This window comes from Camellia sinensis, chromosome 10, assembly GCF_055761805.1.
Source record: "Camellia sinensis isolate YWXY chromosome 10, ASM5576180v1, whole genome shotgun sequence".
NCBI lineage: Eukaryota > Viridiplantae > Streptophyta > Magnoliopsida > Ericales > Theaceae > Camellia > Camellia sinensis.
In genome coordinates, this window is record NC_138970.1 from 123877564 (window position 1) to 124021742 (window position 144179).

Consider the following 144179-nt stretch of genomic DNA (forward strand, 5'->3'; position numbering starts at 1 on the left):
AGACTAATAGTCCTAAAGCCAAAGAAAAGAATAAGTCAAACCTCCCAAAAGTAGACCCCTATAACCGAATAAAAAATCTAGAAATTAACCCTCAAAAAGAAAAACCGAGACACTAATGTATGTAGAGGACAAGGGTTAACCCTTGGAACCAATGGTGTTGACCCTTTATTTCATAATGCAACCTAGAACAAAACAGTAAGGGAAAGGTCGACCTTTAGAGCCTCTAGTATCGACCCTATAAACCGGCAAAGACACTAAGGACAGGGCAGCAAGGTAGTGTCGACCCTCAAGAAGGCTAGTGTTGACACCAGAACAGATTTTTCAAGTTCCCAAAGAACTTTTCAATGTAAACAAGAGCGAACGAACAATCCTAATACGTTTAAATCGAATCGTACTTCTCCAAAATCAAAATACAACAACTCCAAAGGCTCCCAAAATGAGAATAAAGGAATTAAATACACTCTCCAATAGTTTAAAGGACACAAGTGCTACATTGCCTTTAAAAATGATGTAAGATATAGGTAGAAAAAGATGACTTTGCTCCAATAAAGAGAAAATATAAGCATGGAAGGAAACAAGGCCCAACTTCTTCTATTCCAACACAAAAACACCATGCATACACATCTTGAAAAAATATTCTAAACTTATAATACCATGTATTTGGAAGAGAAAAGAAAAGAAAAAGTTGTGTTGTAACTTACTTGTTTGCCTAGGATTGGTGTTATGCAGGATTTCTCTCTTTTTCTTCCTTCTCCTCCCAAAGCTCACTGTTGCTCTTCTCTTTCCCTCTCTAGCTTAATTTTGTGTGTGTGTGTGTGCGCGCGCGCGCTTGATGTGCAAAAATGCTAGGGGAGAGGTTCTATTTATAATAAAAAAGATTATGGTGAAAAGTCTAAAATGCCTTTGGTTAGAATTGGATGGAAATAATTTGTATTTGATTGGCATAGAATGAAATGGAGGTTGATTAAGAAGGTTAATTATGGTTTAAAAGATTATTTAGTCCTAGTTTGTTGAAGATAGAACTAGATTGAAAACTAGTACAAACACGTCTCCATGATTTAGGGATTGAGTGAAAATTCCTTCACGAAATCAAGCATCCATGTTCCAAAAAGTACACAACAAGGAATCCCCCCTAGGGTGGCTGGCCATGTGCATGAGGTTTGAGGGAATTTTTCTTTTTATTTTATGTACAAATTCATATATATAAGTGTAGATTTTGTGTACAAAAAGATTTGATGAGAAATGTACAACTTTACATATATATATTTATATATGTGCATGTGTACTTAAATTGAGGGTACAGTGTAATTCAATTAAAGTGTGAAGACTAGGGCTCAAATGTATGAATTAGAATATCTAATTTAAGTGTAGAATTTATTTAAATTAGGGTTAGGAAAAATAATTCAATTTAAGTCACTACGCTTTGAATTGAAAGACGAATAATTGAACGAAACAATGAAAATCGAAAATTAGGGTTTTGAGCGAGCAATCTACAATTAGGGGATTAATTAATTAGTATTGGGTGTTAGAAATGATTACTAAACTACCAGGTCGATTAGGGTTTGTACGGGCTCATTTGCGAAGCGTTTTCGGTTCTAGAGTTAAATTTGCAATTAAAAGAGGGATTAAGAGCTTTTATTGTAATAATTCAAAAGTGAAGGCCTTAATAGGATTTACAAAATTTAGGGGTTTCACAAAAATAGATAAAAGAAAATTATCAAAATTCATAATTTTGTATTAAGAGCATTTTTTGGAAAATCCTCAATTGAATTATCACATTGAAGAATTGTGTTATTTAACAAGTCACAATGGTTACATCCTAAGTAATTGTGTGATTGTTTAGACACATTTGTGCCATATTTGAACCTCAAACATTACAAGCCTATGTATTAAGAATTTGTGTTTTTTCACTAATTTTTAATTGGATGGTTGCGTTCAAGAATTATGTCATCTAACAAATCACAATGGTAATGTAATAAACTAATTTCACACCATAACAAATTTAAGCAAGTTACCAAACATCCCCTTTATTTTTCTTTCAAACCACATAGCAAACACCCAAAACTAGTGAAAGACACCATTTCCATGCACCACCATTTGTCTTCTCTATTACCTCATCCTCTACTACCATCCTATACATCCTACCACGACAAAATCACACAATCAAATAACAACAGTCTCAAACCCCTCTCTATCACCTACTATTGAAACCCTCATTGCAATTGCCACTCTTTGCAACCTCTTTCATTATATATCGTCATAAGCCCTTTCCACCATCTTGATCATCATAAGCCCTTTTGTTAGTGGTGTTTCTTGATAAAGATTGTGTATATATTTTCTCTAGCCATGAAAAGGTTTGATGGGATTTAGTTTGCAAACGATAGTAACTGCGCGATGAAAATTGTTGTTGGGCGAAAGTGACAATGGCTAAACAATGGTAGCGAGCAAGGTTTGGTGACAATCCAGGTTTTTTTCTTTATGTTGTGGTTGTTTTGCAAATGGGAAAGAAAGGGAAATGAGGTTTGCTAAAATGGAAAGAGTAAAAAAAACAAAAAAAAAAAAAAAAACATAGATAAAAGGTAAGGTTAAGGTTATGTATAATTTTTTTTTTTTTTTTTTTAATCTTTCTTTTAAAGGAGTAATTTTATTAAGATAAAATGGCAAAAATGTAATTTTGCATGGTTTGTTAGCTCAGTTAAGTTTGCCATTATTGTAGGGAAGGTTGGTATAATTATGCAAAAATTATGTGGCTTACTATATTTTTTTAAATTTCAAGAGTGATTAGTGTAACTTTTCTTTATAATTAATAGTCAAAAGAATACAAAGGATAAATTACACTGATTTCCCTTGAAATTTGAAGAAAATATAGCAACTTCAACAGTTTTGGTATAATTACATTAGGTTCTCTTAAGGCTTTAATACATGACACAACCTCAATTTTCATCAATAATTCATCAGTCATATGAATAGAAAAAAATAATATTGTCATATCTTTTACACTAAAATTTATTTTTTTTCCTAGTATGTTCATGTAGCATCCCGGGTCTTAAACCCGACTTGTTTATGCTAATCGGTAACTCGTTTCTTAGTATTTGTATTGTTTCCAGACTCTTGGTAATGATATATTTGCATTTGACCTTTAATTATTATAATTGGGACATCCTTCGAGATGGTTAGAACCTTGACTGAGGTGGTAGCATGATGGATTGGAAAGATTAGACCAAACACTCTAAATTCAAATATTTGTCTTTGAGTAGTCTTCATGCTGTTACCCTTTTATCTTTCCACAGTTGGAATAATAATGTGAGGCTAGAACCATTGGAAATATTACTTTCGGGGCTTCGGTTTAGACATAAGAACGACCTAAAACGGAGTTAGGATGAGAGAGTTATGCTTGTTCAAAGTTTGGGTACCTAAGTTGTCAGTATGGTTCGCTCAAGCGGTCTATGGACCCTCGTAGCTCTAAATTCAAAAACTCAAATCCTGCAAGCATCAAATCATCGCTTGAGCGCACCTTTTATCGCTTGAGCAGTCTGTTTAACAAATTGAGTTACTGTAAGCATGATTTTGTCGCTTGAGAGTGCAAGTTTGACTGCTCAAGCAATCTGATCAACTTGAGTGCGTAAAACTACTCTTTTGGTTTTGTGAGACCAAAGGCTACTTTTATGCCTTTACTATATATATGGACCTTAACCATTATACACTACAACTTTCTCTCTCTACGGTTTTTCTTTCTACCATTAAACCTCCATTAAAGCTTGGATTTCACCACCTTAGAGTTGGAATTGATCTCTTACCTAAACATCAATATTCTAGAGCTTGACGAGAGCTTCGAGATCATCAAAGCCAAAACGCCATCCGACATATTTTCGATTATCAAACTTCTCCTCTTCTCCTTTTGAGGTAGGGTCTTATTTCATTTGTTCAATATGAGTTTGTGGATGTATGTGTGGTACTTTTACACATAGTATTTTAGTTGTTGTTGGAGATTTTTGAGAAAATAACATAAGTGTTAGGGTTTATGAAATTGGTTGGGTGATTCTCTATATTTTTACTATCAAACTTATTTTCTGTGTACAAAATCGCATGTGGGTAATTGAAATTGAGAGGCCCTTATTTGTGAAAAGCCCTAAATTTAGAGATGCCTTGAATTGAGAAATTTATGAAGAAATATTGAAGTCGGTGATATTATATTGGGAATTTGTGAAATTATAGTGTTGTAGAGAATTGTGGCCATTGATAAAATTTGATGTTGTTGTTGATATAATCAATTGGATGGTAGAAATCTACATTTTCATATTATTGAGTTGGTTGATTTTAAGAGAATGAAAACCCGTTGTTGAACATAGATGCAGGGAGCACGTTTTACGAGAATTGAATATTACATTGTTACATTGGTTACATTAAAACATCATGATTTTAATTGATTATTAGTGGTGAATTTGGGTCATGTATAGACAACATTGAGGTTAATTTGGCTTGATAGTCCATGGTGAAAACCCGCACGGTGTAGGTGCCAATGTCCTTTCGATTAGCAAACGATAAATTTTGTGGGTTTAGGTGACGCTTAGCGATGGTCACTAGCAGAGTATAGCTTCAGATAGAGCACTAGATTAGGTAGTTCTTATTGATGACCATTGGCAGATACATGTACTTCAGAAGATTCACCAAGTCTTAGTAATGATAATGGGAAATGTTGAATTAAACAATACATTTTGAGCATGCTATGCATATTTATAACATCATGATCATATGCATGTATGAGAACATATTATTTTCTAAAATGTTACTATAACAACCCCGACCCATGATTAACTGTTAAACCATCATTAAGTATGCATAATAAGTAATTAAAATGAAATTCTGAATAAGTGCATGTGTGTTGCATTATTTGTATCTTTATCTGTTTATCGTAGGAATATCTATTTGAGGTTCTGTTATATCTTGTGAATTGAAGGCCTTATCGACATCCGACCATGAAATTGACTTGGTATACGTGTTAGTTTAAATTTTTATAATGTTATGGTAGGCTTAGTTAAAATTCGATCTGGAATGAATAAATTAGAATAATTAATGTCAATGTGATTAACCTAAGCCAAGATGAATTAAGTCAACTTAATTGAGCCTATATAAGGCATGAGTGGACTATAGTATACATTTTACGCTCTCATTTTATTCCCTTGAGACAACAAAACGTGAGGAAGAGTGAGAGTTAGAGGGAGAGAGTGAATTCAAGAAGAAGAAAAGGGGAGTTGGTAAGATTGAAGCAAAATTTGTGGAGTTGAGCAAGAATTTGCTAGAATTCAAGAGAATTGGGAACTCTAGGTAAGAATCATGCCCTCAAACTTTGTATTTAAGACATAGGTGGTTGAACTTAAGAGGTTTAAGTGTTAAAATGTGAAAATTGAGCTTAGATTAAGGAATTGGAGCATGATTCCTACATGCATGCATAAGTTACTAAGAATTGTAAGTTGATTCTCAAGAATTTCCACTTGCATGTCCATATCTTGGTTTTGTTCAAAGAATTCAACATGTTTTTGACCTAAACATCTCATTTGCTTATGATTTGGAAACTTGGAGCTCAAATCATTTCATGCATGTCATATTCATGTTATGTTTTCACATTTCAAGCTTGATTTTGTATAATTGACATGCTTATGGGCCTTGATTTCATGAAATGATCTTTAATTCTTTATGTTTTCCAAGTTTAGACTTGTTTTCTCAAGTTTTGGGCTCAATGGATGTGTTTTGAAAGGCTAAAGATGGGCTTTGAAGCTTGAAGGTGAATCTGAAAATTCCAGAATTCGACTTCACCGCTCGAGCGATAGATCTTGCGCTCGAGCGACCACTCTGTGTTTTGTATGAGCGACCAAAAGTTGGCTCGAGCGTAAAATGCATGCTCCCAGAAGTTGACACATTTTGCAGATCGCTCAAGTGACAAGAGTTGCGCTCGAGCGAAGACCTCAGTCACATACTCGAGTGACCATCAAGCGGAAAATTCACATAACCAGTACTTTTGCAAAGTTTACAAACCGCTCAAGCGAAGTAAGTTGCACTCGAGCGACCACTCATATATTTGGCCGTTTGCTCGTGTAACATCCTCAAAATAAAGGGTATAATCCAACCCATGAGATCCATGAACATAATAGAAAATGTTATACTTTCATTTATCAGAGTTTATATTACAAGAGATATTACATGTATTATACTTCCATAAATGTTCATTCTGAAACTACAGCATGTAACACTAATTGATTACAACAAAATAAACGCCTTATGGGCTTACATCTTTCCAAGATATCACTTGGTTACAACAAAGAGTCCTAAGCTCTATACATGTAAAGCCCTTGGCTTGAATTAACATTTAAACACAAAATTAACAAAACAAAGCCTCAGCCTCTAAGTCCTCCCAAGCTACGCCCTTGGAGGAGGCATGTCACCTGTACTTAAAAATGGTTTCCCAAGTAGGGTGAGCCAAAGCCCAGTAGAGATGGACTAACACAATATATGAAATTTAACTAAGATATAAATGTTAGATAAAATTTCAATACTCAAGGCCAACTTACATTTTCTCCATTACCATTCAATATTAATAACCACATCTTAATCCATTTCCATTCATTCATTTCAAATCAATGCATAGTATAGTTCCTTATCATTTAAACCATCCCAAATGAGACTACAACTCATTCATTCACAATTCAATAACATTCATTATTCAAACACTTCAATCTTCTTGCCATTTTACGGATTCTCATCTGAGAAAATCGGCAGCCAAATATACACATATAAGGTTTCGGGGCTTTCACCCTGGACACTCCGGCCAACTTAATTTAAAATGGAGTCCATTCCCTATCTCCTCCCAAACAATGGTGTACATCCCCTATCTCCTCCCAAACAATGATACATATATAATGTATTTAAAAGCGTTGTCATATACAATGACTATCCAAATCACATATTCAATGGTTTAATCAAATAGTCATATTCAATGACATAATTCAAATGACCAGTTTTAATTCACCTAGTCCTCATACAGTTTCTACAACAATAGTCCAAAACAGATATTTCTAAACAGATGTACAATTATCAAACAGATAATTTATCAAATTTCTCATAAGTGAGTGATTTATCAAATCCAACTACACCATTTATTTACACATCTTCCCAATTTCATATTTCCCATTTCAATTTCATTATTTATATAAAATAATTATTTAACACAAATTAGGACAATTTTTTTCCCTCTTCCAAATATCAATCCCAAGTCCAAATTTCATCATTTTAACCCATATGACTTCATATTCAATACCCCATATATTTTCATGGAACCCAATATAAAAATTCCTCTTTTAAATTTTGGACCCAAACCCTAACTTCACCCAAATCCCTCCAAATTCCACCATTTATACTAAATGACAAATACCTAGGTTAAAAACCATATCAAGGTGTAGAATGTCCCTACCTCAAGTATTGAAGCTCAAAGGAAATAATGAAGAACTTCAAAAATGCACTAAATTCGGTTTGACTCGGATCAAAGAGAGGCCCTTGAGATGCTCTAACTCTTTAACAAAGGGAATAACATTGAGAGATGCTTAGATCTTGGGGTATTTGTAGAGAGAGAGAGTTTTAGAGAGAGAGAGTGCCGGATTAGGGTTTTTTTGCCAAAAAGGAAATCAAAAAATGATATAAAACTCTCTGCTACAAACTAATATACGCGACCTTCGCTCAAGTGAAGGAGTTGCCGCTCAAGCGACCAGACACAACAAGTGACCTCGTTCGAGCGTAGAATGCATAGCTTCAAAAGTTTTGCAGACGCACACGCTCACTTGAGCGCAAGAAGCCTCGCTCGAGCGAAGAACTTCACCTTTCCAGAAATTTTGCGTTTGGGAAAGAAACCTAAGGACTCTCAAATCTCACTCGAGCGAAGAAGAAAATTTCACAAGGCTCGCTGGAGTGCAAGAAGCCTCACTCGAGTAAAGAAGCCAAAATCTAGGCAACAACAATCAAGACCAACTAACAACCAACCTGTTCCAAACCCGCCCAACATGTTCCAAAACTCAAATTCAAAGAGTTAAAGGAGGAAAACAAGACATGGATACAATATTAAACCATGAGACCTGAGTCCAGAATGTAACAAAGGTCGGGTCAAAACCGGGATTGCTATAGCTCGAGTGAGGAAAGTTACGCTCGAGCGAGACCCATGTTTTCAGCAAATTTGTTTAAGTGTTGAATAGCATGTTTTGGCATCCTCATTGCATCTTAGGCATTCCTAAGCCCTAGTTAAGACCTAATAATGAGGATAAGAAGTAGAAACACACCTAAAGAAGAAAGAACTAAGTTGATAATTCTAGGTATGTAATTCAGTACGTATTCGTTCTGTATCTGTGTAGGTCACACGCCGCAAGTTACTTGATTTGTCTGCTCTGTTGTTTTCTTTGGAGCCATCTATGAGTAATAACTTAGTAAAGCTATGTTCAACTTTATTTATTTTCTGTATATTGAATAAGATCTGTTTTGTAACATGTTAAATATTTTGTATAATGAATGATTGCCCAATTTCTGACAAGTATTCGTGGAAACAATTTTGTGGCTCAAGTAAGTTATATGTTCCCGGTCCGGAGGTTCCTTTATGGTACTGATAAGTTATCTGTTCCCGGTCCGGAGGTTCCTCTATGGAACTGACAAGTTATTCGTACCCGGCCAGAGGTTTCTTTCTAGAACTGACAAGTATGACCCTTAATGCTCGGTATATGATTTGTTAGCGCTAATGGATATATCACATATGAACAAGCATGAATTATAATTCCTGTATATGATTCAAACAAGAATGTGAATAGGAATCTGTTCCTATTTTTTTCTGAATCTGGTAGGATATCATTTATTTAACCCATTACTCTGTTATTATTCACTGGGTTTTCACTCACTGTTTATATTATATATGTAGGTGAGCAGGCATGTAACCAGGCCTAAGTTGCTGCCTGGGGAGTTTTTGGGACAGCCAGCCACCGTGCCTCCTGGGGAGGTTCCCGTTTTGAGAAGTCAAGTTTTGTAACCATGTTTAGGCTGTTTCGTTTTTGTTTACCTGTACACTGGTTAAGTTCCTTATAATACATAATATTATCTATAAGGTGATGTAAGACTTAAGGAAGTTTAACGTCACATATATATGTATCTATTTCAGTTTTGAAGTTCAATGGACTATGTATCTATTTATGTTCCATATAGGTCTACACAGTTCAATGGACTATGTATGTTTCTATATTTGCTTCCGTAGCCCCTTATTATACGATAATCTGTTCAGAGGCCTTTTGTAATCCAAGGATTACTGGCCTATTACGATGTTAAACCTACAGAAGCGGGTTTGGGTTGTGACAATTACCTTACTAGACTATATGTTCACCCTACGTGGCTGAAATCTTTTTTAGGTGTTGATGGCGTGCCCCGACCTTGAAGCAAGGTATTGAGATATGTGCATAAGCTAGGAGAACTCTTTTGCTTTGTAGGCCCTGGTCCATCTTTTGTAGGCTGAGTGCCATTTTTGTAAGGGTTGGATGTAAATACATTTATGGTGTTATGCATATAACAACCTTCATGATCCAAGATTGTGAACTATCATGATCTTCACAAACAATAACATAATGCGAAAAATAAATAGCATACTCAAATCTGTTATGCAAGACCTTTGAGTGATCCAAAGTTGATTGGACATAAACTTAATATCAATATTAGTGAAAAAAAGGTTTCTCTCTCTTGACCCTCTTTAGAATAAGTTATTCAGAATGACTTGATAAGTAATTTGAATTTTCTTTTATAGGCAGAAAGAGGACCAGTTTCCTTGTTCAACTATAATTCCACTTGCCCATCAAAGTAGAATACTTGGAAATCACTTTTCTTATTGACCAATCAGATAAAACCTTAGAGCAAAATATATAGAACCATAGTCCTGTAAATTCTCTAATTCATATAGCCATATCATGTGGGTCACCCTAATGACTAAATAATTAATTTAGTCTTACATTCTCCCACTTGGCCCATATGATAACATACATCAAGATTTAATAAGGTTAACATTAGGCACACAATAAATCATATCCAATCTTACATTTAATTTGGTCATCATCATAGTACTATAATTAAATAGTTCACTAATATGAGTCATGGCGGTTCTACACCGATAGTACGATACAGTTCCTTCCATGTACCACAACACTAGTAACTAGTTTTGTGATGTCCTGAGTCCTTTTAAAGAAATTTGAGTATACTAATTTGAAATTTCTATCTCTTTTAATTGTCCTTATTACCGTTGAGCTCTTTGAGTTTCATGTTGTTACCTATTCTTGTCCTTGCGGTTGTTCATATACATCCTAGTGTATTCTGAGGTGCCAATTTGCATCTTTGGGTATTAGAGTGGATCCGGGAATGGTGGGAATGCTCTAAGGTTGCTTTTGTCTCAGTTTTGAGTTAAGACTGCTTGAGTAGTACTTTTGTCATTTGAGCGGTAATGTCATTCTTCTAGTTCTTGATTGTGAAGTCTAAAATATTGGGAGTGTGTTTTCACCATTTGAACAATCTATTACAGAAGAAAGAGAGATTCTGGAAGTTTGAATTCACCGCTCAAGTGCAGGATTGTTCACTCGAGCAGTCTGTCCGCAATCAGCTCCGAAAAATGTGTCCAATCAATTAAAAGTTGAACCATTACACATCTATTCATCATTTTTCATTTCACACTTGTAGACATCCCATTTTGACTAGCTCAAAGACTTGGGTGCTTTTTTTTAATTACCCGATGATGAAAATAATAACATGTTTTTCATAAAATCTTTAGTAAAAAAGAAGGAATTTGAGTTTTATTTTCCACCCTAAGCCTATTTTGGCCAAGTGTTTAGGTCATGTTAAGCACTAGAGCGAAGCTGGACTGAATTGAAGCAAAATGGCCAAATTTCTCTTTGGTCGGTCGACCACTCCACAGACGGCAAAGTCCAATTTTTGTGTTAGTTCGGGTGGGCACTTCGCAAACCTATTTTCTAACCCCTTTTTGCACCAAATGCGTGTATACTCATCCTCCATTGCCTAGTGCCTAATCCATTGAAGGTAAATGCTCTACTTTTGTCTTTTATTAGCTCCATTATCTTCCTTAATGCTCCATTAATCTTCCACCCTGTCTTTCACCATTTTTTCACTTGCATAGCCTATATGAATACATCAGATTGTTGAGAGGAGGTGGAGGATAGATTGAGTAGAGAAAGCTAGAGATTGAGGAAAAAATAGGAGGAAAGGCAACTATTTGGCTGAGTATTGCACATGCGACACATGTCCCACAGGTGTAGCCAATGGTGGCACATGTGTGGTAGAGGGGAAGTTCAACTGCATGAAATGCAAGTGTGGCTAGAGGGCCCGCATGTGTGGCTAAGGGATTCCCAGGTGCAATCGAGGTTGAGAAACTGCACGTGGAAACCTCCCAGCCAAGCTTTAATTTGAGGGTGCTTTGATTTGAGAAAGTCCCAATTTATTTATTTATTTATTTATTTTCTGAAATACTAGTTTCAAAAAATGCATGAAATGAAGAATTTATGTTATTATCTTGAAATTGGAGATGAATGAGTATAATTTATGAGATCATAGCATTGTTGGAGAAGATTGTTGGCCATTGGTGAAAAATGACGTTGTTGTAGAGATTGATACAAAATGATGACAAAAACCTATTTTTTTATCCATTGTGAATTGTTGAATTCATGGAATGAAGACTTGTCATTGGATAGAGGTGTGTTGAGCTCATTTTATCATAATTAATTAAGAGCATGTGTTGCATTATTGTAATTAAATATCATGGTCTTTAATTGAATAAAGTGGTGAATCTGAGTCATGTATAGATGAGAATGAGAATGAGGATAATTTGGCTCAATAGTCCACGGTGCTAGATCGTAAACAGGTGTGGTGTAGGTACTAAGTTCCTTTTGGTTAGAAACTTGTAAATTTGGGGGTGTTTAGGTGATTCTTAGTGATGGTCACTGGCAAAGTGTTACTTCTAATAGCTCACTAAATTAGGTGGTGCTTAGCAGTAAACATTGGTAGCTACATATATGTAAGAGGATTAACCGAGTTAATGAAATTGAGAAACGTTACCTTAATGGAAATGTCTGGTTTTAGTCATTAAAATCAATGTAAACATTTTTATGTAATGAGACATGCCCTGACATTGAGGCGAGAGATAAGATATGTGCATGAGCTAAGAGAGAGCTCTTTTGAGTTGTAGGCATTAGGCCCTTTTTGTGTAAGTTGACGACCATCTTTTGTAAGGGTTATACCTTTATTTATATTATGTAAGCCTAAGAAAAATGATCATTGAGTTGGTTGAGCTTAACTCATAAAGTTGAACAAGTTATAATATTGCCCATAAAAGTATGGCACATGTTATACACACTTTTTCTGTCAAAAAATACTAGCAAATGTAATCAATTGAATCAAATTGAGACAAAATCATAAATTTAGAGTCAAAATCGAATCAATTGAAATTACAAGGACCAAAATAACATAAGAGCCAAAGTATAGGGACTGCTGGTGTAATTTGCCCAAAAATATAAGAGAAATGGCTAAGGATTACATACAAAAGTGATAAAATCTAGAAGCAATGACATAAACAAAGGATGGATACCATAACCCACTCTCCAAATATGTAACATTTAGTTCATGATATTTTCTCAATCACCTATATTCTTATTCTTCAATAGTTACATGATTTTATAAATCTGGCATGTGATGTAACAACTACAATTGAAACATTTAAATGGCCCATGGGCTATGATCATTTAAATGAGTCTAGTCCGTTAGTATTTGTACCATATTTGACATGGCCAATAAAAGGCCGTCACATGGCAAAGAGAGCCTACAAAGTTAAATTCAAGCTTAGATCAATCTATAGGATCCACGTGTGACTTGGGTTAACCCATGTTATTGGATGGCCATTGATGGCATAAGGTTTGACTTGGTCAAATAAGAAGTGGCTGATCTGTCACATAGGATTTAGGAGGTAGTCGTTGGTTAGCTTCTATTTCTCCTCGATATGGAAGAAGAATAGAATGAAAGAAAGCAAAGAGGAAAAGCAAAGAGTGAGCCACGTGTCCTATCTTTGAAGATAATTAAGTTGCTAGAGACATGCAAAGCATAGGATAATTAGTCATACTAACCCACAAAGAAAGTGGAACGTGAATAAGGAAGTGGGGTTATGGAAGAACAAAGATAGGATGATTTGTACGGTTTTAGCCCAACTCACCACTAAATATGGTAAATGAGAGATATTAGTGCATAATGAACATGTGACAAAAGCCAAACCACACCAAACAAAGAATTCAACATTCAACACTTCAATTCGGTATTCACCCAAAAAACAATTTAATTCGGCCCGACACCATTGTCTTTACATTTCTTAGTTCTAGCAACTAGCGTGTCTTAGATTTTGTTAACCATTTCAATTTGTAAGCCTTTTTGTTCGTCAAATGAAATAGTTATATCCTTTTTCCATTCACGTCTCAAGTTCAACACTCTCAAAAAAAGTAAGAAATTGTGAAGTTCTCTTCATTGAGGCAAAAAAAGAATCTTTGTGGCATTTTTTTATTTCGTCACAAGAATTTTCTTGTTTTTAGAAGTTAGACAGAGTGTATTATTCACATTGGATCGTGATATGATCCTAGCATGCCCGCATTTTATTTTCCATATCATCAATTGTGCGATTGTTTTTGTTTAGAACAAATAGTTACAAAAACAAGGCACACGACCAAACAAATAATGGCTCAAAAAACGATCAATAAAGGAGCAAGTTGCTCACATCCACTCCACCTCACTAATGGTCATGGTCAAACGTTAACACCTAAAAATGATAAACAATAGTAGGATGAACAATTGTCCAGTGTAGTATTTTTTAACTTAGGTAATATATGTCTTACAATGAATGTGATTATGTTGTGATACATTATGTAGACACCCCACTTTTGACTGCCCACGAGACTCAGACGCTCGGTTTGGTGCACTCGATGATGAAAGTTGAATTGTGAATTCGCAGCGATTCGGAATCAATTAGGCTTCCGAAATAACCTCATATCTTCAACATTTACCTTATGGAAACCTGCGAGCCTTATTTTTGGACCTTTTCCCTTCATGAGCTGAGGTTGAACCAAAAAAACAGGGGAGGCCATCAAGGCCCACCCATGCATTGGTGATGGCCGACCGTGGCTATGAATGACCGACCGGCCTTTGATGGCGATAAACACTGTTCTAGGCGGGAGGCCGCCAACTGTCCATTTTTGAAGTATTTGACACCTTTTCAGCTCGAATTCTATAAAACCAAGGCTCTGGGATTGTTTTGAGGGTTAAACAAATATCTAGAAGAGAGATATACACCCTTGAGAGCCTTGACTCCTCATTCTTCCATTGCAAGGCATCCTTTGAGCTAACCTAGTTTCCTTATACCACTACTACACACCATACGCAGCCTTGTTTGAACATCCTAAAGCCTTGGTTGATCTTGAGGAAGTGTAATTCAAGCTTGAGAGTGCATTGAATTTGAGTTTGAAACTCTAAAAGCAAACTAGCTTCTTGAAAGGTATAAGCTTGCTTTCTCTTCCCTTGTTCTCATTTTTTGTTCTTTACACCATCATCCTTGCTGTTTTGATTGTTTTTGAGTTTGTTTAAGGTGTTGGAGTTGAGTTTAAAGGGTTACCAAAAGGGTATACATCTTTATTTCATAATCTAAACTCTTCTCCGCTTTACTCTCTTTCCTTGGTATTCATGCTGCTTTTTCAGAGTTTTGAAAGGCTAAAATATGTGGTTTTGAGGTCCAAAAGTGGAGGGGTTAGCCACCCCCTCCTTAGGCTTGCTTACTAGCTTTAATTCTCTCTCTCTTTTTTTTTTTTTGCTTGTTCTTTTTTTGGCTTTTATAGTGTAATTTTAGCACTGTTTTTAGCCTTTTAGGGGCTGTTTTAGGGTTGCCATGGCCTTTAAAATTGTTCCATGCTTTGGTTAGTTCATGTGTTGTCTCATAAATTGCATTCGTGGCTTATATTGTATTGTTCTAAGCTTTACCTTGCTTTATTTCCATGTTAAGAGTCTCACTCTAACTAATCAATCAACCATCTATCATTTGTATTTGAGAATGATTTCAACCGATCGAGGTTGCTCGAAACATGTAAGAATGGCTTACACTTAATGGCTTAATCTCTTAGGGGATTCATTGTCAACGGTGTAGCCTTTCTCTCATGTTTTAGAGAGACCTCTCGTTTGACGTTATTTCTTGTTTAGAGGACTTTTAACATCACATTTGGATAAATGGACTAATGAATAACAAGGCCTAATAAAATTGCTTTAAAATTTGGTTCAACGCACTTAAAGAAAATGGCTTGAAAAGCTTGAACTTGGCTGGACGTTATGCCAAACTTCTTATGTCAAGTGCCATCATGCATCAATTCATGGTGTTTTTGATGTCCTTGAGGTGTCTCAAGTTCTCTTCTTTGAGTTCATGTCATGAAAAAAAGGGAGGGGTGGTCCATTTGTATTACATTTATTGATTTTGTCCAAAATCATGTCCTAAAGCATCAAGCAATTAATTGCTCATTAATGTCTTTAAAAATGATTCCATTCTTCTCTTAAGGCCCTCCTATGACAAAGAAGGGTGGAAGGACAAACAGAGCTTGAAAATGCTCTATCTGCACTGATTTCACCTCAGAGCATAGAAACAGAGTTTGCACCAAATCAATACACGGCCGGCCCTTTGTGGGCCCGGTTGGCCATCAGTAATGCATGGCCGACCCTTGGTGTGTGGCCAGCAGTGCAGTTTTGCAAAAACAGAGGCAGTGGCTGAAGGTGAAATAGAGGCAGTCTGGAGCAGACATAGCAGCTTTCAGGCAATGCACATGCAACCTCTATCCATCTCCCGCCATGCTTATATCAAATGCGTTTGGTTATTTAATTGTTTCATTAGCATAGCAAATGATGTTGTAATATTTAATTAGCTTAGCCTAGTTAATTTCTTTTAATTAGCTTAGATAGTTAGTTAAATTATTTATTTGGTTTGTAATAATTAGTTTAATTAGCTTAGCTTAGCTAGCTAGTTTATTCATTTGGACCCTCTTTCGCGAGGGCGTAATGTTGTAATAAAGTGTGTATGTGTTTGTGTGTATGTCTTCCAATTCCACATCTTTCTCCATTTTATTTAATTGCTTTCGATGGTTAGATTAAGGATCATGTTTCGATTAGCATATCGCATGTTTGCATCCATTTATTTGTCTTGCATGCACTGAGGCTCGGTGCATCATTCAAACTGCATTGTCATTTCAATACTTATTTGAATACGTGTTTAACTACATGTTGTTCAAATCGATTCATATGCCATATTAGTAGCTGAGCCTATTAATTGCATATTGCATGTGTTGCATTAGACATCTTGTATAGTTAGGATCATGCATCTTTCTAACAAGTTTCTGTTTTGGCTTGGAGTACTAGGTGAGTTTTTACGCTTTAGCATACTTGCATAAGTGTGAATGTTGCCATGATTAGCATGCTTGCCATGAGGTTATGTACTTAAATGCTAAACTGCATGAATGCTTGTGGATGAAGGCTTGTTGCTTGAATTGGAACGATTCAATAAAATGTGCATTTTAAGCCCACTTTGTTAAGTGGCAAATCTGTTTTAAGCCCACTATGTTTGGTGGCAAATCCGTATCTTTAAGCCCACTTGAGGTGGCAAATTCAAACCTTTTTCGCAAACAAACATGAGTTGAATTGTTCCAAGTCTTGTAAACTAGTCTATAATTGCTTGTGTGCGTCACATAGTGAAGCTAGTTTAATAATCAGAACAAGAATACATAATGTTTATAAAACATCATATCATAATTAGTAGAGGCCGATCTTTGATCGGGCGAGTGAGGATGCTCATTTCAGGACCTTCCCCTCTCGTACCTAAGTTCCCGAGCCGAGGCAACTTTGGTGATGACGGACGCGTGGCCTTTGGCACGAGTCAGGGTTTCCTAAATTTCCCCCAAAACAAAATATTTAGGTGGCGACTCTATATCTAGCAAAGCAATCCAATTTTGGCATTATTTGATTGAAAATCGATTTTCTAAAAAGGTTTGCCGAATTTGGACTTTTTGGTGATTATGAGTTTCACATTGCACTTGTGAGACTAGATTCAGAACCGCGAGAGTTCGAACTGTGAGGCCTTTTTTTCAAATCCTTTCCGAAAGGTGGGGCGCGGAAAAAGGCGAGTCCACACATTATAAATTAAATTGATTATAAAATCAAGTTTCCAATTTTACGATAATCATAACATAACCTCAAAAGTTCAATAGTTCAATGAAGAAAATACAAGTTTAGTTTCAAAGTAAATTTTCTTAATTTAATACACTTTGATCAAATTCATATTTTCCTTCAAATTCACAAAATTCTATTTATATGTAATTTGAGGTGAGTCCCTAGGTTGTGTAACTGCTAGTGGTCTATCATAAGAACCACCTAATAACCCCCACTTTATTGGTTTCTAGCCGAAAGAAAATTGATACCTACTTTGCGCTGGTTTTCAGTCTTTTACCAAGGATCTTAAGCCAACTTAACAATAGCTGAAACTACATACTACACCGATTCACCACTTAACCAAAATATTTTCCAAATTTTCAACAATTTTTCCATTTCAAAGCTTCGATTCACATTCACTATAAAACAATTACGACAATCATAAGCTTCCAATACTGTTTTCAATTCAATATTCTTAATTAAACATTTTCCATTTCCACATCTCATTTATCAAAATAACATCTTATAATAACATGGTTAAAATCGACAAGTTTTCTAGTTTCAAAACTTATGATGATTAAACAATATACGAGTAATAAATTTCTTAGTTTTCGTTCAAGTTTTAAGATAGGCCATTCAATTTTAATTTACAAATTTTCAATTTACAATATTGAGTTCAACATCTATTTTCAATTCTCAACTGTTTCAGTCATAGTTCCTTTTTTCCAATCATATAAGCAGTACAAAATTAATAACATGTTTTCATTTATCCTTTAGTTCAAAATCAAACTACGATGTATAAATATGAGTTGATTAAAGAATATGTGTTCTATCATAACCAATCAACAAATTAGGTTATAAACAAATTAAAGAGAGGGGAATGAAATTTAAATCTTTGAAACTTTTACTGATTTTCTACTTTAAAAGAAATGTATTTAAGAGGGTAAGTCATACTTTTGAAATCTCAAAATTTATTAGGGTTAAATGAAAGAATTTGGGGGATTTTCATTTAAATCATGTATTGAATGAATATTTCTATAAAATTAAAGAAATGAAAGTATAAGAGAGTTTTATTCAACCAATTTCAATTCTCTAAGATGAGTATGAACATGCAAGTTAAACATCAAGTTTTGTAGAGAAATTAAACCACACATACATCATCAAACTCATATTAACTTAAGAAAGAAAAACCCTACCTCAATTAAGAGAGAAGAAAAGCCCTAGATCTCTAGAAGTTAACGAAATTGAAGATTGAAACAGTAGAAACACAACCCTCGACAAGCTCTACGAAGAAATTTTAGAGAGACAAAAAGAGAACTTTAGTGAGAGAAAGAGAAAGTGAATTATACAGGAGAAGGTTTTTGGTCATATAAAGGAAAACAGAATGAAGAAAGGAAAGAAAAGCTAAGTGGTCATGTGACTCTACTCCCCCTACATAAGCAGGGACACAACCGCACATCCTATTGTAGCCCAGCTACCTAATCACAACTCACCCCAACCACACTCTCAAATTGATACTAAGTCCAACAATGTATTACAGTACTAACGGTCACAATGATGGATGGATCCAAAAGTAATACAAATATATTTGATTACCAAATTGAAGTTGGGTATGAAACCCGAGTCGTTCCACACCGCTTCTTGTATTTTTATATTGCTACTCTTGTAATGAGTAATGCAATGAGATTCCTTAAACATTTTCTCTAAATATATTTAAATTGTTGGCCTCTCCTAAAGTTGAAGTATTTTTTTCTTGATGAGGGGAGGGTGATAGAGGAAGAAAATCTTGATTCTCAAACTGAGGTGTTGAGCTTGACTGACCCTAGAGATTGATATTTTTCACTATACCAATAACCAATGCACATAAAATCAAAGTGTTGAAGTGATCACCTATTAGAAATAATTACTATTTGCAAAATAGTAAACTTTGAGAAAGATTTTCTAGATTTGTCTTGTGTCTATGTAACAAATGGTCCATTTATTGATGGGCAAAGAATGAAGATTGAACTCGTGTGTATCGTAGGTTTCAGTGTTTTATGATAAAAATAAAAAAGTAAATTACAAAATATAAATAATTATGAGTGAAAAATTGAAAATAATTGCAAAAATATGGTTCATTTTATTATTTTTCCCTTCTCTCTCTTCATATATTTCTCTTTCCTCTTTTAGCTAGTCACCTCTCACTTGCTAACCACCATTTTCTTACTCAACCTCACCAGGCCACCTCTACTTCTCCATTCTCATCGACACCACCTACATTCTCCTTAGCTTTCTTGACACTGCCCAACTCCTCATTGACCTTCTTCTATGCCTTCTATCTCTATTACTCATGATCTCTATTTCTTTTTAGGTTTTCAAAAGGGAAAATGGGTTTTGAAAGGGAAGGAGGTCATGATGGAGATGGATTGGTTTGCTGTAACTCGGGCTTTTCAATAAAAGAAGAAGACTGGAAGGGTGGTGGTGGCACTAGTGGGGGTGAAAGGACGGGGAATGCAAGAGGTGGCCATGGGGGGAACATGTAGCCATTATGGTGGCGATGGTGGCTATAGGTAGGGAGGGTTACACACAAAGAGAAAAAAAACATGAAAAGAGGAGCTGAGAAGGTAAGATATGGTGAGAGTTGGCAATAACGAGTATTGGATGAGGGAGGGAAGACCAGGGCCTAGGAAAGTTGGGAGACTAGTTGGCTACCGGAAAAGAGTAGCCAAATTGTAAGAAATAAGATGAACAAAGAGGAATAAAGAAAATGGAAGAAGAAAGCATGGAAACAAGAACATAAATAACAAGAACATAAATAAAATCATGGTTTTGTAATTATTTTTCAAACTTTCCACCTTTTATTTTCCAAGTTTCCACCCCTTAGTTCCACCTATTGTTTTAAATTTATATAAAAGGAAATTTATATAAAAGGAGAATTAAATATAACTACTTATTGTTTTAAATTTATATAAAAGGAAATTTATATAAAAGGAGAATTAAATATAACTGCAGATAGAATTATCCAATGCAAAAAGTGAAAAAGGAAAAAGAAAAAAGAAATACAAGAGAGAGAGGGGTATTATTAGCAGCGATCCAGGGTGCAATCTAATTTGAGAAAGAAGAGCAACGGGAAACAGAAAAAATAAAAAATAAAAAAGACAGACACGAACGAACGAACGAACGAACGAACGAAAACAACAGCTCTCAATGCTGCAGTGAACAATCAAAGGAAGACAAAATCAAAGCAAACACCATCCCGATTTTTGAAGATTCAAAAGCTCTCTTCGAAAATCAAATCACCGAAGCTCTCTCTCTCTCTCTCTCTCTCTCTTCAACAACATCAACCAAACTCGAAGCTCTTACTTCGCTTTCAAAGGTCCCAACTCAACGATTCATCATCATCGTCCTCATACACATACTGGTTAATTAATTCTCTCTATCTCTCTCTCGCTTGCTCGCTCTCTGTCTGTTAAAAATTTCCAACCTTTTTTTTGAACTCACCTCCCAACTCAAACAAACTATCCTGTTGATCTCTTTTGTTTCAGTTCAATTCGCGATGTCACTGTGTGTACAGCGTTGAGTTTCACTTGTGAATCGTTTGAATTTTGAATACATGAGTGTTTTTGGTGGATACAATGGTGAAACTTTGTGGGTTTTACAGCTTCAACCTGATAACAGATTGGTGTTTCGGCGAGTCATTGGGTTTTAAGGTATGAATAATTTGAATATGAGTTGAGTAATAATTAGGGCTTTCTTAAGTGAGTTTGATCTCTGCTTAATCTGATTTCTAGGGTTTCGGGTTTTACGAAAATGAGTTTCTACTCTGCATTTTATGGTGTGTGGATGGATAAATTTGGGGCAGTTTTGATGCTCTGAGCCAACCGTAGCTCGGAAGGATTTGGGGTTTTCAATATATATGTATATATATTAGCCATTTGTAGTGTATGAGTTTGTTAGCTGAGATATGCAACCACATCAGAATTCCCGAATTGATGTGGCTGAATTGAAGGCTCAGATAGTGAAGAAAATTGGGCCTGAGAGGTCCAAGCGGTACTTTTATTACTTGAATAGATTTTTGAATCAGAAGTTGAGTAAGGTTGAGTTTGATATGTTGTGTTTTCGGATCTTTGGGAGGGAGAATGTACAATTGCATAACCAATTTATACGTTCAATATTAGAGAATTCATGTCATGCAAAGACTCCACCTCCAGTTCATGAAGTGGGACCCGCAAAATCTGCTGTAGTAGCTGTAAAAAGCTCACCAACTATAGAAGATGGCCATGGGCAAAGTGGGTTAGTTTCTTCAAATCAAATGCCAAGTGTGCCAGTTTGGTCAAATGGAGTTGTTTTGCCAGTGTCCCCAAGAAAGGGAAGGTCTGCTATTCGTGGTAGGAAGTTCAGTGAGCAGCCTAGCCCTCTTGGACCTAATGGGAAGGCAGATAGTGCATCTTATCCATCAATGGCTACAGAAGACAGTTTTGTGAAGACTCTGATGGAAAATGGCAATTTGGTTCCATGTGATTACCGTAGGTCAGAGCAGCATATTCAAGGACTTGCTGAGCATCCTGACAATGGGAGACCTAGAATAAGTAAATCAATAGATGCTCCATTTTCTCTACATAGTAAAGATCAAACTGAAGCAGATGTTGGTGAAGATGACGAAGAGGTGGAACATGCCAGCCACTTGAATATTTCTAGAAGTCCTCTCCATGCTCCTCTTGGAATTCCATTTTGCTCGGCTAGTGTTGGAGGGGCCCGGAAAGCATTACCCTCGGCGAGCACTAGTAATGTCATTAGCTATTTTGATGGTGGGGGTTTGTCTGATAAAGAAACACTGAGGAAACGTATGGAGCAGATTGCACTGGTACAAGGCCTCGGAGGAGTTTCTATGGACTGTGCTAATATGTTGAATAATATGTTGGATGTGTACTTGATGCAGTTGATCGGGTCTTGCGTGGAGTTGGTTGGGTTGACAGCTGGATATGAGCTGAAAAGGCTGTCTGCCCACAAACATCAGATTCAAAGCAAGCTTTCTAATGGTATGTGGCCTAGTAATCACTTGCATATGCAAAGTAGTGGTGCTCCCCAAGAAGCTATGGAAGAGCAGAGACCGCATTGCTCAATATCGTTACTAGATTTCAAGGTAGCAATGGAGTTAAATCCACAGCAGCTTGGAGAAGACTGGTCATTGTTGCTGGAGAAGATCTGTATGCATGCATTTGAGGAATAGCATACCCACATAGATATTGGTTTTCTTTTAAACTTGGTTGGGTCAATTCATCTGGTTTGAAGGCTTGACATCTGAGTTAATACATGGTTTATACAGCCATATTTCTGCTTGTGTTCATGGTGAAACACATGAGAACCTCCCAGACGTAGCATGGGACTCTTGCAAGATGAAAACAGGGCTTGAGCTTTCCACATCTGTGTTTTCCAACTTCAGATCCTGTACACTACTGGGAATTTATCCAACAGCAACCAGCTAAGGGTAATTTTGAGCAGAATGCCCATGTTTGGTTGCCCTGTTGTACATTTAGCATTCATGTTGGCTGTCTTGTGCTGTCACTGCAGATCTTGGGCTTTCCATGTAATTTACAGCCAATGGAGAGGAAATCTTAAAAGTTTTGCACAGATACTGTTGTCTAGCATGGTGGAAGGTAAAAATCACATTATGTAATAGCTGTAAAATTGCTCTTTATGTATTTTCAATCTGAGAATTGATTAAAATCCGTATATCAATAACACATTCACATCTATTGAATACTTCTTTGTGGTTTAAATTTTAATGTTGCTACTAGGTGACAATTGAAAATTCATCTGTTAAAATTATGTCCCACTTGTCTTGTGTTTGCTAGGGGATATATAATTTGTTGTTGAAAATCACTTCAACTCTCATGGGTTACAATTTTAGTACAACTAATGTCAGTCATATTGCAAGTTAGATTTGGCAATGCATTATGACTCTTTTGACTGCCTACCTGGTAGGGGCTGCTCCTCTGTTGTGGGTAAATGGGATTTAGCCATCCATGTTACAAAGGACTGATGCCATAAATATTGTTCTTTTGTCATGTTGTTTGTGATACTATCATTATTCATTCCTCTTGAAAACCTTAAAATGAGCCTCCATTTTCGACATAATGAACCGATAATGACAATTTTCTGGTCAGGGTAATGTCCAAGAAATAGAAAAAAAGGGAAAAGAATGTTTTTGTGGGAAGATTCATGTACATTAATCACTAGAATGCATCAGCTTTCATTATGGAACTTTTCAAAATAATTTTTAACTTAATGACTAATATTAGAGTTATTCATACAATATGGGCATTATTCTTTAAATTAATGAGTTGCAATATAGTACCACATTTGTTGGAGCATGTATGAAAGTGGAGTCCCACATTGGATAAAAAGTACAAAAAGTAGGGTCTTATTGGATGGGCTGTCCACTTACAAGCTTAAGCTTTTAAATGGTTATGAGTTCCAAACAATGTATGTTGGGCCTTGGTGTTGTGTGTGTGGATTTTGGAGTTTCTCCTTTACGGATTGGGTCATGATCATGGGCTCCTCGGATTTCTCAACAAGTGGTATCAGAGTCGATGGTTAGCGATCTGTGGGCGAGCTTTCCTGGTTGTACCAATGTTGGTGGGCTTGCATAGATAGTGTTGATGGAGCGGGGAAAATCCATGGGTAACTCTTGATGGCGCAAGGAAAATCTAGGTGCATGTGGCTTACGGGTCCACGACATGGTGACTCTTGATGGAGTCTGGTGGTTGACAATGGAGTGTGTATAGGTGGTCTGAGTTGGACACGGTATTATAGAGTAATAGATCAGAATTACGGAGGAGTGCGTGTGATTTGTGGTGAACCTGTGGATGATTGATCAGACTTGAGGGGGAGCTAGGCTAGGCCTAATGTTTGGTCCACAAGAGGGGGAGATTGTTGAAGCGTGTGTGAAAGTAGAGTCCTACATCATCTAAAAACTAAAAAGAGTGGGTCTTAAATATTCTTTGGACTCTCCATTTATAGGCTTAAGCTTTTATATGGATAGTTTCAAACAATGTACGTTGGGCTAAAGTGTTGTGCGTGGGCTTCGAAGTTTCTTCCCGACAGATAGGGCTAGCGTTACTGTGCATTTGTGGGCTTCTCGGATTCCCCAACAACATTACATATTCTTATAGGAAAAATGAAATATTCCTTAGAATCCTCTATCAGGCTTCTAGAATTTTGTTGAGTTGAATTGAATCCTTGTACCTGCTGAGAAACAAGCTGATACAATGAAGTGAACATTTTTGTCCTGTATTACAAAATGCAGGTCAAAATTTCAGGTTATTTTGACAATCTTCCTTTTTGTTTTTAATATATATATATATATATATATTTTTCAATTTCCAATGATTTCAAAAAATATCGGTGGAGACCTAAAGATATCGTCTGTAGTGCTGAGTGTGTTGTGTTGAATTTTTTTTTACTTTGGAAAGAGAAGGGGAGGGAGAGAGTACAAATGTAATAAATGTTTTTTTTTTTATTCCATGCTTCTTCAGAGTTGAAGTTGGAAGTCTTATGAAGGGAATATGTTTGATTCTTTACTTCATTAATTTTCATTTGGCTATCAAAGCAGATATGTCAATTCCACAAACAAATTTTTTTAGCCATCTAAACTGAATTCTTTCAGTCAATGTTGTTCTTTTATTATAACGAAATTATCTTGTGCTAACAACAGCCCCTTGCAGAATTCGTAAGTTAGAATATATAAATTTGAGGAGGTAACATTGCAGATTGAAGGCCATGCAAATTACGCCTCTGTGATTGACGTTTGTAACAGAAAGCCGATAGAGGAAGGGAAAGACACTTGATATTTTAGACCAAGGTATTTAACAGTGTTGTGGCACATCTTTGCTCAATCAATGAGAGGCATAAACTCAGAACTGACCATACGGATGGAGCCAGCCATTTACAACACGCAAGTAACATGTGAATTTAGATGTTTGCCATGCTTTTTTTATTTTTTATTTTATTCTTTTACATTCTCCTTTCCTATAGTTTCTCTGACACCTTCCAGGGATTCATGTTTTAATTCAACTAATTCTTTTATTCTTCATGCTTATTAGGTATTCACTCACTTGTCCAGCATGAGCGTGCTTTTTTTCAAACAAAGATACTAAGAAAAGAACTCTCTGTGAGTTAATTTTCTAGTGCTGTTGGAGTTGTACCCTGCTTGCTTTGGTTTTAATTCTTACCAATAATTTTATTGATTTTTGTCAGTTATTTTTTTCATAGTTCATTCTCTAGCATTCTTTCAGAGTTCCACCATGCCTGCTTTTTAGTTTTATTTTCTTTTGAATTATTTCAATGCATTTTTCTTTAGCGTAAATTACACTATTGGCCCTTGAGCTATGTTACTAGTTTGAATTCAGCCCCTCAATTATGAAAAGTGTTTCAATGTCAACCCTCTGTCCATATCTATTAGGCTTAGGTTTTTAGTGGAAACCTACTCTTGAAAAGGGTATTTGAGAGATAATATAATTTCCTAACTACCCATTTTTTACTACTTCGGTCGTTTGCCCTTAGAATTTCATTGGACACCAAAATTTGCTTTTGTAGCATGATGTGATGCATTTGTCTAATGAAATTCTAGAGGCAAACGATTGAAATATAAAAAATGGGCAGTTGGAAAATCATGTTATCTCTTGCATGCCCTTTTCATGTGTGAGTGTCTATTTAAAAACCTTAAAAACATGGTCACATGGACATAAGATGGACATCATGGTTTGAAATATCGGTTATGTAATGTATTTGCCGTTACAAGATAGTGGTATTTGGATGTCCCAATTCAGATAAACATGAATTTATTGGAATGAAAAAATTCATAGATTATCAGCCAATATTTACCACTATTACTTTAACCAATACGTTCTCTATCGGTATATGGCACATCCAAGCTTGATCTAGGTTACATTTCACTTATTTTTTCTTCTTTTCTCTCAGTTATTGCTCCACTTGTTTCAAATACTTAGATCTACTCATTTAAGACTTAAAACTTAAGGATTCAAGCTTAGGCCTCGTTTAGGAACAGGCTAATTTAGTAATTTTTTGGCTAATTGGCTAAAAAAGTAGGTAAAAAAAACTTGTATGTTTGGGATGACTTTTTGACTAAGTACGAAAAGCTGTGCAAAAAGTAGAGAAAAGTCGTAATTGTTGACTTTTTGGTATGACTAATTGGCTAATTGGCTAATTTAGTAACTTTTTGGCTAATTGGCTAAAAATGTAGCATCCCAAACGAGGCCTTAGTCTTTCATAACATTTCTAAAAATGTTAATTTGTTATTGAATTTTTAAACAGTGTTACCATTCCTTGTAGCTGAATGATGGATCCATTATGGTGCATTTGCCCCTAAATTTCAATAAATTACAGTTGAAGTGTTGAGCTAAACCACATCATCCTCTAATTATGAGCAAAATTGGAATACATTTAGCCTCGTACACATGAAGACGGGGAATTGACTGAAATACATGAAATTAAACAAATTTGTCTACGTTTGTTAGAATACGAGGTTAAAGATTATGGTTTATTATGGTTAGCGTCTTGAAAATTCAAGTGGTAGTGGTAATACCATGCATAGCTGTCAGAATCTTATGATTCACAATTCAATTCACTCTGATTGACCTCTGAAGCAATATAAGGCGTGCTTAGTTGCCAAGGATTCTTTGAAGAGTTGTGGGATTTGACCATGAGGAGACTTTTATTGCTGTAGCTAAGATAACTATTGTTTGTACGTCTATTTCTATTGATGTTGTTCGTCTATGGTCAATTTCTCCGTTGGATGTCAAGAATGCTATCCTCAATGGACATCTTAATGGCAAAGTTTATGCACCCTCCTTTAGCCATTTATTTTGTCACTGGCTATGTCTTCGTCTGTGTCATGCCTTTTGTGGTATAAAACAGTCTCATCATTTCTGGTATGACCGCTTTCAACCAATTGTTACTTGGTTTGGATTTCACTCTAGTGCTCATAATTCCATTATTTTTATTCACAATACGGATTGTTGGGATGATTGTTTTTGTTATTATATGTGGATGACATGATAAATCTGCTGTTATTGCTATTGTAAAACATCTTTTTTGTGAATGTAAGATGGAAGATTTATACCTTCTATGTTACTTTCTTGGTATATAAGTATCTTCTTAGCTCAAGGGCTATCTTTTGTGTCAATCCTAATATAATCATGAGATTATCGATCATGCCTAACTCTCTGATAATGTATTTGATACTCCCATTGACTTACATTCAAAATTTTCTACTTCTAATGTTTTTCCTCTTGATGATCTTAATTTGTATCACGTTAGTTGATTGGTTGTTTGGATTGCCTTACTATTACTCGTGCTGATATTGCTATGTTATTCATATGGTTAGCAAATTTGTCTCTGCACCGCACTCTACTCATTGGGTTGCTTTATTACGTCTTGCACTATGTCTGACGTACTATCTTTCAGATCCTATTGTTATCTTCTTCTTTCTCTCTCTTCGGGCCTCTATTGATGATAATTGTTGTGATGTTTTTGAATGCAAGTTCACCACTGGTTTAGTTGCTGGCAGTATTCTTTACTAGTTTTGTCTACATCATGTATTCTTACTCATTAAAAAATTTCTCGAGACATAATCTGGTGGGTGTTAGAGAATAAAGAGGTGACAAAATGTTATGTTGATGTGATTAGGGATATGTATGAAGGTATGACGACCACTATTAGATCGCTTGCTGAAGAGGTGAGTGAATTTCCAATTTCGGTAGGGTTACACCAATGATCAACTTTAAGTCTTTATCTTTTTGCTTTAGTTATGGATGAGTTGACGCATGATATTCAAGATGATGTGCCATGGTGTATGCTTTTTGCAGATGATATCGTGTTAGTGAATGAGACTAGAGAAGGAGTTAATACTAAGTTAGAGATTTGGAGAAAAATACTTAAATCTAAAGGATTTAGGATAAGCAGAACCATGACAGAGTATATGGAGTGTAATTTTAGTAACAGTCACAATGGAAGCAGAAAAGAAATGAAGATTGAGAACCAAGAACTACCTAAGAGTGAACATTTTTGTTATTAAAGATCGATTATCACAACGACTGGGGAGATTGGAGCGGATGTGGTCCACAGAATTAAAGTAGAGTGCCTTAAGTGGAGAAGTGCGTCTGAAGTACTGTATAATAAACGAGTACCCATTAGACTAAAAGGAAAGTTCTATAGAACGACTATTAGACTAGCGATGTATGAGACAGAATGTTGGGCAGCTAAGAAACCACATGTAGAGAAGATGAGTGTTGCTGAGATGAGGATGCTAAGGTGGATGTGTGGCAAGACTAGAAAAGACAGGAATGAGTATGTTCGAGAATGAGTAGGAGTAGTACCAATAAAAGATAAGTTGAGACAGAATAGATTGAGATGGTTTGGTGTTAAGTGTTAGGGGTAGTTTGGTCATTATGTCTTATTCTTATTATTATAAATAGTTGTGTGTAAAGGGAAAACCTTATGTTTTTGAATCAATATTATATACAACAGCTGTTTCTTTCTCTCTCTCATTCTATAACTTCAACTTCTTCTCATCTATACATTCAATACATTCAACATGGTATCAGAGTAATATCTTTCTCCTTGAAGATTGTTCCTTTCATTCTTCCTTCTTTGTATCCTGGTACATGTAAAAATAAAAAATAAAAAATTAATAAATTTGCACTATGCTCGAAATCTAATGGGTATGTATTCTATAATCTTCTTTTGATTTTTTTCTTATTATTGATTGCTTTTTTCCTAATTTTTTTTTTTTTTTGATTTTTCGTCCAAACTGGGTGATTTTTCGAAAGTCACTGTTTGAGCACTTTTTGGTTGGTTTTTTCCCTTTCCCTCATATCTTGGGGAGCCGATTAGAACCCTAGAGGGTTTTCTATCCTTGTTTTGATATTTTTTTGGCCCTACCTTGGATTTTTTCCAAGTTTTGGATGGTCTGCTTCGGTTTTCAAGCTCCTAGTTGATCTGGTTGCTTTGTTCTGGGATTATTTTGCATTGTTTCAGCCTTAGAAGGTGAGTTACTGTGCTGGTTAGGTGTTTTCAGGACTTGTTTGATATCCTTCTTGTGTTTTTGCACCATCTTTCTCTCATCTCATGGCTGAAAGTGAGGGTTAGGACTCTAAGGGCAAGGAGGAGAGTGGACTGAATCGTGATATGACTCTTAGTGATAGTCCTCTCTAGATTAGTCCAGTCAAGCTTAATGGTACCAATTACTTGATTTGGTCCTGCTCTTGCAATCTTGCCATTACCGCCCGACGTTTGACTGGCTATATTACCGGTAGTACCAAGCAATCTACTGAGGATGGTGCTTTATCCGCTCAATGGATTTCTGGGAATGCTTTAATTATGGCCTGGCTGATCAATTCTATAGAGCCGACCATTAGTCGGACTTTTCTCTTAATGGATACTGCTCACAAGATCTGGATAGCCGCCTCTCAGATGTATTCTTAAAAGGGTAATGATGCACAGGCCTATGAATTGAGAAAGAAGATTCGGAGCTTAGATCAAAAGGATCGCTCTCTTGTAGTCTACTATGCTGAGTTAAGTGGTTTATGGTAGGAGCTAGATTACTACCAGAGTTTCCAGCCAGTTTGCTCCACGGATGCCACTATATTTCAATAGGCTGTGGAGAAGGAGCGGGTGTATGACTTTCTTGCTAGCCTGAATTTGGAGAATGATTAGATATGGGTTCAGTTGTTGGGTTGCTCTCCGTTTCCCACATTGTATGTGGCCTATGTCCTGGTTCAACAGGAGGAGAGTCGTCGTAGTGCTATGGTGCATGTCCCTATTTAGGATCGGTCAGCGATGGTTATAGCCCCAAAGTCACGTGATACTCAGCCTAGTTTGCCTCAGGGTGGTGGTAAGGGTCCCTTGGTTGATCGGGACCGGTTGAAGTGTGATTATTGTGGGAAAGATAGACATGATAAAGAGCACTGTTGGAAGTTGCATGGTCGGCCTACTTGAGGCTGTGGTGATGGTGGTGGTGGTGGTGGTGTTCGTCCTCAAGCACATGTTTCTGAGACTACTGCTAGTGCCTCGGGTGACACCGGTTCTATTTCCCAAGATGAGCTTCACACTCTCAAACGGTTGATGGCTCAACTTGATTCTTTCTCTACCTTAGCTCCTTCCTCTTCTGCCTCTTCCAACTTTGCCCACAGGTATTTTTGCTAGTGCACTTAGTAGCTCTTCGTCGTTTCCTTGGATCATTGATTCCGGTGCTACTAATCACATGACAGGTACTTCTAGTCTTTTCCATTCTTATTCACCTAGTTTTGGGCGAGATAAGGTTAGAGTGGTTGATGACACTTTATCGTCTATCTTTGGCAAGGGTTTAGTTCATTGCACTTCTTTACTTTCTCTTCCATCTGTTCTTTATGTTCCTAATTTTTCTACTAATTTACTTTCTGTTAGTAGCATTACAACTGCTCTCAATTGCTTTGTAACCTTTTTTTTGATTCATTGTGTCTTTCAGGAACTGGCTACAGGAAAAATGATTGGCAGTGGTAAAGCATAAGGTGGATTGTACTTTCTGGATGCCGTTCCTCCTGCATCAACTTTGTCCTCTCAGGCTCTTCAATACACTTCCGACTCCTCCCTTCGTCTTCTTCATTAGTGGTATTGTCGTTTGGGGCATCCTTTCTTTAGTATTTTAGCGAAACTTTTTCCTTCATTAGTTCGAGGTTGCCCTAGGAATAACTTTGTTTGTGATGCTTGTGAGCTTGCTAAGCATAATCGTACTTGTTATCCTTCAATTAATAAAAGAAGTACTTTTCCTTTTGTGCTTATTCATACCGATGTGTGGGGTCCTTTCCTTGTGGTTTCTACCTCTGGTTATTGGTGGTTTGTCACATTTATTGATTGTTATTCCCGTGTGACTTGGATTTATTTATTTCGAACTAAAAATGAGGTTTTCTCATGCTTCAAATTTTTTCATAAAATGGTGTCCAATCTCTTCAATGCTACTATCAAAATTCTTCGGAGTGATAATGGGATGGAATATGTTGATGGAGTTTTCAGGGCATACCTCGAGGAGCATGACATTCTTTATCAGAATAGTTGTGTTGGCATTCCTGAGCATAATGGAGTTGCTGAATGTAAGAATGACCACTTCCTTGAAGTTACTCGTTCTCTCTTGTTTACCATGCAAGTGCCTGTGTCTTTTTGGGGGGATGCTTTTCTTACCGCTACTTACTTTATTAACCGTATGCCCTCTAGTGTCCTCAACTTCCAAATTCCTCTTGAACTTCTTCCTGTGACTATTTCCACTTCTTTCCTTCCGCCTCGGGTTTTTGGTAGTGTTTGTTTTGTTCATCTTCAACCGCGTACTCGTGGAAAGCTTGATCCTAAGGCTGTCCGGTGTGTCTTTTTTAGTTATGCTGCTACTCAAAAGGGCTACAAATGCTATGACCCTCACACTCGTAAGTTTTATGTTAGTAAGTATGGATGTTACTTTCCGTGAATCTGAGTCTTTTTTTTCCTTGTCCTCCGCTATCTCCTCAAGGGGAGAGTGTTATGGATGAGATTGCGGATGAGGTGGCATCATATCAGCATGAGTTGTCTTTTTCCTTTCTAATTAGCGGATTGTTATTTGTGGTGAGGGGGAGCCTAAGAGTTCTGTTGATGAGTTTGATATCGGTGGTCGTTTGGACAGAGCTGATCTTAAGACATTCACGGCGTCATAAAGAGCAGACTTCTCTTGTGCCACAAGGTCAATCATCATCTCTTATGCCAGTTCCACACCCCGTTTCCATTGACTCTACAGGTAATGATCCGTAGCCTATTCCTTCACCAGTTGTTGATAGTCCTGTATCTCCTTCACCGGTTGTTGATAGCCCTGTTGCTGATGATTTGAGTCTTCCTATTGCTTTTAGAAAGGGGGTTAGAGTCTAAACTCAGCACCCCATTTTTAAATTTGTGTCATATGATTCGCTGTCTTCTACATATCACGCCTTTGTTTCGTCTCTTTTTTCTGTGTATTCTGCAGCGTTGGAAAGAAGCTATCAATGATCCTAAGTGGAAGGTAGCTATGGTAGAAGAGATGCAAGCTTTGAGTAAAAACAACACTTGGGAGTTGGTGTCTCTTCCTAATGGAAAAAAACCAGTCGGATGTAAATGGGTGTTCACCATTAAGCACAATGCAGATGGGATGATTGAATGGTACAAAGCAAGACTAGTGGCTAAAGAATTTACCCAGACATATGGAATAGACTATCAAGAAACTTTTGCCCCTATAGTGAAGATGAATTCCATTCGAGCTATTCTTTCGTGTGTTGCTAATTTGGGATGGCCTTTACAGCAACTAGATGTGAAGAATGCCTTTCTTTATAGGGAGTTGGAGGAGGAGGTATATATGGATGTACCTCTAGGATTCTCATCTCAGTTTACAATTAGAAAGGTTTGTAGATTGAAGAAGGCTTTGTGTGGTTTGAAACAATCTCGTCGAGCCTGGTTTGGTAGATTCCTAAAGGCAATGCTGGGATTTGAGTATAGGCAAAGCAATGCAAATCATACCTTGTTTGTCAAACGCAATATACATAAGGTAACAATGCTTATTGTCTATATGGATGACATAGTTGTGACAGGTAATGATGAGGAGGAGGTGACCTATCTCAAGATGAAGTTAGCCAAGGAGTTTGAGATCAAAGACCTTGGTCCGTTGATGTACTTTCTTGGGACTGAAGTTGCCAAATCGAATAAAGGCATCTTTATTTCTCAAAGAAAGTACATTCTAGATCTTTTTTAGGAAACATGCATGTTGGGCTGTAGACCAGCTGATTCTCCGCTTGAGTCCAATCATCATCTTTGTAGTGGGGTTGGTGAGCTTGTGGAGAAGGAAAGGTACCAAAGACTTATGGGAAGATTGATATATCTATCTCATACTCGTCCAGATATTGGCAATGCAGTTGGCATAGTGAGTCAGTTTATGCATGATCCGTGTGCAACTCATTTAGATGCAGTCTATCGTATTGAGGTACCTTAAATCTGCCCCTGAAAAAGGAATTTTGTTCTCTAATCATGGTTACTTGAGGTTGGAAGCATTCACAAATGCAGATTGGGCAGGCTCTATAGATGACAGACGCTCTACCTCTGATTACTGTGCTTTTGTAGGGGGCAATCTAGTCACATGGCATAGTAAGAAGCAGGCGGTAGTATCCAAATCTAGTGCTGAAGCTGAATATAGAGCTATGGCACATGGAACATTGAACTGATGTGGCTTCAATATTTGTTGAGTGAAATAGGGCTTGATTGCAGTGATCCCATGACTTTGTATTGCGACAACAAGGCTGCCATTAGTATTGTGCACAATCCTGTTCAACATGACCGGACTAAGCATATTGAGATTGACAGACATTTCATTAAGGGGAAGTTGAATAAGGGTGTGATATGTATGTCTTTTGTTAAGTCTGAAAATCAACTGGTAGATGTTTTTAGTAAGGGTCTTAGTAGTAAGATCTTTCACCCCATTTGTTGCAAGTTGGGCATGAGAGATATCTTTGCACCAACTTAAGGGGGAGTGTTAAGTGTTAGGGGTAGTTTGGTCATTATGTCTTATTCTTATTATTATAAATAGTTATGTGTAAAGGGAAAACCCTATGTTTTTGAATCAATATTGTACATAGCAACCGTCTCTCTCTCTCTCTCTCATTCTACAACTTCTTCTTCCAATCTATACATTCAATGCTTTCAACATTTGGTCATATACAACGGAGACCAACAGATGTAGTAGTGAAGAGATGTGATATAGTGACAGTAGATGGTAGTGTTAGGGGAAGGGGTAGATCTAAATTGACGTGAACTAGTGTAGTAAATAGAAATATGAATCTCCTTAATTTGACTAACGAAATGGCTTTGGATAGAGTCGAGTGGAGAAGAAAGATTCATGCAGCCGACCCCATTTGATGGGACTTAAGGTTTGGTTTTGTTTGGTTTATTCCATATAGAATCAAGATTCAAGAGACAATTAATAGCATGTATTTTTGCCCTCCTTTTAGCTGCTTTGACTCATACTGAGATAATTCAAAGTATTTTCATGTGGCTTAAAAGTTTTAAAGGATTACATAAAGGTAGAGAGATTCAAGACCAGATTTCTCAAAGTCGACATTTTTTTTTTTTTTTTTTTTTTTTGGTCGACTATGGGAAAACTAAGTTTATAAAGCAACAATCGTTTAATGCGTTCATGCATAATATAAATTTCCAAAAGTATCCTTTTGTTCCATGCTATTAGTTGTATTCAAACACATTTAAAATGGATACCAAACCAAACTAAGCCTTGTGTCCCAAGAATGTGGGGTCAGCTACATGAATTCGTTTTTATCATTCTGCTCTGTTCAGGTATATGCTCTGTTAAATTAAATAAATTCATATATTTTTTTGCTATTGTATCTCGTGTTAGTTTACGTCTTCCTCTTTCTCTAGCATTTTCATTTGTGGTGAACATATCACTCTTCGTTACCGTTACATTTGTACGCTTTGTTGTTGTAGAGGGCAAACCATCTTTGTATGTTCTCTCTGAACTTATATTCAATTAGTGCTATTCTTATTTTTTCACGAATATATTTATTTCTAATTCTATATTTCATAGTCTTACCACATTCATCTATGTATTCTTATTTCATCTATCGTCATTTTATGAATATGTTGTTTTTAGTTGTCCAATATTTTGTCTCTTAAAGTATCGCTGATTCACTGGCCTTACATCTGTTCTATAAAATTTTCCTTTCAATTTTATTCGTATTCATCAATCACATAATATGCTAGATGCGCTCCTCCACTTTAACCGACCTACTTTGATTTTATGGATAACAGCATCTTCAACCTCACCATCCTTTTAATATTTGAACCTAAGTAACAAAAATGTTCACTAATGTTATTTCCTGATCTTCAATCTAAAATGGATAAGTGGTAAAATATGAGATGTTGTACTTTGACAATCAGAATGGGTGTCCATTTAAGGATATCCTAAAATGTATAGTTTTCAAATCGGGATTCGTATTGTGAATCAAAGTAGCCTCGTACTGAATCGCTAATCGAATCAACTATTAATTTCCAAAGTAACAATAATTAACAATGATATTGATATTTGGAAAATATGCATACATACTTTTTTAAGCAATAGTGAGCAAATAATAAGAAAGATTAGAATCGTTTATTTTAAAACCTAAAACATTTTAAAAGGTATAACTGACATCACACATGTAATATTCAATTTAATAAAATAGTAACAGATAATTCTTGGTGTAAATTTAATCTTAAACATCTTTAGAAGATGCATTATGATTTTTTAAACAAAAAAAAAAAAAATGAGAAGAAAGGCTAAAAATATGTTGGGTTTGACTGAATCTGATTGGATTCTATTAAAAATTCTATGATCACTAAAATAATAACAAATCGTGTATATATGTTGGTTATTTTGATATTAAACACTATTAGAAGTTGTATTATGTCATTTTCACTAAAAAGATGGAGTAAAAAAAATTGAAAATATGTCAGACACAATAATTTCAAAATTGCATGAATCGTAAAAAGTGAATCGAATCGTGAATTGATTGTGAATCATGTGATTCATTAGAGATTCACTTCCAAAATAGATTCACTCATAGATTCGTATCGATTTTGCACAAATTACGAATCAAATCATGAATCGAATTGCGAATCGTAAGATTTTGATAACATAGCTAAAATGGAATAGTGGACAATAAAAATTGTCAGTGGGAGTATAAACATGAGCTTTTGTTTTAATCTCAATCAGATCAGGTTTCCTATATGATTTATCAATATGAAAACTTTTAATACCAACCCTAGCCCTTTTGCTACCATGCAATTCTTTACCTTATCATCCAATAACATAAAAATAGTCAATGTTTAGAGATGTTGCAATGGTTATTCTGAAATTATAGCAGGATATCAAGTTCTGTTTTAACCTTTCAAGCTTTTTGTAGTTATTTTTCTATTAAAAAGCTTAGGGTTTTGATTAAGCAAGTTTAAGCTAACTTAGGGTTAGGTTTAGTGAAATAATATTAAGGGTGGCTTGGTTGTGAAAGGTTTGGGCTTAAGGAGAAAGGAAATTGATGACAAACTAAAGACTATTTATGGGCTGGCAATAGTAATTCTTGAACAGTCACAGAAAGAAAAAGATGAGGAAGAAAACTATAAGAATCCTTTACGGATCACACCTAGGGTTTGGATTGCATCACACAAATCCTAAAGAGGCTCAAAGCTTTGGAAAATTATGTAGAATCTGATTATTATTGAATTAGAAGCAATACATAGTTTTATATAGAATTAGGAGACTTCTTTAACTAATTAGAACAAAAAAAGGAAACCACTATAACCAAAAAAGGAAATTACTAAAGAACTTTAACTTCTAAAACCTATTTAATATCAAATAAAACTCACAAATGTATTAAATCAATACCAAGACTCATGCGTCATCACTATGACCCATTATTGTGACTTGTTCTAGAAATTCTTTAAATTACAAAAATACCCTTGACCCTAAAACATAAATATGAAAAGAGGAAAACTAATTTATTCTAGTTCCCAAGTGGGACTCCAACACATGCCAAATCAAAAGTTGAGCCTTAGAAGCATTTGCCATGCCTTTTATGGACTTTAGTATTACGCTGCTACTTGTCTCCATCATTAGTATTGTTCTCCCGGCTTTTCTACTAGAAATCAACTTTTCATGATCTCATTTAGCACATGGTGCACCCTAAGTTATTAGGGGTTTTCTTACTTCAATAAAATTATTCCTAATAATTTAGGGGATATAGATTTAGTAACACTTGACTTCATATAAAATACTTGTCAATGGCCAACCTAAAATGCCTTGTATGTTAGACTTGAAATAAAAGCATGGATCTATCTCAATGTAATGGCATAAAAAATGAAAATTGGATAAGATAATAAAGAAATGAGAGGCAATTCAAAAACCATATTAAACTCCTATAATTATGTTTGAACAATAAGCTACTTAGAAGGTTACCTAGAAGGTGAAATTGCCTTCTCAAATTGTACTCTTAATTTATGTTTACTTTGCATTGTTGATCCGGAGCTTTGAAGTAATTTATATCCAGTGCTCGAGATCGAAGTGTTATGTTTTGCTCAAGTGATAAGGCATGCAGTGACTAATTGGAAAGTTAGTCACTTGAGGAATATTTGACTTTGATACCATGAAACAAAATAGAGAAAAAGACCTTCAAGAAAATAAAGAAAGAAAGCCATTTTCAAGAGACAAATTCCATTGAACCACTTCAGATTTTTTAGTAGGTCCTATGAAAATTTCATTGAACTGCTTTTATTACCTTTTGTACTTTCCCCTTTCATACTTAGTTTTGTTAGTATCTTATGATTCATGATGATATATGTCTTACGATTCGATACTTTTTAGAGGTAAATCGATGCTATCATCAATAAGTATCTTAAATTAAATGTATCTTACGATACATATACAATACATAATGCGATATGTGGTATGTGATACATAATGCGATACGTATATTGCATAAATATTTAAATTTCCTTAGCAATTTTGAAAACAATTATTCAAATTATTTTATGTGAGTTAATATTTTCAAAAATTTTCGTTCACTTGTTAAACAAATATTTTTGAGAATGAGAATAGTACTTTTTATTTTATTTGTCGACATTTTTGAAATATCTATTATATGGTATTAAGTAGCTTGTGTTATTGATTTATGCCTTGTGAAGACTATGTACATATTAAGTATGTACATATTTAATTTATGGAACTTTGCTTCTGCAATTTAAAGAATTATATATTGTTTAGTGTTTTATTATTAATTTTTTTTTTACCTATTTTTAATGGTATTAAAGTATATCTTATGATGCACGATATAATATGATACGCGATTCAAAAAAATAAAAAAAATGATACATGATTTGTATCTTGATTTGATAATTATGTTAAATATGTTATATTAAAATCCAATTTTATATTTTCTTATTTATTTTTACTTTCTAGAAATCATAGATATGAATATGGAATACATATACAACACATTTATAAAGATACATCAATTCGATAAATTCTAAAAAAGTAAGGTACCTCTTTAACCTGATTGTTTTCTTCTTCTCTAGTAAGTAAGAAAAGTATTGAAAAGTTATTCTTGTATTTATCCTAACAATTATACTTGGAACACTTCACAAGAATTGTTATAATCTTACTATTAATTTTACAGAGGAAGAAGAAGAAGAAAGAAGATGAGTGGAGAGAGAACTGCACAATACGGCTCAAGAAAGGAGTTACCCAAAACTTAGGGTTTTCCTCTTAGACTCTAGTATTTATAATAATAGACACAATTACATAAGTATTACATAATTACCAAAATAACCTTGGACTCAAATAACCATAACACTTAACACTCCTCTTCAAGTTGGTTCAAATATGTTCCTTATGCCCAACTTGCAACAAATGGGGTGAAAGACCTTACTATTAAAACCTTTAGCAAATACATCAGCCAATTGATCTTCAGACTTCAAGAAAGGCGTACATATCAAACCCTTATTCAATTTCTCTTTAATAAAATGTCTATCGATTTCAGTATACTTAGTCCTATCATGCTGAATGGGATTGTGAGCTATACTTATGGCAACTTTGTTGTCACAATGTAGAGTCATGGGTTCACTACAAATGTTCCTATATCACCCGATAAGGACTGAAACTACATAAGTTCACATATACCATGCGCCACAGCTCTGTATTCCGCCTATGCACTAGACCTAGATACCACTGCCTGCTTCTTACTACGCAACATGACTAAATTTCCCCCACAAAAGTGCAGTAACTGGAGGTAGATCGTCTGTTATCTATAGAACTTGCCGAATCTGCATCTGTAAATGCCTCTAACCTAACCTCAAGTGACCATGATTAGAAAACAGAATCCCTTTTCCTGGAGTTGATTTAAGGTACCTCAAAATGCGATACACAACATCTAAATGTGTTGCGTGAGGATTATGCATAAACTGAGTCACTATCCCAACTGCATAGACAATATCTGGTTGAGTGTGGGATCCTACAAGTCTCTGGTACCTTTCCTTCTCCACAAGATCACCAACACCACTGCAAAGATGATGATTAGCCTCAATTGGTGAATCAACTGGTTTGTAGCCTAATATGCCAGTTTCCTCAAAAAGATTTAGAATGTACTTCCTTTAAGAAATAAAGATGTCTTTGTCAGACCTGCCAACTTCAATCCTAGGAAAGTACCTCAACGGGCCAAGGTCTTTGATCTCAAATTCCTTGGCCAACTGCATTTTAAGATGTGTCACTTCCTCCTCATCATTGCCTATTACAACAATGTGATCCATATATACAATAAGCACAATTACCTTATTTGCTTGCGTTTGACAAACATGGAGTGATCTGTGTTGCTCGTGCTTATACCCAAATCTCAACATTGTTTTTAGAAATTTGTCATACCAAGCTCGAGGAGATTGTTTCAAACCATATAGAGCTTTCTTCAACCTGCAAACTTTTCCAACTGTAGATTGAGATGAGAATCCTGGTGGCACATCCGTGTATACTTCCTTCTTCAAATCACCATGGAGAAATGCTTTCTTCACATCTAGTTGTTGTAAAGGTCATCCCAAATTAGCAACACATGAAAGAAAGGCTCGAATTCTTCATAATCAATCCCATATGTCTGAGTAAATCCCTTGGCCACTAGTCTTGCTTTTTACTATTCAATTGTCCTATTTGCTTTCTGCTTAATGGTGAACACCCACTTACACTCCATTGGTTTTTTTCCATTAGGGAGAGGAACCAACTCCCAAGTATTATTCTTGCTCAAAGCTTACATCTCTTTTACCATAGCCATTTTTCACTTAGGATCATTGATAATTTCTTGGATTTTGTAATGGTTGATTCAAAAACTGTGATCAGCCAAGCTCAAGATTTCCAACTCATCCTGCATGACATTCACGCAGAAGGTATGTCTCTCAGTGAATCCTTTCAAGTTGCAGCCTTAATTGAAAAATTACCAAAAGGCTGGAAGGAATTCAAGAACTACCTCAAACACAAGTGCAAAGAAATTTCTATGGACGAGTTAATTGTGCATTTGAGGATTGAGGAGGACAACCGCAATTTTGAAAAGCGGGCTGGTAAGCTTCCTATGGAGTCTAAGGCAAATGTGGTGGACCATGCTTCAAAAGCCAAGAAACGAAAGTCTTTTGGAGAAAGTTCATCGCAAGGCTCTAAAGGGGGGGAAAGTAAAAAGTACAAGTTTAATGGCAAATGCTACATCTGTGACAAAGAGGGACATCGGGCCAAAGATTGCCGTAGCAAAGGCAAAAGCAAAAGAAGAACAAGCAAGAAGCCTGCTCAAGCCCACATGACCGAAGTGGATAATATTTCCAATGGTGTCAATGACATCAATCTTTCTGCAGTTGTTTCCGAGGCAAATCTTGTCGGAAATCCTAAAGAATGGTGGGTGGACACTGGTGCTACTCGCCATATCTGTGCCGACAAAAAGATGTTCATATCTTATTCTACAGTGGATAATGGTGAACAACTCTTTATGGGCAACTCTTCAACTTCCAAAGTTGAAGGACAAGGAAAGATTGTACACAAGATGACATCTGGAAAGGAACTCACTCTCAACAATGTGCTGCATGTACCGGACATTCGCAAGAATCTTGTTTCCGGATCTTTGTTGAGTAAGAATGAGTTTAGGCTAGTATTTGAGAGTGATAAATTTGTACTTACTAAGAATGGGATGTATGTAGGAAAAGGTTACATGTCTGATGGCCTTTTCAAGTTAAATGTAATGACCGTTGTACCCTCAATTATTAATAATACTACATCTTCTTCTTACTTGCTTGAGTCTTCAAATTTATGGCATGGTAGACTAGGACATGTTAATTATGGATCTTTGCGTAGATTAATTAATATGGAATGTTTGCCTAAATTTAACATTGATTCAAATCATAAATGTGAAATTTGCGTTGAGGCAAAATTATCTAAAACTCCTTTTTCATTCAATTGAAAGAAGTACAGAACCACTTGAATTAATTCATAGTGACATTTGTGATTTTAAATCAATTCAAACTAGAGGTGGGAAAAAGTATTTTATCACTTTTATAGATGACTATACTAGATATAGTTATGTTTATTTAATTCGAACCAAGGATGAAGCTTTGGAAACTTTCATTCAATATAAGAATGAAGTTGAAAATCAACTTGGTAAGAAAATCAAGAAACTTAGAAGTGATAGAGGTGGTGAATATGAATCACCTTTTGGTGAATTTTGTAAAGAACATGGAATAATTCATCAAACCACCGCTCCTTGCTCACCTCAGCAAAATGGAATTGTTGAAAGGAAAAATAGGACGTTAAAAGAAATGATGAATGCCATGTTAATTAGTTCTGGATTACCTCAGAACTTGTGGGGGGAAGCAATACTTTCTGCTAATTATATACTTAATAAAGTATCCCGAAAGAAAGTGAATCAAACACCTTATGAATTGTGGCATGGAAGAGTACCATCCTACAAATACTTAAAAGTGTGGGGGTGTTTGGCTAAAGTGGCTATTCCTAGTCCTAAAAAGACTAAGATAGGTCCTAAGACCATTGATTTCATTTTCATTGGTTATGCCAAGAATAGTAGTGCATATCGGTTTTTGATTCATAAATCTGAACATTCCGAAATGCATGTAAATACTATTATTGAATCTCGGAATGCATCTTTCTTTGAACATGTATTTCCAAAGAAGACTGGACAAGAGACTAGTACTAATAAAAGATCTTTTGATGCTATTACTAGTCAGGATCAAGAACATGATCAAGAACAAGAGTTAGATCAAAATGAGGAAGATGAACTTAGGCGTAGTAAACGTGCTAGAACCTCAAAATCTTTTGGTCCAGATTTTCTAACATATTTGTTAGAAAATGAGCCTTTAACTTTTAAAGAGGCTATGTCCAGTCCTGAAGCTCCTTTATGGAAAGAAGCTGTCAACAGTGAAATTGAATCCATCTTGTAAAATCACACTTGGGAATTAGTGGACTTGCCACCAGGTTGTAAACCTCTTGGGTACAAGTGGATTTTCAAAAGAGAATTGAAAGCGGATGGATCAATAGATAAATACAAGGCAAGACTTGTAGTCAAAGGTTTTAGACAGAAAGAAGGTCTAGATTACTTTGACACATACTCACCGGTTACTAGAATCATATCCATTAGAATGCTAATTGCCATTGCATCTCTATACAATCTAGAAATTCATCAAATGGATGTTAAAACCGCTTTCTTAAATGGTGAGTTAAATGAAGAAATTTACATGGAACAACCAGAAGGGTTTTCTGTTCCAGGGAAAGAAAAGAAAGTGTGTAAATTGGTTAAATCATTATATGGTTTAAAACAAGCGTCAAAGCAATGGCATGAGAAATTTGACAAGGCAATGATGTCAAATGGATTTAAAATTAATGAGTGTGACAAATGTGTTTATATTAAAAACACAGATAAATGTTATGTCATTGTATGTCTTTATGTAGATGATATGCTCATCATAGGTAGTAATAATGATATGATTAAAATTACCAAGAAAATGTTAAATAAACATTTTGACATGAAGAACATGGGCATTGCTGATGTAATTCTTGGTATGAAAATTACCAAAACATCAGAAGGATATGCTTTGTCACAATCTCATTACATTGAGAAAATACTTGACAAATTCAGCAAAGATGATGATCATCTTGCTAGAACTCCTGTAGATGTTAATTTGTATCTTTCTAAAAATGTACAGGAAAGTATTTCTCAATTAGAGTATGCCCAAATTATTGGAAGCTTAATGTACTTGATGAACTGCACCGGCCCAGATATAGCTTATGCAGTAAGTAAATTAAGTAGATATACGAGTAATCCGGGAGTAGAACATTGGAAAGCAATAATAAGGGCTCTAAGATATCTCCGATTTACTCGTAACATTGGGCTTAACTATACTAGATATCCAGCAGTACTTGAAGGATACTGTGATGCAAATTGGATATCGGATACTAGAGATTCGAAGTCCACCAGTGGGTATGTCTTTACTCTTGGTGGGGCGGCTGTATCTTGGAAATCTTCCAAACAGACTTGTATTGCTAGGTCTACTATGGAATCTGAATTCATAATTTTAGACAAAACAGGGGAAGAGGCAGAATGGCTTCGCCACTTCCTTGAAGATATTCCAATTTGGCCAAAACCGGTGCCTGCTATATGCATACATTGTGATAGTCAATCAGCAATAGGTAGAGCACAGAGTCATATGTATAACGGTAAGTCTCGACACATTCATCGTCGACATAATACCGTAAGACAACTACTCTCTAATGGAATTATTTCCATAGAATATGTTAAGTCTAAAGACAACATAGCGGATCCACTAACCAAAGGGTTAGCAAGAGAGTTAGTTGAGAATTCATCGAGGGGAATGGGACTTAAGCCTATTAAATAAGAGTTACCATAACGGCAACCCAACCTAGTTGACTGGAGATCCCAAGATCTAGGTTCAAAGGGACAACCGAGTTGTGAATGACTCAGAAGGATCACTGGGGAGTCTAACTCCTACCCATTTCTATGATGAAATAGTGATGTCTGCAGCGTTTGAGGTTAAGTAAATTTTAATGATGCATATATCTAGGTAAACCTAGTGGAATATGGCAGGATACTCTTCATAAGCATCACCTATGTGAGTGTGAACTGGGCCGGTTCTATAAGATTTGTGAAGGGCTACAAGTCTTTAGAGCACTCATGAAGACCAGGTTGTTCAGGGCCAAAATGAACACAATAATGAGAACTAAACTGTGTCTGGGGATATACTGTGTGAGTTCTATTATCTTGGTTTACACAAACGGCTGAACAGTTCAAGATATCATGTTCACTGGTTAGCTAGTAAATCCAATAGTGTCTCACAAGGGAAGGTTCAAAGCCAAAAGCTACCTATCCTTTGCAGAATATTTTCAATTTCTGTACTCTCTGTTATTAGATCATGTTGTTACATTTTCTCTCCGTCAAATTCCATTCAGGTGGGGGATTGTTGGAAAATGGTTTATTATAGGCATATTTTTTAGCCCAATTTGTGTGGGCCTCAAACGTCTTTTTGGGGTGGGTCCGAAGAGGTGACGTGTTCCTTGCTGCGTGGCAAGTTACACGGTGAAGACGGAACGTTAAAACCATTTATGAGTGAATGGGAAGTTGACGTCGTTTTCGGGTTTAACATTAATTTTTATTTAGATAAAATTCATTTAAATTTTTTCAATAAAAATTATTGTGGGAATTTAATTTAATTCTAAATTCAAATTTTTGGTTCCTAAGTAGTTTCCTAAAATTTGTCATTGTAAGAATTTAATTTAATTCTAATTTTAAATTTTTAGATTCCTAAATGGTTTCCTGAAAGTTTGTACATTTTCATTTATTTATTAAACTATTCAATTTGTTTAATATATATATATATATATATATATTTAAATGGTTTAATATATATATATATATATATTCAAAATAGTTTATGTAATAAATTTGGAACAGTTGCTCTAACGGACAATTGTTTTCCACTAACGAACAAAACCACCATTCAATTAGTGAGTGCTTTGTTTAATGTTTGGTGTGCACCTTTTCACTTAAATAGTGGTACCTGTTCGGACCAATTTTGGTTGCCTATAAATACAAACTTTTTCAGCAGTTCTGTAGATCCGAAAATCAGTGATAATTTGTTCCTTTTTGTTTGTCTAGATTTTATCTTACATTTTAATCTTCATTCTAGTTTGGGAAAAAGTAAAAGAGAGTTTAGAACACAAGGTTTGGTTCGCCGAACAAATTTATTTGAAGTGCTTCTATAAATTTGTGAAGATCATTGTATCCTGGGAGATAGACGCCATTCAACCGTAAGCACCGTAGCGAGGCGAATCTATCTTAAGGATAGAGTGTCACACACTCAACTTGGTCTTAAGTTATTTATTCGGTTCAACGAAATAAATTTGGTATGTTATTTATTTATTTTGTTTGAATTATTTCAAGTTATTTTATTTATACAGAAGATTGTTCCAACAGCTTCTTGTTGATTTTGAGAAATGTTGGATGTTTTCCAGATGCTTGAGGTTATTTATCCAAATTATTATGAAATTGAAATTGTAATAATTTGTGTTACAAGAATAAGGACAAGAATATTTTTTCAATATTTTCTTATTTATTATTGAAGAAGAAAATAGTGAGATTAAAGTAGTATTCTATTTTTTTTTTATAGATTCTATCAAATTAAAATATCCACTGAAAAAAAGAAGAAAGAATAAATTGACTAATGGTTCTTCAACTAGTATCTAATTCTTAAAGAATGGTTTCTCACTATTCTTTGAGCTCATGTATAATATAATGCTAAAAAGAATATATTTATATTTTTTTAACGTATCCTAGCTGTACCTATATCTTTTTTTTTTTTTTTTGGATTTTTGCCATATGCTATATCTGTATCCCATTGTGAGAATATTGTGTGTATATGTATATATGGTAGTGTAGTGCGTATACATTCTGAGAGATTGGGTGAATATTTTTGTTTCCTTTTTAGTCTTAGGGTTAGGAGTACTATATAATCAGATGTATCCTTTGTATTTTGACATAATTGAATATACAGTTCTTATTCAGAAATCTTACATGGTATCAAAGCCGTCTCTGAGCCAAAACCCTAGAAGTCTTTGAGCTAATTTCTTCTTCTCTGTGTTTGTCTGGTTCGACTGAAGGCCTCAAGCGACTATCGTTCGTGGTTCTTTCTTGATTGCAACTTCTCTCAAGTCGCAACACACAACCTTAGCCTCGCAACCGACTGCCTCGACTGTTCTTCTTCGCTATTGTCATTCGTGGTTCTCTCTTCAATTTCCACTCCAAGTCTTCAACTATGGACTTCGGCTTTTGGTTCATCTCTCTTCGACTTCGCTTCTACCTCTCTCAGCTTCAATCTCTTTTTTTCTGGCTCTACTTTGGTCGTATTTGACCATCTGATATCATTCTATCTGATTTATTACAGTTTGACACCTTAGATTTTTTGGTTTTTACACTTGAACCCCTAGTTTGGCTAGTTTGTTTTATTTTGGGTTTATTACACTTAAACCTCTCAATTTTCTGGTTATTATCATGTCTCTGACTTTTAATGAGTGTGCCTTCTGCCATCAAAGGGGTCATTGGAAGTATCATTGTCCCAAAAAGGGATGTTTTTTCTGGTTTGCCTGTGTCTGCCTTGTCTTCTCAGCAGTTTTTGATCAAGTTTTGCGCTCCTCCTCTGAGTACTGTTCGGCCTCCTCTCGGTTCTACTGCATTTGCTCTGGTTCCTGATCTTGACTTCGCTTCTTTGACTGCTCAGATTAGTCAGCTTCAGTATATACTGTCTACCTCCCAGCCATCCCCGTCTGTCTCCATTATTTCCTCTCTTCATTCAAGTTTGCTTGGATCTTCTTCAGATATTTCTTCGTCTGTCTAGATTTTTGACTCTGGTGTGTAATGCCCCAGATTTCTAGTCCAAATGATAATAAACAATCATGACTCTTTCAAGGAAAACCGAATATAAATCTCCAAACTTACATTACATGATACAATAGTTTTTCATGCAACAATACATTAATCCAACAACAAGTAAATAAACAAATAAATACCCCCAAGGGTTTACAAGTTTCCAAGGTTTGAACCTGATTACACAAAACGGTTATTCAAACCCGCACACATACAGCCATTGGCTTACACATAGAGTTACAGTAAAATGAGAGTCTCGTACTCTCAACACACATTTCCTCGCCTTTAGTTAGGCGGCATCATCGCATCTTTTCCTGCACAAAAATCTCGTAGGGTGAGCATAAAGTCGAGTAGGAAATCCCTAACAAAGTATATACATTTTATACAAGTCTCAAGAAATGAAATGCACATGCCATGCTATGCCCTTTTTTGAAGATAAATCACATTTTTATCTTTTGAAAACCATCATGGTCAATGATATCATGCAATTTCAATTGTTCAAAACTTAATAATTTATTTCAAGGGCGGTAAATACGACTCTGGTAATCCCTAGGTTGGTGTCTGCAAGTAGACTATACAAGTACTACCAAATTGTCATTTTTACCGGTATTAACCGGAAGGCACGATACCTATCCACGCGGGTTTTCGGTCTTTCACCTCGGACTCTCAAGCCAACTTATTCTACACCATCTATCAACATTTACCAACGTATTTACTCCAAAATCATTCCATGAAAACTTATTTCTCAACATTCTTTTCTCACTGCAAGTTTTCAAATCAACTTTCAAAGTTTAATGTAATCAATGAATTGATATGCCAATAACACAAGATGAATATAAATACTTTTATTTCAATTCATCATCCAAGGAATAATACAATTCTCTTTTCTCAAGTATCCTCAACAATTAGTCATTTCAAGACTATTTCAACGTTTTGAACAATAATTTTCAAAATGAACAATAATTCTCATATTTCCTGAAATTCATCATTTATATAAATATAAATAAGAAATTTTCAAAGATCCATTTATGTTGACACATAAAATAAATATAACAATATCATTCATGGATTTTCAGTCTCTTAAAAAAAATCTCCAAATTCTAGGTTTTCTCACCAAAACTATACAACTCAAATCTTTTGAAAGAAAACTTTTCAAAATCATTTTTTCTTCAATCAACCAAGATCAGAACCCATAAGATCATTTGAAAAGAACAAGAGACAAACCCACTTTCAAAATCGGTCAACTTCTTGAATCAACAATCAATTTTCAAAGCTATCGAAAGATGATTTTGAAAATCGTATAGATCTTGCAAAAATATATATATCTCTAAGAAAATCCCTACCTCAAGTTTTGAAGAAGAAATGAGATAAAACTCCCAAAATCAATGGTGTCGAAACTCGATTTTCACCGCACACAACGAAGCCCTTGCGATGATAACCAACTTTGGTGAAGAACTTAGGTTTAAATCCCAATGGATTTTGGGAAATCAAAGAGAGAAGACTTCTAGAGAGAGAAGCTCCCGATCTGGAATTCTGGAGAGTTTTAGAGAGAGAGGACTAAAAAAATGATCTGAAATATTAGATTCACGAACTGATATAACATGGTCCGCTCGAGCGTGGAAAGCCCCGCTTGAGCGTCAAATACACTAACCCAATATTTTTGCAGACAGGTCAAACTTCTGAAACCAAACATTCTCCGCTCGAGCGCATAAACAGCCGCTCGAGCGGACAAGCAACTTCGAATGCATTTTGCATTTTTGCTTCGGGGGCGCTGTCCCTCGACCCCACCAGGGTGCTGCCCTCGGACCCGCCAAGGGGCGCTGCCCCCTGGACCCCTGTGAGCTGACCGGGCAGCTCGATCCTTGACCTGCTTAGTTGAAGTGGCAAAACATGAAAGAAGGGTCGAAATCGGGATCGCTACAACCTTCCCCTCTTAAAGAATTTCGTCCCCGAAATTTCAAATCAAACTATCCAAACAAAGGAGTTTCTAGCGATCAAAACCATGCTATTTCATTTTCAAATCACAATACTAACTCTCAACCAAATTCTACCATTTCCACCATGGTTATCTCATTAACAACAACCTCCCAAATATGCATAAACATGAAATTTCCTAAAAAGTAATGGCAACTCTCAACAACTTTATGCTTAAAACAACAACGCACATATCAACATGTGGTTAACAACTTTAAATACGTTTCCCTCAACACTAGGGAATATTACAAAGAAAAGCAACTTAAGCATTTTCAAACAAATTCGGATATTTGGAGCGGACTTCCGCCTCCCACTCTCACGTCGCTTCTTCAACCCCATGGTGTCTCCACAACACCTTTACCAATGGTGTAGTTTTGCCCCGTAGCACTTGCTCCCGAGTATCTAATATTTGAACCGATCGTTCTTCGTAAGAGACATCGTCATCTACCTCCAAGTCAACCTAATCAAGAACATGAGAAGGGTCGGGTTCATACTTCCTAAGCATAGATACATGAAATACGTTGTAAACTCCCGAAAGTTGTGGTTGTAAAGCTAACCGGTATGCCACTTCCCTAATTCGCTCTAGTCAACCTAGTTAAAGGTGTAGCTCGTCTAGAGAAGTCCCTTACAAAACGTCGATAATACCCCGCTAATCCCAAGAAACTCAAGATTTCAAAAACATTCTTGGGTTGTTTCCAATCCTGTACGGCATCTATCTTTGAGTAGTCCACAGTCACTCCCTCTCTAGACACTACATGTCACGTCCCAAGCTCCGTGACAACGCCGCACACTCATTTAAGTGAGCATGCAAGGCTAAGAGTTCAACACATAACCAACAATGTAAATACTCCAATTGTCACACCCCAAATCCGGGCATGACCGGCCGTGGCCCACAGGGACTTAGCCCAAGGCACACGTAAGCCTAAACACGAATCCAATCACATTGAACAACTGAACAATAGTCCAATAATAAATAACCAAAACTCAATCTAGACATGTCACAATTGTAAACGGCAAAATCAACCGTAATCAAAAACCATCCAAACTTATAGGATATAAACAACCCACATATCAAAAATAATCCTAAATGAACTTCGATAAGAATAAATATAAATATGCACAAACTTGACATAACACTATAAACTAAAGGAATGCCCTAGAGGTCCATGCAATTGAGTCCCCGCTACACTATGAGTCCACTCTAAGTCCTTCTAACACCTGGAAATGGTAAACAACTAAGTCAGCTGATAGCTCAGTGAGTAGCAACATGGATAGTAAATACAGTTTTGAAAACGGGGTTCAATTCCAAAATAAGATATATATCATAGAAACTAGATTGGCATACAGTTTGGTAAATACAATCTGTTTCAAAAAGAAGGTTCCACAATTCAACACTTAAAATACTCATGTCTCGCAAGAACATGATAAACGACATTTTGCACTTAAAACAGATTATAACATGAACACCAATGATTTTCTGGGTACCAATAAAAACAAATAATCTGCCACCCAGTTCTCAAGGCTATAAGCCCCGTTGGATCCAATACCGAACTAAGAGTCATCCTCAGGGTGGCACCTGGGCCTTTTCTCAAAGACGATCCGATTGAAGGTCACCTAGTTATTTTTAAAGGTCTTTTCCTTACAATCATTGAGCATTAGAGTCATCACGGCCCAACCCGGATCTGTTCCCTAGTGGCCAGAGTCACCACACATAGTGGAATAATTTCCCTGGACTAAATACACACATGGTCCCAATAATCAATACACATCAGTTTCGCAAAACATGGTAGTTCATCATTATAAACATGAGACCAAAACAAATAGTTTACAGTATGCCAAGTTCACACATGTTTCGGAAATAATTTGATTCAATTGATAATATAATAATTTATCAAAACAGTTTAATCATGAAACAACAATTTAATTTTTCAATAGTTCAGGGTAGGGGAACGTTTATAAAAATATGTAGCATGAAACTACTCACCTGGAAACAAAATAATATAATCCTCGAATAGAGTGTGAAAGTCCAACTAGTGCCCTGAACCAATATGAAAACTACACGTCACTACTAATTTAAAAATACTAAAGAATACGAACTAAGTAATCCCAAACTAAAGCGCACTAACACGGCTCAACCCAACTCACCGTTACTTTTAAATATTACCTAAGTTCATGTTCTTCAATGTCTAAAATCACCCAAGACATAGGTTCCGATCGAAACTTCACTAAAAATAATAAAATAGAGTTTTAAACAAGTTTTCGCAATTTATTCGCTAACTTTGAAAATTACAAAACCCACTCCACGCTATTTGAAAAATTTCAAAAATCTCCAGATATCAACTAATATATCCTAAGTTTCAAATCCAATTAGTTTCACTTGATTTTCTTATCAAAATAATTATCTACAATTTATTATATCCAAACAGGTTATTTTCTGCTGCACTTTAAAGAAATTGACGGTTCTCTTAATATACATGAGCAACCAATGCAAGGCCAAAAACGTACGAAATTAGACTTGTAACCGGTTCTAATGACACTAATTTGATAATTTTTGGATTTATATCCAAAGAGAACAACACTCCCGAATTTACTATTTTGGACTGGTTTCCTGGACAGATTTGAATACCTCAATTTATATGGATTTTGACTCCCAAAAATTATAAAAAAATTCAGATATGCAATTCAATATGTAATTGATCTACTGTAAAAATTTCAGATTAAAATTCATCTGTTTGATATGGTTTCTTGATTTTTAAAGTTTGCGATTCTGTGCAGAATTTTTTTTGAACTAAGAATTACACTCATTCTTTATACATCAATTTTACTCCTCAGATTTCTTAACAGCATATATATATTCACAAAATACATACACCTACAATCTCTCCATCAATGAATTAAATAACAACATTATTAGGATAAAGAACAAAGAAAGAAGAGAAGAAAACCTAGGAGGCCACACAGCACAACACACCCAAAGCTCTCCTTCTTGGCTACAACAATAATCTTGATGATTGAAAAACCCCTCTCTTTCCTTCATAAACCCACGGCTGCTAGGGCTGCTAGTGTTGTGGAAAACAATTATAACAAGAGTTAGGGTTTGTGTTTATTTTATTTTATACTAGTGGTGGGCACACTTAGGTCAAATAGATAGATAAATATACAAAATACATATATAAGTTACATGCAACTCAAATGGTAAGAGTCTTATATATTAACCTTGTGGTCCAGAGTTCAAGTCACACCCTCCTCTCTCTCTATATATATATTTTTATAATAAATCTTTCCTCTAAATTAAATACTTTCACCATAAATTTATTTTAGGTTTTAAAAGACCGTCAAATATTTAATTTGCACTTTAGGATTCACCACCAAAATATTTGAGATTGTAATATTATTATTTAATTATTTACTTAATTTTTATATTCAGGTTCTCACACCAATTAAATCCTTAATTATCATAATGCTAAAATCCATAAAAATTGATTATTCTTATCATATGAAATTATCCACCAAGTCCACTAATAAAATCCATTAACAAAACGAATAATCCAAGTACTTAAATCATAGTTTTACTCTTGGCACATTATGATAATTATCCACCAAGTCCACTAATAAAATCCATTAACAAAACAATAATCCAAGTACTTAATTCATAGTCCTACTCTCGGCACTCCCACATATAAAAAATCCCGCGCAGCTCTACTCTTTAGAATCTGAAAAAAAAAAAAAAGGGTAAGCTAGATAGCCCAGTAAATAACCAACCATCACTGCCAGCTAGATCAAGTATTAATAAATAAATAAATAAATCGATAACCAATAAATATAAATTTTTCTACAGTTCAATAAATGAACAATTATTTGTAAGATGGTTTCATAGCTAAAAATAAACAATGTATAACACATTTTAAATGAAAAGCTAACAAGATAATTCCAAGTAATTCATTGTTCAAATCGATGGTTCGATATTCATATGATTCAATGATTTGATTCACAAAACCCAAGTCTTGGTGACTATGGTCACTTAGCCCGTGACAAAGCCCAGAACCACACATAGGCCGGTGGTAAAGCCCCAAAAGAAACTAGGTTCTGTGCCAATAAATAACCCCCATTGGCTAGGGTCCAAATCATAGTCAGACTAGAGTGATGTTCAAAATTCAAACAATACACGACTTTTAAATAAAACATTCGATATTTTTAGAATAAACGTTTAGTACAATTTTCAGAATAGTTTCACCAAATATTCAAATAATTTTCATAATAATATTCGATGTTATTTTATACTTGACCCATATTTTATTTTAAGAGAACATGAAGGCTATAAATAAATATTTATGATTTTAATCGATTTGATAGGAATAAAAATGAACCAGCAGTGATAGAGGGTTACTTACCTCAAACAGCTAAAATAATATTTCCCAAGCTAATCTCAAATTACCAAGATCCACCTCAATCTCACAAACCTAATAAAATATTACACCACATAAACAATTATTATTTGCACCCATCCTTCTCTTCTTGTAGCAACCATAGAATAAATTAATCCAATTGTTTATTAGGAACCCCCACAATTCAGCATCAAAACAAAGCCATCACGGCTTCGGAATTCTCAACCTATATTATTCTATTGTTGTTCATATACATGTATAAATTTGTAATTGCTTGTAGCCAAACTTGTATCACACAAACGCACCACCATTAAACTTAACCTATCACATATTAATCTCAAAATATGAACCACTAAACCGAGATGCAAAATACACTCTAAAATTGAGCAAAAATCGAGACCCCCAACATAGACTGCATCAATATATTTATTTAATCATATATGCCCATAAAATCATCTATTGATATATTAACACCAAAATCATAGATAAGAATACAATAAAATAAATCTTACCTAAGTGATGAATAAAGAAAAATCACCACTCTATAAATCCTCCTCCTTCACTTTGGTTTGTTTTCTTTTCTTTAATTTTTTTTTTCTTCTACTTTTCAAACCCTACGCAGCCTTCCTCCCAAGCCCGTTGTTTTTTTTTTTTTTTTGTTTTCTTCTCCGAGACAAAGCCACGGCATGATGGCTACTTAACCTAATGTTCTTTTCTTTTCCAAAATTACAAAATTACCCACCTATGTTATTGAAATAATAATGCCATCTCATAATTAAATCGTTGATATTACTAAGTGACCCATATAAATTAATGTAATTACCAATCTATCCAAAAATAATAATATTCAAAACTTGGGTTTTACACTACATGCCCTAAAAACTTCACCTCTGTTAACCAAAACTCGTATTTTTCAAATTTGGCATACAATTGGTGCTCACTAAGTAAATCCAGCACTACCCGCAAGTGAGTCTCGTGTTCCTCTTCGGAGGTTGAATAAATCAAGATGTCGTCCACAAAGACGACCACAAAACGGTCAAGTATTCCCGAAAAATTATGTTCATCAAATCCATAAAGGAAGTCGGTGCATTGGTCAACCCAAAAAGCATTACAAGGAATTCATAGTGGCCATAATGAGTACGAAAGGCCGTCTTCTGAATGTCCTCCTCCCGGACTTTCAACTGATGGAACCCTGACCTCAAATCTATTTTTGAGAAGCAACGAGACCCTCACCCTCTAAGTTGGTCAAACAAATCATCTATTCTGGATAGAGGATATTTGTTCTTAACTGTAACTCTATTGAACTTGCGGTAATTAATACACAACCGCAATGACCCATCCTTCTTCTTCGCAAAGAGAACCGGCGCTCCCCAAGACGATGTACTAGGGCGAATGAAGCCCTTGTCTAAAAGTTCTTGAAGTTGAATCTTTAACTCATGCAATTCGGCGGGTGCAAATCTATACGATGACATGAAAATCGGTGTCGTGCCAGGCACTAATTCAATGGAGAACTCGATCTCCCGGTGAGGTGATAAATTAGTAAGATCTTCTAGAAAGACATCCGGGTATTCACAAACTACCCTTGGTAACTCAACATGAGTCCCGTCACTCTCACTATCCAAGAGAGTTGCAAGAAGGCCACTAAGCTTGCTCCTCCTACGAGGGTCAACAACTGGTGACAAGGCTCTATCAACTCGGTTTCCCTGAAAATAGAAACGATCACCACCCGAAGTGCACACTGTAATAATCAATCACAGCTTGATAAGAACACAACCAGTCCATGCCTAAAATGATATCAAAACTCGACATATCTAGCAACACAAAAGCAAACAGAAGTCGACGCTCGGCAACTTCTATTTCACAATCACGGCAACCCCGGTCTAAATCAACTGTACCCCCAACAGGTGAATCTACTCCGAGTCGAGGCACTAACCGTGCTACCTCTAGTCCTAATGCAAAAGCAAATGTAGTAGATATAAATGAACGAGACGCACCCGTGTCTATCAATACATTAGCCAAAGAATTACACACAACAAAAATACCTCTCACAACTGAGGATTCTAGCAACTGCTTTGGCACGGTAACAGCATACACGCGCCCTTGTGGCCCCTGATTGATTTGCTTCCCTCTCGGAGCATAGGCCTGTTGTACTGACTAAGCCGAAGCGGCTCCCTGATTAACTCGCGAAGCTTGGATTGATTGAGCCTGCTGGTGGCTCTAAGTCTGCCTAGACCCTAATGCGCCAGATGCGCCTCCCAACTGTGGGCAAGTTTTCTTTATGTGCCCCGGCTGACCACACACCCTTGACCTTTATTCTGGACTGAGACTGACTTTGAGATCGGTTAGGTGGTGGTAACATTAATTGCCCTCCTCCCTTCTGTGGGCATGAGAAGGATTTGTGACCCGGTTGGCCACACTTGAAACACGAGAAGCTACTCGATGCACTTTTTCCCGGACCCACACGAGGCAAAGGAAAAGTGGAGATTGCTGTGGTTGGGACTGGGATGGATAGGTGTTCCTGCTCTTCTTGTTCTGTCTATAGTCTCCTTGAGACTCTTGGCCCCTAGACCTTGAACTCCGAAGCCTCTTCTCCTCGGCTTGTATGGAAATTTCTACGTGTGTCGCCGTCTCCACAAGATGGTCATATTCCCGAATCATATTTCTGACAAGCTTGAACATAATTTTTGTTTTCAATTTCTTTTCAAATTCAATGCAACGGCGCTCTTCCGTTGCCACCAACTCTGGTGCAAATCTGGACAAACTAGAGAAGACCGCCTCAAACTCGGCCACGGGCATGTCGAGTTGTTTGAGGTCTTTAAACTCTTGCCTCAATCTCTCCCTAGCAGTGGAAGGCATGTACTTATCTTGGAAAGCAACTGCAAAAGCTTCCCATGTCGGCTCCACTCTACCCTTGGCATATTTCCACCATTAACCCGCGTCTCCCTTAAGGTAGTAACTCGCTAGAGTCACTCTTAGTTCACTATCTTTGATGTGAAGCATCTCAAATGTCTTCACAGTTTTTTCGAGCCACTCATCTGCTTTCTTGGGCTCGGGACCATCATGGAACTCATCTGGTTTGGCCTGCAAGAACTCTCTAGTAAGGAAACTCGCCTTTGATTCCGCGGTGTTCTCTCGGGCTTGATTCTCCACCCTTAACAAGTTTATAGACTCTCTTAAAGCCCTTGCCATTTCTCGAGCTAGGGCCCCCATTGCGGTTTGACCCGCTTGTCCCACTTGCTCAGCCATATTAGCTTGGCTGAACCCTTCTTCTTGCACCGGAACCCTATGGACCGGTACCTCATGCACACCTCAGTGAGCCCTACCACGCCTCCCGCCTCTACCACTACGGACTTGACCCCTTCCTGACATCCTAATAAAGGACATAAGAGAAATAATTTAGCACATTAACTCATATGTGCTCGTAACTTAACTCACACGTTTGATTACAACAATTTCATATATTTCTCTACCATATACACAATTCAATTTCACTTCACATAAGCACTTAGTCATGTAAACACATACGGATTATACTCTTATGATGAGATTCGTCCCACGAAAAATCAAGAATTCTTAGTAGAATGAGTATTGATCAAGTACCCTTCTAATAAGACCTCAAGGAATTTAACAGGTGCAAACATCCCAAAAATTCAATCTCATACCCATTTAGTTACATAAACATGTTATCACGTAGTCACAAAAATGCATAACACTTCCTAAGCATGCTAAATGAACCCATTGTAGTTAAACAACCACTTCTCACGAGCTCCAAGTATTCAAATTGGGTAGCTCTGATACCAAGTTGTGATACCCCAAATTTCTAGCCCAAATGATAATACAACAATCTTGGTTCTTTCAAGGAAAATCGAATATAAATCTCCAAACTTATGTTACATGATACAATAGTTCTTCATGCAACAATACATTAATCTAACAACAAATAAATAAACAAATAAATACCCCCAAGGGTTTACAAGTTTCCAAGGCTTGAGCCTGGTTACACAAAATAGTTATTTAAACCCACACACATATAGCCCTTAGCTTACACATAGAGTCACAGTAAAATCAGAGTCTCGTGCTCCCAACACACATTTCCTCGCCTTTAGTTAGGCGGCATCACCACATTTTTTCATGTACAAAAATCCCGTAGGGTGAGCATAAAGCCCAATAGGAAATCCTTAACAAAGTATACACATTTTATACAAGTCTCAAGAGATGAAATGCACATGCCATGCTATGCCCATTTTTGAAGATAAATCACATTTTCATATTTTGAAAACAATCATGGTCAATGATGTCATGCAATTTCAATTGTTCAAAACCTAACAGTTTATTTCAAGGGCGGTAAATACGACTCTGGTAATCCCTAGGTCGGTGTCTGCAAGTAGACTATACAAGTACTACCAAATTGTCATTTTTATCGGTATTAACTGGAAGGCTCGACACTTATCCACGCGGGTTTTCGGTCTTTCACCCCGGACTCTCATGTCAACTTATTCAATATCATCTACACCACTTATCAAGACTTATCAACGTATTTACCCTAAAACCATTCCATGAAAACTTGTTTTTCAACATTCTTTTCTCAATGCAAGTTTTCAAATCAACTTTTAAAGTTTAATGTAATCAATGAATTGATATGTCAATAACACAAGATGAATATAAATACTTTTATTCCAATTCATCATCCAAAGAATAACACAATTCCCTTTTCTCAAGTATCCTCAACAATTAGTCATTTCAAGATTATTTCAACGTTTTGAACAATAATTTCAAAAATGAACAATAATTTTCATATTCCCTGAAATTCATCATTTATATAAATATAAATAAGAAATTTTTCAAAGATCCATTTATTTTGACACAGAAAATAAATATAACAATATCATTCATGGATTTTCAGTCTCTTAAAAAAAATCTCCAAATTTTAGATTTTCTCACCAAAACTATACAACTCAAATCTTTTGAAAGAAAACTTTTCAAAATCATCTTTTTTTCAATCAACCAGGATCAAAACCCAGAAGATCATTTGAAAAGAACAAGAGACAAATCCACTTTCAAAATCGCTCAACTTCTTGAATCAACAATCAATTTTCAAAGCTGTCGAAAGATTATTTTGAAAATCATATAGATCTTGCAAATATATATATATAACTCTAAGAAAATCCCTACCTCAAGTTTTGAAGAAGAAATGAAATGAAACTCTCAAAATCAACGGTGTCGAAACTCGATCTTCACCGCACACAACGAAGCCCTTGAGATGATAACCAACTTTGGTGAAGAACTTAGGTCTAAATCCCAATGGATTTTGGGAAATCAAAGAGAGAAGATGACTTCTAGAGAGAGAAGCTCCCAATCTGGAATTCTGGAGAGTTTTAGAGAGAGAGGACTGAAAAAGTGATATGAAATATCATATTCATGAACTGATATAACATGATCCGCTCGAGCGTGGAAAGCTCCGCTCGAGCGTCAAATACACTAACCCAATATTTTTGCAGACAGGTCAAACTTCTGAAACCAAACATTCTCCACTCGAGCGCATAAATAGCCGCTCGAGCGGACAAGCAACTTCGAATACATTTTGCATTTTTGCTTCGAGGGCGCTGTCCCTCGACCCCGCCAGGGCGTTGCCCTCGGACCTGCCAAGGGGCACTGCCCCCTGGACCCCCATGAGCTGATCGGGCAGCTCGATTCCTGCCCTGCCCAGTCGAAATGGCAAAACGTGAAAGAAGGGTCGAAATCGGGATCGCTACATGGTGCCTCTCATCATATGACTCCCCATCTCTTCTTACTTCAAAATTGTACTCCTTTTCCTATTACTGTCAATGCTGTTAGTGGGTCTGGTATGTCTGTTATATCTGTTGGGTCTATCCTACCGTCTGCTATGTCTATTGTCTCTATTCCATCTGTTCTTCATGTTCCTCAGTTATCTGTCAATTTATTATCTATCAGGCAGCTTGGTGCCTTTGGTTTTGATGTTATCTTTTCTTCTTCTATCTGTTCTGTATAGGATTGGATGTCTAAGCAGCAGATTGGAACTGGCCGTAGAGTTAGAGACATCTATGTGGTGGAGAGCTTGCATCAACCTATGGCAACCTCTCTGACTGTCTTTTCCTCTTTTCAGTTAGATTCTCTGTCTAGTCTTTTCTATTTGTGGCATTCTAGATTAGGGCATTTGTCTGCTGATCGCTTACGGTCTTTAGCTCAGTTTGGTGTATTGTGTAAAGTTTCTCCTAGTGAATTTACTGAATGTCGGGGGTGTAAACTTGCGAAAATGATAGCCTTTTCATAAAAATATTTCTATATCTGATACACCATTTTCTTTAGTTCATACTGATGTTTGGGGTCCTTCTCTTGTTCTCACCAAAGGGGGTTCTACATAGTATGTGTCATTTGTTGATGACTGCACACGTTACACTTGGGTTTATCTTATGACTCATAAGTCGGACTTCAACCAGATATACCATACTTCTAGTCTATGGTCCCTACACAATTTGGGTTTACTGTTAAATTGTTGCAGTCTGACTTGGGTGGGGAATACTTTAAAACTGAATTCTGTGAATATTTGGTCAAATTGGGTACCATTCACCAAACTTCTTGTATTGATACACCTACCCAAAATGGTCAAGCTAAGCATAAACACTGTCATCTCCTTGAGACAGCTATGTCTCTCCTTCTCTATGCTTTCGTTCTGACTCCGTTTTGGGGTGAGGCAGTTCTTATTGTTGCTTTTCTTCTCAACCGTATGCCTATTCCCCTTCTTTCTGGTCGGTCTCCTTATGAGGCTTTGTTTTCTCAACTTCCTAATTACTCCCTCCTTTGTGTGTTTAGGTTTGCTTGTTTTGTCCCTTTACCTTGTAAAGATAGGACCAAACTTAGTGCCTGGTCTATCCTATGTGTCTTTTGGGTTAGTCTCACTCAGAAAGGTTATCACTATTATTGTCACGCCCCAAGCTCCGTGACAACGCCGCACACTCATTTAAGTGAGCATGCAAAGCTAAGAGTCCAACACATAACCAACAATGTAAAATACTCAAATTAAATCCTTAATTATCATAATGCTAAAATCCATAAAAATAGATAATTCTTGTCATATGAAATTGTCCACCAAGTCCACTAATATAATCCACTAACAAAACAATAATCCAAGTACTAAAATCATAGTCCTACTCTCGGTACTCCCACAAGTAAAAACCTTGCTCAGCTCTATTTCTCAGAATCTAAAAAAAAAACAGTCCAGTAAATAACCAACCATCACTGCTAGTTGGATCAAGTATACAAAAAAAAAAATAAAAAAAAATAAATAGTCGATAATCAATAAATATAATTTTTTCTACAATTCAATAAATGAACAATTATTTGTAAGATGGTTTCATAGCTAAAAATAAACAATGTACAATACATTTTGATTGAAAAGCCAACAAGATAATTCAAAGAAAATTCATTGTTCAAATCGATGGTTCGATATTCAGATGGTTCAAAGATTTGATCGACAAAACCCAAGTCTTGGTGACTACGATCACTTAGCCCGTGACAAGGCCCAGAACCACACATAGGCCGGTGGTAAAGCCCCAAAAGAAACTAGTTTCTGTGCCAATAAATAACCCCTATTGGCTAGGGTCTAAATCATAGTCAGACTAGAGTGATATTCAAAATTCAAACGATACACAACTTTTAAATAAAATATTCGATATTTTCAGAATAAACATTTAGTACAATTTTTAGAATAGTTCCACAAAATATTCAAATAATTTTCATAATAATATTCGATGCTGTTTTATACTTGACCCATATTTTATTTTAAGAGAACATGAAGGCTATAAGTAAATACTTATAATTTTTAAACGATTCAATAGGAATAAAAATGTACCAACAGTGATAGAGGGTTACTTACTTCAAACAACTAAAATAATATTTCCAAAGCTAATCTCAAATTACCAAGATCCACCTCAATCTCACAAACCTAATAAAATATTACACCACATAAACAATTATTATTGATCACCATGATGCATCCATCATTCTTTTCTTTATAATGTAATAATCTAATCCTATAGTCTACAAGTAAATTCCAAAACCCCAAAATACGGCTTCCGCAATCTTCAAGACTTAAGTTATTCTATTGTTATTTTTTTACATATGTAAACCCATAGTTGCTAGCAATCAAAGCTTGTATCCTACAAATGCACCACTACCTATCACATATCAGCCCCAAACTACACACACCCAATCAACATACAAGATACTCTGTCTAAAGAAATCCCATTTTAAGTGCTAAAACAATCCACCGTATTCATATTTTGGCAAAACCGACACCCAATATCATATTAGACAAATATGTTTATCTTTTCATATTTACCCATACGAATCATGCGTTGTTATATTGAAACTAAATCAATAGATAGGAGTACCATTAAAAATCTTATCTCCAAGAGATGATTAGATCAAAATCACCACTCTATGAATATTTCCCTTTTTTCCTTTTGTTTTTTGGTTCTTTTTCAAACCCTGCGCAGCCTTCAAAATAAACCTCCCGAGCCCTCTGTTTTTTGTTCTTCTTCCAGACTTGAAGCAAAACATGTGGGTTTATTAACCTAGTTTCTCAAATTTACAAAATTGCCCATTTATGTTATAGAAATTATAATACCATCTCATAACTAATTCCTTGATATTACTAAATGATCCATATAAATTAATTTAATTACTAATCTATCCAAAAATAATTATATACAAAACTTGGATTTTACAGTTACGACCTTGTTTCCTGTCGCCTTTTTGTCACCCGCCATGTTGCCTCTCTCGAATATCTACCTTACTTTCAGCTTTCTCCTGTCATCACCCTAGTTTTCAAAGAGGATTTGGTTCATATTGATCCGTTTCCTTCTGAGGTCCCGTCTGATGAGTACATTTCCACAGTTCCTCCTAAGCTTGTTCCATTTTCTTCTCCTATTTCACCTCTAGCTGCTTCTCCTTCAGTTTCTTCTCCTCCTCCATTGTTAGTTTATTCTCATCGCAAGGTTTCTCCTCCAGCGGTTGTCTCTGCCCCTGCTGCTGATCCTCCTACTTCTGACGACTCTGATCCTGCTACACACTGATATCCTACTCGAGCTCGTCATCTTTCAAACAGGTTGGGTTGATCTAACATATGTTTTTCTGCCTCCTATCATACTTTTTTGTCTGTTATTCACTCTTTTTTAGAACCTCAAGCTTACAAGGAGGCTTGTTAGGATCCTCATTGGGTTCAAGCTATGGAGGGTGAGTTGTATGCTTTACAGAAAACTTGTACTTGGGAGTTAGTTCCTTTGCCTGCTGGTTGTAAATGGGTCTACAAAGTTAAGACTCGTTCTGATGGTTCTCTTGAGCGCTACAAAGCTCGTTTGATTGCCAAAGGTTTCTCATAAAAGTATGGTATTGATTATGAGAATACCTTTGCTCCTGTTGTCAAGATGACTACTGTTCGTACTTTGATCTCTCTCACTGCTGTTTGTTCTTGGCCTCTTTATCAGATCGATGTTAAGAATGCTTTTCTTAATGGCCATCTCACTGAGGAGGTTTACATGCGTCCTTCCCTTGGCCTTCACCATTCCTCTAGACAAGTTTGTCGCCTTCGACGTGCTCTGTATGGTCTGAAACAGTCTCCTCATGCTTGGTATGATCGCTGTCAGACTGATGTTACTGAGCTTGGGTTTTATCCTTGTGCCCAGGACTCTGTTGTATTTCTTCTCCACACCTCTGCCGGATTTGTTGCATTATTACTGTATGTGGATGATATGATCATCACTGGTTCTGACTCTTCTGGTATATCTGAGGTCAAACAATATCTTTTCCATACCTTTAAAATGAAAGATCTAGGCCCATTGCGGTATTTTCTTGGTATTAAGATTGTTTCTTCTCCCAAGGGCTACTTTTTATCTCAGGTCAAGTATGCCAATGTGGTTATTCATCATGCTGGTCTTACTGACACTAAGATTTCTGATACCCCCGCTGAGCTTAATGTAAAGCTCAACACTACTGATGGTGTTCTTCTGGATGATCCTACTTTATATCGAGCTCGTGGGTTGCTTAGTCTATCTGACGGTTACTCATCCTGATCTTGCCTATGCTGCGCATGTGATTAGCCAGTTTGTTCCTACTCCTCACTCCACACATTGGTCTACATTGGCTCGGATTTTTCGCTATATTCGAGGTACTATATTTCAGGGTTTACTATTGTCCTCTACTTCCTCTCTGGATTGGTGGCCTATGTTGATTTTGATTGGGCTAGTGATGTTACTGATTGCAAGTCCACGTCTGGTTTCTATATGTTTCTTGGCGCTTCCTTGATCTCTTGGAAAAGTAAGAAACAAATTGTTGTTGCTCACTCTACTGCCGAAACTAAGTATCGTGCTATGGCTCATGCTACTGCTGAAGTTGTCTGGCTTCGTTGTCTTCTCTCTGACTTGGGCTTCCCTTAGTCTTCTCTGACCTCCCTCTATTGTGACAACCGCAGTGCTATTCAGATTGCACATAACACTGTCTTTAATGAGCGGACCTAGCACATTGAGATTGATTGATACTTTGTTCGTTAACATCTGCAGTCTGGCTCTATCTCGCTTCCTTTCGTCTCTTCGGCTCTGCAACTTGCTGACTTCTTTACCAAAACTCACACCATTGCCCGGTTTCAATTTCTTCTTGACAAACTCTAAGTGTTTTTTTTGCCAAAATACCTTGAGTTTGAGAGGGGAGGGGGGGCGGGGTGAGAATATTGTGTATATATGTATATATGGTAGTGTAGTGTGTATATATTCTGAGAGAATGGGTGGATATTTTCATTTCCTTTTTAGTCTTAGGGTTAGGAGTACTATATAATCAGATGTATGATTTGTATTTTGACACAATTGAATATACGGTTCTTATTCAGAAATCTTACACCCATATCCATGCTTAATGGATGAGGACACTAAGGGTTGTTCCGACTGAATAACAAGGTATATTCATTTTGAAGGCAACGTGCATTCGGTAAAAGCATATCTATAGCTTTCCTAAGGGCTAATGTTGATGTATGGAAGCTGTTGTCCTATGAGATTGATATAACCTAGGAAAGTGTGAAATTTGGATCATTTTCTTCAGCCCCTGATCGCCAACTAGTTCTAGCGCAAGTTCGTGTACCATGAGTGCTGTTTTCATTGCAAGATCCTAGATTGATTACTGTTGCTAATGGTGCTAAACTTGAATGTCAATTCAAATGTGTCCTTTGATTGGTTGCATAGACCTGAAATCTTATATACAAGTAGCATCGCTTACCCATCATATCTTGCATCATTGGGATGTCTTCAAGAGAGAGGTGTTTGATTTCCATGAGGGGACTTGGGAGGAGATGGACACTTTTGGCACTTTGTATAGGTTTGGTGGTGTGACAGGTAAAGAGGACAAGACTCAGTGAGTTGTTTCCAAGTTTGGTAGGTTCAAAGTAAATAATACTTAAGGTGATCTTGGTTAATCGAGGATCAATTTTTCTTGGAAAGGCGTTAGGATTTTTTGTGTGAATGGAGGTGCATGGAGGATTCCTATGTTGGGTCTGTAGGAAGGATGGAGGGTCAGGGATCATCTCCTTATTATAGATCTGGCGTGAGAGTTTTGGGTGCTACTTTTGACTCTGTTTAGAGCTTTAGTGACTTTCTTGAGGTCAGTAGCTCAGTTACTTCGTAGTTGGTAAGGCTATAACGGTAAAGGTAAAAAAGAGGAAAATTAAGGCATGGTCTCAGAGTTATCCCGCCAACACCCATGTAGTCTAAAGACTGTAGAGTCTGTTAGAATAGGAAATAATATTTTATTCTTATTTGATTTGATTTTCTCTTGATTGATGTAATGGGATGGTCCATAATATATGCCTTATGGCATTCCAATAATTACTCATTATTATCAATATAAAAGGGGATAAGGTTTAACTCATTCCTTATTACTTTCTCTTCTCTAAACTTACATGGTATCAGAGCCATGCCCTAGCCAACTCTTCTTCTCTGTTACCCATCACTACAGGTGATCTCCTTTCTCTTGTATACCATACGACAGCCCCAAACAGCCACACGACAGCCTCATCTCTCCTTTCTCTAACCCCACAGCCTCGTCTCTCTTCTTTCTCTAACCCCGACAGCCTCTTCCCAAGTCTCCTAGTTCCTTCTCTTCCTTCGACAGTCATCACCCAAGCTTCCCTCTCCCTCAACAAGCCTCTCCAACCACTGTCGAGGGTTCCCCAGGTGTTGATCAGCCTTCTTGCTGGTCTGGTTGAGGTCGCCACTCTCTCTCAGGTCACTTGGTGTGTTCGCTTCTCTCACGCAAAGGTCTGATGATGTAAGATGATGTCGCTTCTCTTACGAAGTGGTCTGGTGATGTAATACTTGGTGAAGCAAACACAGTACCAAAGCAAAACCAAAAATAAATAAATAAATAACAAAACTGGATTCTTAATTCTTTATGCTTTTATAGTTTCTGTTGTGCTTGTTACTCCACCCTCATCTTTTGGGTTTGTGATTGGCATCATGTTTGAGGGGTCTCCATGGCGGATTTGACTAGTGAATCTACTAACTCTCAGCCATCGCAGGGCGAGATTATGTTTTCCCTTCCACTATGACTGATACCCTCAACCCTGACCTTAAAATCACCACCTCTCCATTCAATGGTCAGAATTACCTAGCATGGTCGCAGAGTCTGACTATTTTCTTGAAGAGCAGAGGGAAGATGGGATATGTTGATGGGAGGAAACAGGCACCCAGTATCACAGACTCTCGTTATGACCAGTGGGAGATCACCAACTCTCTGATTGTGGGTTGGTTGATACATTTTATGGTTCCAAAGATTGGAGAGGGTTACTTGTCTATGGACACTGCCCAAGATATTTGGGAGGCTGTAGCTACTACTTACTCCAAGAAGGGGAACTTCTCATAGGCTTTCGAGTTACGTCGCTCCATTAAGAGGTCAGTACAAGGTGAGATGACTATCTTTCAATATTTTACCTTCCTTAGCAAAAGGTGGAAGCGACTTGATCACCTTCAGGATTACAAGCCTATTTGTCCCAATGATTCTGCTAGTTGCCTGAAATTTGTGGAGAAAGAACGGGTCTTCAAATTCTTGGATGGCCTGAATGTGGAGTATAATCCTATTCGGAGCAGAGTACTTGGCATGGATGTACTTTTATCTCTCCACCGCCTTTGCTTTTGTGCAGAATGAGGAGTCGCTGCTCTGCTATGCTTCCGCCTGCCACTACTAATCGCTCTGCCTTGGTTTTTGCACCCTCTCAAGATGGCGAGCTTATGACATGTGATTCTCGTCCTTTCTCTGAGAAGGATTAGCTTTTCTGTGACTATTGCCGTGAACCTCGCCACACTAGAGAGACTTGTTGGAAGCTGCATAGGACTCCTTCTGGTGGCCGAGGAGACCGTCCTGGTACTCGAGGGGGTCGGTTGAGTCAGTATAGAGGTCGAGGGGCTAATGCATGGGTGCATCTTTCAGACACGGTTGAGCCACCACCTTCATCTTCAGTTGTCTCACCAGTTGTTGATGTTTCGAGGTTATCTGCCTCTGATTTTGAGATTGCTCTTCGCCACTTGCTGGACCGTCAAGCCTCCACAGGTGCATCCTTTTTGTCCTTTGCCAATCCAGGTAACTTGACTTCCTCAACATGTGCATTGCTATCTCATATCACTGTATCATGGATTATTAACTCGGGTGTTTCCGATCATATGTCTAGTTCCTCTCATTTGTTCTCAGAGTATAACCCTTCCTCACGTCAGGAAAAAGTGTGTATTGCTGATGATACTATTTTCTCCGTGTCAGGGAAAGGTTTAATTCATGCTACCTCTTCCCTTCCTTTATCCTCTGTACTCCATGTTCCCAATTTTAGTGTTAATCTTTTATGTTTGAGTCGTATTACTTGTGATTTGAATTGTTATGTAACGTTTTTTCCTGATCATTGTCGTTTTCAAGACCTTATCATAAAGAAGAGGGTTGGCAATGGTAGGAGGAACATGGTCTTTACATTCTGGATCAGACAGACAAGCTAGCTCATTCATCTATTTGGTTTCCATCCTCCAAGGAAGACCTTTGGCTGTGGCATCGTCGCTTAGGACATCTTTCTTTTTTCCTACTTAAGTATTTATTTCCTTTTGTTTTTGAGAAAAATAATGTGTCTGATTTTCAATGAGTCTTGTCAACTTGGAAAACAACACAAAGTTTCTTTTGCTCCTATTAATAAAAGTCCAGTTCCATTTTCTTTGATTCATTCTGATGTATGGGATCCTTCCTGTTGTGTGTCTTTAAAGGGTAAAAAATGGTTTGTTACTTTCATTGATGATTGTTCTAGGGCCTCTTGGGTATATCTATTGAAAGACAAGAGTGAAGTGTTTTTTGTGTTTCAAAACTTTCATAAAATGGTTTGCACTCAGTTTAGGTGGTTGTAAAAATTCTGCGTTATGATAATAGGGGGAATATATTGACTCTGGTCTTGCCAGTTATTTTGCTACTCATAGCATTCTTCACCAAACTTCTTGCACTAATACTCCTCAACAAAATGGTATTGCAGAACGGAAAAATCACCATTTCCTTGATGTGGCCTATTGTCTATTCTTTGAAATGCGTGTTCCTCGCTCATATTGGGAGGAGCGGTTCTCACTGTAGCTTATTTGATTAATGGTCTTCCCACCTAAGTCCTTCAAAAACAAACCCCTCTTCAAGTTTTGTTTGGGTCCACGTCTTTTGGGTTCTTTATTTTCCCTAAGACTTTTGGATGTGTTTTTTTTGTCCATAATCATTCCTCTACTCTTGGTAAATTGGATCATTGGTCTCTTAAATGTGTTTTCCTGGGTTAGTCTACCACCCAAAAGGGCTATAAGTGTTATCATCCTCCATCCCACCAATGGTTTGTCTCTATGGATGTCATTTTCTTTGACTCTCAGTCTTACTTTTCGACCTCCTCATTGTCACAGTTATCCCTTTAGGGGGAGCCTTGGTGTGAAGAGATTCCTGTGCCACCAGTGGTAGAGCAGATAGAGGATGTTAAGCCAGCAAAGGAAGACGGCAAAGTTAATGTTAGGGACAAAGATAGACAGAAAGTTATGTAGATGCAAGAAACTACTTTCCCTTCTTTACTGCCAACTTCTTCTCCGGATGAGTGTCTAGAGTCATCCCCCCTCTCCTGAGAACCCAAGTAATTCTAATCCTAATGCTCCTATACCTGAGTTCTCAGATCTTGATGTTTCCATTGCTAATAGGAAAGGGGTCAGGTCATGTATTCAGCATCCGATTACTAATCATGTCTCTTATTCTAATCTGTCTCCCTCATATATGGCCTTTCTGTCTAAATTTCTTCTGTGAGTCTACCTAACAATTTTTAGGATGCTCTCTCCATCCCTGAATGGAAACATGCCTTGATGGAGGAGATTAGAGCTTTCAGCAAGAATGGCATTTGGGAGTTAGTGAAGTTACCTAGAGGCAAAAATCTAGTTGGGTGTAAGTGGGTGTACACTGTGAAACACAAAGCAGACGGTTCCATAGAACGGTACAAAGCAAGACTGGTTGCTGCGTTTTACTCAGACTTATGGGGTAGATTACCAGGAGACATTTGTACCGGTTGCTAAGATGAACACTACGGAAATATTACTCTCTCTTGCAGCAAATTTGGATTGGCCACTTCATCAGTTTGATGTGAAGAATGCCTTCCTTCATGGAGACCTAGAAGAAGAGGTCTATACGGATATTCTCCCTGGTTTCGAGGATGTTAGGTCCAAAGATAAAGTGTGCAGGCTCCAGAAGTCACTTTATGGGCTAAAGCAATCCCCTAGGGCTTGAGCAAACCCCTAGGGCTTGGTTTGAAAGGTTTGCTCAAGCTATGCTGGGATATGGATTCAAGCAAAGTCAAGCTGATCACATATTATTTGTGAAACACTCCTCACTTGGTAAGACCACAACTCTTATTGTCTATGTTGATGATATTGTTCTGACAGGAGATGATGTTGAAAAGGTTCCTCGGTTGAAGGAATACTTAACCAAGGAGTTTGAAATAAAAAACTTAGGCAATTTGAAGTATTTTTTGGGCATTGAAGTAGTTCGGTTCAAGGATGGCATCTTCATATCCCAAAGGAAGTATATATATGACTTGCTAAAGAAAACTGGAATGCTTGGAGGTAGACCGTGTGACACACCTCTAGAACTAGGCCAGAAACTAAGTGAGGATCAAGGGGGAAATCCAGTGGACAGGGGGAGATACCAAAGGCTAGTGAGTAAGCTTATATACTTATCCCACTCACGTCTAGACATTGCTGCTGCAGTGAGCATGGTTAGCCAGTTTATGCATGCACCTAAAAGTTCTCACTTAGAGGCAGTTATGAGAATCCTGAGATACCTGAAGGTTTTTCCTGGGAAGGGTCTCTATTTCTTAAAACATGGACATCTTAGTGTGGAGGCATTCACTGATGCGGATTGGGTTGGATCAGTTACTGACAAACGATCAACTTCTCAATATTACACATTTGTTGGAGGCAACCTATTCACGTGGCGAAGTAAGAAACAAAATGTGGTTACTAGATCTAGTGCTGAGGTAGAGTTAAGGGCTATGGCTTAGGGAGTATGTGAGTTGTTATGGATTAGACTATTGTTGCAAGACTTGGAGATCCATCAAACCAATTTCATGAGATTGTACTGTGACAACAAAGCCGCCATCAACATAGCTCATAATCCAGTTCAACATGATAGAACCAAGCATGTTGAGATTGATAGGCACTTCATCAAGGAAAAACTCCCTAGTGGCACTATATGTATTCCATTTGTGAAGACTAGGGACTAACTAGCAGATCTCACCAAGGGAATAGGGAGCAAACCATTTTATAGCATTCTCAACAAGCTGGGCATGAGAGATATTTTTGCACCAGCTTGAGGGGGAGTGTTGGAATAAGAAATAATATTTTATTCTTATTTGATTTTATTTTCCCTTGATTGATGTAATGGATTGGCCCATAATTTATGCCTTATGGCATTCCTGTAATTACTCATTATTATCAATATAAAAGGGGATGAGGTCTAACTCATTCCTTATCACTTTCTCTTCTCTGGACTTACGAGTCTACTACAGTCTTGGAATTCATGTGCACCAGCACACACCTTAGAATGGCTTTTTTCATCTTTCATAAATTAATTAGCTCACTTATCTTGCATTAGTCCTCAGGGTTAAAGGAACCAAAAAATGTAACCAGTGGCTGAGATTCAAGTGTTAGTGTGCCTCCAACTTCCAAAACTTAAGAAGTTCATGTTGTCAACTGAGTTCTTTAGATTGTTGCACCTTAGCTGTTGATTTTGTGACTAACAAATGTTTAACTGGTGTGAGCAACCAATTTGAATAGATAAACAATGCACTTACCCTCCGATTTAGTTTATATCACTAGTATATATCTCTCCGTTCTCTATTTGGTTTGCATTGTGTAGACAACATTAGTGTAAATGTTGTTTAGGCCAAGTTTGGCATGATTGAAAAAAGATAAAAAGTTAAAAAGTCACTATCCCATTTAAGTCATATCATCTTATTTAAGTCACATCACTTCTCTAACACATCACTGCAAACCCAACCCAAACTCAACCCATATTTCATAAAAAGTCAAAAAGTACACTTATTTAGTCTTCCCAAACTAGGCCTTAGTCATCCTTACAGCATAACCTGTGGACATCTTTTAAAACAATATCTATATGTTTATTTACTTTGAAATAGCTTGGTGTCCTTGTCTTAGTTGCAAGAACCATATTGCAATTCAGAGTAAGAATCCAGTTAGAACTGCATTCCCAATTAGGATGAAACCTCTCAAACATATGAATCCCAAATAAACAAAGAAAAGATAAAATCAAGTTGACAGAAGCTTAGTTCTTGATTTTTATAAAATTTATTTCTTAGAATTTGATTCTGAACATTTTACACAATACAATTGACTCCTAGAGGAACCTTCAGTTGAAATTTCATATATTTCTGAGGTGCAGAAACATTTTTAAAAATTCGCCAAAGGCAGGTTTATGCAGAATTCTAATTCTGCACGATTATGCAAACTCACTCCCAAAATTGCTTCAAATTTGCTTTATTAAAATCACCATTTTCCATGCTCAAAACATTGTTAAAATTAATTAAAAGATGAATAAATTCATATTGGAACCAACTTAACAACTTGAACGCATGCATTTATTTGAAAAACTACATGCCATACCACACCTTAATGACAACAAAATGCAAGAATCCATGCTTCTAGCTATTATGCAAGTTTTAGTCTATCCAAATTAGAATTTAGGAAATTCCATACCTAATCCCAAGTCTTTAATTAAGTTCTAGATCTCTTCCTTAATGAAAAGCCCTGAGGAAAATTGGTTGAATTCTGTTCCAATTTGTAAACTAGATTTTGGAATGTTTGTTGTAGTTTTTGGAAATGAAGGAAGAAACTAAGTAACAGCATTGGAAGTATATACATTGGCCTTTGGGCCAAAGAGGTGGAAGGGGCAAGCTCCTATCTAGTTGTCTTGCAACCAAAGTGATGAATAAGGTTCTTATCCCACATTTCAAGGAATTGCAGTTTCTACCACACTAATTCATGAATTCACGTTTCCACCCAACAACTTAGAAATCATAACACCCGAGAACCTCACTCCTAATGAAAGTAACTCTTTAACCCTACTAACCTATCATTTAGAAATTAAAAATTAACTACATAATTCCTAAGGTACTCGTGCAAGGGTTCGCGTCTCACAATAATGATTGCAAAATCTACTTCAAAGCTTAATTTTGAAGTAATGATGTATTGTTGTACTTGCATGATGAAGTGTCTGGTTTATGGTTTATTTATGATATAGAAATAAACATCGCTTCAAGTTCCATTAGAAATATAGTAATGATCTCATTGATTCTTAGCTAGAGAAATTTATGCTTTAGTATATTTTGGAGTGATGATGTCTTGTTCTACTTGTGCCTGCTAAAGTGTTTGGTTTATCGATTATTTATGATATAGATATAAACATCGCTTCAAGTTCCATTAGACATTTAGTAATAACAACATTGATTCTTGTCCAACAAATTTATGGTATGGTATGTGGGTTTACTCTGGTTTACGATATATTGTATACATATTCAATTAGATTGTTTCTAGTGTTAGATGTTATCATTTATGTTTTCAATCATGTTCTATATTCATGTTGTTAGATCACCACTTGTCTCAAAAGTTTAAGCTTTTAGGAAATATGCCTAACACTCACATGCAATGCAACTCTGTCTTGCACGTAGACATGCAAACACTGATACATAGAGAAGTAGAATGCAAACAGGGCCAAATGCAAATGGGAAGACTTGAACCCAAGACCTCTCTAACCTGAACTATGGAGCCATTTTAGATCACCACTGGTCCTAAAAGTTTAAGTTGTATCAAGCTATTCAACAATGCATACTAACTTTAGTCTTCTTTGAGTGTGTTAAAATGTCTAATTTATTGATGAAGGAACAATCGAATCCGTACATAGGGGAATGCTATCCTACTGTACATTTTGACTATGATACCAGTGTACTTTGGGAACTGTCCAGTTGTTGTCTGACTGTAAATCTGTCCAACTGTTGCTCTCTCTCTCTCTCTCTCTCTCTCTCTCTCTCTCTCTCATGGTTCAGCATCTTTTCTTCTCACATGACTTATTGATCTTTGCTCTTTTTCTGCGTTCAATATGAACCAGTAAGATCCTGATGCAAGTATGGTGAAATACTTTTGATATGGTTGATGATGGTGATGGCCCATTCTAGAGATTGAAGCTAATAGAATGGTGTGGTGATGTGGTTTGCTCAATTTTTCTTCAAGTGAAAAATGCAGGATGTTCTGTGGGTGTTTGCTTGAGGCATCCGATAGACCCATAAATGGTATTTTTGGTAGCTGTGGTATTCTTGCTTAATCCTCAAAGTTTGTGAATTACCAAATATGAGACTGAAGGTTCAGAATCACCTAGTGTAATGAAAGCTTTAAATCGACTCCAATATTCTAGTGAAGTCACGAGATATGGTGGAACCCCAAAAGGAGGTTTTACACAATCTCACAGTTTGGGGTTGATGCTGAGGTAGTCATGGTTAGGTGTCATGTGGATTGGAATGGACACTTAAATTTCTGTTGAAGATTGATAACAGGTTGGGAAACATGTCTTTGTATCTGAGGGGGGACAAGATAGGTGGGTGGAGGGAGGTTGTGAATGCCTTTTGTGAGTTTTGGGTCTCTGATTTTAACATTGGACAGAGAAAGATCTTGTCCATTGGTTGCAAAGTTCTAGGCATTGCTGAAAGCTTCTCTTGGGGTTGCTGGTTAAAGTTTGCTTTATTTATGTTCTGAGGCTAATCTTTCTTTAGTTTCCTCTTATACTGCAGTTATGAAAGAGCAACTTTCTGAGATTTGTTGTTTTGGTGTTAGGGAGGATGAGACGTCACTTTTGAGACTTTTTTTTATTTTGGATTTTGCAGACAACATGGGGTGTAGAAATTCATAGACATTTTTGTTTGTTTTGTATAACATCCCTTGTACAGAGCTAGCGCCTCTGGAGGCCTTTAATGTAACAATGCTTGTTAGAAAATGTTATTTCCAGTCTACCTTTGTTAAAAAATGATGTATTATTGATTGATATCTGATTGATTTATTGATTCGTTTCTGTCTATTACAAATGGTTCCTTATATAGATGTAGGTGTAGTGGATGGTGTGTAGTGGATGGTGATAGTGGTGTAGTGGGTTAGGTTTAGTGGAGTAGGTGAGGTGGTAGTGGTGTAGTGGGTTAGGTTTAGTGGAGTAGGTGAGGTGGTAGTGGTGGTAGGTGATGGTAAATTCTAACAGCCCCCGCAAACTCAAGGAGGATAGAAACTAACCAACTTGAGTTTGGAGAGAGGAACAAACCAGAAAGTAAACTGATAAATAAAAACAAAACAGGATAGGAGACACGGTATGGTCGTGTCAGACAATTTATGGGGTCATGTCGGACCGTTGTAGCAGGACAGTTTACGAGGTCATGTCGGACCGTTGTAGCAGACACTGTGTGGTCGTGTCAGACCGTTGTAGCAGACAGTTTACGGGGTCATGTCGGACCGTAGTAGCAGGACACTGTATGGGGGTGTCATAACCATGTAGAGGACACTGTATGGTGGTGTCATAACGGTGTAGAGGACACTGGATGGCGGGAAGATGAAGCCATTTTCTGGACAACAGAGTGAGCAGACCACGGGAAGATGAAGCCATTTTCTGGACAACAGAGTGTTACAGAGTGTCTCTCTCAGGAATCTCTCTCAGAAAACAAAGTGTTACAGACTATCTCTCTCAGCACAAGGAACTCTCTTTTTCAGCAACACAAAGGATTTTTCAGAGGTTTCTCTCAGTTTTTTCTCTGCCTCAGCCTCTGCCTTCGTCTTGGTTAAATAGCCGAGGCCGCCACGCGCATCGCGCGCCTCTTGACGCCCGACAAACTGGCACGCCGTTTCATGGCACATCTTTTGATAAAGTGGACACGCCTTTTTATGGATTGGGCACGCCTTTTGATGGCACGCCTTTTAAAAAATTGGGCACACCTTCATGGGTCCGACAAGACTCTGTAAACTGTCCCGACATTGATTCCGGTTAGTTTCTACAAGGGTCCGACAAGACTCTGTAAACTGTCCCGACATTGATTCCGGTTAGCTCCTTTATGGGTCCGACAAGTGAGAGAACTGGTGCGGTGACACTGGAACCTCAACCAAGTGCCCCGGAGTTTGCTCCGTTGAACTTTCCGATGCGGTCTGTGGAGCAAAGAATGGCAGTGCAAACTGACATTGAAGCCAATCAGTATACTTTGAAGTCCTGTGTGGAGACGATGACGGCAGTCACAAACTTGTCGCACCGGCTGCAGAGTAGGACAAATGAGGTGCAGCATTTAAACGGCCAATTGGCTCTGCTCCAGCGCATGTATAAGGATGCGCGAGCAGAGATAAGTGTGCTGAAGGCGGAAAACAAGGAGTTGAAGCGGAAGGCCACTGTGATGTTCCGATTTGGAGGTCCGCCATATGCTGCAGTGGAGGAGCAGGGGGAAGTAAATGTGCTTGGTGGATTCGGAAGCACAGAGGCAACACCGTCAAGGACTGCCCAGGACGGAGGCAAGAAGAAAAGACCGGCGGCAGAGTAGAGAAGAAAAAATCCCGCCTGTGGAGGTGGGTGTTTGGGTTTGGTTTTGTTTTGTTTTGTTTTGTTTTTTTTTTTTTTTTTTTTTTTTTTTTTTTTTTGTAAAAGTGTGATCGGGGTGGATGCCCAATATGAATAAAATATGGTGTGTTGTGCAAATATGGAAATTGGTTTGGTTTTTTTTTTTTTTTTTTTTTTTTTGTATTTATTTATTTATTTATTTATGAAATAAAAAAGAAAAAGGTGGGTGGTGGAAAATGTGATGATGGTGTTGGGTGGTGGAGAAAAGTTTAGAATAGAAAAGTTTATATAAAATTGGGGATAGTGTTTTATAATAATGAAAATAAAGGTGAGGTAGTGGATGTGTGTATTAAAATAACAAGAATGGGTGTGAATGGTGTCGTGCATGTGCTGTGTATGTGGCAGTGTGAATGGTGTGAGAGAGGAATAAAGTGTTTGCAAAAAAAAAAAAAAATGAGAGAGAGAGATATTGAGTGGGTGTCTTGCCCCAAGAAAGGCTACCCACGTGACACAGAGACAAACAGAGCTACATAGGCATGCGCTTTTCCTCTGCAAGAATTGCATTATTCAACGTGATGTCATATTTGTCCAAGAATTCTTGGTCGACGACAGAAGAGATGTCCAATAGTGGGTTTCCCATACCCAAAAGAATTCCCTCCATCGCTGCTTGCAAGTGATGAAATGAGAGAGAGAGAGAGAAGAGAGAGCGAGTGATGAGTCTGCACCAACTGGTACCTGTGCTGTTTGTGTGGCGGGAGGCGAAAGATCACTTGTTGCCAACTTATCTGCTGCAAATTGCTACAAAACTGAACATTTGAAGAGACCAGAAAATTGGTCATTGGTTGAGAAGGCCAAGTACTACTATATAGCAGGCTTTTTTCTCACAGTTTCCACAGAGTCCATTCAACTTGTTGCTGAACATGCAGCTGCAAACAACATGGCCTCAACTCTGATGATGAGGATGATGGGGCTAAGGTACCCTTTGAAGATCCCACAGGGTAAGGAGCGACGGGCATATCAGCAAGAGACGATGTGGATGGACTGTAACTCAGTGTTCCCATCGGATGATCAAATTGGCATGATGGCGAGATTGAGGAGTTTGGCGAGGTTCGAAGGTGGGAGAGAAGAGCATGGAAACAAGGGGGATGAAGTACATGCAGAGTGATCAAGGTATGTGTAGAAAATTCAAGCGGAATAGGTTGAGGTCCGGCGGGCGGCCAAGGTGAGGTTGCCGCCCGCCGGTAAAGCGAAAAATACGAACTGCTTAACCTAGCTTTGATACCATGTTAAAAAATGATGTATTATTGATTGATATCTGATTGATTTATTGATTCGTTTCTGTCTATTACAAATGGTTCCTTATATAGATGTAGGTGTAGTGGATGGTGTGTAGTGGATGGTGATAGTGGTGTAGTGGGTTAGGTTTAGTGGAGTAGGTGAGGTGGTAGTGGTGTAGTGGGTTAGGTTTAGTGGAGTAGGTGAGGTGGTAGTGGTGGTAGGTGATGGTAAATTCTAACAACCTTGTTATAGGTACAATTTTAGAAATTGTATTATAGTGTACAATGGGAATTGTGTTTTCAAATTTTAGAATGTATCTATAAAGAAGTAGGGTGAGAATAACAAATTTCTGTTTGTTTGGTAATTGTTCTAAGGATAGCAGTGGCTTTCACTGTCAACACATTAAAATTGAGAGTATTAAATTGTCGTTCCAATAAAGCAAAGCATTGAAGTACAAAGCACAAATTAGCAGTGCTACACTTCTACAATTAATATATATATATATCGGATTCCTGTAACTAGGTTTATCTCCATCTTGCATTGATTTTTTGGAAATTAATCAAATCTGCCGACAAATCTATTGACCACTTTCAAATATTGGTCAATCAAAACATTAACCAGCGGAGATTGGGGTACTAATATTATGTTTTGAACTTAGATTTTTCATGGAGAAAAATGAAATGAAATTATTTATTTGTATTTACTTTTTGTTGTAACTAAACCAAAAATATACTTCTTTTAACAAATACATTTGCATTTGGTTCTTGTTTTTCTAACCCAATCAAACAAAAGAAAATAATAATTTAGTTTTTTCACTTAATTTTCATTTCTTATCTTTCTCGTTTCTTATTTATTTTCTTTTCACAATAATCCAAGATATGAAAAGGGTGTTGTGGGGTAGCTTGATCAGCATGAAGAAGGTTTTGGACAAGGTGGAAACCAAGTTAGGACAGACAGGGCTAAGCCTACATTTGTTAGCTTGATTGATCATGCTGAGTGAGGAGCATGGTTGACCATAGGATTGTCCAAAGAGTAGCCTATTAAAAACCCAGAGTGTGGTTGATCATCTTGATGGATGTGATCAACCATGGTAGAAGTCCCGAGAGCCCAAAAAGGTCATATGGTAGTATGTCGATTATCTAAATGGATGTGGTTGACTATGCTTGGTCGACTATGTCTGGGAAAAATTCAAAAATATATTCATTAAACGCTAGGATTATAAATACCAAATGCTCCCATTTTGTAAAAATTGAAGAGGAATAGTTAAGTGAGAGCATATACAGTCTATGCTCTTTAAATCACATTTCATAGGGGATTCTGTCATTGTGTGATTGAGAGGAACATTGAGGTATCTTCACACAACTTTGATTGGAGAGTTTACTCCTATTGGGGGGCCTTGGAGTTCTCATCTTAAAGGTATATTTTCTCATCTAATAAGTGTAATAATTTGTTTAGACACTTGAGTCATGACACACCTACACTTGTAGTCTCACATAGAGACACCAAGAGTATAAATAACTTCTTATATAATTGTTTGATTAGGGTTGTGCTTGGTGTTGTTGGTTTTGGGTTGAGCCAAGAAAACCCTGTTACTTGTATTTGTTTGTTGATGTAAAGGTTTCAGATTATCATATAAAACACCTATTAGTGTGAAGGTTTTAGGCTAACATATGAAAAACCTGTTTGAATTAGTGGAGAACACCAGTAAGATTGGTTGGGAGTGGAAGTAAACACAAGAGTTTGTCGAACCATTATAAATATTAGTGTTCTTCTATTTTCATTACTCGTACTTTAATTTATATGCTTGAATAGTTGATATAAATGCTTGAATGAAAGTCAATTTTGATTGAATGATTGAAAGAGTATTACTCAGGTTTACCATGAATGAATGAGCCTTCATTGCATACTCGGTGATTGACATTAAAAGAGGAAACTAGCACATCAGCATAGTTTAAAAAATTTGCCTTGGAATATTGTTACGATCACTACTAAAAAACAGGGTATTTGATACGGAAGTATTTGCAATGGCAAAGTTGCTATCGTTAAAAATGACCCATTTGCCACGGCAACTTGTGCCATCGCAAATGACGGTTATTTACAATGGCAAGTTGCAGTCGCAAAATGAATTACTTAGCCGAGGTTGTTTGTGCTTATAAATAATACTTTTGTGATGGCAAATAATTCATCCAAAACCCCGTCGCCTTTGTTTTGTTTTGTACTACCCTAGTTTACATCATCTCTCACTCTCACTCTCTCAATCTATCCCTCACTCTTGCCCTGAACTCTCACTCTCACCCTCACCCTCACTAGCACTCTCACTCTCACTCTCTCAATCTCTCCTTCACTCCGTTGCCCTAAATTCTCTCCATCTGTCCATCTCTTTGTTCTCTTAGCTCCATCCATTGGCACAACGTCTTCCGTCTCAGTGTTGCCCACTGGCGTCTACCGCCCACTGCAGCACAACTCCACCACCGTTAAGTACACAACCCTTGCGCTGTTTTGGTTGGAGGATTTGGGAAGGGAAAAGAAAAAAGTGTGTGAAGCTAGGTGAAATACACCTTTTCCCTTTTCCCCCCCGCTCTCACCCTCACTCTTACTCTCTCGATCTCTCAATATCTCCTTCACTTTGTTGCCCTAAACTCTCTCCATCTATCCATCTCTCAGTTCTCTCAGTTCCGTCAGTTCCGTCCATCGACACAGCGTATGCCGTCGCAGTGCTGCCCACTGGCGTCTACTACCCACTGCAGCACAACTCCACCGCTGTTAAGTACGCAACCCTTGCGCTATGTTTGGTTGGGGGATTTGGGAAGGAAAGAGAAAAAGAAAATGTGTGTAAACTAGGTGAAATATTGTTATATTTTATTCGCATTTCACCTACCTTTTCCCTTTCCCTTTCCAAATCCCCTAACCAAATATAGCGTTAATATAATTTAGAAATTTCTCTTTGATTGGTAATGGCAGTGGAGGGGTAGGGTTGTTGGGGGAGGAGGGATGGTGGATATTGGGGTGGGGGAAAGGATGGGGGTAGGGGTGGTGGTGGCAGGGAGCTTGATGGTGGAGGGGGTGTGTGGTTCAAGGGTTGGGGGAGGGTGCTTTAGAAACCCTCAATTTACCAAAACGAACAGCACTTCCTCAAGTGCCAGCTCTCCTTATGCATCTGAACTAATTTTATGGATAAATAAAATATAGACAGCCACTAAAACAAATATACAAAGTAATTGATTTATTCCTTGAATAAGTCTGGTAAAAAGAAGAATATATGCGTGTGAGGGAGGCCAAGCATAGATCATAAATTTCAGACTGGTTCCCTTTGTTCTACTTCTATAATTTAAATAGCTCTTTTGATGTTGGTACAAAGGCTTTTAGCATCCTTAGTAAGCCGCTGCAGTAAACAAATAACTGTTAAGACTCTCACCTTGAGGTTGAATGCCTGAGCTAGCTTCCATGAGTATTAAACCCATAGTAAATGTTAGAATTTATCTACACCTACCACCACCTACTACCACACCTACTACACCTACCACCAATTTACCCTCACCTCGTGGTTGTCTTCAGCATCATCTTCAGGTGCAAGATGAGAAGATATAGAGGTGAAGTGCACATCTTCAGCTCCTGTTTTGTGATTGAAAAGATCTGCCAGTGGAACCATCCCAAATCCATAGTAATCATCTATTTGAACAGAGCGAAGCAAGGTGAGGAGTAGGTGAGGGTAAATTGGTGGTAGGTGTAGTAGGTGTGGTAGTAGGTGGTGGTAGGTGTAGATAAATTCTAACAGTAAACAAGCTTTAGTCCTAGAACTAAGTTGAGATTGCCACTCAGCAAATATAAATTTGAATATAAAGACAATTAAGGATGCTCCAAGAAAATTTTTGATCTAGCAATATTGCTTAATACATTTAAAGTGGATGATTTACCCATCTAAGTTACATGTTTACTGTTGTTGTGCTAAAGTTGTAATCCTATTTGTAGGGTTTGAGGCAATGAGTTGGTTTCAGCATGGTTTGAGGTGAAGATCAAGCAAAGAGGCCCTTTTTCGGTAAAATATAGTTTACATTTCATTTGATCTTATAATAAGTTTCTTCACCATCATCAGTTGACCAAGTATAACATTTAGGGAGAGACCTATTGTTAGTTATATACTATCTATTTGCACAATTTAGGTCTAGCACTAAATTATTAGATATTGGTGAATTCGAGTCTTTGACATACAAGAATTGTCAAATGGCATTGGATTTTCACAGAATTTTCCACAGATGACTACCACCTATGCACAAGAGAGTTGTGGGAGAAGAGATGGGACTCGAAAAGGGTTTTCGGGTTATAGCCGAATCTCAGTCTAGGAACGGCATGGTTTGGCATCCAGCTTAAAAAGGCCATAATTTTTTCCTACTTATTTGTCAGGAACGGCATGGTTTGGCATCCAGCTTAAAAAGGCCATAATTTTTTCCTACTTATTTGTCTTTATACTGTGTTTGGTTGAGGGATTAAAAAAGAGAAAGGGAAAAGATTTGTGAAACTAAGTGAAATGTAGGTATATTTTATTCACATTTCACCTTCATTTTCTCTTTCCCTTTCCCTTTCCATTTCCAAATCCTTTTCCAAATCTCCCAACCAAACACAGAGTTAGTGATTTTTTAAAAAAATTTAAGTCGACTTTTTACTTTACTGGTCCAAGTGTAAAAGGATCCAAAAGGTAAAAAAGTCCACTATAGATTAAAAAAAATAAAAAATAATATATATATATTTTTCAAAGTCTGTCTAATCGAGTAGAACTCAAAAGTGTAAAGGTTTTTTTAAAAAATTTAATAAAAACGAAGAAAAGTCAACAAAAAAGCTACTAAAAAGCCAATCTCAAAAACATTGATTCCGAGTTATTGACATATCAAAATTTGCAAAACAACATCGGATTTTCATGAAACTTTGCACACATAGCCACTTCGGCCCAAGTGAGTTGTAGGAGAAAACAAGACTTGAAAACGGGTTCCCAATTTCGAGTTAGAGCCGAATTTTGGTCTGCGAACACTTAGTTCTTAAGAAACTTGATGACCCGCGATTAATGTACCAAAAACGCTAAACGACATCAGATTCTCACAAAACTTTGCACACACAACCATCTAGGCATGATAGTTGTGGGAGAACTCGAAAAGGGTTCTCGGTTTTCTAGTTAGAGCCAAATTTTCAGTTTAGAAATTGAGTCACTAATGTACCTAAATCGCCAAACAACATCGAATTCTAATGAAACGTTGCATGCACACCCACCTAGGTACACTTGTGGAAGAAAACGGGATTCAAAAAGGATTCCTAGATTGGAAGTCGGAGTCCAATTTAGGTTAACAAACAAATGTTTTGTGGTGGTTACAAATTTGGGAGATGCTACTACGTGCACCCTTAAAAAGGTACATATGGTATGCACTTCACAACTTCGTAAAATTTTGTAACATAAATCACAAAATGTCACAACTCTTTACTACAAAAATCATAAGTTTTTTTTCACCACAAAATGTCTTAACAAAAATCACAAAGTGGCATAACAACAATCACAAAATATCATAACTTCATCATTCATAACCTTAGGGTGCACAACGTGAATTCACTATTCGTAACACACATCACAAACATTGATAGATGTCATCACAAATAATTGTAACTTTTTTACCATGTGCACCTTTTTAAGTTGGAAATAAAGTTTTGTGATTGTAGGTTGGAAATAAAGTTTCTTCGCATAGTTGTCGTGTTCCAAAAATCCGGTTGGTGAGGAACTTGTTATTAGTGATGATCCATTGTTTGAAATAAATGAAGTTCTATTGTGGCAAGACTATTATAAAGTCTTTGTCCAAAAAGCGAAAAAACATAATGTCCTTCTGGAAACACCTTGCCAGGGTGTTAGAATAGTTCAAGAAGTTGTTGGTTGATATATTGCTTGGCAGTTTGATGTATATTACAGTTTAAAGTCGTTATTGTTTTTGTTCAAATATCTATATATCTTTAAGTTTTATGTAATTAGCATACTAATAATTATAGTCATTAATTAATTTTTTTGTTTGTTTTCAGATGCTATCTCATGGCTAGGAGCTTGCTTGTTGATTTTAATGCTCATGAAGAATGGTACCCATTTTTTATTTATTTATTTTAAATAATGGAACGATTGTATATTTAATTACAATGAACCATGTACATGTAATTATTATAGTGCTATTATATTTGTAGATAATATTATTTTTTTTAGTAAAGATTATTTTATTTTGTTTGTCTTAAAAGTGTTATAAATATTTGGTTGTAAATGTGTGGGTGCTATTACAGATAAAAATCCATTTATACAGGTATGTTTTATTTATACTTATTTGCAATTTTTGTATTTTTACCCCCAAAAACAAAATGGTATTTGTGATGGTAATAATCATCGCTAAAAGTTAATATATTCTAAAAGAAATTTTTTTGGAAGGGATTATGGTATTGTTCGATTGCACACAAAGGAATGTATATTGGTCATAAGTGTGAACCAACTATTATTTTGGAAGCTGTGGCATCATATGATCTTTGGATATGACTTGTTTTTCAGGCTACTAGGATCTCATAATGACATCAACGTGTTAGAACAATCTTTTGTATTTATCGAGCTCGCTGAAAAACGGGTTCCTCCAGTCAACTACTCAACAACAACAATGGTTACACAATGGAATATTATCTTGTTGATTGTATATATCTGCAATGGTCAACATTTGTAAAAACAATTCCTTGTCGACACAAGTAAAAATATTTTGCTCCAATCTAAGAGTCAGCAAGAAAGGATGTAGAACGTGCATTTGCAGTACTTCAAGCACGACTTGCCATAGTACATGAACATGCACGTTTTTGGAACAATGAAACACTAAATAATGTAATGACGGCGTGCATAATATTGCATAATATGATTGTTCAGGATGAGTGAGATGTCAATGTAGCAGAAGACTTTAATTATGATGTAATCAATGAAAGTCCTCAAGCATCAGTATCACATGAGCATACAACTGAATTGATGGACTTCATTCAAAGTCATTATCTCATTAGACATAGAGAAACTCATTCTCAATTTCAATCTAACCTTGTTGAGCACTTGTGACAACTACATGGACAGTCATAGGAATTTGTAATATGAGTCGCACTCACTATTTTCTAGAATAATTGTGGCAACTACTTTTCTATAATATAAGCATTTAAATTTTCAAATACAATGCCCATATATTCATCCATACATTTAAATATAATATATTAATTCTAATAATAGCTTAGAAATACAAAAGAAAGGTGAGGGATTCTACAAGAAACACATTACTTTTCACAATGAACTCTGTCTTTTCCCTTTTCAAAGATTTCCATTTGGCGCCGATGATAATAATCTCGTTGCATTGGAGGCATGCCACTTGTATCCATCAACATAGTTCTCTCCTCTTTCAATAGTTCCGCTCAATGCTTTTCTTGCTCAATAACAAATCTTGCTTGCTCATGACGAAGCCTTTCTTTATCATTAAGAAGCCTCTATTGCTCTTGCAAATATGCTTTCTCAAGAATGTTCAATTTCTTCTTATTGTCCCTTCTTTTGTCTTCTTTTTTTTCTCATTTAGTATCCCTTCAAGAGGCGAACTCGTACGATCCATATTCTTTCTTTTATTCAATCGTTCCTTTTCTGCCTTCCTAACTAATGGTCTCTCCAAGACAATGGTATCATGTGTGCCATTGTCTTCCCCTAGATAAATTGTATTCAGAGTATAAGGAGAAGGGGTTTTTGGAGTCACATTTCTCTTCGGTTTTTTCCTCAATCCTCTAACCATTTTGGTTGGTTCTTCAACAAAGCCCAGCAATGTTCAAATTAAATGAACTTTTATTCAATTCTTGGAACAAAAGTTTTGCGTGAGAAATCTGAAAAATAAAAAAATAATAGTAATAATTCTCATTCTACAAATAAAAATAATAACTATAAATGCATAAATTCTAATATAATTAAAACCTTGTCTTGCTCATTCACACCACTTTGATTCCTTGATTCAATTTGGGCAATGCATCCACAAAACTTATTTGTGCCGAGTTGAATCGTCGACCATCGATGCATTAGAGAGTTTTGAGTACGTTCAGGTTTAAATTTCTTGTACTTGAGGAAGTTATCATACACTCTTGCCCATATGCCTTATGTTTCTGTTCATTCCCTTAGATTGCATCTAAGCTAGTATTAAGCCATGCAGATACAACGAGATTGTCTTCTTCCATGGTAAAGTTTCCACCACGTGATTTCCGAGCCATGGATCCCATTTGAGCGGACACTTGAACATTTTGATTCAAATTTTGAGTCATTTGATCTAGAGATTCCATCACAAATTCATATTCAAAACTAGACTCATTATGTTAAAGATTGGTGAAGTATGCATCTTTTTGCGAATCCATCCCTACATAAAAGTATAACATAAATAAATAAAGAGGAATATCACCACCAGTAGAAGAAATAAAGTTTGCATCTAAATAGATTTCGATCTCTACCTATAATTTCAGATTTCTAGCAACAAATATCACCCAGTATAAATGTTTGACAAACTTGTGAGTTAATTTATAAAACCATAAAGTAATTGACTGACTGGCAAGTTTTTAATTAGAATTTTTGTTGCAATGCGCTTAGTGATTCTTAAGAGTGGTGCTATTAGTACCCCATAAATTATTTTAGACCTCCCATTTCTTTGGACCCTCACTTATAAATTTTGAAATTCTTTAAATTTCTTCCCCCCCCCCTCCCAAAAAAAAAAAAACCAAAATTATCTTTAAACATTCCACCCATTGAATGCACATCCCCCACACCTCCAAAAAAAATCTCCCTTCCAAAAAACCCTAACAAAATCTACTAAAAAGAATAAGAGTCTCATCCTTTTCAAAACTCACGAAAAAGAAGAAGACGAAGAATACTGTCTATGTTCATATAAGTTACAACATGGTATAGCCTTTTGACTAATTACTGCAAAGAGAGAGAGAGAGACATCTTTATTCTTTTGTTTTTTTTAATCTTGTTTGGGCCATCTGATATGCTGACTTGTTGATCAATTGCTCTTGTTTAACATGGTATAGCTTTTTGATGTGCTTTCGTTTCTACCATAACATGTCCTCCCTTTCTTCTCTCTATCTCTCTGTCTTGGGACTGTGGCGGTGTGGGTGGATGTGTGTGGTAAGAATTGAGAGAGAGCCATAAACAAAACAGAGTTATAGTGTACCCAAAAATGGTGAGTTTCCTTCCTGTTCGGACTTGCATTTCCGAACAGTAAGCTATGTTTAGGAATGTGTTCCCGAACAAATAAGTAATGTTTGGGAATGTATTCCCAAACTTAAAAAAATAAAATTTCTGCGAGTGTTAAGAATTTTAACTGTTGACTTGCCATCATCCTGAAATAAATAGCAATACATATTAAATTTCAAAATGTGATCAGTAAAACACGTCCAAACATATGAATAATGTTCGATTACCTGTTTCCAAACAAATAAACAATGTTCGGGCATGTGTTCTTAAATTTCAGTTATATGTTCAGCAGTTCAGTCCTGAAAAAATGACGAACAGATTTTATTATTTTTGCCCTTTTTTTCAAGAAATTTACCCTTATAAGACAAATCTCCTCTGAATTAAGAACATCAAAGTCGTGAACCTCTTCTAAGCTTTTATTGTTATACTCCTCTCGTCTTATGGAATAAGCTGCCAAAAAAATTCCACTCATTGTCATCGTCGGAAAAGTGTAAGTAATCAAATGATTGCCATTGTTACTGTCGGAATATTGCCACCGAAGGGTTTTCAAGGTTTTGCGGGTGGATAAATTTTAGAAATTGACCTTATTTTTTTTGAAGGGTCTAAATATAGCTACCTAATTGATAGTATCGCAAAGGAAGGGGAACAAAAAAACTCCAATGAAGGTTGCGGACTTAAATACAACTATATGTGTAAACCACCGTAAGCTCCCAAGCAGGAGGAGCCAAGATTGGCTTTGGGCCGGTAATTAATAATTTATTTATTTATTATTATTATTACACAAGATGTGATACTTTCTCTATCAAGGAAAATACTGGTCTTCTAAAATTCATGTTCTGTAAACTTCAAATGCCTGTAGAAGTGAATGAGGAGGTCCCAGTTACAAAGTAAAAAATGATAATAATGATATGCATATATATCTGCTCATACATACTATCCACCAATTAAAAAGGCGACCCAGTGCGCAAAACTATCCCTAAACCAAGTCTGGAAATCAAATACACAATCTTGACTGCATCCGTGATTCAACCTGTATAGGACAATGAAACTATCAACCAACCAAAAAATAAAAATAAGAAACAAAAACACCGAATGAACTTTGTTCCAATAGTAAACAGCAGAAATTTGAGAATATTTTCATTTGAAGTTGTGTTGAAGTTAAATTTGGAGTTCCCACCACAAAGCAAGAGAGCCTGGGCTTATTGTTTTACATTGAGAAATGGATTTTCTATTCACATAGTCAAAAGAAAATAAAGAAAAAGAGAAATGAAGAGAGAGCCACATGATATGTACTGAAATAAAATGGTCATTTTCAGATTTGGCACATAATATCAACTCAACTAGAGAGGTGGTGAAGATGATGACCGTGACGACACTGCTGAAGCCTTGCAGATTGGGCACCAATTCTTCAACTGAAGCCACTGCTCTATACATACCATATGATACCCGTGCTCGCACTTCAACCTTCCCACCTCATCTCCAATGCCATACTCTTCCTGCAATAACATACAACATGTCTCATAAATCTCAATAATTAAATCCAGTGTTAACAAGACCCACAAATTAATAAAATAAAAAGAATCTCAGAAAGAGAGAGAGAGAGAGAGCAAGAAGAAAAAACTGAGTTTGCCTAAAGGATTCACCTAAATGGAACTTGATGGTTCAAACTGAGTTTTGCTAGGACATTGCATTCGCTGTGTGATGACAAATAATGAATAGAGATAAGATTGTATTGCCTTATGAGGAGACTAGCCAAATAACACAACTTTCCTAACGGTTAATACGCTCAACTTGCAAAAGGTTATTTGGAAAGATTGTGTTTGATTACAAGAACAGTAGCCAAATTACCCAACTTTTCTAACACTTGATACAATCCACTTGGACAAAATTATTTGGAAAGAAACTAGAACTCGCTGTGTTTACAGACCTGACACAAACACGAGCTAAATAAAACCTAATTGCAAATTCTAGTGAAAATTGCAGATAAATTAGGGACAGAATCAATTGAGAATGAGAAAGCATAGTAGTCTATATTCATAGGAACAAAACCTGGCAAATACTGCATTTGATATCTTCATCCCCGCTGCATCTCATGGCTCCTTCCTCGGGAGATGTAAGCTGATAGATGCTTCTCTTAAGACATTTCAATAGTGCTTCTTCTGATAGAGCTGTGCTCACAGTACCCATCTTCTCTTCTAGAGCTAATAATTCCTGTTAAAAAATACAGATATTATCTAAGAAAATTATTCTCAAATGCACCAGAAAAAGAAGGGAAAAAAAAGTTTATTTATCTATTCACAAGAGATGTCAATAACAGAACATGAGTAAAACAAAAATCCCTTGCTCACAAAAATAAAACCATAAGCACAAAGAAAACTTCAACAATTCCAAAAAAACATCAACTTAACAAACCTCATATGACATGTTATCAATGTCCAGTCTCATATCTCTATGTTGATCATAGAAACCAAGGCCACCAAGAAATAAATTTGTCTCAAGGGCAAGTAATTGCTGCAGGACAAAGAAGCAGAGTTAATAAGCAAATGACCAATATAAGAAATTCACCTACCAAAAGACCAAATACCTCATATGTTAGCTCCTCATCTTGTTCAATCCTCTCGAGTGCCAACAGTACCTGCAAACAGTGCAAGAATATTGTTTTTTCATTTTTTTGGAAAAAAAAATTAAAAAAAAAATAAGAAAAAGAGGAGGAAGAAGACGAAGATCAATATCGTAAGAAAAAAAAACACCACCAAGTATATCATTATTGCTCCCTTCACTGTACACTAGTATGAACAAAGGATGTGTAATGCGTGACCAAACATAAACAATATACCTCTGCAATCCCATCCATGTTATATCGTTGAAAGCCATCACGACTAATTAAAGAACGAGTAATGCCAAGTTCTGAAGGACCAATTGGACTCCTACAAGAAGTTGAATGACTTAAAGAAGCTTCAGCTGAAAATTGACGTGATGAACTGGGAACATCCAAACCAATGGATGTTTCTGGTGGAGCCACCTGTGAGGTCCCAATACAAAGCTCCATTGGTGCCAAACTGTTTCCATTTCCTTGATTACAAACCCTAGTCCTAGTGTTACCATTAATTGACCTCCGAGTTCGAACCGATCCAACACCATTATTCCCACCAGGAGGCCAGTTTCTGGTTCGTCTTGAATCAGAAATAGAGATGCCATTGCTAGATGTTGAACTACGGCTGTCTTCTGACAATGGTCCACTCATCTTCTTACCTCTACCAGAGGAGCTACTTTCTACCTCAGGATTTCTCTTTTTAACCATATCCTTTCTTCGATTGAGATTTGATTCAGACGATGAACCACCTGAAGGGACAACATCAGATATTGAGTTGCATCTAAGATTTCTCAAACCATTTCTTGCCCCCTGGGAAGTACTTTTACATGCCAAGGGAACAGAGGAACCCAACAGAGTATCTCGGGTGCCTAAAACAGACTTCTGCCGAAATACATTCCTAGGCTTACTATTTGATGCTATACTAGAGCTCCCCACTTCCATCAATCTAACTTTGCTAGACTCAGCATTATCAAGCTCCAACACTTCTGGCTCATCCTGAACACTACTACTACTCGTTTCGCATGAATCTGTTTCTAATTGAGAAGATATCTTTTTCCGGGATTCCTGAAGAAATTTTCTTGTGTTGGTAACCATAGAACAAGTTCTAGTAGAACTTTCAATTATCTGCTTGCCAGTAGAAGCATCGAAAGAAGGCCTTGATGATTTGAATTTTTCAGAACCATTTTGGGTACTTCTGGTATGATTAAGTCTGCCATTGCATCCGAGTCGGTTGCAGAATTCAGCATCTTTATCCCTACTTTCAGCTGTATCTCTCGAAACAAGACCCGATCCCTTCCTGGGGATAACAAGCCCACCAACAGCTCGTTTACCAGAATACTCGTCCATGTATATCAATCAGTATACTCTATATTATCTGTAACAACAGTAATATATGCCAATCTTTCAAAACCTTCGGTAATAATTTTGAACTCAACAATTTATTATTTAACCTGAATACACATTGTTTGATGCTGGAAAAAAAATAATGTCCCGACCTTCTTTACAATGGTAGGGGTAAACTACGCAGTTGCCAACTCAATAAGAAAAAATAAATAAATTACACATTTGAATAATCCCTTGAAGTCATCATGAGTAATCAGATTCTCATATCCAAATATCATACTTGTTGGAGAAAACACATGTTATGCATAATCTTAACCATTACAACAGTCATTCTAGTAGAACCACTAAACTATAAATCAAAATAGCATTCCAATATTTCAGAGCATTAAACTATATTTGCGCCCCTAAAAATTTATTACACTCCATCCTTTTATCTATAGAACTGTCAGTGATAAAAGTTCGCAGCGTTATTTTATTTTTTTGATTAGTAATAAAGACAATTTTATTAAAGAAAAAGAGTTGAGTTCTACAGTTATACAAAAAATGCAAGGAGTACAGGAACTCCACCACAAAAATAGAGAAAAACCAATAAATTACGTATCACATACGGCAGCTCTCCAATCTCTACTAATAAAAAATGGAGGAATCCCCTTGAAACTAGGAGACACCCAAGTCCAAAAAGAGGCCAAATAGAAAATCATATCCCATAAGCCTCCGATATCTTCTGATTTTTCCTTCATAGAGTTCCTCTCCAACCAAATCACCTAAAACACCACACAAAGTACACATCTCCAAAAAATCTATAACTTCATATTAGAACCAATGCCACTAAAATCAATGCTTATAAATGTACACAAGAAGGTACCACCCAATTCAACATTGCCAGAGGTAGCAAAAATAGCACCAACGCCATAAGACAATGCAAAAATAAAAGATCAGTACTCTCTCTACTCGTCTCTCTTATATGTGCCACATTGTTGCAGATATAAATAGCATTTTGTTTTTCTTACTATTTAGTTTCTTGTGAGTCATTGCTCGAAACCCCTTGCTCTAGAATGGCCTTTTAAGAACAAAAGGAGAGATGCTGTAGGCCTTTGACACATTGACTTTTGCGTCTTTCATTTAAGCTCGACTTTATCCTTGCTCCCTTCTTGATACCATCACAAAGATTCTTAGGAGTTAAAAGCGGAAAGCCTGTTAAACTTGAGGGAAGTTAGCAAAGCATGCAAACCATCATGCCAATCACTTTGTGCCTTAGTTGCACGAAGCGGGAGCGGGAGCGGAGAATCGTAGACATTCCAAGAATCGTTGGTAGGAAGCGTTTGTATATATATTAAATAATATAATATATAAAAATATATTCATTTTATAGATTTTATTAGATTTTTTTTTATTATTTACGATTCAATTAGATTTATTATTATATAACAAATTATATTATTTATTATATTTGGAGAAGGAGTTAACACAAAGTTGGAGATTTGAAGAAAAACTCTTGAATCTAAAGGATTCCGGATAAGCAGAACTAAGACAGAGTACATGGAGTGCAAATTTAGTAACAGTAATAATGAAAACAGAGGAGAAGTGAAGATTGAGAACCAAGAATTGCCTAAGAGTGAACATTTTCGTTATTTAGGGTCGATTATCATAACAGCGGGGGAGATTGATGCGGACGTGGCCCATAAGATTAAGGCGGGATGGTGTAAGTAGAAAAGTGTGTCTGGGGTATTGTGCGATAAACAAATACCCACTAGACCAAAAGGTAAGTTCTATAGAACGGCTATGAGACCAGCAATGTTGTATGAGACGGAGTGTGGAGCAACCAAGAAACAACATGTAGATAAAATGAGTGTGGCTGAGATGAGGATGGTAAGGTGGATGTGTAGTAAGACTAGACAAGACAACACAAGATAGAATTAGGAATGAGTGTATTCGGGAATGAGTAGAAGTAGCACCGATAGAAGATAAATTGAGAGAGAATCGATTAAGATGGTTTGGTCATATTCAACGGAGACCAACAGAGGTAGTAGTGAAGAGATGCGATATTCTAACGGTAGATAGAAGTGTTAGGGGACGGGGTAGGCCTAGATTAATGTTGATTAACGTTGTAAATAGAGATATGGATCTACTTAATTTAACTAATGAAATGGCTTTTGATAGGACCGCGTAGAAAAGAAGGATTTATGTAGCCGACCCCATTTGATGGGACTTAAGGCTTGGTTTGGTTTGGTTTGGTTTATTATATTTATTATATGTTAAAAAGGGGAGGGGAGAGAGATAGAGACCACAAATCGACGAGAGATAGAGAGAGAGAGAGAGAAGAAGAAGAAGAACAAGAAGAAGACGAGGAGATGATGAAGAAGAGAAGACAGAGAGAGAGAAGAGGAGATCAAGAGAGATGAAGACAGAGAGAGAAGAGGAGATCGCCACAGATGAAGACAAAGAGGAGCCAACACAGATCAGCACAGAGACACAGATCAACATAGATCTTCACCCTCCTACTACCATTGGTCCACTGTAAGTTTCTCTCAACAACCCTTCTTCTTTCTCCTCTCATGTCAGCCGTGTCTGAGCAACCCATGCCGAATCCAACACATATCTCACATCTGCACCCGTGTTGTGTCATGTCGACACGGGATACTCTGCCCTAAACCAGTGAGTCCATGTAACAGAGGATCTACATAAGTTCCTTCTCTTCTCAGATTTGCATTTCTCTAGCATTAGACTCGCGATTCTTCCACAGAAGCACATAATCGCACTTCTTCGGCTGATTCGTGGGCAACTTCAGCGATTCTTGCTACTAAGCTTTGTGCACTATGCCAAAGATTAGATGTGTACCCAATCTTTCCCCTCCCAGACACACATTAATGTATACTAACTGGATGTTGTTTTTATTTATTTATATTATTCGAAACTATACTACAAATTTCAGTTCACTCTATCAATCAAAAACCTTACACTCTGCAAGTACCAGATATGCTGGAATTCCAAATGCAATAGAGAGAGTTAATGGGAGAAGTATAAAAAAGAATTGTGGAAAGCTTCAAACCAAAGAAGAGTAAGAGGAATGCATTTTTGTCATTTAAGTTTAGAAAACTATAGGGTTCAGTGAGTTGAGCAACTTTTCTTTTTCTTCTTTTTTAATTTGTAACTGAAGGAGCTCTTTCTTAGAGCACCAGACCATACTAAACCACTTCTTGGATGCTGAAACTAAACTTCAACGCTTCAAGCCATGGTCATCAATGAGCTTTGACGGACTACAAATTCAAAACACACAAACTTCCATAAGGTTGACAATTATTGAAACATTAACAAGATTATACATATGATTCAATGACAACAATAGATTTGAAATTATCCGTTCAATACCAAGTCACTTGACTTTCTTATCTAATGTTTTTTTAGTAAGTAAATATATTAAAAAGTATCAAAAGAGGATGCAGCGCATGTACAAATGGTTAAACCATGAAAACCTATACCACTCAAAAAAAAGGGGCCCATACACTCAAAATTAAAAAGGCAATAGCTTCTTATGAGTGAAGAGAATCTACAGAATCTCAAAAAGGATTTAGGCTCACTTAACATTCCCTAAGACCCAACTATATAGGATAGACAGAAAATGACTCTTGAATGTTTGAAGAGGCTCTTCTGCTCCTTGAAAGGTCCTCTTATTTGCTCTCACCATAACAGGCAATCAGCCACATCCTACGTCACACGGACTCGGGTTATTAAGTGTGGGTGTGGGTCCAAGCATATCAAACCTTCCCATACCTAATGATGGGGATCGAAAAGGTATTGGATGACAATAAATTGAAAAACAAAGCAATTTTAATACAAATAGAAATTACAATTTTGTTAAAACCTATCACCTACTTCACCCACTTAAACCTACTCCACTAAACCTAACCCACTACACCACTACCACCTCCACTTCACCTACTCCACCTACCACCTACTACCACCTACTACCACCTACTCTTCTATATATAGAAATCATTGTAACATTCAATAGATGTATCAATCAATAATACAATTCTCTATTTCTCTTTATACATTAAATTTTTACATGGTATCAGAGCAAGTTTAGAACCTAGTAATTTCGCTTCACCGGTGGGCGGCAACCTCGCCTTGGCCGCCCGCCGGACCTCAACCTAGTCTACTAAAATTCTCTACACATACCTTCATTCTTCTTCACCACCTCGCCGAAGCAAACCCAAAATCCCTCTGGGACATTTCGTCGCACACCATGTCTGCAACAATGATGGGCATGACACACACACAGAGATGAGGCTGCTATCTATCACCTTCTCTCTCTCCACAGGGGCAAAACCCAGCTTGCCCATGGCTGCTACTCCAGGTGCCGTTGTTGTCACCGGCGACCACGCACCTTTTCTTTCCTCTTCTTGGGCATATGCAGAGGCTGCCCAAACAAAGATATAGCTCTCTCTATCTAGGTTGGTGGATATTATTGCACAGCTTCACGAAAACTGCAATGGCCATTGAAGCACTGTCCGAAAAACTAGATCTGGTGCTCCTTCGAAGCACACATCTCAATCTTCAGCCGGACCTCTCATCTTCCAACTAATACAAGCTTCCTCTCTCTTGCTGGTTTTATGTTCAACACACCACGCTTCGGCTTTGTCGGCAGCCATGTCATCCTCCAAGGTGAGCTTGAAGCTACTCATTGACACAAAGGCCCACAAGGTCCTCTTTGCAGAAGCTGGAAAAGACTTTGTGGACTTCCTCTTCAACATTCTTTCTCTTCCTGTTGGGACTGTAGTCAGGCTCCTCGCCAATACCAGCATGATTGGCAGCCTTGGAAATCTCTATGAAAGCGTTGAAAATCTGAATGAAACTTACATGCAATCTAAACAGAGCAAAGAGACTCTGTTGAAACCCCAAGCACCATCAAGTTCGGCACAAGTTGCTCTTTTGTTGACCGTCTTCAAATGGAGTGCAAAGCAAGTTGGTACCTGGGTCTTGTCCAGCATAGAGAGAGTGGTAGTGGTACCCTTTTTTTTTTGTGCCAAGGGACAGACATCATCACCTTCCTTACCTTTTTCTTATTTTATCCTCCACTTTACACCTCACATGCCTCATGCATCTCCCTTCTCTCTGCTCTCTGAAATCTCCCTCTCTCCACTAATTCCTTTTATTCTTATTATTATTATGAACAACCTCAGAACCCATGTGCTCTTTGATCCCTTTTATGACACTTTCTTTATTTTATTATTTTATTTTATCTTAAAAAAAAAAAAAAAAAAAGCCACCCAGGTGGGCTTGTCCTCTCTCTTTCTTCCGTTTGATTTCCAAATCTATTATTTTTATTTATTTTCTCTAAAACCCTTTTTTAATCTCTTTCAAATACCCATTTTTATTTTATTATATACTCAACATTCCCATCATTCTTTTCCCCACTCCAATATATTATACTAACCTAATTATACTAGCGTTCATTGATTCCACGGGCTTCCACCACTTCATTTTATTTATTATTATTATTATTCTTATTTTCACCACCACAAAAAAAAAAAAAAAAAAAAAAAAACTACATTCATTCCAGTTGATTTTTCTACATTACCACACCTCCCATTCGAGTTTGCAAAAACACACTTGTTTTATTCATATCAGGGATTCACCCCGATCACAATTTTACACCAAAAAAAAAAAAAAAAAAAAAAAAAACACAACACCAAAAGCTTTGTTTTCTTTTCTGCAGACGGCCACCCACCGACCTCACTTCTTCGCCTATTCCGCCGACCTCACTTCTTCGCCTATTCCGCCGGTCTTTTCTTCTTGCCTCCGTCTTGGGCGGCCCTTGACGGTGTTGCCTCCGTGTTTCCCACTCCACTGGGCACGATCACTCCACCCTGCTCCTCCACTACAGCATATGGCGGACCTCCAAATCGGAACATAACGGTGGCCTTCCGCTTCAGCTCCTTGTTTTCTGCCTTCAGCACACTTATCTCTGCTCGCGCATCCTTATACATGCGCTGGAGCAGAGCCAGTTGGGAGTTTAACTGTTGCACCTCATTTGTCCTACTCTGCAGCCGGTGCGACAAGTTTGTGACCGCAGTCATGGTTTCCACACATGACTTCAGAGTATACTGATTGGCCTCAATATCAGTTTGCACCGCCATTTTTTGCTCCACCGACCGCATTGGAAAGTTTAACGGAGCAAAACCAGAGGTGTTTGGTTGAGGTTCACTGGCCACCGTACCAGTTATTTCTCTTGTGGGCTCATTCAGTTCGGGAAAGAGAGTGAGCAGACCACGGGAAGAAGAGGCTATGTTCTGGGTAGCTGAACGGGAAGAAGAAGCCATGTTTTTGGGTTGTTGAGTGTTTCAGAGAAGGGTTGGTTACAGAATGTTACAGAGAACGAAGAGGTTTCAACTAGTTTGTTATGCTTCCAAGCCTCAGACTTCGCTTTGGTTTATAAAGACAGAGACGGCGAGGCCGACACGCACTCTGTCAATCACGTGCATCGCCGCGTGTCAGGCGCCCCTTTTGATGGCTCGACGCTTTCTGTCGGGCACGTCTTTTGATGAAGTGGGCGCGCCTTTTGATGGCACGCCTTTTGATGGCACGCCTTTTTATGGATTGGGCACGCCTTTTGATGGCACGCCTTTTGAAAAATTGGGCACACCTTTTGAGGGTGCGACTTTTACAAGGGTCCGACAAGACTCTGTAAACTGTCCCGACATTGATTCCGGTTAGCTCCTTCAAGGGTCCGACAAGACTCAGTAAACTGTCCCGACATTGATTCCGGTTAGCTCCTTTATGGGTCCGACAAGACTCTGTAAACTGTCCCGACATTGATTCCGATTAGTTTCTACAAGGGTCCAGCAAGACTCCGTAAACTGTCACAACAACTGTCACAACATTGTCTGCTACAACGGTCCGACATGACCCCATAAACTGTCTTCTACATCGGTCTGCCATAACCATACAGTCTTCTACAACGGTCTGACACGACCATACAGTGTCTCCTATCCATTTTTATTTTATTTTATTTTTCTTGTTTTGTTACTCTCTCCAAACTTAAGTTGGCTAGTTCCTATCCCCCTTGAGTTTGCGGGGGGCTGTTAAAACCTATCACCTACTTCACCCACTTAAACCTACTCCACTAAACCTAACCCACTACACCACTACCACCTCCACTTCACCTACTCCACCTACCACCTACTACCACCTACTCTTCTATATATAGGAATCATTGTAACATTCAATAGATGTATCAATCAATAATACAATTCTCTATTTCTCTTTATACATTAAATTTTTACAAATTTTAATAGGATTTTTCATTAGTTAGTTTCCTATCTAGAAAGTGCTTACGCCTATAAAGAGGCCTTGTCTAATGATTTTAAGAGACTAGAATATGATATTTTTTAGTATTGATTATTAAAGATATTGATGATCCCTGATTGTTCTTCATCTTCTTTTGGTGCCTACATCTAAATTTTAGGATATTTGGATATGTACCCAAATGATAGGTATGGGTATGGAGACATGTCCTGAACACTGATACATATTACATATTGTATAATATTCTTAGATACAATGATGTAAATATTTACATATGTACTTGAAACTAAATAGGATTTAGGGAAAATAGGAAAGTTCCACCTCCCATCCATGTAAGATGTTGACTTTTTTATCTTCAAAAATCATTTAAAAAAAAATAGAGGAATCAAGTGTTTAAAGTGGGCATAGGTGTCAGACACGTATCCCACACCCAGGCTCTTCTCATATTTTATGGGGGTGGGACACGAGACCTATGAAAGAAATAGAAAGGTCCATGTAACATTGGCCACATCAAGCACAAAAGAGCCATTTGCCAACCTTCTGCATTTGTCACCCAACTGTATATATCCTACACTCAAACATGGCCCATGACACATCTTTGTAGAAGATTTAGCAGATGCCGAACAAAACAAGAATCAAGCCCATATATTTCATGCCACCTTACAATGAATTGAGCAAATGAGAGATTGTCTCATTGCGCTCACAAAGGAAACACCAATTTACGATGGTATAACACCTTGTAAGGAGATTATCATTCATAAGAATCTTCTTGTGGATTGCATTGTAATAATAATAATAATAATAATAATAATAATAATATGACATTCCACAAGAAATTCACCCAGACCCAACGAGGATTTATAAAAGGACTTTACATCAAACCTCTCCTTCCTATTTTTGAGCCACCAAAAGGCATCACCACCATCTCCAACACCACTATGCTTCTAAAGAAGGTAAAAGTGATCAGACGGTTGCCAATAATGAATTCCTCCTCAATCTAATAAAAAAGACATCAACCATCTGTGCCCTTAACATAATCAGCCACCGAGGCATTTCTATTACCAGCTAGCATAGTAATCAAATCCTAAATGTAAATTGTCTTTTTTCGAATCAAATCAAACTGTGAATCGTAAAGATTTGGTCAAAATTTCTAATTTACCATAAAAAAATATTATTTATTTAGATAGTAAAGCTATATTTTATGCATGTGAAAAATTTAGACTTCAATCAATGAAAAGGCTGTTTTGAATGATGATGATGTTGTCAATTATGCTATGATTTATGACAACCCACATCATACACGTACATATATGAATTAGAAGGAAACAAGAATGCAAGATTCATTACAAAAATAGTTAACTAGATCACAATGGTCCCATATATAAGATCACCACTTTATCTTTTTCTTTTTAGATTTTTATTATTAGCCATTCTTAATCAAGAAAGCTAACACAAACAAACTCCAATTTTCAAGCAATAATAACTCAATAACAAAGTTTTTACAACTAAAATAATAAAAAATTTCACCTAAAAGGGAAGTTAAAGTACACAATTCTTTAAATTTTATAAAAAATATCACTTGATGCCTCCAAAAGATTCCTTTTGTAAGTGCAATGCAAAAAATTAGATAAAGCTGAATAAGTAAGCTTAGAAATTGTGGAAAGAGAAGAAGGGGGGGGGGGGGACCAAAAATCAAATTCAATGTATCGAAATTCAATCAGTCAATTCATTTTCGACAATTTGATTTTATGACCCACCAATTCATCAATGATTCATAGCTACTTGTCATTTATGCAACCTGTTTGTATCGATTATTTGGAGAAATCATATGATTTGAATCATGAATTGTTCGATTCTAATAACAAAGGAAGCTAAGAGAAAAATGGTTAAAATCTATCATCATCTCCGTAACATTTTTTATGCCAAAACTTCACCCTGTCAAAAACTTCTCACATAAATCTGACAAATTTCAGGAATTCCTCCCAAACAAGTTGAATACCCTTTACAAATCCCCCTCCTACGAGACAAGTTCACTTCCAATAACATATGCGGTGCCATATTTAGCCCCCAACATCCTTCTCCATTATCTATTCTCCACAACCATTTCTCCAAAATTCTTGAAGATCTGCGACCTCCTATCCCCAAGACCCCCTCCCCTCAGACCTGAAATTATTACTGATCAATAAAAGCTTTGAAGATATATAACAACCCAAAATGTCATTACTACAACTTCAGCTCTTCCAATAATTTCTCAAATATATAGTAAAAAGGTCGTACGAGCACTGTGATCATCAGAAAAGTCTACATAAGCATTAAAATTGAGCATTTATAATACACAAAATCTTCCAAAACAATAGCCGTATTTGAGGGGCTTTATTTATAAGGATGGTCAGGCAGAACAAAGTAACTTCTTATCTGTTGACAAGAAAATATCATCACTGAGCAAAAATAAGCTTCTAGCCAATCGATGCATGCAATCCAAATAAAAAGGAAAGAAAACCACCACAGAAAACATACCAACAAAGTTCACACAAAATACTATGGCCTTCATCTTACAAAATAGTGAGCCATCAAGGTTGAGTCCTACACTATAAAAGAGCTCAAAAGCATCCAATTCACAATTGATGATTCAGATGGGCACAACTCTCAATCTATGATTCGATAAGACAAAAACTTCACATAATTTATCAGTGGCCTTTTACATATGATTGATGAAAAAGACCATCACCGAATATTTTGGTTCTACCATCATTCATTAATTACAACCAGTTGAAAACATGATAGAGAAAAACACAGGTAAGAAAACCATTTCCCCAACAACACAAACCCAATCAAAACAGCAGAGAATAGTTTGTACACAACTTGTGTGTGTCCACTATATACATGACAATACAACAGCAAGAATCCATTATATAAACCCCTGTATTGACATGCCTTCTATTAATTCATTTTTCAGATGTTTATAAGTAAATAAAAGCAAACAATCCAAGAACAAAAGTAAAGCTTAGATAATCAAAACATCAGGCAAATCTAATTACCTTTGCCCTCAATCAACAAACACTAGCATATGACACCAGTTTTTTTTTTTTTTTTTTTTGTTGAAACTTTGAAAAGAACAACAATATATATATATATATATAAAGCAATCTTAAGGAGATAAAAGAGAGACAAACGGCCAAAGAACCATAAGTTTTCAACCAAACAAAAGATGGGTTTTCTTTCCCTTTATATATTTAGTAAAAGAAGCTTTTACCTGTTTCAATGATGGACGAATTAAAGTCTCTTTTTTTTTTTTTTTTTATTATTAACTTTCTATTTGTAAAGAAACGGTTTATCGCAATTTAAGCCGTCCAAAAAAGCTCAAAGAAAAACCTCCGCCTCCACATAACTTTCCAACCAACCAAACAGGCAAAGAGAAGTATTCATTTAGTAGGGTTATTCAAGTTCCTAAAGAAAGTCAATTTGATGACAACACCAAGTTAGTACTAGATTTGATTAATCAAAATGATTAAGAAGACAAATTGAAAAGAAACCCAAAAAAAAGAAAAGTATGGAAAAAAAAAGGTAATAGTGGATTGAAATCAACTAGATGGAATGAAATCAACTTTTGTTGTGTACCTTCTCTTCTTCTTTCTTGTTCCTTTTGGTGTTCTGGTTGTCCTGGAAAATGGAGAGAAAGAGGTTTGGTTTGATTGCAATGGAAGGCGTTCACAATGAAGAGAGAGAGAAACGTGTTATATGTGCGTAAGATCCGAGGTTGAGGGACAAAACGAATAGACTAATCTTCTGAATTTATTGTATATTTTTTTTAAATTTCATTCTCAAATTATTAATTTATTTTAAATTTAAAGAAATATATTAATTTTATTTATTGAGTATTCATAATTATTTTTTGACAAATTATGGCGAAAAAAAAAACAGAGTTTCAAACATGCAACAAAATAAATTATGAGTTTTAATTTTTTTTAATTTAAACTTTATACTTTGAATTTAGTTTTAATCTAAATCATTTATCTATTTTTGTTACGTAAAATCGATTGAAAAATAAATATGTTAGTTATTAAACTTATGAAAAAGATTATTTTAAATATTTTATGTATACTTACATTCAATTTAATTGGTGAAATATTTATTTTTCGTCGGTTTTACTTAGTGAAAATAAGTGAGTTGTTTAGATTGAAAATAAATTAAAATATTAAAATTTAAATTGATAGAATTAAAAATTTAAATTTTATATTGTTATGAGACTCAAACTCTAAGGATTTTTTTTTTGTAAGTACCCCTTTCTTATAAATTTTGGTTCTACAAATGAAAATAGTCCCTCCAAATTAGTACAATTCTTTTAAATAGATAAGAGAGTAAATATAAAAAATATTTCCATCATCAAATAAAAGTTAACAAAACCTAACAAAACTAACACAACCACCACTAAAGAGTATCAAACTCTTCTCCATAGACTATCTTAAAAAAAAAAAAAAAACTCTTCTACGTAGAAATTAAACTCCAGATCTCACACTATAAATAGTGTTACACAATCATTAAGTCAAATGTCATAATTAACTTAATACAATTAAAACCCTAACTTTTTTTTTGTTTTTCTATTTTATTTATTGTTGATTCATAAAAAAGCAAAGTTAATTGGTAAAAATATAATTTTACAATTTAGACAATTTCATGCTACTAAATATTTATCTTATTACTTAGGCTTCTCTCAATTTCATATTCAAATCTTTCAGCTTGTATAAGATCCCGTTTCGATAATGGGAACTTTAATTTTATAGGATCTTCAGACTATATTATGGGAAGGACTTTTTTCAAGTTTAAATCTCAACATAAAATAATTTGAGTGGCTTGTGGAGTCTACTACTGGTCTCGTTTTGATGATTTAAATAATTTATTATGTAGGGATCTCTGTATATATCATTCACAAAAAATTAATTTGATATGATAACCACAACATTTCATTTTATCATATTTGCTCCAAAAAAAATAAAAATAGAAATTGTCTATTTTCCAAAACATACTTCTTGTCCATTTTTTTTTTTTTTTTTTTTGAGATAAATGCGATAACATGAAAATGTTATGATTGTCAGATCAAACTAATTTTTTTCATAAATGATATATATGGAAGAATCCAATAAAATGAACATTTAGATCATCAAAATGGGACCTATGATGAGCTCTACATGCCACTCAATTTCTCTCAAATTTATATTTGAATTTAAGAGAAGCCTAACCTTATATTATTCATGAAAAAATTAAGTCGATCAAATAATCCTATCTTTTTTATTTTATCATATTTATCTCTAAAAAATGAACAATAAGTGTATTTTTGAAAATTGTCCATCTATTTTTTAAAGAAACAGACCAAGTGAAAGGATATGATTGTCGGATCGATATAATTTTTTCATAGATAATATATACGAAAAATCTTTACAAAATAAATTGTTCAGATTATTGAAATGGACCCATGGTGCCCCCACTAGACCAGACATAATGATAAAATTTAAATTTAAACTTGAAAAAAATTCAACCCTTACTTGTAATATACAACAAACACTCATCTTATTTTTTATTTGTAATTAAAAAAAATTAGCATTTAAATATATGGTTTAAAGCTTCATTTAGTAGCATTTATAAGTCAACTTGTTAACTTATTTGATTAAAAATACTAACTAATAGTGTTTAGTTATAATTTAAAATTAATTTAGTTGATTTTTATAACTTATTTGACCTAAAAAAGTGAGATTTAGGTAATTTAAAATTTGTAAAATTTTCAGCTTATTTGAAACTCTTAAGCATAAAAGTATAAATCGTTTTGTCATAATTATAACTTTTGAGAATATTATGAATTTTTACAAAATAAAAAGAAAATTACGTGACAACTTATTTAATTAAGCATGTTTAACTTTTTCATAAATTATTAAAAATTGTACCAAATAATTTTATAATTTATTATGATTTTTTAAGCTCATAATATAAGAACTATAATTTTAAAAACTAACTTATAAATAATACCAAAAGGACCTTAAATTGTTCAAATTTTATATTATAAAAAAATTACAAATTTTTAAATGATATCTTTTGCTCATCAAGTTAGGTTTTATTGATTTCTAGTTTGAATAATCATCTCTAATTAAATAACATTAACTAAATAAGCAACGGGAAATTCTAACATACACACCCTTGAAAATGGTGTATCTTATACATCTTCAGTTATGTCATTTTCTTTTTTAATTATGATCAATTTTCTTATTTAGTTATGACATTATTTTAGTTATGACTCTATGATCTGTAGTTATGCTACATATTTTTAGTTATGACATTTTTTTTTTAGTTATGATTCAAAAAGTATGAAATTATGTAATCTTTTTCTTTAAATAATATGGTACACACCCTTTTAAGGGATGTGTACCATAGTTAGGGGTAATCAATAGGATGGGTCGAGTCCACCTGGTCTATAACTATTATATCCACGTCTCATATATTAATGGATTTTTTAGGCCTTAACCAGTCAACAGGCTGATACGAACGAGACTTATTTAAAAAAAGTAAAATTATATCACACTCGTAAATCTAAATCTTATGGGCCAAAATTAAATTGAACTGAGTTCCACATTTTTTATTAGATTTATACTATTAAGTTCTACACATTTATTTATTTATTTTTCTTTTTTAATAATTCATATGATCAAATTAATCAATACCATTAATACAATTTTAAAATATAAATTCACCAAATTAATAAATTATAATTTCCCAATATTATATGTAAAAAATAGAGAGTTAGGAAGATATCATCAATCATTGTCAAATTTAATTTTAACAAATTGTATTTTGTGTATTTTTTTAAAGTATAATTTGCAAGGATAATATGAGTTGTCAAAAGTTTTTTTTTTCTATAATGGAACAATATTGATTTTAATGGATTAAAATTGAATTTAATAATGTTATTTTTTTAAATTATATGTATATATATATATATATATATATTTGGATGAGATAATTTAAGTTGGACTAATGAGATTTATGTATGCGAGTTCGAAAGGACCAGATATATAGATGGGCTTAAATTTCAAATCTTTATCTAAAATCTTAAATCATATTTTATGAAATAGAACGGACTAAAAGGACTAAACAATCAAACGGATTGAAATCAACCGTAAAACGAATTGAACGGATTAAATAATACTTGGCCGTTTATTTGGGGTTATAAAAAGGAAATTGAGACTATTAATATCTTGGTTTTGCTAATACTTTATTTATTTTGAGAGATGACTTTGGGACTATTAATAACTTAGTATTACTAATATCCTTGGAAGGGAGATTCCTAGTGAGGAGGTAGAGATAATATTAGAAAAATAGTGAAAGAATTAGAAATTTTTTTATTTTTTATATATTGAGAATTTTTTTAAAAATATTAATGTTTAATTTTTATATTTTTTTATTTATTTTATTATTTTATATAAAAATAATTTAATAATTTCTCACTATCAATCTCCTCACTAACAATTCTTTCACTATTAATTTTTTTATTATCAATCTCCTTCCCTCTACCTTTGAAAACAAAGGGATGTTAATTTTTTACTCGCAGACCATTTGACTCTAACCATAGTGTTGCCCTTCTCATACAAATAGAGTTGGTTTGGAATTGGTCAAAGATCGACGGCTGCTTGGTTGACGTACGTCACGTCAAGGTCTGGAGAAAATTATCGTGCTGAATTATTTAGGAAAATATTTTGAGGACCACAATTTTTATGGTTATAATGATTTAAAATTACTAAAATGATATCGTTTTGGTATATTTTACACTTAAAACGACATCGTTTTGACAGTTTTGAGCCATTATAACCACAAAAATTATGACCCTCTAACATTATTGAATTATTTATTAGAAGGATTTTATAATACGAAATTTTTTAATATAGATCACTTTAAAAAAAATGTATTATATATAATTTTAATTATGTTATTTTTTTTAATTATAATTTATGATTTCTTTAATTATAAAATACATGATTATATATGATAATTATACTTTTTTTTATTTTAATTTTGACTCAAAAAATTAAAATTATAGTTTTTTAAAAAAAATTATAAAGGGCATAATATTTTCTTATGATACACATTTTAAAAAGGTTATGATGTTATTATTATTTAGGTAAATTATACTGGTACCTTTTCAAATTTTTGTTTAATATAGTTTTTTCTTCACGTTTAAAAAATTACACTTATCTTTCTATTAGATTAAAATGATATATTTGCTTCTTAGTCTTTCTACATATAAAAAAATAAAATAATACTAATATTTTGTTCATGTAATTTTAAAAAAAATAACAATCATCTTCTTTGATTTAACTCACACAAAAAATTTAATTTCTTTGTTTTTCATGTTTTTTTTATATTATTTTTACTGAATTTATTTTAAGCATTTTTTTTAAATACACCTATTCTAGATATACTTAAGAAGTATAATATTTTGTGATTTTTTTAAAATTCACCAAATATAAAAAAACAAAAATATAAAAATTCAGTAATACTGTAATAAATGTGAATGATGGAGTTTGATAATACTGTAATAAATATGGTTGAATAAACGAGAAAGAAAAATGATGGTGAAAATAAAAATAAAAAATTCTATTCATATACAAAATGTATACAAAAATAACATAAAAATATTATGATAGTGATGCTGTTATAAATATAAATCATGTTTATGGATATTTTGTTTTAAAGTGAAAGGTCACCATTAAGTTATATCATTGTGTTTGAAAATTTTATATAAATTTTATGTTTTTATGTCATCACTCAATAATAATATGTTCAGGTAGAATTGAATGATAAAAAATTATAGAATATAGTCATGATGATAGAAAGAAGAAATGGTAAAAAAATGGCAAAATAGTCATTTAGAAAATTTTAGAACATAACATCAACTATCCATGAGGCAATTTATAATGAGATTAAAAACCTCAGGGAGGGGAATGTAATTTTTTAAACATGAGAGGAAAATTTGTATCAAACAGAAATCTCAGGGAGTGTGGGTTGTTTGGGATGACCTAAATAAGTGTATTTTTTGTCTTTTTACGAAAAGATGTGTAGAAAAGTAGAGAAGTGATGTGATGAAAAAAAGATAAAAAGATAAAAAGATGGATTTTTAATTATGAGTAAATAGATTTTAATTATATTTTATTATGGTATTGATATTGATTGTGACGTTATTATTTTGATTATGACTTATATAACTCATTGTTGTAATTTTGATTACAAGAGAAACGTAATTGTAACTTAAGGCCATGTTTGATTGAATGGATTAAAGCATGGGATTGGGATAATTAATGCGTAGGCCCAACTATCCTATGTTTGTTTTAATATTTTAGTTTAGGATTATTAATCCAATGGATAATTAATCCAACAAATTTGTAGGATTATTAGTAATGGGGTAGAGGTGAGATTATATATCCTGAATTGAAAAATAAAGTAAAATGACTATTTTACCCTGACTATATACGCAAAAATGTAAGCAAAATCATATCATTTCTACCCAGCAAAGACTCAGCAGCTTTGCTGAGAGAAGATCTCCACCTTTGTGATGATCTCCATCTCGGTGTGCTGATTTCAACCTTTGTTCGCCGGAAAATTCACCGTCGGCACTGAAAAACTCTCATTACCGGTGAGATTATCATCTTCGCCATTTATTTTTCCAGATTTTTATCTATTTCAACAATTAATTTTACATGTTTGGTTCAAAATTTATGATAAATCATCATTGTCAGAATTTATGAGATGTATTTGCATATATATATACATAGATCTATGTAGTTGTAACAATGTTTTGATGGTTTTGGTATATTATATACTAGATCTGTGTTTGATTCTATTGTTAAAATTCTGCCCACCGTGTGTTTGATTCTATGTTCAAGTGAGAACTCATCATAAACAATTGGAACATGCTTATGAAAATTGTTGTGATCCATTAAATGCTTACTGGTGAGGCAAAAAAAGGAGTAAGTAGATCATTGTTAAGGTGGATATTTGTGAATGTTCTTATTGTAGCAAGTAAAAATGTTAAAATGGATCTCTTTACCAGAACATATAATATTTACATTTCTGTCATTTTTTTCTATTGAAACTATGAAATCCTTTTATTGTGATTGATTTGTCTTTGAGTTTTTAAATGTAAGGATGTTCACTGTTTCTTTAAGAAAATCAATTTTCCCTTTAAAATTCAGATTTTTTGGGGGAATTCCGATGTCAGAACAGAGCAAAGTACTAAACTAGCCAATTGAGAATCTCTTTCTATTTGATCGTGGAGTAAATTAACTATTTATTGAAATTTTATTATCATATAATCTAATAATTATGAGCACTGTAAAATAAAAGGATCTCCATAAACTCAGTGTATTTTACTCTGTGTTTGTACTTCATTCATACATGAGCATGGGCATGGAACTATGTGAGAGGAAGAGATAGGGAAGCTGATCAGAGTGTCTCCAAAAGCCTAATGGGTGTCCATCATCTAATAATTTTAGAAAAATTCTCACTGAGTTGTCTGCAAGGTGTTGAAGGGTGGGCGGGGTGGGCGTGACAATATTCAATTTTTGTCTCACTTTGGACCACTACCCTCATCTGTATATGCTATGTTGGTTCATAAATAAATAATTGAAGCCTCCTAAGCTTTTTCACTACTCCCTAATAACAAACAAAAAAAAATGCATGACTATCAAACTAACAACTATATGAGTGGGCTCTTCTTGCACCCCTCTCTGTATATATGTGTGCGCCTCTCCACTCTATAGCATCCATGAAGTTGGAGAGAAAGAAAATCCAAATGGACCTTTCTCTCTCTCTGTGAATATGGAAGGTTTCTGGCTGCTTATCATGCACCACTAACAGTTGAAGCTGCCAGCATGATCTAAAATTTTCTGTGTCTCTTTCTCTCTACCTATCTCAAAGGAAAGATGAGATCATGTGGGTAGCTTCACCTGTTGATGGAATCATGAAAAACTCTAATCATCCACCTATTATGCATCCTTGTGCTCTTTTTCTCAATCTTATCAAAAGCTTTTGAGGTAAAATAAACACGCCCAAGTATTTTTTTTTTATGTTTTTTATTTTCTTTATTTGCCACAAGATTTAAATCTGGCACTGAACCACCCAAGGCCCAGCTGAGCTTAATTTGTATCAGTAATCTGTTCTTTAAGGTTCTCCACTAATTTGCTGGTAATTGTGTGTATGTAAACAAATTACCTAAACTCAGAAATGGGTTTAGCTGGTCTCTGGTCCATTAAGGGGATTGAACCGTGTAGCTCAAGCTCATGAGCTCATTACAAGTCTCACTTTGATAATTTGATCCGTTTATTTTATATGCACTTTGTATGGATAATCTGTATTAAAAAAAATGATTGATATTATAATCTGTATTGTAATAGAACTTGGGTACTACCATTTCTGATGGATGTTATAGTATACGAAACCTTGGAAATTTGGAATTACCTCACAAATTTTTTATGATGCATCCGGATGGGACCTGGTTGAGTTGATGTTGCAATTTTGTTTGTTTTATAATTCAGTTCCTGTCTCCTGCCAACTGATTAATCACCTAGTTATTTAGTTATTTTGTTGTGTAAATATCATCTCTATCATTAAGGTTAAGGTCATTCCTTCATCTTTTCGTTGTTATCAAGGGAAAAGTACATATCAGGGTTATTAGGATGATTTCAATGGATTCGAGAACAACTTCCCTGATTTCTTTGTTGATCAATGAGTCATAGTCCTTATTATATTTTTGCAAATTTGACTGCTCATTATAATTTTTAAATATATGATATGTTTCTCTCTTGCTATTTTAAATTCAAAAAAAATCTTTGCATAAGAAAAAAATTGTAATCATATTGAATGTGTTTAGATATGAATTAATGCAATCTTTTGGGAGCTCTTTCAGTACCCATCAGAAATACATGTAGTTCTAATCTCTTACACTAACTAGATCTGATGTGTTAGTTGAAGCATTTGTAGATGGACAATAATGAATGCTCGGACAGCACGATGGACCTATTTGAAGCATTTGTAGCACTCCAAGAAGTTGTGTCATCTATTAACTATGTATGTGGTGTGTACATTATTGTACTACAAGTTGCCTTGGAGAGGTACCAATCTAGGTTGGATATTAAAAGGTCACCACATCTCTTCCAAGCACAATTAGACTATTTGAATAGATTGGTGAAGGATAGCGATATTGATTGTCATGAACAACTCCGAGTGAATAGGCATACCTTCATGTGTCTTTGTACACTTGTTCGAAGTGTGGGATTATCTGATTCCAAATATGTCCTCTTAGAGGAGAAAGTTGCAATGTTCTTAAATGTGATTGCACACGACTATAAGAATCGCAACATCAAGTTCAATTTCATGTGGTCTGGGCAAACAGTTAGTCAGTACTTTAACGATGTCCTGAAGGCTATTTTACGCCTACAAGGTGTCTTACTTAAGACACCAGAGCCAATAACTGCAAATTGCACAGATGATAGATGGAGGTGTTTTCAGGTATTACATAGCTTAATTTCATTTAGATTTTGGGCAAACACTAACATATTTAAAACGAATAACCTTATTTTATTTTGATCTTTGGTAGAATTGTCATGGAGCTCTAGATGGAACTTATGTTAGGGTTCGTGTTCCTGCAATAGATAAGCCAAGATATAGAACACGGAAGGGTGAAATTGCTACTAATGTCTTGGGTGTTTGTTCCCAAGACATGCAATTCATTTATGTGTTGCTTGGATGGGAAGGGTCAGCTTCAGATTCTAGGGTACTTAGAGATACTGTGAATAGACCAAATGGTTTGAAGGTCCCGACCGGTAAGAATCTATATAGTTAATTGATGTAATCTTAATTGCCCAATTTTTAAAGTACTTATACATATGAAACCCATACTTGTTTTTAGGTTTCTACTATCTTGTAGATGCGGGTTATACTAATGGAGAGGGTTTCTTAGCGCCGTATAAAGGGCAACGCTATCACCTCTCTACATGGAGAGAAGGGGGTATCCCAGTGAATCCTGAGGAGTTCTTCAACATGAAGCACTCTGCTGCTCGTAACGTTATTGAGAGGTGTTTGGGTTACTCAAGATTAGGTGGGCAATACTGAGAACTGCTTCGTACTACCCAATCAAGACCCAGGGTCGTATTATTACTGCATGTTGCCTTCTCCACAACCTCATCAGACGTGAAATGCCAGTGGATCCATTTGAGTTCGAGTTAAATAACACTCCTATACCTCAACCTGATTTAGGAGAAGAGTTCATCAATACAGTAGAGCCATCAAATCAATGGAGTGATTGGAGGGATACATTGGCAAACATAATGTTTAATGAATGGCAAGCAAATAGAGGAGTTGGTGGAAATCCTCCGTAGTTGAGATAGTTTGTTTAAATATTTTATTTGTAATGATGAGAATCTTGTCTAGTTTCATAATTGAAAAATATGTAATGAGAATCTTACGTAGTTGAGATGGATTTATTTTTCAAGCTAATCAATTTTATTTGTTTTAATCTTTATTTCATGGAGAACCATTTGTTGCTTTCATGATTGCAGAATAATATCTATATTTTAGGTAGATTGAGTAGTTGTTTAATATCAAGAGTGCTTTTTTTTTTTTTTAATATATATATATAGTTCATGCACACTTTTCAATCATATTTTTACCTTGTCTTCCATACTTGTATTTAGTATATTAGAATGCGCTATTAAATCAATAATATGTGTTGTACATCATTATTATAGGCATGGATAGTGTTGTTACCAGTTGTTCTCGAAAGAAAAGTAAGGGCAAGGCAGATGCTGGTTCAATTGGGAGTCGTAGGATTTGGACGAAGAGGGAGGAGTTGTTTCTCATAAGTGCAATGAGAGATTTGTGTAATAATCCTAAATGGAAGGTTGACAATGGGCAATTTAAGTCGGGGTTTTATGGCGAACTTGAGAAGAGAATAGTCATGGCTTTTCCTGGAAGTGACCTTCGTGCTTGTCCTCACATTGAGTCAAAGATAAAAATTTGGAGGAAACACTATGGCCTTTTGTATGAAATGACTAAGCTTAGCGGGTTTGGATGGAATGACACTGAGAAGATGGTTCTTGTTGACAGTGATGATGTTTGGGAAAACTTTGTTCGGGTAAGTTTTTTTCTTCTATTTTTTAGTGTTCATCTCATCATAATTACTAGATATCCTGTTCATCTTCATTTAAATTTTATCTCATTTAGCTTACGTTTAATTTGAGCTCTTGTTGAAAGAGCTCCAAGTACATATTCACTCCCTGCACTTTTGTTTATGTACTGCATACTTGAATGTCCTTTCTTTCTTTTGAACTTGTGTAGAGACAACCAAGTGCGAGTTCTATGTGAAACAAGTCATTTCCATATTATGAAGATTACCTTGTTCTCTTTGGCAAAGACAGATCCACTGGTGAGTTAGTTGAAGATCCTGCAGATGCAGTTGAAGCAATTACTGTGGAGGAAGCCATGGGAGAGAAGGGTGATGGTTCTCCAGCTAAGCAATTCAATGTTGCTGACTTCGAGTGTTCAATGTCTACAAATGGAAATGCATCCAACTTTTCTACCTTTAGCAAGGGAGGAACAAAAAGAGCCAGGACTACTGAAGAAATCGCAAGTAATATTGCTACTATGACAGAGACACTTGGCTCTTTTTTGGACAAAACAGACACTAGATTGGGTGAGATTGTTAAAAGGATTGGATATCAACATGACTTATCCCAAGCTAGGAGGAGTGTCAATGCTGAACTTCTAAAGCTCCCCCTTACATCAACTCAAAGGTTGACAGCAGGTTCTCTCATTGTCAAAGATGCTCAGCGAGTTGACTTCTTTTTCAGTCTCTCCGATGTCGACAAATTAGAGTGGGTATGTCTTTTGTTGGGAGGGCACGTATGAGTACACATGTTGGGGATCGTGGTTTATTCGACACAATAGAATATATAATTGTATTTGATAATGTGGGAATTTAGTTGTGTAGAAGATATTGGAGATACTATATTTCTAGTTTACACACACCATTGTTCTACAAACTATTGTGAACATTGCTTTTCTTAGTTTAATATTGAACTTGAGTTGATTGGTGGATCAAAAAACATAATCTGTTACATGTGGTTTTGATGGGTGAATCAAACATAATTTGTGATGTTCAAACATAATTTTGCATGTGTACTTTTAGGCCATGTTTGCATGTGTTTAATTACCACTTTGTGTGTGTGGGTGGGTGTGTGGTGGTCATGTTTGGTTTGGTTTTTATGAACTTGTTTTAAAATTAATTTGGTGAAAGAAATTTAAAAAAAAAATTAAAACACTTATTATTAAATCTATATAATTTTATATTTTAGAAGGCCAAAAATAATTTTTATAAATTTTAAAATATTTTTTTATATTTATTTTATCAAATTAGTTTATATATTTAAAAAATAAAAAACAAACCAAACATGGCCTTTATATTTTGTATTTTAATTTTGCTTTTATTTATTTATTTATAATTTTTTTCAAAATCACATTTATGAAGAAATTTTGATAAAGTAAAAATTATAAAGAAACATTGATGGAGGGTAAGATTGGAAAAGAAAATAAATATAGTTGTAATCCTACATTCATAAGTTTCTTATCCCATGCAAATCAAACAATGAACAAGAGGATAATTTATCCTACTAATCCAATTGGATAATTAATACCACACTAATTTCATAGGATTATTAATACTTCACTATTAGTCTTGTGAAATCAAACATGGCCTATGGGTACCCAATTGACCTTTAGTACCGCCTATCACCCTTAAACCAACAAACAATTTGAATGGACTATCCAAATCTTAGAAGATATGTTGAGAGCTTGTGTACTAGACCTCAAGGGTTATTGGAAGAGGCATTTGCCTCTAGTGGAGTTTTCCTAGAATAATAGTTATCAAGCTAGTATTAGGATGGCACCTTTCAAAGCCTTGTATGGGCATCCGTGTAGATCACCAGTGTGTTGGATTGAGGAGGGGGACTGTAGACACTCCATTTTTGACCGCCCTTAAGACTTGGATGCGACTGATGGTTTGCTTGATGGAGAAAGGTGTGCAGGGCAAAGGTTCAGTTTCTTCGGCAAGGAGAGAGTCAAATCTCAACTTCATACCCCTTTTTGGACCAAAACAATCTTGATCAAAAGATTTTAGACCTTAAAACCCTCTCTTTCAAAACGTTTTCGAAATAAAGTTTTTACGATGTTCCGAGGCTCGCATTTTGTCAAATGTTGCATTTTTCGGTAAACCGAGCAAGGACAAAGTAGAAATGAATGAAAGAGAGATGAAATCTTTGAAAAATCTTTCAAAAAACCTTGTCTAGGGGTTTGGAGTTGAAGAAAAGAGGAGAAGAGAGACGAAAACTAGTTTGGGAGAGGTTCGGCATGAATCCGGGTAGGACCGAAACTGCGCGACTCTACCGAAACGGGCATAACTCTTTACACAGGAGGAATTTTGATACTAGGTTGGCACCATTGGAAAGATAACTTTTGGGGCTTCAATGTAGCCACATGGAAAACTAGAAAATCAGATGGCCGACCAGCTTTTTTGGTCAAAAGTGGTTCAGCATGAATCCGGGAATGAGAGAAAACATCTGTGCAGTTTCACCGAAACGGGCATAACTCTTTGCACAAGAGGAATTAAGATATGAGGCCACCACCGTTGGAAAGCTTACTTCTGGGGCTTCATTTTTCACTCAAGAATCTCCTAAGGACATGTCTGGGTGGGGGAGATATGGCTAGTTGAAGTCCGTTTGGACCGAATCGGCGCGGCTTCACCAAAACTGGCATAACTTTTTGCACAGGAGGAATTTTAATGCAAGGTTTGCGGCATTGGAAAGCTAACTTCAAGGGCTTCATGGGCAACTAGCTTTGGGGCTTGAACCTTTTGACCCCTGGTCGGCCGACCAGGGGGAGTGGCCGGCCGGCCACTTGAACTGGCCGGCCTGTTTCTTGCTTTTTGCTCTCTCTGAGTGTAATCCAGCTGTGCTAGCTGGAGACCATTTGGTGCATCCTCCATACACGTGTATGGAGGATCTTTGAAGCTTCCAAGAGAAGCTTTGAAGAGAGGCCCTCCTCTTCATTTGTAGAGGTTGAACAAAATTTCTTAAGGCTTATACATTCCATCCTCCATAGCTCAAAAGGCCATTATCCTTGGTCATTTACACTACAACTCATAGCCTACCCCCTCCACCATCTATTCCAGCCCTTTGAAGCTAATTTTCAGAGGTTGAGAGCTCACAATCTTGGACCAAAAGTCGCTGCATTGCTGTGCTACAAGGGTAAGTCTCCATTTCCCCTTTTCTTGCATTCTTTTGCTCCATACCTTAGCCCCTTTTGCTCACATTTTTGGACTTCGAGCAAAACTGGAAAAGATCTTATTTTGAGCCCTTCTTCAACTTTGTTTGAGAACACTTTGCTGTTTGAGGTCATCTACTTCCTTGTTTGCTCAATCTCTCTTTTAAGGCTATTTTTGCATCATACTTTAGCCTTACTTGTGAACATTTTCGAGATTTGTTATAAACTGGAAAAAGCCTTGTTTTGACCTCCTCTTTAAGTTTGCTTGAGGTCACTTTTCTGTTTGGAGTCATCCCCTTCCTTGCATGCTTCATTCCTTCATATTTAGGGCTATGCATTAGAGCATTTGCATTGGACTTGTTTTGGTCTCTTAGCCACTAAAATCCAGGGAATTTTTAGTGGCTTTGATGAGGTTTTAAGCTTTGAAATCATAGAGGGGTGACTCTCTCACCCCTCATTTTCTTTACTAGCATCATTGGCTTTCCAAAGGGGCTCTATTTTGCATGCATTGAAGTAAGTTTTTGGGTCCAATTTTGTGGGTTTTAAGGTCTGCCTTAGGTCTGTCCGGAGCCCTTTTGATCATATTTTATGTCTATAGTGCATGTGTAGAACAATTCCATTCAAGGTCTGTTGAGGGGGCCTTTCATAGTATGCTTCCTTGACTGATTTCAGGGCCAATTTTATGAGTTTTAGGGCTGTCATAACTCATTTCCAGAGGTTGTTTTTCCATGCTTCATGTCTATCATGTATGTGCTCAACAACCCCTTGAATGGCCTTCCAAAGGAGCCCCCCATTTTTCCATGCATTGGTTGCATTTCAGTGATTATTTGGGCATATTTTGGCATGTTTTATTCTCTGTTTTTGGCTGGTTTGATGAGTTCTCATTTGCTTCATATACATGCCATGTAAACCATCCTTGCTAGCCATTGTTGCATGCTATTTTAGTCCATCATGTTAGCATCTTTTCGCCATGCTTTGAACTGAAAATGTACATGTTTTGGACTGCCTTGGCTCTGTATTTAGGCTTCATGATCAAATAATGCTTGCTTTGTATACTTGTGGTTCAATGCATTGGACTAGTTTTGAGTTTCGGGGCTTATTCCATGCATCGGGTGCCATATTTCCATGTTTCGGGACCATTTAGCATTATGTTTCAGTGCTAAAAATTACATGTTTGAATGCCATGCTTCATCCTTGCCATGTTTTGGTAGAGTGGCATTTAATGCCTTAGGTTCGGTCCTCAATTCGCGTGCATGTGTGCTATAGCGATCCCGGTTGTCCCTTTACTGTTTTGTTTTATTTCGGACTCGGTTCCGTGAAGTTGGTAGTGGTATCTATCTTGTTGTCGTCCTTTAATTCCGCTTGATTGAGTTTTAGGATGTTTTGAACAGGGTTGTTACAGGTTGGTTAGGCCTTGGTTTCAATTCCTTGTTGTTCAGTTTTTAGGCGATCCGCTCGAGCGGGTCTTCTTGCGCTCGAGCGGGGATTGCATACCTTCAGTAGTTCATGTTCCTGCAAAACTTCTGCAGATGTGATTTTTGCGCTCGAGCGGGTTTGTTGGCGCTCGAACGGGTAGTATTTCCTGGGTATAAGTTCTGGGAAGGGGATCTACGCTCGAGCGGACTGGTTTTCGCGCTCGAGAGGATGTGCTTTTCTTTTGTGTCTTGGCGCTCAAGCGGGCCTTATTGCGCTCGAGCGTGTCCAGATTTTTGTTCTTGACGCTCGAGCGTTGTGTTTTCCGCTCGAGCGGGAATGTCGTATAACAGAGGGCAGCTAGGCATTTTTGAATCACTTTCTACACTTCCTTTCTCTCTCCTACTTTCTAAAAAGATATTTTGAGAGCCTCTCTCTCTAGAAATTCCCTTCTCTCTAGGGTTTGATTTAGTTAGAGTGTTTTCCTTCCCTTTGCCCTTTGTAAAAGTTGTGTTGATCGTCGAGGGCTTCGTTTTGATCCGTGAATCTTGGAGTTTGGAGCATTTTAGTTTTTTACATCTTCTCCTCTTGGGCTCCGAAATTGAGGTAGGGATTCCTACTCACATTTATGGTCTTTAACATAGATTTTTGGTGATTTTGATTAAGTGTTGAAGTTGGGAAATTTTGGGACTTAGGGTTTCAAAATGTCAAAGAGGGTTTTATTATTTTGATTCTAAAATGAGTATTTTGAGTTTCAAAATAGCGGTATTGATGTTGATTGTTGAGATATGGACCATTGGGTCAATATTGGAAAATGAGGGAGAAAGCCCTAATTCGTTGTGTAAATTAATTGGTATAATTAATTTGGGAAAAATGTTGATATTTGGAATTGAATTGGAAATAATGAAGTTGACTCATTATATGGTAGAATAGTGGAGTTGGATTTGTTAATTGCCCACTTTTGAAAATATTGATATTTTATCTGTTGGAGCTTTTATTATCTGTTTAGAAATAACTGCTTGGGCTACCGGTGGAGGGTAGTTTTGATTGTTTTAGACAATGCATGATGATTAGGCAAACTAAAACTAATCAATTGGATATGCCATAGAGTATGACGGTTGATAGAATACATTAATATTATGTATTGATTGATTGTGTATATGACCTTTGTGTATATATGCATTGTGTGTGTGGGAGGAGATAGGGGATGTACTCCACGGTTTAGGGGAAGATAGGGGATGGACCTCTAAACCGGATGTTGTGTGGGAGGAGATAGGGGATGGACTCCACTGATACAGCTCATATGCTTGTCAGATAATGTGTTGATACAGCTCATATGCTTGTCATTGGAAGTGTTGATACAGCTCATATGCTTGTCATGGGAAGTGTTGATACAGCTCATATGCTTGTCATGGGAAGTGTTGATATAGCTAATATGCATATCTGTTGAAATGTGGATATAGCTTGTATGCTTATCTATTGAGATATTAATATAACCTGTGTGTTTATCTATTGTAAAAATGGAAAACGTTTAATATGAGTCTTGGTCTCATATAAGTGGTTGGCCAGGTTCTGAGCCATTGATGGAAATTGTGAAATTGATAAGAAATGGAAATGGATTACGAATTGGTTTATGGAAATTGAACACTTATCAATTACTAATGTCTTAGTCATTGCTTATACTGTGTTTAGCATATCTCTACTGGGCTGTGGCTCACCCTATATGGGAATATCATTTTCAGGTACAGGTAGCATGCCACCTCCAAGGACATAGTTTGGGAGGCTAGAGGCGGACACACTTTTGTTGTCTTATTTCTTTTTGATGTATTACATGTAAATTCAAGCCAAGGTCTTAATGTGTAAATGAGTTAGTACTCTTTTATTGTAACCAAGTGTTAACTTGGAAAGTTGTAAGCCCTTAGGGCATTTGCTTTTGTCGTTAACATGTAATACTTTTTGTAATGGAATTCTGATGAATAGAAGAATGTGGAGTCTTTATATATCAATGCATGTCTATGTTGATGGGTTTAATGTTATTATTTTGAGGGCGTTACAACTTGGTATCAGAGCGTACCGGGTTCGAATACTTTGGGTACGTGGGAAGTGATTAGGATCACAATGGGTTTGTCTCGCTTAATAGAGACTTAGATGCAGTGTCATATGCTATGTGCTTAATTGATAACATGCTTATGTGACTATTTGGGTATGGAATGTTGTTTCTAGGATGTTGATTGGATCCTTGGGTTGCTGGGAGTCTTGTTGGAAAAGCACTTGATCAATGCTGTTTCTAATCGGAACTCTAGTAACGCCTCGGGACTATCATTATCCGGAAATGAAATTCGTAAATGCTTATGTGTTTATGTGCTTGCGTGGAGTGAATTACAGTTGGCCATGCATTAGGACGCGAGTGTTATAGCTTCGGCACATTTGTGAATATGCTAATAGTCTTGGTTACCTTTATTAGGATGTCGGGACGAGGGTGTAGTAGGCGTGGCCGGCATGGTAGGCAGGAGGTACCTGTACCGGACGACGTTCCGGCAATGCAGGAGGGAGTTGGTCAGGCCAATGTAGCCGAGCCTGCGGGTCAGCAGGCTATGGGCGCCTTGGCCCGAGAGATAGCGGGAGCTTTGGGTATTCTCAGAACTGAGAATCAGGTTGCTGAGGCAGGGCCTTCTTTCCTGAAGAGGGAATTCTTCCGATCTAACCCGGACGAGTTTGTTGGGGATCCAAAGGAGCCACTTAAGGCTGACGAGTGGTTGGAACAAATGGAGAAGACGTTCGAGATGCTTAGCATCGAGGACGGGGCTTTGAAGGTGACCTTGGCATCCTTCCAGCTGAAGGGAGATGCGGGTCAATGGTGGAAGTACGAGAAGGGCAGTGTTGGTGGTGCATGGGAGGCATTTGTGAATGCTTTCCAAGAGAAGTTCTTGTCTTCAGCTGCTAGAGAAAAGCTGAGGGAGCAGTTTTGCCAGCTTAGACAGCAGGGCTTGTCAGTGGCCGAGTTTGAGGCTACTTTTACTAGTCTGTCCAGGTTTGCACCTGAACTGGTGGCGTCCGAAGAACGCCGTTGCTTTGAATTTGAGCGGAAGTTGAGGCGAGGCCTCAAGTTGAGGGTTGGTGGATCTTTCATCCGGGAGTATAGACGTTTGGTGGATGCTGCAGCTCATATGGAGCTCATGATGCAGGAGGAGGATGAGGGGCAGAGAGGCTCCAAGAAGAGCCAAGATGGTCAGGGTGATGGCAGGAGACAGAGGGGTCCTAACCCTCAGCAGTCTCAGGGTGGTGTGGCTAGATCGACCTTTCCAGTACCGAGTACGGGCTCAGGGAGAGGTAGTCAGGGAGGCTTGACTTGTTTTACGTGTGGCCAGTTGGGTCACAAGTTTTCGGTTTGCTCGCAGAAGGGAGGGGGTCAGCGAGCTGCTTCTTCTTCAGCTAGACCTCAGGGCCAGAGTCAGGGCAGAGGCCAGCCTTTGTCTTGCTATCAGTGTGGTTAGCCTGGGCACCTGAAGAGGTATTGCCCACAGTTGAGTGCTACTTCAGGAGCGTCTGGTTCTAGACAGACGCAGGGTTTTCAGCCAGCTCAGTCTGTGCAGGCCTTGAGGGCCAATCCGGGAGCTTCGTCGTCCCAGTCAGTGCAGCAGTCGTATGCTCCGAGGGGTGAGCAGGTGGATCAGGGGCCTACGGGGCGCGTGTATGCTGTTACCGCGCAGGATCTAGTACCGGCTCCATCAGTAGTGAGAGGTACTTTTCTGTTTTGCAACTCGGTTGCTAGTGTATTGATTGACACGGGGGCATCTCATTCTTTTGTATCTGCTGCATTTGCATCTGTTTTGGAATTGGAGTTGGCACAGTTAGCATCTCCTATTTGTGTGGTATCACCTATTGGTGGTGAGTTAATCTTGAAACAAGGTGTTAGAGGTTGTGATATAGAGGTCGCCGACCATAGGCTTCCTTTTCCATTTGTGGTCATGCCCATGAAGGGCTTTGATGTTATTTTGGGTATGGACTGGCTATCGTCATACCGGGCTGTTATCGATTGCTACCGCCAGAGGGTCACGTTATGCGCCTTGAGCGGGGAGTGGTTCCATTTCTTGGGAGACCGGGTTGGTTGTGTTTTGCCACCAGGGTATGATTCGCGAGGGCGGAGTGAGCTTAGTGGTCTACTTGCTAGCTTTTTGAGTGGTGAGTGTGATGAGACTCATGTTGTGTTGCCGAGGGTGGTTTGTGAGTATTCGGATGTCTTTCCCGAGGACCTTGTTAGTTTGCCACCTCATCGAGAGATAGAGTTCTCTATTGATTTAGTGCCCGGCACCGTGCCGATTTCTATGGCACCCTATCGTTTTGCCCCAGCCGAGTTGAGTGAGTTGAAGATTTAGCTCCAGGAATTGCTAGATAAGGGTTTTGTTCGCCCTAGTGTTTCACCGTGGGGAGCTCCGGCCCTCTTTGCTAAAAAGAAAGATGGTGCCTTGAGATTATGTATAGACTACCGGAAGTTGAATCGGGCTACGGTCAAGAATAAGTACCTTATGCCCTGTATAGATGATCTGTTTGACCAGTTGAAGGGTTCCTGTTGTTTCTCTAAGATAGACTTGAGATCGGGTTACCACCAGTTGAGGGTCAAGGAGAAGGATATTCCTAAAACGGCATTCCGTACGCGGTATGGCCATTATGAATTTCTGGTGATGCCGTTTGGGCTCACCAATGCACCGGCAGTCTTTATGGACTTGATGAACCGGATCTTCCGAGAATTCTTGGATCGTTTTGTAGTCGTTTTCGTGGACGACATCCTGATTTACTCACCTTCAGAAGAAGAGCACGAGGCACACTTGAGAGTGGTGCTTGAGTTACTTAGAGCCCATAGGCTGTATGCCAAGTTTGGGAAGTGTGAGTTCTGGCTAGGAGAGGTGAAATTCTTAGGCCACGTGGTATCCGGGGAAGGGGTGTCTGTTGACACATCCAAGGTTGAGGCAGTGCAAGACTGGGCACAACCTAAGAGTGTGTTTGAGATCCGCAGTTTTCTGGGATTAGCTGGGTATTACCGTCGGTTTGTGAAAGATTTCTCCAGGCTAGCTTCGTCGTTAACTAGATTGACGTGGAAAGGGGTTAAGTTTGTGTGGAGTGAGACTTGCGAAAAGTCGTTCCAAGAGTTGAAGGTTAGATTGACCACCGCTCCGGTTTTGATTATTCCGGAGAGAGGGTTGGGTTATGCGGTTTATTGTGATGCCTCACGAGAGGGTTTGGGTTATGTGTTGATGCAAGAGGGGAAAGTGGTAGCTTATGGCTCACGTCAATTGAAAATTCACGAGAAGAATTACCCTACACACGACCTAGAGTTAGCAGCCGTGATCTTTGCCTTGAAAATTTGGAGGCACTACCTGTATGGTGAGAGGTTTGAGGTGTTCTCGGACCACAAGAGTTTGAAGTACTTGTTTACCCAGAGGGACTTGAATTTGAGGCAGAGGAGATGGATGGAGTTCATTGAGGACTACGATTTTGAGTTGCACTATCACCCGGGAAAGGCCAATGTTGTGGCCGATGCCCTTAGTAGAAAATCCATTAGTGATGTTGCTTGTATAGCCATCCGGGAATGGGAGATGTTGGGTACACTTGGCGAGTTTGATTTGCATCTGGGCGAATCTGTTGAGGCTGCGACCTTGTTTTCTGTTGTTGCGCAGCCTACACTTGTGACTAGAGTGTTAGAGGCACAGAGAGGTGACCTTGAGGTAGAATCCCTCCGAGAGAAGATCTCAAGTGGGAAGGTGGAGAAGGGTTTGACGGTGTATCCCGACCAGAGTGTGAGATACCGAGACCATTTGTTTGTGACGGAGTCTTGCTGAGAGGAAGTACTCCGAAAGTTCCATCATTCGCGCCTTGCGGTGCATCCAGGAGGCACTAAGATGTATCGTGATTTGGGTCGCCAGTTTTGGTGGCGGGGTATGAAGAGAGATGTGGCGATTTTCGTATCGAAGTGCCTTACTTGCCAGCAAGTGAAGGCCGAGCATCAGAGGCCAGCGGGTTTGTTGCAACCCTTGCCTATTGCCGAGTGGAAGTGGGAGCATGTCACTATGGACTTCGTTGTAGGTCTTCCGAGGACTCAACGGGGTAGTGATGCCATTTGGGTGGTTGTAGACCGGTTGACTAAGTCGGCGCACTTCATTCCTATGTGCGTAAGAGATTCAGTAGATCATCTTGCCGACTTGTATATTCGGGACATAGTGAGATTGCACGGGGTCCCAGTGACGATCGTCTCAGATAGAGATCCTCGTTTTACTGCTAGGTTGTGGCAGAGTTTGCAGAGTGCCTTAGGCACTAAGTTGACCTTTAGTACGGCTTATCATCCTCAGACTGACGGGCTGTCCGAGCGTACTATTCAGATCCTTGAGGATATGCTTCGGGGTTGTGTCCTTGACTTTAGTGGGACGTGGGAGAGGCACTTGCCATTGGTGGAGTTTGCCTACAACAATAGTTTCCAGTCTAGCATCGGTATAGCACCGTTTGAGGCCTTGTATGGCCGACCGTGTAGGTCTCCAGTTTGTTGGGCCGAGGTGGGTGATGCACCTTTGTTGGGTCCAGAGTTGTTTAGGGAGACGACGAAGAAAGTTGAGCTTATCCGTAGGAGGCTTGTTACAGCCCAGAGTCGCCAAAAGAGTTACGCCGACCGTAGGAGGAGGCCTTTGACATTTGGGGTAGGTGATCATATTTTCTTGAAAATATCACCTAGGTAAGGTTTGATGAGGTTCGGGAAGAGCGGGAAGTTATCCCCTCGGTTTATTGGGCCTTTTGAGATCCTTGAGAGGATTGGCGAGGTTGCTTATCGTTTAGCGTTGCCGCCACAATTGTCCGGAGTTCATGACGTGTTTCATGTGAGTATGCTTCGGAAGTACGAGCCGGATCCATCGCATGTGTTAGATTGGACTGACTTAGAGGTAGATGAGGATGCCTCGTATGAGGAGAGACCGGTTCGGGTCTTGGATAGGCGGGATCAAGTCCTGCGTGGCAAGACCATCCCTTTGGTAAAGGTTTTGTGGAAACATCACGGAGTGGAGGAAGCCACTTGGGAACGTGAGTTGGAGGTCCGTGAGAAATATCCGGACTTGTTTGTTGATGAGTAATCTGATATTTAGATTCTGTAATGTTGTTGGACTTAAGAGCTTTATATATGTCTTAAGTTGTAAAACATTAGTAATGTTTTGGTTTAATGAAAGTATGTTGTAGAACTTACCTTGATATGGGAGTTGATTATGATATTGCATATGTTGGCTATTATTGTAGAATTGGAGTTGTATCATGTATATTGATTATGGTATGAACTGTGAACCATGCATGTTGGAAATGGTTGGAAATGGAAGAAAACTGCATGTTGATAATGCACTTGTAATATTTGTTGTGAAATGCCTCTTGAAAAGAGATGGAATTGACCGGTAATGGGTCGGGTTGTTTAATATTTTGTTCGAATATTATTGAGAATGGAGAAAACCTGTTTTTGAAAAACTTGTGTTTAATTTCGGGGACGAAATTCTTTAAGGGGGGGAGGTTATAACGATCCCGGTTGTCCCTTTACTGTTTTGTTGTATTCCGAACTCGGTTCCGTGAAGTTGGTAGTGGTATCTATCTTGTTGTCGTCCTTTAATTCCGCTTGATTGAGTTTTAGGATGTTTTGAACAGGGTTGTTACAGGTTGGTTAGGCCTTGGTTTCAATTCCTTGTTGTTCAGTTTTTAGACGATCCGCTCGAGCAGGTCTTCTTGCGCTCGAGCGGGGATTGCATACCTGCAGTAGTTCGTGTTCCTGCAAAACTTCTGCAGATGTGATTTTTGCGCTCGAGCGGGTTTGTTTACGCTCGAGCGGTGGCGCTCGAGCAGGTTTGTTGGCGCTCGAACGGGTAGTACTTCCTGGGTATAAGTTCTGGAAGGGAGAAATCTACGCTCGAGCGGACTGGTTTTCGCGCTCGAGCGGATGTGCTTTACTCTTGTGTCTTGGCGTTCGAGCGGGCCTTATTGCGCTCGAGCGTGTCCAGATTTTTGTTCTTGACGCTCGAGCGTTGTGTTTTCTGCTCGAGTGGGAATGTCATATAACAGAGGGCAGCTAGGCATTTTTGAATCACTTTCTACACTTCCTTTCTCTCTCCTACTTTCTAAAAAGATATTTTGAGAGCCTCTCTTTCTAGAAATTCCCTTCTCTCTAGGGTTTGATTTAGTTAAAGTGCTTTCCTTCCCTTTGCCCTTTGTAAAAGTTGTGTTGATCGTCTAGGGCTTCGTTTTGATCCGTGAATCTTGGAGTTTGGAGCATTTTAGTTTTCTACATCTTCTCCTCTTGGGCTCCGAAATTGAGGTAGGGATTCCTACTCACATTTATGGTCTTTAACATAGATTTTTGGTGATTTTGATTAAGTGTTGAAGTTGGGAAATTTTGGGACTTAGGGTTTCAAAATGTCAAAGAGGGTTTTATTATTTTGATTCTAAAATGAGTATTTTGAGTTTCAAAATAGCGGTATTGATGTTGATTGTTGAGATATGGACCATTGGGTCAATATTGGAAAATGAGGGAGAAAGCCCTAATTCGTTGTGTAAATTAATTGGTATAATTAATTTGGAAAAAATGTTGATATTTGGAATTGAATTGGAAATAATGAAGTTGACTCATTATATGGTAGAATAGTGGAGTTGGATTTGTTAATCGCCCACTTTTGAAAACATTGATATTTTATCTGTTGGAGCTTTTATTATCTGTTTAGAAATAACTGCTTGGGCTACCGGTGGAGGGTAGTTTTGATTGTTGTAGACAATGCATGATGATTAGGCAAACTAAAACTAATCAATTGGATATGCCATAGAGTATGACGGTTGATAGAATACATTAATGTTATGTATTGATTGATTGTGTATATGACCTTTGTGTATATATGCATTGTGTGTGTGGGAGGAGATAGGGGATGTACTCCACGGTTTAGGGGAAGATAGGGGATGGACCTCTAAACCGGATGTTGTGTGGGAGGAGATAGGGGATGGACTCCACTGATATAGCTCATATGCTTGTCAGATAATGTGTTGATACAGCTCATATGCTTGTCATTGGAAGTATTGATACAGCTCATATGCTTGTCATGGGAAGTGTTGATATAGCTAATATGCATATTTGTTGAAATGTGGATAGAGCTTGTATGCTTATCTGTTGAGATATTGTAACGCCCTCAAAATAAACCCATTATATATATATCATTGGCATGTAATATTAAAAGAAAACAATTCATTATCTCATTCATCAGAGTATTACTAAATGAAAACATTACATGTAATATCAATTTAAATGCCCTATAGGCTTACATCTTTCCAAGCCAACACTTGGACACAAAAATATGAGTTCTAACTCAAATACAAATAAAGGCCTAGGCTTGAATGTTTATCAAATAAAAACAAATAATGAAAGATAGTCTTCAAAATCCAAATCCTTCCAAGCTAAGTCCTTGGAGGTAGCTTATCACTTGGACCTGAAAATGATGTTCCCATAAAGGGTGAGCCACAGCCCAGTAGAAATATACTAAACCAAATATAAGCATTGAATAAAGCAATAGCATTCAATAGATGGTTAACCAAGATAATCAATTACATCATTATACTGTTTCATGACACTAATGTCTAGGACACGTTTTACTTTCAACATTATCAATATGGCTCAGAACCTGGCCAAACTTACAACAGTGAACTATATATATATATATATATATATATCAAATTCACATTCTTCCAATGCCAACAAACAAATGAGACTCAGGCTCAAATCAAAACACTTCATACTTCCCGTTTGATACACATTTTAGTGCTGTATCAATAAAACACTTCAATATAAATAAGCACACATAAAAGTGATGCTAATGGAGTCCATCCCCTATCTCCTCCCAAACAAAATCCGGTTTAGAGGTCCATCCCCTATCTTCTCCTAAACCGTGGAGTACATCCCCTATCTCCTCCCACACAAAACAAAGTATGTAAACACATAACATATACACCACACAATCAATACACATAATGTCTGTATTAATTCAACAGTCAAAATTAATGACTCAACCAATGTGATTAGTTTCAATTATCCCTAATCCACATGCAATGTCTACAACAATCATGACTATCCTCCACCGATAGCCCAAAACAGTTATTTCTAGACTTGGAAATAAATATATCAACAATTCAATAGGCGAGTGATTTAAATTATCCAACTACACCATTTAATCAATGAATTCCCAATTTCATGAATTTAACCAAATTCCTCAATTCCCTTAAATTAATTATACAATTTAATTAATTATTACAACTAGGGTTTTTCCCAAAATTATCAAAGTAACCCCAACATATCAAAATACCAAAACTTATAAAATGGAGTAGGAAATCCCTACCTCGAAGAAATAACCCCAAAAGAGAAGATGGAGATGAAGACCCAAACTTCAAAGTGCTCCAAACTACCAACAATTCAGATTAAAACGAAGCCCTCGACTCACACACTTTTTTAATAAAGGATCTAGGGTAGAAACACACCCTAAGTGGATCAAATCTAAGAGAGAAGGTATGTAGAGGGAGAGAGAACTCGTAACTAGGGTTTTGGAATATGAAAGTGTATGAAAAACAGATCTGAAACACGCTGCTGCCTATTTAAACCTGACAGGCTCGCTCGAGCGAAGACTTGGTCGCTTGAGCGACCAGACACACGAAAAACTCGCTCGAGCGAAGAAAAGCTCGCTCGAGCCAAGAATGCAATGCTTCAGGTCTGCAACCCTGGAGCATGCTCGAGCGACAGAATGCTCGCTCGAGCAAGGAACTCGAAAACAAACACCTCTCTCGCTCGAGCGAAGAAAATCTCGCTCGAGCGAATACGCACTGCCCTCAGGTCTAAACCAGACACAGTCGCTCGCTCGAGCGAAGAAAAGCTGGATCGAGCCAGAAGACACAAAATACAACCCTCGCTCGAGCGACCACTCCCTGGCTCGAGCGAACAACCCAAAAACTGGACAGCAACACTTGGTTTACAAATCCAACCAACCTGAAACAAACCTGCCCAACTCAACCTATAACTCCAAATGAGAAAATAAAGGACGACAACAACAATTATACACTGACAGAATAAACGGAACTCAAGTCCGGATACAATAAACAAATGGGAAAAGACCAGGGTCGCTATAGATATTGATATAACCTGTGCGTTTATCTATTGTAAAAATGGAAAACGTTTAATATGAGTCTTGGTCTCATATAAGTGGTTGGCCAGGTTCTGAGCCATTGATGGAAATTGTGAAATTGATAAGAAATGGAAATGGATTACGAATTGGTTTATGGAAATTGAACACTTATCAATTACTAATGTCTTAGTCATTGCTCATACTGTGTTTAGCATATCTCTACTGGGCTGTGGCTCACCCTATATGGGAATATCATTTTCAGGTATAGGTAGCATGCCACCTCCAAGGACATAGTTTGGGAGGCTAGAGGCGGACACACTTTTGTTGTCTTATTTCTTTTTGATGTATTACATGTAAATTCAAGCCAAGGGCTTAATGTGTAAATGAGTTAGTACTCTTTTATTGTAACCAAGTGTTAACTTGGAAAGTTGTAAGCCTTTAGGGCATTTGCTTTTGTCGTTAACATGTAATACTTTTTGTAATGGAATTCTGATGAATAGAAGAATGTGGAGTCTTTATATATCAATGCATGTCTATGTTGATGGGTTTAATGTTATTATTTTGAGGGCGTTACATGTGCACGCATTTCGGTCATCTCATTTTCATCTTATGGCCATTGATGTGAGTGTGGCTGAGGTCCACTCATGTTGGTGTAAGTCCATTGTGCATTGCGTATGCCATTTCATTCCATAGCATTGCGTATGCTAGGTTGTATGTTAGTTGCATTGTATATGCCATCTCATTTGCATTATGTTTGGGATAGGAGTTAGCCCAAGCACGGGAAACGAGGGACGTTTCGTACTCCGAGTGACAAAACGTGTCTCAATTCCTCAGTCGCCGACATTCCGGATTACCTGTGATGGAGTCTAGGCCTTGTGGCGTTTCATGGGCATTCATTTCATATTGAGTCGTGCAATTCGACTCCTCGGCCATCATGCATCGATATGCGTGATTGGTGGCACGAGGATCGAGGCATGCATACATATGTGAAAATACTTTGCCATGCCCTCTTCTTGCTCTCTGTTGCAGCAAACTAGAAGCTGCATTCTAGAGCTTCGCACAACATCCCGGGATTAATTGCAAACAGAGGCAAACCGGGGCATCGCAAGGAATTTCTCGACAAAGGCAACCCGAGCATGTATCGTTCATCATTCGGAACAGAGCCGAGGTGGTCCATAGCTTGCATGCTAATTCCCTGCTTTCCTAGATTAATTTGTTAATTAATTAGGATTTTGTATTTATTCAGACTGTACTATTCATTCGGACTGTATATTATTTATTCGGACCCTCTGAGCGAGGGCGCAATTGTAATAAGTGTGCGTGCGTGTGATGTATGTCTTCCAACCCCACGTCTTTCTCCCTTTTATTTACCAGCTTATGATGGTTAGATTAGGGCATGTTTCAATTAGCATACAGTATGATAGCATGTTTGCATTCATTCATCTGTCTAGCATGCACCGGGCTCGGCGCATCATGCTAACCGCATTTGTATTTCGATCCCGAGTTGAATACTTGTTAGTTGTAGCATTTCACATGCCATCTTTAGAATAGCCGAGCCTATCTTAGTTGTATTTTGCATGTGTTGCATTAGGCATTTCTGAATAGTTAGGATCATGCATGGATTTCTAACATAGCTTTTGTTTTGGCTTGAAGTACTCAGTAAGTGTTTATGCCTTAGCATTCTTGCATGTGTGTGAGTGACTGCCATGATAGCATGCTTACCATGAGGCTATGTGCTTATATGATATAACTGCCTGAATGCTTGTGGGTGAAGGTTGGGTTATTTGAATTGGAACAATTCATTAATTGTGAGTTTTAAGCCCACTAGATAGTGGCAAAATCATGTTTTCTAAGCCCATCCGAGGGTGGCAAATCCACGTCTTAGCCTACTTGCGGGTAGCACCATCAAACCATTTTCAAAACAAACATGAGATGCTTTGTTCCAATTCAGGTGACCCAGTCTATACTTGTATGCTGTGCGCATCACATAGTAATCTAGGCTAATAACCGGATTAAGAACACATAATGTTTTCAAAACTAGATATCATGGTTAGTAGAGGCCGATCTTTGATCGGGCGAGCGGGGGTGCTCACGAAGTGACCTTCCCCAATTGTACCCAAGTTCCCAAGCTGATGTAACTTTGGTGATGACGGACACGTGGCCTTAGGCAACGAGTCAGGGTTTCCTAAATTTCCCCAAAATAAAATATTTAGGTGGCGACTCTGTATCTGGCAAAGCAGTCCATGTTTGGCACTTCTTTAAAAAAAAATCTGTTTTCAAAAATGATTTGCTGGATTTGGACTCTTTGATGATTCATCGGTCTTGCATTGCACTCCGCGAGATTAGATACAGGACTTTGACTTTGAGTCCTGAACTGTAGTGAGCCCAATGAGCAAAACGGGGGGGGGGGGGGGGGATTTCCTCCCGGGACGTTCGGGGACGTCTACAGGGACTCAGCCATGCTTGGACCCAAGTTAGTTCGTGAGACCATCGAGAAAGTGGCTCTTATACGTAAGAGGTTGATCACAGCTCAAAGCCGACAGAAGAGTTATATCGACCGGAGGAGAAGACCTTTATCTTTCGAAGTGGGTGATCATGTGTTTTTTAAAATATCACCTAGGAAAAGTTTGATGAGATTTGGGTGAAGTGGGAAATTGTCACCTAGGTTCATTAGTCTTTTTTAAATCATAGAATGGGTGGGAGAAGTAGCCTATTGTCTTACTTGACGACCACAACTATCCGGGGTACAAGATGTATTTCACATTTCTATGTGTTGTAAGTATGAACCTGATCCTTCCCATGTTTTATATTAGACAAGCTTAGAGGTAGATAAGAATGCCACCTATGAGGAAAGACCAATAAAGATCCTAGATTCCCGAGAGCAAGTTTTGAGAGGCAAGGTCATTCCTTTAGTAAAGTGTTATGGCACAACCACGGGGCAGAAGAGGCTACTTGGGAATGAGAAGTTGAGGTACGTGAGAATTATTTAGATTTGTTTAATGATGTGTAATCTTGTTAATTTGTTGTTTTCCCTGGCATTATGTATTTTGACTTGTGGAGAGAATGCAACGAAAAAGCGTTATTTTTTTACAAACTTAGACTTTTATATCATTATTCGAATTTTGATTTGATTTCATTCTCACTTAATGATGATGTGAATGTTGGGACTATTGTTGATATGATGATAGTCTTCCTTTGGGATTGTCGGAGTTGTTGTTGGCAGGAATCACGAGATTTCGGGGATGAAATTCCTTAAGGGGGGCATAATGTAACAATCTATTCTGGATGACCACTCGAGCTGTCAATCGATCGCTCGAGCAGTGAAATAGAGCTCCCAGTATCTTGCCTGTTTACAGGCAAGACCACTCCGGTGGTAAAGTGGTCACTTGAGCGTAGAAATGAAGCTCCTAGTATTTTCACTGTAGTTCTATAAAACTTCTAAAACCTTGCATTTACTGCTCAAGCGATGGAAAGTTCTCTCGAGTGGTCTATTTATATTACGTGCATTGCTCGAGCGATGAAAAGTTCGCTCAAGTGGTTTGTTTAGGACAACAATTTTAAAACTCAATCTAAACACATTTTGGTCTCACTTTTTCACACTTTTTATCTCTCTAACACCTATTTCCGAAAACCCTAGTATCAAGACACTAGATTTCATCCATTTTTAGAAAAATTCTATCCTTGTTCCTTTATAAAAGTTGTTAATCTCGCCGAAAGGTACATGTTGAACCGATTGGATCATGTTATTTTGGAAGTTCATTCCTTGGGTCTTCATTTCTTCTCTCACAACCTTTGAGGTAGGAATTTTTTACCATTGTATATCTATATTTTGGTTTGAATATGTATTAATATCATGATATAGATGTGTGATTTGGAATGGGTAATATATATATATATATATATATGGACATTAATGGTGATGGTGAGTTTTGTACTAACATTTGCGAAAGATTTGTTTATTTCTTAATGAAAAATAATGTACACATCCTAAATTTTTTGTGAAATCCTAATTGTTGTTCATGGGTCTTGGTTGGTAATAGAAGGGAAATTAATTGGTGAATTAGAAATATATTGAGACACTTGCGTTAAGATAAAAATTTGAATTTTGGATAGTTTGCTTGTTGTATGTTATGGTCTTACCCGCGCAGGCAATTGAGTTGCCCACTTTCCCGGTTGTGTGAGGACGACAAATGTGGGAATGTTTGAGGTGTCCACATTCTTGATCGTGTGAGGATGATGAATGTGGAAAACTTGAGGTGCCCACTGGCAATCTGTTTGAGGACGGAGAAATGTGGAAATAATTAAAATGATGTGCCATGGAATATGAAGATTGGAGGATTAGTGTTCATGGGTAAGGGGCATGGTTATTCATAATTTAAATAAAGTATTTGTATACTTGGTTAAATATATTCTCTACTGGGCAATCGCTCATTCCTGTCTAATTAAATTTCATGACTTGGTAAGCTGCTACCACCCTAATAAAGAGGAAGGGGATCAACCCTTTTGTTTAAAATTCAAGGATATTTTGAAATTTTAATTCGATGGTTGAGCTTTTAGTTTGTTTTGGGATCAAGGGCCCTATTTGTTCATTGAAGGCCATGTCTATTTAAGCTCATAATGCATTTGTTTGACTTTATCTAATTTCTTGAACTATGAAAACGCAATATGTATTTTGTAACTCTGAATTTGTAATTCAATGACAAAGAGAACCTTTGGGACTTGTGTAGTAAATTTTAGTTGTCGATACATGTATATCTCTGCTAGGTTGGATAGTTTTTAGTTTTAGAGTTGGGGGCGCTACATAGTCAATTTGAAGGTACAACCCATTGTTCAATCCTTCTATGGTTGACTTAGAGAGGCAAAACCACTTTGCTTAACATGCAGTAGTTCCTCCTTCCACAACTCCCCTGGGATTTTGTCAGGCTTCATCATTCCATAGCCCAATCCTATAGGGGCAAGGAGTAGAGCGTGGGGGGCATTTGCCTCACAGGTCGTTAGAAGGAAGAGATGACCCCACCAATAGTCAAGCCTACGATCAAAGGCCTACCCATAATCTTCTGAACCAAGTAAGATGAAATGATGACAATCTTTTGACTGCAACACTATTTTTAGAAGTGAGGAGGCAAGATGTACACTTTGTCTTAACAAAAGTAAAGTAGGTGATCAAGCCTTGAGTTAACTTTGAAATCAAGTTAAAATTCAAGCTTGAGGTAAGCTAAAATATAGACAAGAAATCCAACAAAATTTTCCTCTAAAAAGTACACAATGGGGGCGAAATGATGCTGGAGAAATTGATGATATTTTGGTTGGGAGGCATAAAATTTGTTCTTATATCATAGGAGGTGATGTGCAACCTCTTCATTCTCCATTTAATGAAGACCTTTTTGGCAATTCTCTAAAACTCAAAAAGCATTGCATATGTATGCCAGTTTTTGGTTTAGTAAATGAAAATTCACACCCACAATCGATTTATAGGGCACATCAAAAGAGAATACTATTCACATGGCTTATACAAAAACAAGAAGGTGATTGCAAGAACTTTCAAGTGACCTAGAAGGTTTCATAGGTCGATCAAACATCTCCATTCTTCAAAATGATTCATCAAAAAGATTTAATGGGGTATTGAAAGAGGCAAAGAGTATAAATCAAGTAAGAATGTTTGACCTATAATAAATTTGGCTCTTTGAAGAAAAAATGTAAGTGGTGTCATGCTAAAGGAGCCGAATCAAAGTTTTGGCCTTTTAGAATGTCTGCAAAAACCCAACATCAATTTCAAGCCTACCAAGTACTTCAAGCCTTTTAGCCCAAAGAACAGGCCTTAAGGTGTAGCAAGCCTCTCACGCAAGAGTTTTTGGCCTTTTAGAATGTTTGAGAAGGCCTAAAGGTAGTTTTAAGTCTAACCAACATTTTAGGCCTTCTAGTAAATTGAGAAAATTTCCTTTGTAGTAGCCAGAAACTTCATATAGAAGAATTAGCTATCTGCTTCAACCTTCTCTTGTAAGAAACTTACCCGAGCCTAGTAGAGAGAAAAAAGGTCAGAACAAAAGAATTCATATGCTAATTCATGGCTGCCTGAGCTTTGTCCAGGTAGTTTAAGATCTTAATGTATACTTGAGAGTTGTTTAGAATTCAGAAGGTCTTGGTGAAGCTTTTTTAGGCCTACATAAAATGATTCAAAAGGTCTTGATGGGCTAGTCAAGTTTACCAGAACAAACTCAGAAGGTCTAGTAAGGATTCAAAAGGTCTTAATGCAAGCCTGTCAAGTCTCTAGAGGGTAATCTAGAAGGCCAATCAGTTCTGTAGGAGTTAATTCAGAAGGTATGACAAAGATGTAGAAGGTCTCAATGAAAGCCTGCCAAGTCTCCAGAGGATAATCCAAAAAGCCAATCAATTTTGTAAGAGTTAATTCAAAAAGTCTGATAAGAATTCAAAAAGTCATAATGAAGTCTTAACAAATCTGCAATAAACAAAAAGGTTCAGTAAGGATGCAAGAGCACTCGTTGGATTTTCATTTTCATATGGTCTCAATGAAAGCCTATCAAGAGGATTCTAGAATTGGCAATCAATCAAATGTCTCCTCTTAATTTAACATAACAAAGGAAATGTTTGAGGGGGGCAATGTTCATACCAGATTTGACGACCCAATGAAGGCGTGCCATGTGTCTTGTAGGTGACTCAAAGTGGGTGGCCTTAGCATGTTTAAATAGTGGCAAATGGTGTTTTGATTATTGAGATAAAGGACAATAATGGAGATCAACTCCCATGATTTGACTCAATCCCTACAACCTAGGGGACAATACCTATGTATATAGACATTATATATTTATATTTAATATTTAGATATAAAATATTATTATATATATGTATATATGATGAATAAATGCAAAAATGGGACACGTGGCACTCATCAAAGATAGAAGGACAACCACTAACTCTTCATCCAAGGGTTAGAATTCAACCTTCTCCGATAGTAACTATGTTCATGGGATATCTTTGACCAAGCAAGGACACTTGTCATCCATCCCAAGCCCCCACCCACTATTCAATAGTCCAAATTTGAAGGAGGTTATAACAACCCCTAATCAACCACATGCTTAGAAGAAGGAGGCTGGTGGGACAGGTGTCAGCTCGGGGGGCAATCTAGCACCCCACTATCTAGAGATCATGGAGATACTTTAGGAGGTAGCTGCTAATTTCCAGGAGGTTGTTCGTGATTCTCAAAAGGTCTTATCATCTATAAATACCCCATTTGAAAATGGAACAAATCACACTTAACCAATCAAACAAATCAGCATGTTACATAGCATCAATGTCATTTATCCCTGGTTTTAGCTTCAATTTAGCCCTAGATTAGCAAGAAAAGGTATCTTTGCTATAGATTTAGCCCTAGTTCATTGACATCATTGTCAATTAGTTGTTTTTGGCCGTCATTGGCATTGTTTTGAATCTTGAATTGTGCTTACATTTCGTTTGTAACTCAATTTTATGTTTTTTAAACTAGTTCTTACACTGTTATATGTTCAATCCATTTGAATCTATAAAAGTAGTTGTTTTTTTTAGTTTATTTCCTTCTATCCATTTCTCTTTTTGACTTTACAAACTCCTTGGAGATTTTAAGTCCTCTTTTATTGAGGCAAAACAAGAATCATGAATTTTTTTTGTCCCTTTGTCCCTTGCATAATCTCCTATTTTAGAAATTAGGTATTTTTCTTCCCCATTTTCATACACTTAGGCAGTATTACCTTGGCACGGCCACAACCCACTCAAATCCTTCCGCGTTGGCCATTTTTTGCGCAAACAATATGGAAATGGAAAACTTTTATTGAATACTTGAAAACTATAGAGATTACAAAGAAGATAAAGAAAACACTCTTGTTCACTTATAAGACTATGCATCTTGAGTCCACTTTTACAAGACGTAGCCACACCCTTTTATAGATAAAGAGTGGGCTTCAACTTTGGAATTGAAGTGTATAAAATTAAAAGATAACATAAGGTTCTTGTAACAAGACAAGGAACCTTTTACTTTTTGATTTATTGAAACTAATAAAGTTAGTAGTGTTATCTCTAGCACTTTGGCTTTATTTGGAATTTGAATCTTTTGTCTTCATTCACCATGTGATCCATTTTGTTGTGTCTCCTTGGCTATATCTATCATGTGAGCTCTCTTTTGGCTTCATTTGTCTTAGCTTCTTCTGTCATGTGAACCTTTCTTGGTTTTGTTCTCCATGTGATATGTATGAAAGTTTTTTGCCTTTTTGGCTTAATTTGTCATCTGAATTTCTGCTTATTTTTTTAGAAATGTAGAGGTCCATATCTTTGATTGACTCGTAGTGGATTTAGGCTCTTTTCTTGATTTTGTAGAGTTCACAAATAGCTGAAGAGATAGCTAGTACTTCAATTATCTCTTATTTGAGTATCTTGAGTATTTCTTTTGCTTTGTCTTCTCCTAGCTTGGAGGGTTCTATAAAGACTTTATCGTTTCTTACAACCACAACTCTATTCCCATCACAGTAGATTACTAGTCAAGAATGCTGGAGAAAAGTATCCAATGTATTGTGAAAACATAAGCCTATCAATTTTGTCAATGATAGGATCATATCCCTTCCATGATTTTTCTTCTTTTTTTGTAAAAAGAATTTCGATTGGTTACTGGATAAAGATACCGGATTTGATATGGTTGATAAAACTATGTTTCAGTTCTTTCAACCAAAGTAGTGTATTTAACTATTGTTAGAAATTCATTTTAGAGCTAAAAATCATCTCTATTAATTTTTACAAAATCAACAATTCCAAACTCAATTTTATTCATTAGTGACTTAAGACTTGGCCAACCATATCCCAATTTAAGCATTCTGCCAAGGATGGCATACGAAATATGTCTTCGTATTTTTTTTTTTTGTCCATTTATTTAATTTTTTCAACAAAACTTTTTAGAAAAAAAAAAAAAGCGTTTCAATTTCTGTTAAAACAAAAATTCTTTTTTCATTTATTCCATCATTTTTTTTATAATTGCGGATGATAGAAACCCAACATAATCAATAAGAGAATTGATAACTCTGCCCACATTTTTTTGTTTATTGTTGCACAGTGCAAACCAAAAATCTTTGAAAAGTTTGCTACTTTTTTGTGCTAGTGTAGGATCGTAAAATGGTTTTTCAATTATTGCAGGGATTTCTACTATTAGCCGCATGCGCTGGGTTAGCTGAATTTTTTTTGAATCCTTCATCCAACAGTTTTGCAGTTCTAGCAAATTAACATGGGTTTCTTCCCTTTGTCAAGTGGAGTTTTTTTTTTTTTTTTTGAATATTCTAAAAAAAATAAATTAGAGAATTTACCCATTTTTTAAACTATTTGGGAAGCGAACCCACTTTTGAAATTGCATTTTGAACATGCGATTTCAACTTGAAATTGCATGTTCAAAATGTGATTTAAAGTCGACATGGATAACGACTCGCTGATATGGCAAATTGAAATTACATGTTAAAAATGTGGTTTCAAGCTGACATGGCTTCTATCGTGATGACATGACAAGTTGAAATTGTATTTTTAACATGCGATTTCAACATAAACTCGCATTTTGAAAATGCGATTTTAAGTTGCGCAATTACGAAACCCATTCTGAAAATGACATTTGAAATCGAAATTCAACAATTCCTTGGCAGATTGAAATTCCTCTTGCTTCAACATTTTTTAACGAACGTAGCCAAACTATTCATATTATTTTAGTAGATATAAATTTTTATTCATGTCAAATCATCACTCCTTGTATGTCTTTTGTTTCCCCTTTCTATATATTAAAGCGAAATTGAGAAAAGATAAGGACTCCCTTACCATAATATAGTAAATGCTACAATTTTAACATAATTACATTGAGTTCCCTTATTTTAATTTGCATAATACTTAATTTTCATCAATAATTTTTTTTAGTTATATGGATGGAAAAAATAATATTGTCGTCCTTTTTAAACAAAATTGTATATTTTACATTATTTATTTTGTGCTTACACAATATCTACATTAGTTTCGGTTTATTTAACTAAAAACGAGATTAGCGTAATGATATGAAAAATGTGAGACTTAATGTATTTTTTTTTTTAATTTCAGAGGAGGTCAGTGTAATTTATCCTGAAAGATAATAAGTGTACAACATAAGATTTTTATTGAAGAAGCACGTAGTGGTATGGTTGAATTAACCAATGACGCATTTGAGTTTGAATTTGTACAATACCACTATGTGGTTCTTTAATGAAAATATTATGTATAGGGTAAATTACACGGATCTCCTTTGAAATTTAAAAAAAATAAATACATTAAGCCTTAATTTTTCATATCATTACGCTAATCTCCCTTTTAGTAAAGTTAAATAGACCAAAAACTAATGCAGATATTGTGTAAGCACAAAATAAATAACATAAAATATACAATTTTGTTTAAAAATGATGACAATATTATTTTTTCATCCATATAACTAAAAAAAAATTATTAATGAAAATTAACTATTATACAAATTAAAATAAGGGAATTCTTTGTAATTATGTTAAAATTATAGCGTTTACTATATTACATTAAGGGAGTCCTTATCTTTTCTCAAAATTCACTTTAATATATAGGAATGGAAAAAAAAAATACATATAAGGAGTAATGATTTGACATGAATAAAAATTTATATGTACTAAAATAATATGAATAGTTTGGCTATGTATGTTAAAAAATGTTGAAGTGAAAGGAATTTCAATCTGTTAAGGAATTGCTGAATTTCAATTTCAAATGTCATTTTCAGAATGCGTTTTGTATTCGCACAACTTAAAATCGCATTTTCAAAATGCAAGTTTATGTTGAAATTGCACGTTAAAAATGCAATTTTAACTTGTTACATCATCGCAACAGAAGTCATGTCAACTTGAAATCACATTTTTAACATGCGATTTCAACTTGCCACATCAGCTCATCATTATCCATGTCAACTTAAAATTGTATTTTCAACATGTGATTTTAAGTTGAAAGTGCATGTTCAAAATACGATTTCAAAAGTGGGTTAGTTCCCAAATAGTTTCAAAAGTGGGTCAATTCTCTAATTTGTTTTTGTTTTTTAGAATATTCAAAAAAAATCAAAAAAAATAAAATGAAAAACTCTTGTCAACTGAAGTTGTTGATTCTTGCACCATAAAACTTAATTTTTGTAAGAAGAAATATAATAAACATCAAGACTAAAATAATGAAATCAGTGCTGCCATCTGTATAGTTTGTCTTGACTTACATCTCTTAATGAAAAGAAGGTTTAAAACACTTATTATCTGTTATGATAATGAAATATTCGAAAACTAAGAAAATATAAAAAGATTTTATACCATTTTTAATAGTAAGAAATTCTTTTTCATTTATGTGGTATCTTCATTCAGCTTCTTTGAAACTACCACTCCGATATCCACATATCTGTTCTTCAAACTTATTAAGAGGTATTAATTTTAATACCACTATAGACACCCTCATTTTGATTGACCCTAAGATTTTGGGCGCTTGCAAGCTTCCTGATGATGAAATGGTAATTACTTTATCCCTAGAAATATTTGAGGTTGTTAAATTTGCTGGATTCCCCCATTTTAGCCAAAAATGATATTTTCTCGAAAATGACAATTTTACCCTTGAATATGTTTTTAGCCAAAAAAAACAACCCTTTGGTCCTGGGGAAAAGAGGAAACCTCGATTTCACTTGGATCGATGATATTTTCCAAAAATCAATAACTAGTTTTATCAAAAACATTGATTTAGAGGCAATCTGGGCTTACTTGGGCCACAAGCAAGCTAAAGACATGGAACCCCATACTTGTGCATGCATGGACAGCATGCATGGATGGCATAGTACCCCAAGGTGGCATGTGCGCCCTCACATGAACTTGCATAACTGCACATAGTTTGTGTGCTCATATGTCCTCCCGATACCAATTGTAGCTTTGGCAATTGAATATTGGTGTGAATTTGTAAGAAGGATACAAGAGAAAGCGATGAGACAACTCTATCACAACCTTGGGTGTTCCACAAGGCTTCTTTTTGCCTATAAAAGCAACCCCTACCCCCCCTCCCCTCTTTCAAGGGTCGAAGCTTTGAGCAATTTTGTGTGTTTTTGAGTGAAAAATACTTGACTTCTTTCACCCTATACCCTAATTCCGAAAATCACACCAACTTGCAGCAACTTTAACAACTTAAAAATAATCTAAGGCTTGAAGAACTTGAACTTAATCAGAACCTAAGCTTGAGGGAAGCTTGCAAACAAAAAATTTGACTTTTCTTTGCATTTTCGTCGGTTATTGCAAACCAGCGAGTAAGTACTCCTTTTTATTTAATTTCAGCACGTATTTAATCGTATTTTCAATATGTAATCATAGCTAGGTTGTTAGCATGGCATGATCATCATGTAGTTTAACTATTTTGTTAGCTATTCGCTTTGTTTTCGCATGTTTTGTTTAGTTTATTAAAACATGTTTAGGGTAGTTTAATAATCATGTAATCATGCATTGAGCCTGATTTGATTGTCATATAGTTTCATCGTTTTTTTTCTTCTTATTTGTTAGGTGTTGTATGTGTGCATAAAAATCATGTTAGTAGCCTCAAATTGGGCTTAGGTTCATTATTGTATGATTAGTTGCATAACAGGTTCATATTTATTTCATGCAATGCATGTAAGACACTAGCGATGAAATCCATGCAAGTTTCCTCAATCTTCAGAGCATATGCTTGTTTGTTGCATAGTTTTTCAATAAATCAAGTAATGTGCTTTTCTATGCAAAATTGGATGTTTTAAAAAACATTATTTATTTTTGATTAAGTTTATGGCCATGTAACTTTAAAAACTCTTTTTCATTGGAAAATTATTATTTTATGGAAAATATGGCTTTATTCTTTTGAATCTAAAATAAATTATATTTATTTTATTCAAATCACTTAGTTTCATGGTAGTAAAGGTTTTAGGGTTAATAATGGATTTTGTATGAAATAATTAATCATTAAAATCATAAAATAGAATATTAGTAGAGGCCAATCTTTTGATTAGACAAAATGAAGTGCATCAATCAACGATCTTCCCCTTTTGTACCTTAGTTCCCGAACCTTGAATTCTCCGATTATGATGGATCGGATCTTTTGCTTAGTTTTCATTGTTATAGGTTTCTTAATTCCCGATAAAATTAAGTGGTGACTATATCGATGTGGGAAAGCAAGTTGACACAAAACCTATGTGGAAATGGACCATATACCCGAAAAGGCACGACTTCCACAATTGCTCCCCAATTATGCTTAGGGGCATTTGCTTATAAGATTAATTTATCTTCTTGATTAGGTAGACTTAATTTAGGAAGATTTTTTATGATCTTCTTTATATTAGATACTTTTTTAGTATCTTTTGGATTCCAACTCCAATTTTCTTTCCTAAGCTTTTTACTTAATAAGTTTACTAATTCAGATAAGTTTGGAATAAACTTTCTGGCATAGTTAATTATCCCTAAAAATCGTTGAAGCTGTTTGATATCTCCTATTTCTTTAAGTTACTCCGTGATTGTAGACACCACATTTTTTATTGGCCTTAAGACTTGGGCATTCCCCGGAGCTCCTAATGATAAAAGCAAAGGATTAGTTAAAGCACAAACTATAGATGAAGAGAGGCAAACTTTCCTACACCCGTTTTGGCCACAGAATTTTCCAGACCTTTAAACATATTTTTTGAAATGATTTTTTTAGGGTGAGAGATACTTTTTCACTCATTTCGGATACTCCTAGCATCATGTTTTCCAAAACCATTGATCCATTTTCAAAAAACCAAGCCTAGGAAGCTGAAATGAATGAGAAGATGGGGAAACCTTCTAAGAAAAGTGTAGCCAGACAAGTAGATGGTAGCCAAACATTTTCTAAGAAACATGACCAACAACTTTGGTTTAGATAAGCATATCCAGAGCATTTATGTTTGAAAGAGCACACCTGATTTTATGGACCTATTTTGAGCAGTGACCAATGGACCATTTAGGGTCGGCCGTATAACTATCTATCCAGCCAAGCCCTACTGACGTCCACCAAATAGCTTCTCATGAGGTGTCCCCTAGCATCTTGGAATATGCCATCTGAATTTTGGAATGGCATATTTCAAGCCATTCAAGCCTATATAATCATCCCCTTGGAGAGGTGAGGGGTTGGTCTCTTTAGTTGATAAAATCTTGAGCTTTACACAATTCTACTATCTAATATCCCTACTCTAACTCATGCACTTGGAGATTTTCTTCATCATTTGGCTTGAAGACTTGGAGCTAGAAATCATCATCAGTATTAAAGGAGCTTGTGACCAACTTGGGCCCTATCTCTACTAGCTTTGGAAGTAATTCCTACTTCGATTGTAATTTCTTGCATCTTCTATCTATTTCTCTCTCTTTTTTTTTGAGTATTCTTGAGATCTTGAGATTATTGTAGGGTTGTTGTTGATAGATTAGTTGGATTCTTTATTTCTCTACCCCTTTTTTTTGCAGTGATTTAGGGCTTGTATAGACTCTGGCCAAGTCTAACTTGTTTTTCTTACTTTATAAAGGGTTAGAATCACAGTCATGACTTTTTCCATGAGAATAAACCTACTCTTCCCTCTTGTTACTCCTTTTCATGGATTTGAGTAGTTATATCCTTTTCCATGTATTTGAAGGTAAGCTTTCTCTATCCTCATCAGAGTTTTCTTTATCTCATTGTTTTGCTAGTGTAGGCATGACTTCTTCTATGAGAATAGACTGATTTTCCTCTCTCACTGCTCCTTTTCATGGATTTGGGTAGTTTATACTCTTTTCCATGTGTTTGAGGGGTAGAATCTCTTTATCCTTGTGACGCCCCAAAATTTGAGGACATCGTGGATTTGAGAATAGACTGATTTTCCTCTCTCGCTACTCCTTTTCATGGATTTGGGTAGTTTATACTCTTTTCCATGTGTTTGAGGGGTAAAATCTCTTTATCCTTGTGACACCCTAAAATTTGAGGACATCATAATAAGGTTTAAAACTTAAAATCAATTTTCTTAGTTAAAAACTTCTAATCATTGTTGCCACCAAGTTTACCATCATCCATTAATTAACAACACAAAAATTAAAAGTTCTTAAATTACAACTCCAATCAAACTTAAAGTGTAGTCTTAGTACATGAAGAGAAGAAAAAAAGAAAGACCTAGAGAAAAACTAGAAAACTCATAAAAAGGGTTCATGGAACTTGGGCACACTTCAAGCTAACCAAGGCTGAATGTCACCTTCTAAGACCTCGGTGTTTCCTTCGGTTTCTTCGGTACCTGGCATAAAATGCCAGGGCAACGAGAATGCCAATGAGCAAAGAGCTCAATAAGAGACTACAACCCGAAAATACCCACCCCGATAATAATACTCATAATTAATGAGTACTGTGTAATAACAGAGTAACAAGCAACGTTTAATAAGCATAACAGGAATGCTATCAGTTGACTTAATAACAATAGATAGTAAGAACAATAGCAAGTAGAAGCAGTAATTCATCATAAGGAAAATGCCAACTTTTCTTTTAAATTCACATAGGTTTAGTTTATCAGGTAAGTCTAAGTAACTCCCCGCGGAGTACTATTTCCACTCAATTGTTAAGCAATGGCCATGGGAAATTCTGACTCCCCCTTGGTCAAATATTCAAATGTCACTTGCTGTAACTACCAATGATGCCCACACACCAAGGTTACGTACCGAGTCGTGACATCACGGTCTGCCTCAAGGGAACGGTCTATGTTGTGACATCCGCACCACCAACCTTATATCGCCTATATCGATAAGAGCCAAAATACCTTCCCATGCCATGTTAGGGTTTGTAACTCACTTGTGCAAGACTTTAAACCGGGCTCATCCCATCACTTTTAAACTTTAATGCATCGGTTGAATTTCGTGTTTCATTACTTTGTTGAATTCACATTTTTGATGCATGTGCGAGTTTTAGTTTGAAAATCACAGTGACATAAGGTTTATATAGCACAACACAACCACGTATGGCAACCAAAATAAATATTATAGAATGTCTTAGTGACCACCAAGCATCCTCTCCTCTCTCCCTATGTTCTTTCTTTTCTCCTCTTTTCCTTTCTCTTGTTTAGCTGTGTGTAGCAATGGAATGGTTGAAATAGTGTTATATTCATAGGAGTGTGGAGACAGATTTTTATTTTATTTTATTTTATTTTTTTCTATTTTCTTCTTCTTGACTTGGGAAACATTACCTACAAGGTAAGCCTTGTGTGTGCTTGTATGCATGTCTTGGCATGCCTTAGCTGCAACCTCCTTAGGAAGGAAAGGTAGCCGAATGCTCTACCAAAAATCAGAATTTTTTTTTTATATACAAATAAAATCAATGTATATATATAACCTATTCACTAGATGTTTTGCTCCTTACTATCCTCTGACTGACTTAATTATTATCTATTTAACTCATTTAGTTTCCACAACTGTATTTAGATATAGAAATTTGATCACAGAAAGATAAATAAATTTATTTAAAGGAGTTTAATATGGATATTAATCATGATGCTATTAACATTATAATTTAATAATTTGATAATCACTATTAATTAACTTAATATTTTTATTAACAAATTAATTAGTTGTCTAAAAATCCAGGCTCGTACAATCCTCATCGAAGTCTCCTTTGTTTAGTTATTTTTGTTGATTTTGTTTGATTTAGAAGCCCAGGCACGACTTCCTTCATGGGAATAGATTAGACCTACCCTCTCAAACCTCTTTTTCATGGATTTGGGCAGTTCATACTCGTTTCCATGCACATGGGGGTTAGGACTTTCCTATCATCGTTGAAGTCTTCATAATGGTTATTATAGTCGATATACTTGTCGCGTGTGTTGGAGCGGGTCTCTTTTATGCCTTCCCTTACTCTCTCTCTCTTTCACTTTTTATCTTTGATGAATTGTGTTTAATTTGTTTAGAATAATTCTATTGTCATGCCATTCACATGTTTAGATTAGGATCATGCATCCAAGCTTGGATTATCATGTCTTAGTAGATATTGCTATCATTATGTGGTGTGCATTACTTGATGATTCACATGCCATCCTTAGTAGCAATCTGGCTCTTAGGATTCATTCCATGTATG

General features: G+C 36.5%; 5 protein-coding genes across 40 annotated transcripts; 4 read left to right on the plus strand and 1 right to left on the minus strand.

Annotated features, from left to right (window-relative positions):
• Nucleotides 1–20290: 20290 nt before the first annotated feature.
• LOC114262990 (uncharacterized) lies at nucleotides 20291–83557 on the plus strand. 32 transcript variants are annotated; one of them, XR_014343137.1, is made up of 9 exons: nucleotides 20367–20680; nucleotides 20805–20969; nucleotides 21051–22747; nucleotides 22831–22916; nucleotides 25032–25216; nucleotides 25365–25432; nucleotides 30788–30930; nucleotides 80597–80663; nucleotides 82679–82884. XR_014343137.1 is itself a non-coding variant. In XM_082893288.1 (3 exons), exon 3 carries the CDS (start codon nucleotides 21224–21226, stop codon nucleotides 22487–22489), a length of 1266 nt encoding a protein of 421 aa, XP_082749414.1. In that variant the 5' UTR covers nucleotides 20372–20680; nucleotides 20805–20969; nucleotides 21051–21223; the 3' UTR covers nucleotides 22490–23022. The 32 variants fall into 32 exon arrangements, 3 of the variants coding, with proteins under 3 accessions (XP_082749412.1, XP_082749414.1, XP_082749415.1); XR_014343138.1 differs by lacking the exon at nucleotides 30788–30930 and having other exon boundaries at nucleotides 24977–25227; XR_014343129.1 differs by lacking the exon at nucleotides 30788–30930 and having other exon boundaries at nucleotides 24987–25216.
• A 3431-nt stretch (nucleotides 83558–86988) lies between these two features.
• On the minus strand, nucleotides 86989–100907 carry LOC114263070 (uncharacterized). Of its 5 annotated transcripts, none has more exons than XM_082893294.1 (7): nucleotides 100741–100888; nucleotides 88714–89845; nucleotides 88462–88512; nucleotides 88290–88388; nucleotides 87927–88088; nucleotides 87521–87571; nucleotides 86989–87373 (listed from the first exon to the last, which is right to left on the minus strand). In XM_082893294.1, the coding sequence occupies exons 2-6, from the start codon at nucleotides 89815–89817 to the stop codon at nucleotides 87521–87523; spliced, it is 1467 nt and encodes a 488-aa protein (XP_082749420.1). In that variant the 5' UTR covers nucleotides 89818–89845; nucleotides 100741–100888; the 3' UTR covers nucleotides 86989–87373. The 5 variants fall into 5 exon arrangements, with proteins under 5 accessions (XP_082749420.1, XP_082749417.1, XP_082749418.1 ...); XM_082893291.1 differs by lacking the exon at nucleotides 87521–87571 and adding an exon at nucleotides 93001–93071; XM_082893292.1 differs by lacking the exon at nucleotides 87521–87571 and adding an exon at nucleotides 92996–93071.
• Nucleotides 94465–99289, plus strand: LOC145800675 (uncharacterized). Its single transcript, XM_082890402.1, has 2 exons — nucleotides 94465–94783; nucleotides 99096–99289. Exons 1-2 carry the CDS (start codon nucleotides 94465–94467, stop codon nucleotides 99287–99289), a joined length of 513 nt encoding a protein of 170 aa, XP_082746528.1.
• A 7841-nt stretch (nucleotides 100908–108748) lies between the features above and the next one.
• On the plus strand, nucleotides 108749–110271 carry LOC114263010 (protein ALP1-like). Its single transcript, XM_082890403.1, has 3 exons — nucleotides 108749–109668; nucleotides 109757–109982; nucleotides 110069–110271. Exons 1-3 carry the CDS (start codon nucleotides 109141–109143, stop codon nucleotides 110269–110271), a joined length of 957 nt encoding a protein of 318 aa, XP_082746529.1. The 5' UTR covers nucleotides 108749–109140.
• A 636-nt stretch (nucleotides 110272–110907) lies between these two features.
• LOC145801717 (uncharacterized) lies at nucleotides 110908–111535 on the plus strand. The gene is made up of 2 exons (XM_082893436.1): nucleotides 110908–111292; nucleotides 111496–111535. Exons 1-2 carry the CDS (start codon nucleotides 110909–110911, stop codon nucleotides 111520–111522), a joined length of 411 nt encoding a protein of 136 aa, XP_082749562.1. The 5' UTR covers nucleotide 110908; the 3' UTR covers nucleotides 111523–111535.
• Nucleotides 111536–144179: the final 32644 nt, after the last annotated feature.

What these genes read in the sequence shown, in the direction of transcription:
- LOC114262990 (XM_082893286.1), top strand. Translation starts at nt 21,224, where the DNA reads ATGCAACCACATCAGAATTCCCGAATTGATGTGGCTGAATTGAAGGCT.
- LOC114263070 (XM_082893290.1), bottom strand. Translation starts at nt 89,817, where the DNA reads ATGGACGAGTATTCTGGTAAACGAGCTGTTGGTGGGCTTGTTATCCCC. An exon ending in TTGATAACATGTCATATGAG is followed by an intron (nt 88,089 to 88,289) that starts GTTTGTTAAGTT and finishes ATTTTTTAACAG; the next exon opens with GAATTATTAGCTCTAGAAGA. An exon ending in TCAAATGCAGTATTTGCCAG is followed by an intron (nt 87,374 to 87,926) that starts GTTTTGTTCCTA and finishes ATGTTATTGCAG; the next exon opens with GAAGAGTATGGCATTGGAGA.
- LOC145800675 (XM_082890402.1), top strand. Translation starts at nt 94,465, where the DNA reads ATGTCATCCTCCAAGGTGAGCTTGAAGCTACTCATTGACACAAAGGCC. An exon ending in ATGGAGTGCAAAGCAAGTTG is followed by an intron (nt 94,784 to 99,095) that starts GTACCTGGGTCT and finishes GACAAATTTCAG; the next exon opens with GAATTCCTCCCAAACAAGTT.
- LOC114263010 (XM_082890403.1), top strand. Translation starts at nt 109,141, where the DNA reads ATGGACAATAATGAATGCTCGGACAGCACGATGGACCTATTTGAAGCA. An exon ending in ATAGATGGAGGTGTTTTCAG is followed by an intron (nt 109,669 to 109,756) that starts GTATTACATAGC and finishes GATCTTTGGTAG; the next exon opens with AATTGTCATGGAGCTCTAGA. An exon ending in TGGTTTGAAGGTCCCGACCG is followed by an intron (nt 109,983 to 110,068) that starts GTAAGAATCTAT and finishes ACTTGTTTTTAG; the next exon opens with GTTTCTACTATCTTGTAGAT.
- LOC145801717 (XM_082893436.1), top strand. Translation starts at nt 110,909, where the DNA reads ATGGATAGTGTTGTTACCAGTTGTTCTCGAAAGAAAAGTAAGGGCAAG. An exon ending in TTTGGGAAAACTTTGTTCGG is followed by an intron (nt 111,293 to 111,495) that starts GTAAGTTTTTTT and finishes GAACTTGTGTAG; the next exon opens with AGACAACCAAGTGCGAGTTC.